The sequence below is a fragment of the Nyctereutes procyonoides genome, unplaced genomic scaffold (genome assembly GCF_905146905.1).
Source record: "Nyctereutes procyonoides isolate TBG_1078 unplaced genomic scaffold, NYPRO_anot_genome, whole genome shotgun sequence".
Classification (NCBI taxonomy): Eukaryota; Metazoa; Chordata; class Mammalia; order Carnivora; family Canidae; genus Nyctereutes; species Nyctereutes procyonoides.
In genome coordinates this window covers 36,115,765-36,259,943 of record NW_026575120.1, presented here as the reverse complement: position 1 = coordinate 36,259,943, position 144,179 = coordinate 36,115,765, and the positions used below count along the sequence as shown (strand labels likewise).

General features: G+C 41.0%; 4 protein-coding genes across 6 annotated transcripts; 1 reads left to right on the top strand and 3 right to left on the bottom strand.

The window, feature by feature from the left end:
• Window positions 1-11,089: 11,089 nt before the first annotated feature.
• On the bottom strand, window positions 11,090-12,043 carry LOC129516074 (olfactory receptor-like protein OLF3). The gene has a single exon (XM_055335425.1). It carries the CDS (start codon window positions 12,041-12,043, stop codon window positions 11,090-11,092), a length of 954 nt encoding a protein of 317 aa, XP_055191400.1.
• A 19,722-nt stretch (window positions 12,044-31,765) lies between these two features.
• On the bottom strand, window positions 31,766-32,719 carry LOC129516187 (olfactory receptor-like protein OLF3). Its single transcript, XM_055335522.1, has one exon. It carries the CDS (start codon window positions 32,717-32,719, stop codon window positions 31,766-31,768), a length of 954 nt encoding a protein of 317 aa, XP_055191497.1.
• Window positions 32,720-55,397: 22,678 nt separating this feature from the next.
• LOC129516188 (olfactory receptor-like protein OLF3) lies at window positions 55,398-56,351 on the bottom strand. Its single transcript, XM_055335523.1, has one exon. The coding sequence runs from the start codon at window positions 56,349-56,351 to the stop codon at window positions 55,398-55,400; it is 954 nt and encodes a 317-aa protein (XP_055191498.1).
• A 29,150-nt stretch (window positions 56,352-85,501) lies between these two features.
• TCAF1 (TRPM8 channel associated factor 1) lies at window positions 85,502-137,167 on the top strand. 3 transcript variants are annotated; one of them, XM_055335347.1, is made up of 9 exons: window positions 85,502-85,632; window positions 107,164-107,797; window positions 125,327-126,321; window positions 126,565-126,662; window positions 127,929-128,142; window positions 128,454-128,693; window positions 129,739-130,076; window positions 131,419-131,669; window positions 134,288-137,167. In XM_055335347.1, exons 2-9 carry the CDS (start codon window positions 107,178-107,180, stop codon window positions 134,295-134,297), a joined length of 2,766 nt encoding a protein of 921 aa, XP_055191322.1. In that variant the 5' UTR covers window positions 85,502-85,632; window positions 107,164-107,177; the 3' UTR covers window positions 134,298-137,167. The 3 variants fall into 3 exon arrangements, with proteins under 3 accessions (XP_055191322.1, XP_055191324.1, XP_055191323.1); XM_055335349.1 differs by having other exon boundaries at window positions 131,419-131,695; XM_055335348.1 differs by lacking the exon at window positions 85,502-85,632 and adding an exon at window positions 98,042-98,192.
• Window positions 137,168-144,179: the final 7,012 nt, after the last annotated feature.

The window sequence follows — 144,179 nt, the reverse complement described above, 5'->3', positions numbered from 1 at the left end:
GTGGGACATGGACTTTGCCTTACCTGGGCCAGATTATGGGAGTAATGCAGGGCACCATGCAAACCTGTAAGAATTGATTTATCAGATTGGTAAAGGCTGAATGTAAGAGTACTATGAGTATACACTCATAGAGTGAGGGAGCCAGGGAAAAAAAAAGAGGCATTCACACATATTCTCAAGATTTTCTCCCCATACTTATACCACTCTTCACAAGAATGTTTGAGGGAGATAGAAAGCCTGAGAAAGTCTCCTTCATAACGTGGGTCTTGGTAAAGGCAGCCACATCTGCCACAGTAAGATAAGGAACTCTCTAACTACCAAATAATCTCCATTATGGAACAAAAGCCTGAGGCCACTGGGGAAGGGCACTAAACCCTGTTATCCTCAGAGACAGATAAAGGTTTATTCCTGAGGGAAGGGAGAACAGGAAAAACAAACAAACAAATAACTCTAAGTCTGGGGTTTCCAATGGGCAGGAAACCAATCTGGATCAGTCCAAGAGCCATCTCCTAGCACTCTCCATATGCAGTCTAATAGAAGGAGCCTAAAACTCATGGTGGTTCAGCAACACTGGGAAAAGCCCTCTAACCACCAAATATCCCACAGTAAGTGTAAGTCATGACAGAGAAAATTGAATTTTTTGTGCACTGAAGATAATCATAGCGACATAAAACTCAAACTCATTGAGATCCTAGCTGCACTGATTCCATACCCTCCCACACACTACCTCATGGAGCAAACAGAAGAGATTTGTCCACTGCAAAGCATAATACTATTTATCTCATAGTCTGTTATTCTACACACACATGTCTGAGTTTAACCAAAATTAAAGATCAGAGGAAAATCAAGAAAAAAATATGCTGTTACTAGAGCAAGCAATTAACAGAACCAGAATTAAATATGACCTGCATATAGGAGCCATCACATAGAGCTTTAAAATAACTCTCATTAAAATATTAAAGGGTTTGTGGAAAAGATGGACAGTGTCATAAATGCATGAGAAGTTTCAGTAGATAGTTGAAAACTATATGGAAGAATCACATGGAAATACTAGACTGAAGAACACGATAACAAAGATGAAGATTGCTTATGGGTAAATTCAACAGAACTGAGAAAAAATCAGTGAGGATAAAATTGATAGAAATTAGCAAAACTGAAGTACAAGGAGAAGACTGATGATGATACAAAGAGAAGAGAGCATAGGATAATATCAAACAAGAGCTAACACACACAAAATTAAAATATCTCATCAAAGCACTGCTAGAACTGATAAGCAAATTCAGTAAAGTCACAGGATAGAAATCAATCTACAGAAATCTGTTGCATTTCTACATACCAATAATGAAGTAGCAGAAAAAGGAATTAAGAAAACAATCCCATTTACAATTACACCAAAAATAATAAGATACCTAGGAATTAACTAAAGTGAAAGACCTGTACTCTGAAAACCATAGGATATTGATGAAAGAAACTGAAAATGACACACAAAGAAATAGAAAGGCATTCCATGTTCATGGATTGGAAGAACAAATATCATTAAAATGTTTATACTGCCCAAAGTAATCTACACATTTAATGCAATCCCTAAAAATAATACCAACAGTATTTTTCACAGAGCTAGAGCAAACAATCCTAAAAGTTGTATGGAATCACAAAAGACCCCAAATAACAATTTAAAAAAGCAAAGTAAAGCTGGAGGCATCACAATTCCAGACTTCAAGTTATATGACAAACCTGCAGTCATCAAGACAGCATGGTACTGGCACAAAAACAGACACATAGATGAATGGAACAGAATAGAAAACCCAGAAATGGACCCACAACTGTATGGTCAATAATCTTTGATAAAGCAGGAAAGACTATACAATGGAAAAAATTTGTGTTGACAAATGGTGTTGGGAAAACTGGACAGCCACAGGTAGAAGAATGAACCTGGACCACTTTCTTACACCATACACAAAAAGAAACTCAAAATGGATGAAAGACCTAAATATGAGACAGAAACCATCAAAATCCTAGGGAAGAACACAGGCAGAAACCTCTTTGACATCAGCCCTAGTAACTTCTTACTAGATACATCTCTGGAGGCATGAAAAACAAAAGCAAAACTAAAATATTGGGACTTCATCAAGATAAAAAGCTTCTGCACAGAGAAGGAAGTAACAAAACTGAAAGACAATCAACAGAATGGGAATCACATATCTAATAAAGGGTTAGTATCCAAAATCTATAAAGAATCTATCAAACTGAACACCCAAGAAATAATTAATGAATAATCCAGTTAAGTAACAGGCAGAAGACATGAACAGACATTTTCCCAAAGAAGACATAGCAGATGGCTAACAGATACATGATAAGACGCTCAACATCACTCAGCATCAGGTAAATACAAATCAAAACCACAATGAGATACCACCTCACACCAGTGAGAATGGGGAACATTAACAAGACAGGAAACAATAAATGTTGGTGAGGATGAGGAGAAAGGGGAAACTTCTTGCACTGTTGCAAGCTGGTACAGCCAATCTGGAAAACATTATGGAAGTCCTCAAGAAGTTAAAAATAGAGCCACCCTACGACCCAGCAATTACACTACTAGATATTGTACCCCAGGATACAAATGTAGTGATCTGCAAGGGCAGCTGCACCCCAATGTTCAAAGCAGCAATGTCCACAATAGCCAAACTATGGAAAGAGCCCAGATGTGCATCGAGATGAGTGGATAAAGATGTGTAGTATATATACAATGGAATGTTACTCAGCCATCAGAAAGGATGAATACTTATCATTTGCACTGATGTGGATGGGACTGAAGGTTATTATGCTGAGCGAAATAAGTCAGTCAGAGAAAGACAACATATGGTTTCACTCATATGTGAAATACAGGAAACACAGAAGATCATGGGGAAGGGAAGGGAAACTGAATGGGAAGTCATCAGAGAGGGAGAAAAAGCATGAGAGAGTCTTAACTATATAGGAAAGAAACAGGGTTGCTGGAGCAGAGGTGGGGGGATGGGGTAACTGAGTGATGGACATTAAGGAGGGCATGTAACGTGATGAGCACTAGGTGCTATATGCAACTGATAAATTATTGAACACTACATCTGAGACTAATGATATACTATATGTTGGCTAATGGAATTTAAATTTTAAAAATAGTAAGAAAATAAACAACAAAGTGTGGCAAAAACACTGGAGCAAAAGAAGATATTCAACATAATTAGTTCTCAAAGAAATGCAAATTAAAGCCACAGTGAAATGTTACTACCCACCTTTCAAAATTACTAATCTAAAAAAATAATAGTAACTGACACTAGTCAGCACTGGCAAACATATGGAAAAACTGAACCTCTCACTATTGCTTGTGTAAATGCAAATGGTGCTACCATATTTTAAAAGTTTGGCAATTTCTTATGAGATAAAACTTGCTCTTATCATAACAGCCATAGAACTCCCACGTAGGATTTCTTTTCACCCAATTGAATTCATTTACGTTCACCCAAAAATCTGTACTTGAATGTTTACAATACTTTTTGTTCATAATTCCCCCAAGTTAGAAACAGTCCAGATGCACTTTAAAAAGTAAACCAACGTATGTGGTACACCCATACAATTAAACTATTACTCCACAAATAAAAAGAATGGACTACTGTAACAAAAAAACATGAATGCATCTCAAATGCTTTATGCTAAGGAAAAGAAGTCAGACTCAAAGGCTGTGTCCTACTGATTTCATTTACATGAAATATATTTTGTGGGATCTCTGGGTGGCGCAGCGGTTTGGCTCCTGCCTTTGGCCCAGGGCGCGATCCTGGAGACCCGGGATCGAACTCCACGTCGGGCTCCCGGTGCATGGAGCCTGCTTCTCCCTCTGCCTATGTCTCTGCCTCTCTCTCTCTCTCTGTATGACTATCATAAATAAATAAATAAATAAATAAATAAATAAATAAATAAATAAATAAATAAATAAATAAATAAATTTACATGAAATATAATTTGCAATAGACAAATAGAGAAATCTGATTGGTGGTTGACCATCAATGGTGTTCAGAAAATAGTTTGACGAAAAAGGGGCACAAGAATATGTTTGGTTGATGAAAATTTCTGTCTTGATTGTGGTGGCGCTTATATGATTGTATACATTTTTAAAACTCATAGAACTCTGCACAAAAAGAAAGAATGAATTTACTATATGTAAATTATGCTTCAGTAAAAACTAAAATAAGGAATTAGCTTTTATTATTTATTAATCTTAACATAGCACTTAGGCACAAAAAAAATCAAATAGTGAGGAATTTGGACTGTTGGTTCAACATCAGTTTATATAAGGATGTGAAACTTTCAATTATCACATTTCAATACTTTGTATCTATTTAAAACTTAAAAAGCCAAAGCAATCTTAAACACATTTGTAATAATTATGAGAAAGTCTAAATTCCTGGAAATAAATTGGATTATGAGCTGCTTGAAGGCAAAGATCATTCATTAGTTATAAGTAGCAGGGTACTAATTCGATGTATACAGGATATTTGTGAAATGATCATATTAAAATAATAATCTCATTGTACTATTCAAAATGGGTTAAATGCTGAAACAAACAGTTCCCAAAGAAGCATGGCTTAACACAATAAAATTTATTTCTTATTTATACAAATTCCCATGTGGGTGACACTGGTGGGGATGGCTCTTCTGGGTATCTCTCCTCCAGGCAGTGATTCAGAATCCAGGCTTCCTCTGCCCTCTGAGCTCCCAGAGTCCCATGCTGGATCCATATACAGGGGGCTTCAGAGCAAAACAATGAATAATGGAGGCCAGTGGCTGGGAGATTTCAGCAGGCCAGGCCCAGAAGTGGCATATTTTCTTTCTTGGCCTCTACATTTCAGAAGTTAGAACTTGGTTCCCTAGTTCACCTCACTGAGAAGTCAGAGGAAATGTTTTTATGAGCAACTAGGCCAGTTTCTTCCGACTTGATTAGGCTACATTTGAGATCATGTGTTTATTTCAGAACTCTATAATTTAAAAGGGATATTTAGAATGCTTAAGCCCCATAAAAGAAAACGCTTGATAGTAAGAAGTCTGAGATCATGCTAATGAGTATGCACTGAGGAGCGGGTAGCTTGATCATTCCCTCCCCTCAGTGTCTCTCAGAAAGGACCCAGTAGCAGCACGTGGTCTTCAGCCTCAACAGAACAGACCAAAGAATCTGACCCAGATTTGAGATCTAGCCTACTTTTAAAGCTGGTTTGCTCTTGATCCAGGAATTAAGTAGTATAAAGAATATTTTTAGGGGCACCTGGGTGGCTCAGTCAGTTAAGTGTCTGCCTTCGGCTCAGGTCACCATCCCAGAGTCCTAGGATTGAGCCAGACGTCAGAATCACTGCTCAGAGATCCTTGCTCAGGGAGGGGACTGGCTTCTCTCTCTCCAACCCCCTACCCCATGCTTTCTCTTGCTCTCTCTCTCTCTCAAGTAAAATATTTTTTAAAAAAAGAATTTTTTTTTTTTGAGAGAGAGAGAGAGAGCATGAGCAAGAGCGGTAGGGGGGGCAGAGGGAAAGAGAGAGGATGAGCAAGAGTGGAGGGTGGGAGCAGCGAGAAGGAGGAGGAGGGGGTATGCAGAGGGAAACACAGAAAGAGAATCCTAAGCAGGTCTCCATACCCAGGACAGAGCATTCAATCTCATGACCCTGAGATTATGACCTGAGCCAAAATCAAGAGTCAGATGCTTAACTTAATGAGCCATCCAGGCCCCCCCCCAAAGAATATTTTTAGAAGCAGGCAGAGAACGGGTTATACTTCATATGGAAACTCTTTGTAAGACAGTGACCCTTGTAACCCATACAGTGGAACATTAAGTCAATATCCACAACATTGTACATATAAGGAAATAACCTCTCTAATCAATAAACTATGTCATCAAGGCCTAATGTCTAGGTATCCAGCCTTGAAGCTTCTATCATGATAAACCAGTGCAATCTACTCTTTATCTGCACCTGTTGTTCTTCAAGACTCAGTGTTTCCATATTTGTCCATTTGGGGTTTACCCATTACAAGGCAAATCGGGTTAGGGTATCATGAATGTCAACTTCAAGAGTAACCCAAAAGAAACTCTCTAGATATTTCATCTACAGTATAAACAATCTCCTACTTGGTACTTATGACCTTTTGTTCTCACTGGTCTTTGAAATATCTATGGCAGATTGAAATGATGAATAGAGCCTATGGAAAGACTTGACTGGAGAATCAAAGTGCTGGTCCATGGGGTTTTGAGGTAAGAAAATGCCTCTTTATCAGGTTACCTGTTCTTTTGAGAAAAACTCTTACTTGCTATTGGGCCCTAGTAGACCATGGGAATGCCTGGCCATGGGAAACAGGTCACCATGAACCTGGAGTTGTCCATCAAAACCTGCTTTGAGGAACAAATCATAAAGTAGTATGTGTGAGACTAGGCCTGAGCATATCCTGAAGACTCAAACAAACTGTCACAAACAATTGGTTAATACGTCCACCATGTCTGTTCTTGTCATCCTGCCACTGAATCTTTAACTCATAATATGCCCTCCTATGTAATCCCTATGACTATTTCACTGAGAAGGTATGGTCCTGAAAGACCATGGAGAAAGTGTTCTTCCTAAAGAGGAGAATTTTATACAGTACATTTCACTATAACTTTACATGGAAGGAGAATAACTGGAAACCAGGATACACACTAATTTAAAGGCCATGCATAATCTTACTTTGATATAAAAGACAACATTTAGAGGATTGGGACACAAGGCTTTAAGGAAGAAATAGGAGTAAATTCATGCATGTTCCATAGGATTTCTGGTGAGAAAGGAAGTTCTCCGTTTCCATGTGGACAAGAATACTGGCATACTTCTGAAGCCAATCAGCCTCATTTCCCAAGCATACCAGTGTTCATGGTGACAAGGATGATGACTACCTATGGGTTCAACAGATTGGATTTTATTTAACCAATACCAGCTCAATTACTAACAGTACTGACTATACACCTTACCAAGAGCAGAACCAACCTTAAACCTCCAGTAGAATACAGTACTCAGACTGTGTTCTTTACATTCCATTTCCCATCAAAAGGAATCTGTGCTTCTTGGAAAAATAATTTCAATTATAAGGCAAGAAAGGTATAAGATGGGAGTGTCATGTTGTATCACACCAGGAAGTAAGGGAGCTAGTAAAGATTTTAGGGTCATGTGGGGGAAAAAAAACAAAACTAAGTGGCTAATCTGAATAGGCTCTTTGGTAGCCAGAGTACCGACCCCCTAAAGATGCCCATGTCCTATTCTCTAGAACCTGTGAATGTTATTTATATTCATATCCAGAACCTGCCTTTCATGTTAAAAGAAACCTACATATGCATTTATATTAAGGATCTTTAAGTGAGGAGACTGTCCTGGATAATATGTGTGATCCCAGACAAGGGTCAATATAGGAACAAGGAGAAAGGTTCAGAGTCAGGAGAAAGAGATGGAAGCCAAATCAGAGTCAGAGAGAGGTCCAAAGGTGCTGTGCTGACCTTCAGAGTTAAAGAAAGGGGCATAAGCCAAGGAGTGGAAGTCCCCTTATAAAGCTGAAACAAGGGTGTCTGGGTGGCTCAATCAGTTAAGCCTCGGCCTTCAGGTTAAGTCATGATCTCAGAGTCCCAGGATTAAGCCCAGTCTGCTTCTCCCTCTTCTGGCTCATCCTCTCTCTCTCTCTCAAATAAATAAATCTTAAAAGAGAGAGAGAGAGATTGAAAGGAGAGAAGAGAAGAGAAGAGAAGAGAAGAGAAGAGAAGAGAAGAGAAGAGGAGAAGGGAGGGAGGGGAGGGGAGGGGAGGGGAGGGGGGAGGGAAGGGAAGAGAAGAAGAGAAGGCTAGGACAAGCAAGAAGTCAGGGTCAATAGAATATGCAAAACTACACTCTGGGGATGTCATCAAAAAATTCAAGCTGCGCGGGAATCCAGCTGGGAAATACAACCCTGTTTTATTTAACAGATAATTCCAAGGGGAAAAAAGGAAATTGAAGGCAAACCTATAGATTAAGCAGGTTTTCAGAGACATAGTAGACATTGGCAATTACGGATTTTATTTGGATTCTTATGTGAACAAACTGTAATATACATTAGTTTTTTTACAAAATACCTCAATGATATTTTCATGGTTATTAAGTAATGAACAAGACTATAATTCTCAAATATGCTTCAGTGTCCAATTTTTTTAAAAGTTGTATTTAATGGCTTTATTGTTTCCAACATCATCTTATTTTGCCCTTGAATCAACAGTACTTTCCTTTCTTATACTGAGAATGTCATTCACAAACAGTTACTAATGAGGAATGTCTGTGGTCTCCAGATATCCACCTATATTACTTAGTGAGAATTTAAATTTCTGAGAAAAGGCAGTCCTGGGGGGAAAAAAATCTATAAAATGAAAAAGATTAAAGTAGAAATTTAACACATAAAATATAAAATTACACTCATCTGTTTCTACGCATCTGAGGCCCACTCTCAACATTTCTGCTTCCTGAGAAGTGAAGATCAGGAAAACTTTTCAGGTAAACCCAAAGAAGCTAAGTGGCTGAGTGAGAGCAAAGGGATCACAGGATGGGAGGTGGAGAAAAGTCATACTGAAACCACACACCAGTCCCAGAAATGAGGTATAGTACCATCATATATTCTCCTCCTTAAAGTGTCCTGTATATATTTGACTAATTTCCTTCTTATTTTATATCTTTCTCCTACACTGTATAGAGGATGTGTTCATTGTGGTCAATTTTTCAACTAACTCCATAATTTACAGAATATTAGACAGGATATTGATATTTTAGAAGACAAATGAGATCCACATGGGAATTTCAAACGGAGAGAAGACAAAGTATTCCCCTGAAATATCTTTTAAATCACAGGACTTGACTTTTTTCTATCCCTATTGCCACCATCTTAATTCAGATTCCTCTAATGTCTCAATAGTGATTGTGGAGCAGCCCCTAGTTAGTCTCCTCTCTCCAATCTCTTCTTCCTCTGACATGTTTGCCAAAAAGGATCTCAGGACTGTAAGTTTTATCAAGCTACTGCTGCTTTAGAAATATTTATTGGCTTGAATTTGGCATTCGGTGCCCTCCAACACCTGGCCCTTGTATACCACCTGCCTCATCTCCACTACTTCCTCATCCTCTCTGCCCTATATATGCCCAGTTTGGGATGTTTTTGGATTTTTGTGCTCTCTCCCAGCTCATCACAATTCACAAAATGTTCCTTTGCTTGGATTGCTTGTTATTTGGATCACTTGTTCTCACTTTCATGGCCCCCAACAAGACATTTTCTGACCCTTTCATGCAGGGAGACTTCTGCAATCACGCCCGAAGTCTTATCCTCTGTGAATCTTCTCACCCTGCATTTTATTTATTTTTTTAAAGATTTTATTTATTTATTCATTAGAGACAGAGAAAGGCACAGACACAGGCAGAGGGAGAAGCAGGCTCCATGCAGGGAACCCAACATGGGACTCGATCCTGGGTCTCCAGGATCACACCCTGGGCCGAAGGCAGCGCTAAACCACCGAGCCACCCAGGATGCCCTCACCCTGCATTTTAATTGCTTCACTGTCATCCTTGCTATGCCATTATACTGTCAGGACTGATTCATATTGACTACTGTGTCTCAATGATTCACTGTCACTGATACACAGTTGATATTCCACTGATATATCTGAATACCCAACAAGACAAATTTAGCCCAGTACTACTGGGACACATGCCAACTTTGAAAAATTTAGGATTGATTACTTTTAGGTAGATGTAAAATGTCAAATGAGCTTTGGATTATATGAAGCTTCAATCCTACTTGAACACTGAGAACGTGTGATAACATGTTATCAAATGGAAGAACTGTGAATCCCCTGACTTACACAAGACACAGGAAAAAAAAGTCATTGAGATTTCTTCAAGGGAGTGAGGAGATGAGCTGCTATCCATTCTTTATCCTCTTTCCCCTTCCTTGCCTATTGTACAATATTTCTCCCCCACTTTGTTTCTTACTTAGGTGTTTTCTCAGAGATGAGGTCTTGTCCCAGATAGTCTACCTCACTAGTTTACAAAGATCAGCTAGGGCCCTGTTGTGTGTGGGAGGAGGGATCGGAGAAAGTGTTCAGACAGAGACTAGAGGGGGGACATTGCACAGTTGACCCAACTATCCTGATTCCCAAAACACGTATTAAAACTGTCTTGTTTTTCAATGGCTTTGGCTCAGGAATTGGTCCTTTCTAAGACTGACTATATCTTTTATATTTTATATGTTAATTCCAATCTTATTTGTTTATTGCTTTTAAAGTCTCAGAAAGAGGTTAGGGATTTTTCAAAGATAGACAGTTTTAACATTTCAATTGTACCTCTTACATATTCAGTAAAATTCTTCTCAAATTGTAGGCTGTCAAGTAGTGCCCCAAACAGGCTTTTCCTTGGCCAGTAGTATACATTCTCATCACTAGAAAACAAGACCTTCAATTGATGCTTTTGTCTTGAGGTATCTTCATCACTGAGAGAAGATGCTATGTGCACAGGTAGCAGGTCCAGCACACAGACATCTTCACAGCCTTGATAGCATCTCTGTCCTCAGAAGAGTGACTCACACAGTTACTAGATGTGGATACATATGCTGTGCAGTATTCTGAGTCTAAAATATGAAAATGCTTTTGTTCCCAATGGAAGCACTATAACCCTGCGCAAATTTGAATGAATAAGAACCAGTGGTCCAAAGTAAGATCCACAAATAGGTCCAAGATTAGAAACAATGTGACAATCAAAACAATGCCTTTTTTCTTAGTACTCTTAGGCCATATGAATGGAGATAGAGAAAGTGTAGGAAGTTCTATTACAGCAGGGCTCATCTCCACTGAACATGCTGCTGTGACTTAAAAATATTCCCACATCCCACACCCCAATCCAACCTCCAGCCTCCTACCCAGCACCACCAGTACATGTGTCGTCATCTCCTTCCTGGTTGCCAGGGCAATCCAGGTGATGCCTGCCATATCGGATTTAAGTGGGAGAAAGTACAGGGAAAGTTCTTTTCTCTAAGTGATGTTCAAGATTCATCAAGTTGCTAGTTTTGAAGTTATTCCAGTTAATTGCCCTAATAGTTTCTGCCAGGCTCCCTTCACCTCCTTATTCCTTACACTATAAATCATGGGGTTCAGCATGGGTGTCAAAACAGCATAGAAGAGAGAGATCAACTTCTCCTGAAGGACAGAGGGGCTGGAGCGGGGCTGGATGTAAGTGAAAATCGCCATACCATAGCACAGGACAACCACTGTGAGGTGAGAGGCACAGGTGTGGAAGGCTTTCTTTCTTCCCTCTGTGGACTGGATCTTTAGGATAGTGGAGATGATCTGGATGTAGGACAGGAGAACCAGGCAGAAAGGTGCCATCAGCAGAACAATGCTAGAAACCATGATTGCAATCTCGTTGGAGGAAGTATCCACACAAGCCAGTCTGACCACAGCTAGGAGTTCGCAGGATATGTGATCAATGTACTTGTTTGTGCACATGGGCAGCTGAAATGTGATGACAGTCTGCATGAGAGAGTTCATAGAGCCACTGACCCAGGAGGTGATGGCCAACCTAGTACAGAGCCCTCCGTGCATGATGACCGAGTATCGCAGGGGGTCACACACAGCCACATAGCGGTCATAGGCCATCACCGCCAGTAGAACAAACTCAATCCCACCCAAGCCCAGGGAGAAGAATAACTGGGCGGCACAGCTCACAAATGGGATTGCTTTATGGGCTACAAGAAGATGTGCCAACATCTGAGGAACGATGCTTGTGGCATAAGAGACATCAACGAGGGAGAGGTTGATGAGAAAGAAATACATGGGAGTGTGGAGTCGGCCGTCCAGTCTGATGAGAAGAACGATGAGGAAGTTTCCCAGCACTGTCACCATGTATGTGATCAAGAGGAGGACAAAGAGGGAGACCTGTGTGTCCCAGTCACTGGACAGGCCAAGGAGAACAAACTCTCTCACCCAAGTCTGGTTACCTGTTCCCATTAAAAAATCTCAAGATTATTAATCTGCAGAGAGAATCAGAAACAACAAAAACCAATGAATCAAAGAATCATAAAAATAACTTCTTACAAACACATATTGTTTTACCAGATGTTTCAGACCATTTGCTGGCCAAGATGACAGAGTCTATCCCAACATGTATTATTTCTATTCTGCATCAGAGTCAGGGTAGCACCTTTATAAGTACATGAGGTGGTCTCAGGATGACCCAGGTAAAGCCTGGAGATAACGCAGTGCAATTCTAGGAGCTCGCATCTTACCAACTTACTTCAGACTGAGAGTGAAGGGAGCTTGGTAGGTGACAGTAATAGGTAAAATGACAAACAATGAAAAAACAATCTGGTTGGACTAGCCTCATCATGATAAAACGAATAACTATATTACAAGAGGCAAGCACTCACGCTTTGGGAAGAAGCAGGGCCTTGTGGAAAGTTCTAGAATCAGAGACGGTAGGTTTGAAACCTAACTTTCTTAGTAGCTTTGTTATTGTGGTTCAGTGACAAACTTTTACATATGAAACAGGACAGTATTATACAACTCACAAGTACTTTCAAGCAGTAAAGTAGGTAACTGTAGAGAAAGTACTTTCTAGACTGTACTGGTATTCATAGTACTATAGTAGTCTGAGTATTAGTAGTAACATGACCTCTGCCTTAGAGTACATAGAATAGCAAAGGAGTTTCCCATGTATAACCTCCACAAACTCAGATTTTAATGAAATTGGAGACATTCTACGAGAGAACTGAGGGCTTCAGGATGACTGTCAGGTTGAGGACCTGGGACCTTTTGTCTTTTTTAGAGCCTTGATCTCTTCAGCCTTTTGTGGGAGAGGAAGGGAAAAGGAAGTGTGATCATATCTTGTCCTTTTCTATTTTTCTTCTCAACTTGATGTTCTTAAGATTCTATCTTTTGCATATGGGCTCAGAATAAAGGAAATGACAGTGTGGATGTTTGACTTTCTATTTACATAAGAGGAAAGGAAACAAATGTTTAAGGAGCCTTCATCATTGATCAAGGTGGAGTATAATATATGTAAGAATATATGTAGATGTATGCTGGAAGGCAGCTTCTTTTGTGCTTTCCTTCATCCCAGAAAGGCTTTTAAAGTAGATCTATATGTTACAATATCAATTTTGAACATTTGATGTCCATTTAACAGAAACTGTTCAAACTTTAAAAATTTTTTTATACAATCGACTCATTTTCACTATTACACCATGCCTGTCCATCCCCCAACTTTCTTTTCCTTGGGGTGTACAAAACAAGAGAAAGATCCAACTTTCCTATACTAATGGATCGTATAGTGGATATAATGGATTCCCACTGAATCAGGGGAGATATCCATTATTTGGTGATGATAACTGATCTAATCTTTGATTTCATACTCTCTACCTCTTTTATTTCCTTTTCAACTATCTCTTTCAATAAGAATCTTATTCCTTCTTTTATCCTCTTTGCCATCCTGGGGTTTCTTTTGTTTCTCTTGCCTCTCATTGACCACTTTGCCCTCATTAAAGAAAAAAATATACAACCTCTCAGTACCGGGAGAGGAATCTTTGCTATCTATCATTCTAATTATTTCCTCTTTCACATCCAGAGTTCTCAAATGATTGGTGTCCACTATTTGGAATTATTTTATCACAGAGCTCATCCCTTGAGCCATAAAAGTGAGGTTTTCACCTAATGGTTTTCACTAAATGAGGTTTTCACTAAAACGTGGAAATTATACTCTTAAAGGTCACTGGTAATTTTCTGGTAGCAAATATACAGGCTTTCATTTGATTTCCACTATTTAACTTTTAACAGTGTCCAGTATTTGCTCCTTCAAACTCTTGACTCTATCCTGTGCTTCTGTCTTGAGTTGCCTCTGATCTCTTATTGCTTGTCTGCATTCCTGGGGAGATTTCTCCAAACACTCCCGCTGCATGCTATGAGAATCTGGTCAGTTTGGTGCTCACCAACTGTACATTTCTATGGCTTTTTCCATCTAAGGGCTTGTAATTTCTAATTACAATCATTAGAAGGCTGATGCAGCTCACCCTCAAGTCTATGTTTATCTCCTGCCCTTTCCCCTAAACGCCCAGATGCTTTCTCCAACACCAAAATGAGTGTCTGTCTCATAAATCTCTCACCAAGGCCTCCACTCACCCCCTCACACACAGGATCCCTCCTGACTCCTTCATTTATGTCAATCCAACAAAAATTCTCCCACTCTCCCAGTACATCATGCTTGACTTTTCCCTCCTCCTCCCCACTCCATGGAATAAATCCTCTTTATTCATTTCCTTTATTGCATATTCCTCATCCTCCCATCATGGCATTCACACTCACACTTGCTTTCATCGTCCCACCTCATGGAGCTCAGGGCATCCTTTTAAATTTCCCTGATGCCACCTCCACTCACTCCGTACTTCTACACACTTCCTCCAAGTTCATCAGGGGATATAAGTGTCTCCCCATCACTTCACCACACAAACACATCTATGATGTCTGCGCATACACAGAATTAAGGTTTACCTGCACAGAAGAATTTCCACACAATCCTCAATCTGGCCTCATTCTACTTCTAACTTTTATTATCTCTAGCATTTATTATCATACTGTGTGTTTTACAGCAAAGTATTTTATTAAAATAAGCTGTTACTACCAAAGTAACTTTCAGTGATAAGTTAGCTGATTACTTTTAACCCACCAAGGCTGCTATTCATTTCCAAAGACCACTGCCTTATTTCAAAAGCCTTAATACCCAAGTATACCTTTTGTCCATACTTGTACAGTCCTTTTTGGGACTCGGTACATAAAACAGATTTGCCTTTGGGAAGACAAGTGCAGGAGGAAACGTGTTCATCAGAGGCTTTTAGCATGCCCTGCAGTTAATATCATCACCTTAATACTTTGGGACTGGCTCCACTTAAATTATCTGGGTTTCTATCCTGGCCTAGGGTGGAAAATGGACCCGGTGCCAGGTGGAGACTTCAGATATCACAACTCCTATCAGAAAGCCAGAGCTTGGTCTTCTCAGATCTAACTGATTTGTAAGATCTGTAGCTCTCCCTGAACATGTATTTTTCACTGAGGTCAAAAAATGAAGGGGAAATGTGGGAATATGTGTTCCATTTGTCTGCATAAATAAGACAACAGAAATATTTTAGTACAGGGTTAGGCAGGCAACTGATGTTCAAAACCAGTGTTGAATAATGACCACAGTTAAAAGCCATGTCTATTTAGCTCTTCCTCCAGCATAGTGTATTTTATTCTGTCTTCTGAGAATTTGTTCTCACTCTGGCTACTTTACCTTTTTTGTCAGGTCCACAATATTCCTTTAATAAGCAACAAATGCTATTTTACATGTTTTCTCAAAAAATCTAAAACCACTCTCTATATGTTTTGAGCTATCATGGTCTACTCACAAACAAACAATCCATGCTGTCTGCTCAGAACATAGTATTGAGGAATGACATATACTATGGTTAATCTTCTTGGACATGAACACCTAGAAGGAAGGACTTTGTGTCTTTGTTTTATGAATTATGGCAAAGTAAGATAATTACTGTAGCCATAACAAATAGAGCACGCTGCGTGACTTGGTGTGAAAGATGCCATAGAAATAGTCTATGAAAAATTTCCTCTTTAAATACTGATACAAATGCCTGAAATCTGTTCTTTTTATGTGAAACATTCCTTTTAAGGACATAGTTAAGTATGAAAAACACTAAATGGAAGGCTTAAAATATACAGCAAATAATCTTTTTTGTGAACTAGTATGTGAATGACTCTTATGTTGCAGAAAACGTCAGGGGTGAAGTATAGACAGCAAGATCAAATTTTCCCAGTTAAAATATTACCTTTCTAGACCTTAGCTAAAACTAGTTCCCAGTGCCTCCTCCCATTATTCAGTAATTATTAGTTATACAAATATCGGGACTAGAATGTTCTCTCCATGACAAAGAAAGACATAAAGCAGGTGAACAAATTTCTCACACAACACCTTTTATATGACAACACCCAATTTAAAAGTTAAATTTTAGCCAACCATTAGGATCTTTTTAAAAAGTAAATCTATTCATTGATTCCATGGAAACGGTTATTTTTTTCTGTTATAAAGTTGATGCAAATTGTAACAAATATTATTTTTCAACCTATTCCACTTCCACCTCCTTAAACTCAACCACAATTATTTTTCTTATTGTTTCAGTCTCCTACTACCTGATGACACCTTTAGCTGAAAGAACATGTCACCTAAACAAGATGAACAGTAAACAACTTAGACAACAATGCGTGCTAATGTTTAAGCCAGGACCGGCCTTTATCTCCATGGGGTAGATAAAATTTGGCCTTAGCTTATTCCTCCCTCCCTTTATCTGATTCTCACTCCTAACCCTTCATTTACAAGCCAAATAGTTTCACACCATCTCTGTAACTCTTTATGCCAAGCTCTACCTTCCACTAAAATGATCCATGCTCTAATAAAATTGCCCATTAGAAATATGGTAAATTCTGAGGCAGTAATTTTTGATGAAATTTGTAAACATGTGGTATTTAGGAGTCATGTAAATGAGGCATCTCCAACTCATCTGTCATAATTTACTTAAATTCTGATCAGTAGACCTGCCAGATGGGAGCCCCATCCATGTTGAGCCCCCTACAGCTCTGCAGGATGCCTGAGAGGAAGGGTGTCGCCCCATGTAACTATATGGCTTTTCTTTTCTTTTTTTTTTTTTTTTTTTTACTATATGGCTTTTCGACAGAGTGCTCTTTTAGCTCTTTCCACAACCTCCCCAGATTCCTTCTCTAATAGAGCTGATAAGGCCTTGAAGAACTATGAGCAACTGCTCATCAATTAAGACAAGACACCTGACCCACAGACAAAATTCAACAAGCACTGAAAGAATTTACACCAAGCTGGTGCCACATAGACAGGATCATTACTTGTGGTTCTCTGGAGATGTCTTCAGTTGCTGCTGCTGTTCCTCATGTTTTTAAATCACTTTTAATTGCATCTACTTTCCATTGCTACTCTGTAGACAAACATTCCAAAATACTTGATTAAATTTTATAAGGATGGAACTATTCAGAGTTCCACAAATGGGTGAAAGGTTTCATATATCTTCTCTATTCTCAGCATTCATTGTCAAATTCACTAACTCATGTGTAAGCATTTAAAACTAACAACATTTTCCACTTCTTTTGTCTGGCTGCTTCAATAAGTTATCTTCTCCCTCCCCTCATGTATTAGGAAGAAACAAGTATTGATTGGAACAGACTCAGGAGCTTGCATACTATGGAAGGATTCCTCAGTGCCTCACTTTCCAGGATTATAATTCAGAACCATATTGCTTCTCACTATTCACGCCAACTTGAAGAGTGCATGGATGGACAAAATATTGGATCAGCCTCAAAAATCGAATCCAAAACACTGATGCTTATGGGCAAGCCCACTACCCATATTTTCCCCCTGTTCATGACATCAATAATGCCCTACAGCTAAGGGGGAAAAAGTTCTTCCTCTTCTGAAAGTCTATACACATCTTTTGCAATCCTCCATTGAGTCTTAATCATATTGGCTTCCTATTTGGAGTCCTCTACAACTTCACTCCCACAGACCAAAGTCCTGAATATAGAAACAAAGCTCATTAAGGTGAGCCTTATAACCTACAGACATGTTTTGTCTTATGCGGGTCAAAAATAAACCAGACCATACATTTACACACTTCAATTGCCAATAGAAATAGCACTTTAATTTAGAGAAAGATTCGTCGGATATACAGCTGAACACTTGAATGTTGTATACATTTAATGCATTCATCATGGGCAGAAATATTTGCAGCAACCTAATGTTTGGAACAAAGAACCCAAGGATCACTTGGGAGGGTGATCTCAAACAGGTTTTATATCTTCAGAGGTAATCAAGGTAACCAATTTGCTACTCTCCATCTAAATTTGGTGCCTGGAATTTCACATAATCAACAATTATTGAGGCTCGGTTTCTCCAACATATGCTGGCCTCAAATCATCTTGATGACATGTTTTATTATGATTTCATTCAGCAAATGCTCAGCTTCTTTATCTTGTCCCAAGTGGGGAGACTGTGGCAGTATAATTTCCTCAGTCTACTGTGTCCCCACAGTGCAATCCCTACAGCCCAATCTAGAGGAACTAACCCCAAAAATGAGAGTCAGGAGACCTCCATTCTAGTCCCAATTCACATTCTGAGTGTTGTAGGACTTTGAACAATCCACTTACTCATCTTATATTTCCATCTTCCAACACTGAAAGAAAAATCAAAATATTTGGTAGACAAATTCTTGGAGAAAATTGAGAAAAGAGACTTGATAATTATTAACAATTTATCTTTTTGGAAATTTGATAGATTCCTACTACATGTTCATGAATATAATACCTATCATCTTACAGATCTGGCTTGGCCTTAGGCCCTCCCCAAATATAATGCAGAAGTCCTCCTTACTATCTTCAGTTTCTTAATATTAATCATCCTCTTCAGTATCTCCCCCATTTCACCTCCCCTTTCTCTCTGTTAGTATATAAGTTCACCTTTGAGAACTCTTAGAACAGTACCTGAGCCCCCTATTTCAGGAAGACAGAATCACTTTGCAACATTTGCCACGCTATTTAGGGTCAGAAGATGGCAGCATTTGTGGATCACATTCCTGATCCAAAGTCCTTAACAAGTCAGATCAGTTCTTTTCATGCCCCTCTAGACACGGCTGTGTACACCCACTCTCTGTTGGTGCACCCATTCGCACTCTCAAACACTGATTAGTGCCTGACAAACAGGCGTGTCTACCTCAGTCTAAGTTTATGTTGGTTTCTAAAGAATGCTTCCCTCCAACAAAGTCATGGACCAGAGAGATGAAGAGTCCCAGGCTCCTCAGGTTCTTGCCTAAGAACTCATCTGGGACTAGTTTACATTGTGAGGAAAATCGCTGCTAGAAAGTTCACAGGTGCCCCGCAACTGGTTCCAACACAAACCTGGTGAGGTGCAGGAGTGTCTGAAGCAGCAACGTGAGGCTGACAGACTTCCTCAGGAGCTTTATGCATTACAGTATCCATCACTGTCACCACTCCCAGTCCTCAAGGGCAGAGTCTCCATGCTGCCCTGCTGCTCCCTCTGAAGTCTGTTCTCCACTCTCTTCAAAATCACAACAACCCCCTGAAGCCTAGGGTCATTCTAAAAAGCCAAGGATGCCAGCTTACTGAGGTTTGAGAATATTCTCCTATATCCAAAACCTGAAGTCCAAAAAGGGTTTATGCCCCCCCCTTTTTTTTTTTACTGATCAGTAACTAGGTCTGCAATCAAACCTGGTGAAAAAACAGTAATCCCCTTCAGATCCAGGATACCCTTGTCTGTGCTGAAGGCAGGATCATTGTGCCTCACTCCTCCAAGATGCGAAAGACCCTACTAGACCTACTGAGTGTTTTACAAGGATGAATGCACATCTGAGTACCTCTCTCATAGTACTATTCAAGGTCCAAAAATAATAACACTATGTAAAAGGATTTAAGACTCCAAATAGGATCTATAAAAATAGAGTCTGATGCTCTCCAGGGGAAAACAGGGGGAAAGTGATGGAGATCCAAAATCATTAATACAGTCAATTTTCTATACCTCTTCAAATTTGTAGTATTTATGAAAAGATTGAATGTAACTTTGACAGACTGCAGTCACATGACATCTCTGATATATTCTTCAGGCAACGTGCCCTATAAGTGAATCAGCTGTCCATTCATCTCCCATTCCAATACCCAGTCACTCTCAGCATCACCATTTACACATCCACACACTTACCCAATGTCTGTAAGCATCTCCATACTCACTCAGCCACCTGTGTATCTGCTCAGTCACCCATGTGTGGAACCCCCGGTCATCCACATGCCTCCTCATCTATTTGCCTAGTGCCCAGTAACTATCTCCCACACCTTCCATCCTCACCAATGTGAATATCATCCTGATGGTCCCACTTTCATTCTCCCATGTACTGTAATGTCTGAAACTACGGCACCCAGTGCCTTTGACAATGTTGTGATATGCCAAGCAAGAGAAAGGGAAAGTAGAGGTGCTTCTCATTCCTCACCTGAATTTCTGAACTCCCCTAGATTGACAGAGTTGGCTGGGTACTTTCTCGGAAGAAAATAGGAAAAATTCCATGGCTGAGAGAACTGTAGAAACAGTGTCCAGATGGTCACATCACTGTTGCTCTCCTCCTCTCATCCGCAGACAACAAAGGGAAACTCCCAAATTCCAGACTTTGGTAAAGACCCCACACACACCTCTCACAGTTGCTCCTGCTCCAGATCCTCAGGGCCTTGTCATTCACCCACCATCACTCAGCAGGTTATATCACTCTTAGTCGAAACATTTGCCCCATGGATAGTTCCTTTCCATTGTTAATGCTGTTGTTTTAGTATTTGCAGCAAAGTGCTAAGTAATTCAGTGCACTTCAAAGAATGATAGCTTCATTCTACCCAAACTCACTGAATCAGACCCTACACAGGAGGGTCAGCAAACTGTGACTTCACGAGCCTTTCAGGTGTTTCTGATAGAAGACATTTGAGAACTCCTGAGACAATTCATTCTGTAAACCATAGTCACATTAATCTATTATTGTAAAACTTTGTTCTACCATTATTCACTTCACAAATATTTGATCTACAGTCTCCAATGACTTGAATGCCACATCTCAACTAACTGAGACAGAAGAGGTTCAAAGACAACCACAACTGCAGTTTCCCCTGCTTCTCTTCCCTGCAAGGAAATGCTCTCTTCTGCCCAGGAAGGTCATCTCATCAGTGTCTGCCTAGGAATCAAAATCGTTTTCTCAAGAGGCATTTGTGACAAATGCAATTAGATATACTATTAATCTGTAGGCTTGGTTTGCAAGATAAACAAGAATATAATGAATCGTTTGCTCCAAACACTATGCATATTATTTGGATAAGCTGTTTTCACATAAGCAGTTTATTTGACTTAAATTTCTTGACTTAAATATCATTATTTGCCATTTTATATTTTACTTACCTGTGAATTATCAATCTCATCTCCCGTTTATATCTTGTCTTTTAAAACACACCTTAAGGGGTGCCTGAGTGGCTCAGTCAGTTAAGTATCTGTCTTCAGCTTACCTCATAAATCAGGGGCCGAGATCCAGTCCCACATCAGGCTCCCTGCTCAACAGAAAGTCAGCTTCTCCCTCTGCCTCCCCCGTACTCGTGCTTCCTCTCTCTCAAATAAAATCTTTTTAAAACAATGAATAAAATAAATCCTTAAGAGTAAGTGAAAATGTACCTGTCTGGTGCAGGATGTTTCTAGGGGCAAAATGTGGAGGGGCACAGGGTACTCTCTGTATTTTCTGCTCAGTTGTGCTATGAATCTAACACTGCTCTAAAAACACAGTTTCCTTTAAAGGAAAAAATATGGGACACCTGGGTGGTTCATCTGCCTTTGGCTCAGGGCATTATCCCAGGATCCGGGACCGAGTCCCACATCGGGCTCCCTGCGAGGAGCCTGCTTCTCCCTCTGCCTATGTTTCTGCGTGTCTCTCTCTTTGTGTCTCTCATGATTAAATAAATCTTTAAAAAAATAAAATAAAGGAAAAATATAAAGCACTTGAACTTGTTCTAGCTTCCACTTAGGCTGTAAAATGCTGGAAAGAACATTGGTTCCCTCCTAAAATAAGAAAGGTTAAACCACAGAATCATAACTGTTCCTGAAATCATCCCAAAGCTGAGATTGCAGGGCAACCCAAGAGCATGAAACCTCAGGAAAGATCAGCACATCCAGGCAGAGATAGGATGTGAGTCTTAACTCACCTGGGCCAGAGCCTGGGAGGAAAACAGGCCAGCAAATAAGCCCCTGAGAATTGCTTTAACAAGGCACTGAAGTTAGAGGGTGGGTTCCTAGAAGCATAGACTGGCTGAGAGCCACAGCAAAGAGCGCTGCCCACCAGTTCTCAAGATTTTGAGACACGCTTGGGACAGGCCTCGCCAGGATGTTCAGGGAAAAGGGGGAGCCAGAGGATGCCTCCCGCATGGTGCAGGTCTGGTGGAGGCACCACAGCTGTGTTGCAGAAGCCAAGCTCTGGGCCCAGGTCCTGCCTCCATCACATAACAAAAGCCTGAGCCACTGGGGGAAGGGCAGCAAACTGTTTCCCTCAGAGGCTGATGAAGACTCATTACTGAGGAAAGAGAACAGGAAACAAAACACATCATTCTTCCATGATGGTCCTTGGGGCAGGAAGCCACTCTGTTCAGACTGGGAGCCCTCTCCTCAGTCTGCAGAGGTGGAAAGTCCCCCAAGATGGCCCCAACCCTGAGACCTGGGGACAAAGGACATGGCTGAGACTGAGAAAGAGCCAAGACAGAGCGATAAAGCCTCAGCCTCCAACACCAGGCCAGCAGGATTGAGAAACAAGACACAGCTGTGAACCAGGGCCAGGGGCAGCCTGCAGACAGACACTCTCCACATGCAGCCTCACAGCAGAGCCGAACACTCAGGGTGGTTCGGCGACACTGGGAAAAGCCCTCCCAGCCCTGGACACTCCACACTAGGCACAAGTCTCAAGAGGGGAAAGTAATTTGTTGGTAGATGGGGATAATCACAGCAACACAAAACTCAAGCCCCACTCAAGCCAGGAGTCCGTTGATTCCCACACTCTCCTCACCAAGCAAGACCACGGGACAGACAGATGACACGTGCCCATTTCAAGGCATACTGCTCTTTTCCCTACATGCAAAATGTTCCATTTTCAGGCAAAACTAAAGGTCGGAGGAAAAGGCAAGAAAAATGTCAGTGTCCCTGAACCAAGAAATTAGCAGAACCAGGATCAGATGTACTTGGTCGCAGGAACTATCACACAGGGGTTTAAGATAACTCTCACAAGTCAGTTCAAGGATCTAGTAGAAGAGATGTACAGTGTCATTGTGGGACCCAAGGAACTTAACAAAAATCCCCTACCCCTGGACAAGCAGAGCAGGACTGATAACCCCCACATGACCTGCTTATTGCTTAAGGCACTCCCCCACCCTAGTCAAGGTGCTGACCACACCCTTACCAGAAACCGGCTCATATAGGAATGTGGAACCCCTAACTGCCAAAGAATGTAAACCCCGCCTTTTGCCTGCCAAACCTGCGTGCCAATCCTGACCAGAGTGATAGGCTAGTTCAAAGGGTCACTATAGGGTAAATTGTAATTCAGTTGGCCACCTGGGTGGGGACCGACATGACTATGCAACTTTCTGTGTGTATTACAATCTCATTGGCCACTGGCCCCTATAAAACTGCTAGGCCTCTTAACCTTGGGGTCCAAGCCCCTGCTCTGCTGGGTGCAGTATACTTGGACCCCAGCTCAAGCTTGTTAATAAACCCTCGTGCATTTGCTTTGGTGTTGGCTCCTTGGTGGTTTCTCGGATTCACCCTCTTGGGCACAACAGTCATAAGTGCATGAGAATTTCCATAAAGATTGGAAGCTACATGGAGGGATTAAGTAGAAGTGCTGGGCACGAAGCACAAACAGAAACAAAGGTTGCTTCTGAGTTGACTCAGTTGAGCTGAGAAATGATCAGTGAGCATGGGACAGAGGAGCAGGTTCAGAGGGATCACCTGCGCTGTTGACCTTGGAGAGGGGGGCAAAGGGGCAAAGGCAAAGTCATGGGGGCCTGGGGAAGGCAAAGGGATCCTGCGATGAATGGTGAAGGGGAGTCCGGAGCATGTCAACTGGTTGTAGAAATGAGCATACAGCATCTTCACGGACTTTCCTCCTTTGTGCGTCATGTGTTCATTTGTATTTTTGACCAATTTTCTGCTTTCAACCCCTTTCCTACTATTTTATATAGGACAATCCTTGGTGGTCAATTTTACAGTGAATTCCACAATTTAGGGCAGCCTGGGTGGCTCAGGGGTTTAGAGCCACCTTCAGCCCAGGGCAATCCTGGAGACGAGGGATCGAATCCCTCATCGGGCTCCCTGCATGGAGCCTGCTTCTCCCTCCGCCTGTGTCTCTCTATCTCTCTGTGTCTCTCATGAATAAATAAATAAAATATTTAAAATAATTCCACAATTTACACAACATTCAGATAGGATTGTGACTTTTTATAGATCATGAGTCTATATAGGAATTGCAATTTGAGATATGAAGTGTTCCTCTGAAATCTCTTACATTTTTTTAATTGAAGTATAACTGACATATTCAATCAGTTTCAGGTGTACATCATAGTGAATCAATATTTTTATATATTATGAAATGATCTCCACGATAAGTGCAGTCACCATCTGGCACCATACAAAAAGTTATTACAATATTACTGGCACTATTCCCTACTCTATATATTATAACTCCATGACTTATTTTATAGCTGGAAATCTGTGCCTTTTCATCTCCATCACCTATTTCACCTGCCCAACAACCCCTCCCCACTCTGGTAGCCAACAGTGTGTTCCCCGTAGGAGCCTGTTTCTGTTTTGTTATATTCGTTATGTTTTTAAGATTCCAAACATAAGTGAAATCCTGTGGTATTTGTCTTTCTTTGACTTACTTCACTTAGCTTAATGCTCCCTAGTTCTAGCCTTGTTGTCACAAATGGCAAGATTTCGTTCTTTTGTATGGCTGAGGAATGCACACATGTACCACAATCTGTCGATATATCGATATCTTGGCCATTGTTAACAGTGTTGCAATGAACATAGGGGTGCATATATCTCTTCAGATTGGTGTTTTTGTTTTCTTAGGATAAATACCCAGAAGTGGAGCTGCTGAGTCATATGATATTTCTATTTTTAATTTTTTGAAGAATCTCCATACTGTTTTTCGTAGTGGCTGCACCAACTTACATTCCCATCAACAGTGCACAAAGTTTTCCTTTTTTTTTAAAACCATATCCTCACCAAAATCTCTTGTTTCTTGTGTTTTTGCTATTAGCCATTCTGAACAGTGTGAGATGATATCACATTGTGGTTTTGATTTGCATTTTCCTGATGAGTGATGTGGAGTGCCTTGTCATGTGCCTGTTTTTCATCTTTTTGTCTTCTTTGAAAAAATGTCTATTCAGGTCATCTGCCAAATTTTTATATGGGTTGTTTGTGGGGATTTTTTAAGTAGTAATTTGTATAATTTCTTTATATATTTTGGACATTAAATCCATATCAGATATATGGTTGTAAATGTTTTCTCCTAGTAGGTAGGTTGCCTTTCTGTTTTGTTGATGGCTTCTTTCACCATACAGAAAATTTTTAGTTTGATTTAGTCTCATTTTTAAAAATTTTCCTTTTAGGGATCCCTGGGTGGCGCAGCGGTTTAACGCCTGCCCAGGGCGTGATCCTGGAGACCCGGGATCGAATCCCACGTCGGGTTCCCGGTGTATGGAGCCTGCATCTCCCTCTGCCTGTGTCTCTGCCTCTCTGTGTGTGTGTGTGACTATCATAAATAAATAAAAATTTCTAAAAAAAACTGTCTAAAAAATTTTTCCTTTTGTTGTGCTTGTCTGAGACTGGTCCACAAAAATATTGCCAAGACCAATATAAAAGAGCTTAATACTTTTTTTTCTTGTAGTTTCATGGTTTCAAGTATTACCTTCAAATCTTTAACCGTTTTGAATGTATTTGCATATGGTGTAAGATAATAATCCAGTTTCATTCTTTTGTATATGGCTGTCCAGTTTTCCCAACAGCAATTATTGAAGAGATTGTCTATTCTTCTTGTTATCTATTGAAGAGATTGTCTATTCTGTTATTCTTGCCTCATTTTTCATGAATTAATTGCCTACATATGTAGGGGTTTATGTCTGGGCTTTCTATTCCATTCCATTGATCTATGCATCTGTTTTCATGCCAGTGCCATATTTTTTTTGATTGCTATAGTTTGTAGTATACTTTGAAATTAGTTATTCCTTCAGCTTTGTTATTCTTTCTCAAGATTGTTTTGGTTATACAGGTTGTTGTTGTTGTTTTTTTTTTTTTTTTTTTTGTAGTTCCATACAAATTTTGGGAATCTTTGTTCAAGTTCTATGAATAATGCCATTAGTATTTTGGTGGGGGTTTCACTAAAACCTCATTGGAATTGCTTTGGATAGTAACGACATTTTAGCAATGTGAATTCTTCCGATCCAAAAGCATGGAATATCTTTCCACTTATTTGTGTCATCTTCAATTTCTTTCATCAATGTTTTATAGTTTTCAGAGTGCAAGTCTTTCATCTCCTTGGTAATTTTATTTCTCGCAATTTTATTCTTTTTGATACAATTGTAAATAGAATTATTTTCTTAATTCCTATTTCTAATAGCTCATTACTAGTATATAGAAATGCATCCGATTTCCACATGTTAATTTTATATCCTGTAGGACTTTACTAAATTCATTTATTAGTTCTCATGGTTTTTGGGTCGAGACTTTAGGGTTTTCTATACATAGTATCATGTCATATGCAAAGAGTGACAATGTTACTTCTACCTTTCCAATTTGGATGCCCTTTGTTCCCCCCTACCTAATTGCTGTGGCTAAGACTTTTAATACTATGTTGATTAAAAGTGGCAAAACTGGGCATCCTTGTCTGATTCCTGATCTTAGGAATCTTAACGAACCCTTAGTTAGCATCATACTCAATGATGAAAAGCTGAAAGAGAAGATGGGTTAGTTACCTATGGCCTATATTCTGCTGAGGTACATTTCTTCTGTACTCACTTTGTTGAGAGTTTTTATCATAAATGAATGTTGAATTCTATCAAATGCTCTATTGCAATAATCATATAATTTTAATTCTTTAAAAAATATTTTAATTTTAATTATATTTTAATTTTAATTCTTTTTAAAAATATTTTATTTATTTATTTATGAGAGACACAGAGAGAGAGAGGTAGAGATATAGACAGAGGGAGAAGCAGTCTCCTTGCAGGGAGCCCAATGTGGGACTCGATCCCAGGACTCTGGGATCATGCCCTGAGCCAAAGGCAGACATTCAACCACTGAGTCACCCGGGCATCTTTTTTTTTTATTATTATTCTTTATTTTGATAATGTGGTATATCACATTGATTGACTTGTAGGGGTTGAACCATCCTTGCATTCCTGGAATAAATCCCACTTGATTGTGGTATATTATCCTTTTAATGTATTGTTGAATTTAGGGCATGTGGGTGGCTCAGTCAGTTAAGTGTCTTGATTTCGGCTCAGGTCATGGTCTCAGGGTCATGAGATCAAGCCCTATATCAGGCATCCACTCCGCATGGAGCCTGCTTAAGATTCTTTCTCTTCTTCTTCCTGTGCCCCTCACCTACCATGCATGCTATCTCTCTCTCTTTCTACAATTAAAAAATGTATTGTTGAATTCAGTTTGCTAACATTTTGTTGAGCATTTTTGCATCACATTCACCAGGTCTATTGGCTTGTCATTGTGTGTGTGTGTGTTTGCTTTTTTGGCATTAGGGTTATGTTGGCCTCACAAAATGAGTTTGGAAGCATTCCTTTCACTTGATTTTTTTGGGGAATCATTTGAGTAGAATAAATATTAATTTTTCTTTAAATGTTTGGTAAAACTCACCTGTGACAATGTCTGGTTCTAGACTTTGGAGGTTTATCAAATAAAATTCATTTTAACTACTTGTAATTGGTATATTCAAATTGTTTCTTTCTGATGCATCCTTAGAAGGTTGTGTTCCTAGGAATTATTTATTTCTCCTGGGTTTTCCAATTTTTTGCCATATAATTATCCATAGCAGTCTTATATAATCCTCTGTATTTCTGTGGTGTCAGTTGTAACTTGTCTCTCATTTTGATTTGAGTCTTCTGTTTTCTTAAGTCTGACTAGAAGTTTGCTACTTTTGTATGTCTTTTCAAAGAATCATATTTTCATTTCATTGATATTTTCAATGGTCTTTTGTCTCTATTTTATTTTTTCTCTTCTGATCTACATTATTTCCCTCTTTCTACTAACTTTGGGCTTTTTGTGTTCATCTTATAGTTCATTTTGGTATAAATTTACATTGCTTTTTGTGGGGTTTTCTTGTTTCTTAAGGCAGGCTTGTATTGCTAAAAACTGTTTTTTTTCCATTAAGACTGCTTTTGCTAAAAAAAAAAAAAAAAAAAAAAGACTGCTTTTGCTGCATTCCATTATTTTTAGAAAGTTGTGTTCCCATTCTCATTTGTCTCAAATATTTTTCATTTTCCTCTCTGATTTCTTCACTGACTCCTTAGTTGTTTACTAACATGCTGTTTAGTGTTCATGTGTTTCTTCAGTTTTCTCATAACTTATTTCTAGTTTCACAATATTGTACTTAGAAAAGATGTTTGACATGATTTTAATCTTTTTTAATTTATTGAGACTTGTTTCATGATCTAATATGTGATCTATACTAGAGAATGTTCCATGTGTATTTGATTTTAGCATATGTGCTGCTGAAGTAAGCACTCCATGTGTACTTGAGAAGAATATAGATCGGCTGCTTTGGGGGAAAATGTTCTAGATGTATTGATATGTTGTTTAAGTCAAATGTATCCTTATTGAGTTTCTGTCTGGATGATCTATCCATTGATGTAAATGGGTATTAAAGTCCTCTACTATTATTGTAAAAATGTCAATTTCTCCCTTAATATCTATTAATATATGTTTGATATATTTAAGTGCTTTTATGTTGGGAGCATAAATATTTACAAATGTTACATTCTCCTCTGGATTGACACCTTTAGTATTATTTAATGCCCTTATATTTGTTACAGTCTTTGTTTTAAAATCTGTTACTACTTCAGCCTTTTCATTTCCATTTGCCTGGAATCTCTATTCCTTCACCTTCAGTCTGCATGTATCTTTATTTTTTTGTTGTTGTTATTTTATTTATTTATTTGACAGAGAGAGCACAAGCAAGGGGAGCAGCAGGCAGAGGGAGAGGGAGAAGCAGGCTTCCCACTGAGTGGGGAGCTCCATGAATCATACCCTGGAATCATGACCTGAGCTGAAAGCAGACACGTAACTGACTGAGTCAACTACACATGCATGCATGTATCTTTGGATCTAAAGTGAGTCTCTTGAGATGCCTGGGTGGCTCAGCAATTGAGCATCTGCCTTTTACTCAGGGTGTGATCCCAGAGTCCCGGGATCGAATCCCACATCGTGCTCCCTGGGAGAAGCCTGCTTCTCCCTCTGCCTATGTTTCTGCCTCTCTCTCTGTGTGTGTCTCTCATGAATAAATAAATAAAATCTTTTAAAAAACAAACAAGTATCTTGTTGTCAGGATATAGATGGGTCTTGATTTTTAATCCACTCAGCTTCCCTACGTCCTTTGATTGGAACATTCAGTCCATTTAGATGTAAATTAACTATTGACATATATGCATATGTCAACATTTTGTTAATTATTTTCTGGTTTATGTAGTTCTTTTCTGCTCCTTTTATATTCTTTCAGTCTCTTTCCTTGTGGTTTGATGGTTTTCTTCAGTGTCATTTTTGGGTTGCATTCCCTCTTTTTTTTTTTGTATACCTAATACAGGGTTTTGGTTTGTTGCTACCATGAGGAATATATACATATGTATGTATATGTGTGTATGTGTGTGTGTGTAAAATCATTCTATTTTTAGCTGAAAGTCAATTAAGTTTGAACACATTCTAAACCAACTTTGAAATCTGTTAAATCACATGATTTGACTTGATTTTTTTTTCTTTCCCCATTGCCACTACTTCAGTTCAGATTCCTCTAATATCTCAATAGTATCACTCAAGTAATCAGCCAGTTGGTCTCCTGGCCTCTAATTTCTTCTTCCTCTGAATCATTTTCAAGAGTGATAATTCAAAGACATAACTTTTTATTAAGCCAGACCCCTGCTTAAAAATCTTTACTACCTTCATAATGCTATTAAAATTAAAAGATAGTTTGGCATTTGGTGCCCTCAGTGATGTGACCCTTTTATACCTGCCTGCTTCATCCTCACTAATTCTTCAATCTTCTCCGCCCTGTAAACGAGCTTCAAGACATTTTTTGAATTCTTGTGCACTCCTCCAGCTCTGTAACTTTCACTAGTTGTTAATTTGCTTGAGTTGTTCTCATCTCAAAAACTCATTTTCACTTTCCTGATCTCCACAAGGACCTTTTCTGATTATTTCATACAGGACTATTTCTGCAATCACCTCAAAAGCTCACTACCTGAGAAACTTATTCACATTGCATTTTAGTTACTTCATCATCTATCATCCCCACTGTGTAGTTACATTATGGTCAGGAATGATTCATATTCACTATTATGTCTCAAGAATCATTCAATGTTACAAACACGTACTAGAATTTCCATTAAAATTTCTTGAATTAACACCAAGAGAAATTTAGCCCACTAGCATTGATATCTTTTGACAATCTACCTGTATCACACATTTTAGAACTGGATTATTTTAGATTAAATTAAAATATCAAATGGGCTCTGGATTAAATGAGACTTCACCTCTTGTCACTGAGATTGTGTGATACTGTGTTCAGAAAGGAGAGAACTACAAATCTGACTTACACAAGACACAGGATGAAAGGACTTTGAGATTTCTTCAAGGGAGTAAGATGAGCTACTATCCATTCTTTATCCTCTTTCTCCTTCTTTGCCTATTGTACGATATTTCTCCCCCGCTTTGTTCCTTACTTAGGTGTTTTCTCAGAGATGAGGTCTTGTCCCAGATAGTCTACCTCACTAGTTTACAAAGATCAGCTAGGGCCCTGTTGTGTGTGGGAGGAGGGATCGGAGAAAGTGTTCAGACAGAGACTAGAGCGGGGGACACTGCACAGTTGACCCAACTATCCTGATTCCCAAAATATGTATTAAAATATCTTGTTTTTCGATGGCTTTGGTCCTTTCTAAGACTGACTATATCTTTTATATTTTATATTTTATATTTTATATGTTAATTCCAATTTTATTTGCTCATTGCTTTTAAAGTCTCAGGAAGAAGTTAGGAATTTTTCAAAGATTAGACAGTTTTAACTTTTCAATTGTACCTCTTACATATGCAGTAAAATTCTCAAATTGTTTGTATGCTGTCAAGTAGTACCCCAAGGAAAATGTGGCTTTTCCTTGGCCAGTAGTAGCCTTGTACAAACACCTTTAGTTATATTCCTATCACTATAAAACAAGACCGTCTGTGATGCTCCTTTCTCAAGGTAGCACTCAGACAAAATGCTATGTGCACAGGTAGCAGGTCCAGCACACAGACATCTTCACAGCCTTGATAGCATCTCTGTCCTCAGTACAGTGACTCACACAGTTACTGAATGTGGATACATATGCTGCGCAGTTTACTGCATCTAAAAGATGAAAATGCTTTTGTTCCCAATGGAAGCACTATAACCTTGCACAAAATTTGGATGATTAAGCACCAGTGTTCCAAAGTAAGATTCATGAATAGGTCTCTGATTACAAACAATGTGACAATCAAAACAGCAAACTGTACTTTTTGTTCATCACTCTCAGGACGTATGAATGGAGATTGAGTAAGGGTGGGAAGTCCAGTTCAGCAGGGCTCATCTCCACTGAACGTGCTGCTGTGACATAAAAATATACCCATATCCCATACCCCAATCCAACCTCCAGCCTCCTACCCAGCACCACGAGTATATGTGTCGTCATCTCCTTCCTGGTTGCCAGGGCAATGCAGGTGATGCCTGCCATATCCGAGTTAACTGGGATAAAGCACAGGGAAAGTTCTTTTCTCTAAGTGTTGTTCAAGATCCATCAAGTTGCCAGTTTTGACGTTATTCCAGATAACTGCCCTAATAGTTTCTGCCAGGCTCCCTTCACCTCCTTATTCCTTACACTATAAATCATGGGGTTCAGCACAGGCATCAAAATGGCATAGAAGACAGAAATCAACTTCTCCTGAAGGACAGATGGGCTGGAGCGGGGCTGGATGTAAGTGAAGATGGTCATGCCATAGCACAGGACAACCACTGTGAGGTGAGAGGCACAGGTGTGGAAGGCTTTCTTTCTTCCCTCTGTGGACTGGATCTTTAGGATGGTGGAGATTATCTGGATGTAGGACAGGAGAACCAGGCAGAAAGGTGTCATCAGCAGAACAATGCTAGAAACCATGATTGCAATCTCGTTGGAGGAGATGTCTACACAGGCCAGCCTGATTACAGCTAGGATTTCACATGATATGTGATCAATGTACTTGTTTGTGCACATGGGCAGCTGAAATGTGATGACAGTCTGCATGAGAGAGTTCATAGAACCACTGACCCAGGAGGTGATGGCCAACCTAGTACAGAGCCCTCCGTGCATGATGACCGAGTATCGCAGGGGGTCACACACAGCCACATAGCGGTCATAGGCCATCACCGCCAGTAGAACAAACTCAATCCCACCCAAGCCCAGGGAGAAGAATAACTGGGCGGCACAGCTCACAAATGGGATTGCTTTATGGGCTACAAGAAGATGTGCCAACATCTGAGGAACGATGCTTGTGGCGTAAGAGACATCAACGAAGGAGAGGTTGGTGAGAAAGAAATACATGGGAGTGTGGAGTCGGCTGTCCAGTCTGATGAGAAGAATGATGAGGAAGTTTCCCAGCACTGTCACCATGTACATGATCAAGAAGAGGACAAAGAGGGAGACCTGTGTGTCCCAGTCACTGGACAAGCCAAGAAGAATAAACTCTCTCACCCAAGTCTGGTTTTCTGTGTCCATTAAAAAACATATGATTATTAATCTGCAGAAGAAGACAGAAATAGTAGAAACTATTGAAGTAAAGAACCATAAGAATAACTTCTTGAAAGAATGCATATTGAATATGACCTTCAGCCTTAGCCAGATGCTTCTGATCATGCATACAGTATAATGACAAGCTTGATCCTGATATACATTATATCTACTCTATGTAAGAGAGATAATCCATTCCTTCAAAATGACAAGACAGTCTTAAGGATTTCACGGAGGCCTAGAGATAACACAGTGTGATTTTAAGAGCTCTATTTTTTAACTTACCATAGTTCCCAGAGCAAGAGGTGATTATATGTGATAGTGGGGGATCAAGTTATAGGCAATGAAGATAAACATGATCAAATTCAAGAACAGGGGTGCCCGGTGGTTCAGTCGGTTAAGCGTCTGCCTTCAGCTCTGGTCATGATTTCAAGGTCCTGGGATCAAGCCCCACAACTCTTCAGCAGGGAGCCTGCTTCTCTCTATCCCTCTGCCTGCTGCTCTCTCTGCTTGTGCTCTCTCTCTCTCTCACTCTGTCAAATAAATAAATAATATATTTAAAAATATAAAAATAAAAAGTTCAACCTCTTAAAAAAGTCAAGAACCACATTACACATATCTACTACTGTACTATCTATCTACTACTATGATAAAAAAAAAAAGTAAACAACTTACCCAAAAAAAGTGGGAAAAAGAAGGCCTCTTGGTGGCTCAGTTGGTTAAGCATCTACCTTCAGCTCAGGTCATAATCTCAGGGTCCTGGTATCACACCCCACATAGGACTGCCTGTTGAGCAGGGAGCCTGCTTCTCCTTCTCCCTCTGCTGCTCCCCTTGCTTGAGCTCTCTCCCTCTCTCTTTCTCTCTCTCTCAAGTAAATAAATTTTGAAAGATCTTTAAAAAAAGGAGAAAAAGATTCAGATGTGGAAGATATATAGTACAAACATGGCTAGTGTCTCACAGACAGATCTGGAATTTGAGTGCCTGGATATGAATCCTCTCTTATGACATACCTGATACGTGATTAGGTTTTCCTATATAAAATGTGATAATGTTGCATAATTCAGGAGTAGATTTAAGGTAATATGTAGATAATTTATTAGGAAGTTGCTTATAAACTGTTACTGGTAACGGGACTTCAGCAGTATTCAGCAGCGCTAGGAATTGTTAACATGAGTTCTTCCCCAGAAAGACAAACAAATATACTTGTCCTCACATCCCCTCCATCTTATGCTTAGTACTAGAATAATCATCCTAAAATACAAATTTAATCAGACCACTTTTGCACACATACCAATTTGGGATATCTGTCTACAGAATTAAGAACATCATGGACAGGGGAGTATCCAAACACTCATTAAAGAGGACCTGCTCTAATTTTTATTAATTTTAGCATTTATTATCAGAACTGTTTTAGAGCAAAGTGTTTTACTAAAGTATCCTGCTAATACTTAAATACCTTGCATGGATATGTCAACCAATTATTTTTAACCCATCGAAAGTATATTTATTTCTAAAGTCAATTCCCTTGATTTTATTTTATTTTTTTAAAGATTTTGTTTATTTATTTGAGACGCACACAGAGAAAGGCAGAGACACAGGCAGAGGGAGAAGCAGGCTCCATGTAGGGAGCCCGACATGGGATTTGATCCTTCTCCAGGATCATACTGGGCTGAAGGCAGGCACTAAACCTGAGCCACCCAGGCTGCGCAATTCTCTTGATTCTAAAATAATTTAAGTTCAAAACAATTGATGTCCATAAATGCCTATCTTCTACAGTTATAGAGTCTCCTCTTGACCTCTCAGGAGATTAAGAAAATAGAAATAGCATCTATGTTTGAAAAGCCAAATGAAGGAGGAAATATGGGTCTGTCGGTTGATTTTAACACTTGAAGTACACACTATTTTAATATTTCTTTGGATCAACTTTCACCTAAATTGAGCTAGATTCCTAGTTTGTCTTCATATACACAATGAAATAATTGGTACACAGTGTGCTACTCATCCAAACAGTTTGTGTTGAAAAGATATAGCTTGGTCTTCTCAAACTTGTACTATTCATTGATGTCAATGGATAAGACAGACTTTTGAGATTATTTGTTCCATTTTTTCTCAGTAGAAACAAGATGCCCAAATCCTTCTCAGAGAGGACACAACTCTTGTTTAAAGCCAGATGTGAACAATGAACACCGTTAAGAACCAGTCTAGATAGCTCCTACTCTTGTACAAGACTATTTTGTGTTTTCTCCTCAGTATTTGTCCCAACTCTAGCTGCTTTTTCTGTAAGTACTTAGTATTCCTTTAATAAATAATAATAAACTAATCCTCTTTAACATCATTTGGGTCATATCTTCCTCATATACAACAATCCTCAAATGACACTTGTCTATGTATGTTTTGAGATTTGTTTACTCAAAACTGAACAATTTAGGCTGCCGGTTTAGACTATAGCATTTAAAAATGATGTAACTGGGTAGTTCACCTCCTTAGACATGAGCACCATGCAGAAAACCTTTTCAGATTCTTATGTTCTATGAATTGTGATGGATATAGGATAATTATGGTGACCACAATAAAGAGAACACAAAATGACATAATATGAAGTTGCCATTGAAATATTCTGTTTTAAATTTTCTCCTTCTTGACCTATCACCAATGCTTGAAACTCCAATAATAGTAATTTACCCCTTTTATGTTGAAATTGTTCTCTTTGTGAATTTTGTAGATGTAATTATTCTAAATAGAGTTTTTAAAATACCAGGAGAAAACTGAGACACTTACAGATGGAGAAGGGATCAGGAATATCAATGAAATTACAGGGAAAATCAGGTCTCAGGCATTGATGCAGACATCAACTCTTCATTGTTTAAATAGAAACATTGGCCACAGTTAAAGTACCTCCAAGTGCCTTCTCCCATTATCCAGTTATTAATACAAACAGCAAATAGAGCCAAAATGCTTTCTCTCTTGGAAAGAAGGGATATGCAAACAAAAACCAAGTGTTCAGATTCCTAATCCAACACATTTTATCTAATTAATACAACTAATCGAAAAGCTCAACTTCAGCAGTTATGGTTTTTTCTTTAAATAAAGAAAATCTGTCCATTTGCCTGAAATCTATGTGACCTTGTGCATTGGGGAGCTTGTCAGTCTTGGTTGGGACAAGTGAAAATCCCCAATACAGAAACAGAACACAAGAAGGTAGGTCCCACAACCTGCGCCTGCAGATAGGGCTCTCTCATGCTGCTCAAAGTGACTCAGAGCCATACCTTCAACAAGGTGAACTGGCCATAGAAATGGCACTTCCATGTAGAGAGAGATTTCTCTGACTCCCGACTGAAGAGTTAGTTGATGGCCACAGTGAGAGCATCCATCCTGAGCAGGAGTACTTGCATCATTCTAACGTATGAAAACAGATGAGTCACGGGGGGCTTGGGTGGCTGGTATCTCAAAGGTGGGTTTGACATCCTGAAAGAACAATTACTTTATTCTCTTTGTGGTCTGGTGAACTTCTTCTAGCCTGACTTGGTTACCTGACTTTTCACTTCCTCTGAGACCATTTCCCAGGTCCCAGTTTCTCAAACCTGTATGAACCTGACACTCACTTTTGGCAACATATTGTATCATGGTCTCCTGTAAAGCCTTGTCTTCTTTATACTTCTTGTTCCCTGTGGCTAAGACTAGGGTTTTCAAGGCAATACAATTCCCTCTGTCTAGCAAGTCTCCATGGTGCAATCCCCACAGCCAGTTCTAGGGAAACCAACTCTGGGATGACCAGAAGCTTGCCTCCAGTTCATTGTCTGAGTGTCAGGGGTCTATGAGTAGGCCCTTAATTGCCTTACATCTTCATTTATCTGTTACAAAAAAAGAAAACTATAATATTGTCATTATCAAACCCTTCAGAAATAATTGAGATACGAGGAATTAGAGCAAGTGATAATGTATCTTTCCTGAAAATGTAATATGATATAATACTTCCACATCCTGCTAACCAATATCAATACCTAATGAAAGATTTTCTATTTCTGGGCTTCTTCCCTAATGGTCTTTCTCTCTGTGTGTCCATACTAAGCTTTGGAATTGAGAATACATATTACCCAAGACTCATGCTCCTGCAAAGCAGTCATTTCACCACATTTGCTATAATGCTTAGGATGAGAAGATTTCACCAGTCCTGTTTCATGCCCCTGACCCAAGTCCCTAACAAGTCACATCATTTCTGTCTCTGTCTCTGTCCCTGCCGAGGCCACACTCCCACAGCCTGTGGATGCCTCTCAGATGTTAGTCAGTGCTGACAAAGGAGATGTGTCTGTTTTCCTCTAGATGTAAGCTGGTCTCAAGAGCTCTCCCTCCAGCACAAGGATGGACCACAGGAAGAGACATCCCAAATTCCTTGGGTCCCAGGGCTCCTCAGTCACCCGGGACTACTTGCCATTGCTAGGGACACTACTGGGAGGACACGGACAGGAGCTAGAAACAGCCCACACACAGACCTAATGAGCTTTGGCAGCAGCTGCATTTGCAGGGGAGGGCTGACACATCCCCCAGGAGCCTCCTGCATGGCAATGTTAATTGCTGCCACCACTCCCAATGCACAGGACAGGGCCTCCGCCCTGCCCTTCTCCCTATGGAAGGTTCTTCTCCATCCCTCTGCCTCTCACATCTTCATTGCAGCTTTAGGCCATTCTAAAGAGTCAGAGAAGCCAGCCTTCTGAGGTTGGAACATGTCCTCCTAGAGCCCAAACCAGACTTTAGCCTTCAAGACCCCAGTCCAGGGAGCAGTGACTGGCTGCATCTAAATCTGGTGGAAACACCCATTCTCCCCTTCTGGCTCCAGATGCCCTTACTTCTCCTTCTGGAGACAGGAGAGATGTGCTTCTCTTCCCTGATACATGTGTAGTGTCCAGTGGGCTTCTCTGGCTACTGCAAGTATGATGGATATCCTAGGACATTCCTCATGGTACTATAACAGCATCACGTAGATAGATTTAAAAATCTAAATGTACAAAAAGTTGATAAAGGAAGCATTAGCAACTACTGAAAAAATAAAATGGAAAAGAATTAAGATCATCTAAGATCATTGACACAAAAAGGTGATTTTTTATCCCTCTTCAAACTCTATTTTTAGTTTAACTTTGTTTTTATAGAGATTATAGCTTTATATGCTGTTGAATGAAATAATACAGAAGTAATTCTTGTGCTGTTTGCCCAGTTCCCCCCAAGGGTAACAACTTACAAACCTATAGTACAATAAGATAACATGATATATAATAGGCTAGAAGTCTACAAATTATTACATGCTATGATAATATGATATTGTGATATTATTTATATCACAAGATATTGGCATCAATATAGTCAAGATACAGAATATTCCATCACACAAGAATCCCTCATGTTCTTCTTTTATTGCCACACCTTCTTCTGTGCAGCCCCCACCCTCTCCTTGATTTCTGGTAATCACCATCTGTTCTCCATAATTTTGGCAATTGAAGACTTACATATTAATAGAATAATAGAGAATATCCCTGCTGGGGCTAGCTTTTTCACTCAGCATAATTCTCTAGAGATTCATGCAGGTTGTTGTGCGTATCAACCATTCGATCCTTTTCATTGTTGATGAGTATGCTATGGTGTGTATGAACCACCTCTTGTTTAACCATTCGCAGGTTGACAGACATCCAGATTATTTCTGGTTTGGAAATATTATCAACAAAACTGCTATAAATCCTGAGGTTCAGGTTTTTGGGTGACTATAGTGTTCATTTGAATGGGAAAAATCCCCAGGAGTACAATGGTGGGGTTGCCTGGTAGTTGTATATTTAGGTGTTCGGCTTTTTGCTCTGCTCTGTTTTTTAAGGAACTACCAATCCATTTTCCAAAGTGTCTGCATCATTTTATATTCTTGTCACCAATGTATGGATATCCAGTTTGTCCTCATTCTCATTAGCATTTGGCATTGTCACTATTTTTATTTCATTTGCGTTTTCCGAACAGTTCTAAGTGTTGAAAGTCTTTCTATGTACTTATTTGCCATTTGTCTATCTGCTTCAGTATAATGTATCTTCATGTCACTTTGGATATTATGTCCTGCTGCTGTTGAACTTTGAGAATTCCTTATGTATTCTAGATAGTAGTTATCAGTTGAATATGTGGTTTGCAAATATTTTCTCCAGCCTGTGCCTTAACTCTTCATTGTCTTAACACAGTCTTTCTTGGGGTAGAATTTTATAAACTTGGTGAAATCCAATTTATCACTTTTCATCTTATAACACATGCTTGTATCACATCTAAGAAAACGTTGCCCGCACTAGATTGCAATATTATTCTCCTATGTTTTTTTTTTCTAAAAATTTATAGTATTGTAAGTCTGTAATGCCTTGAGTGGTAACTTTTTCATAAGCTATGGGATGGAGTTATTCTTGACTTACAAATTCTATACATGGTTAGGATTGCACATAATTATTTTATTTCTGAGCTCTTTCTTGAACATGCTCATGGAGACATTGAGCCAGGATATAATGGCCAATCTAGTACAGGGCCTTCCATGCATGATGACTGAGTATTGCAGTGGTTCACATATAGCCACAGACCTGTTATAGGCCATCACTGCCAGTAGATCAAACTCAAACCCACCCAAACCCAGGGAGAAAAATAACTGGGCGGCACAGCTCACAAATGAGATTGCTTTATGGGCTGCAAGAAGATGCACCAGCATCTGAGGAATGATGCTTGTGGCATAAGAGACATCAACGACGAAGAGATTGGCTGGAAAGAAATACATGGGAGTGTGGAGTCGGCTGTCCAGTCTGTTGAGAAGAATGATGAGGAATTTTCCCAGCATTGTTACCATGTATGTAATCAAGGAGAGAACAAAGAGGGAGACCCCTGTGTCACTGGACATGCTGAGAAAATCAATTTTATCACACAGATCTGGTTTTCTATCCCACTAAAAATTGTGATGATTCTTAATCTGCAGAGAGAGTCAGATATGACAGAAGCTGTTGAATGAAAGAATTATGAAAGTAACTTCTCATGAATAACATGGTGTACACCTCCGGCCAGACTTAGTCTGATGTTTCAGATCATTCATGATCCAAAATGAGGCGTGGTCCCAACAGGTAGTATATCCACTCTGCATCAGAGTCAGGCCAGCACCTTCCTACGAACACGAGTTGGTCTCAGGGAGACACAGGGAAAGCCTGGAGATAATGCAGTGCAATTCTAGGAGCTCACATCCCAGAAACTTACCATAAGGGCAAGGAGAGAATGGTAGGTGACAATTGCAGGTAAAATGATAAATGATGAAGAAAACTTGGTTAGAAAGTGTTTTAAAAACTACCTTACATATATCAACTAGACCCATCATAATGAAATGGGTGAATTTATTACAAAAGGAAATATTGGGAAGAGTCAGGTCCTAATGGAAAGATCTGGAATTAGAGAACCTAGATTTAAAATTTAATTTTATTCAGCAACTCTGTTATTTTGATTCTGTGATGAAATGGTATGTATGAAACAGATAATATGACATAACTTACAAGTACATTTAAGCTGAAATGTAGGAAGCTTATGGAGAACATCCTCGTGAACTGTTAGTGATAGGACTGCGGTATTAATATGGGTATGAGCGTTAGTATGACCTCTGCCTTCAGGGAACTAGCAAACAGGAATTCCCCCATGCTCACCCTCTGAATATTCAGATGTAAATAATATTGGAGGCATCTTTTAATAGGTCTGAGGGCTTAGGGATGACTGGGAAGCTTCGAGGGCCCTTTGTCTTTTTGATAAACTTTGGTCTCTGCATTGGATAGGATGCGGTAGGGATTATAATTGTATCTTGTTCTCTTTTCCCCCCATTTTCAACTTGTTGCTGTTAAGAATCTACCCTTTGTATATGGCATCCAAAGAAGAGAAATAAGAGTATGGATGATTAGACTTTCTCTAGACAAAAGATGCGGGGAAAGCACATGTTTACGGACCCTTCTTCACTGGCAGAGAGGAGAGTAAGAATTCACTTAGCTGTATATTACAGTGGGGTCTTCTTCATTTCCTTTGCTCAAGAAGCACTTTTTCAGTAGAACTATACAGTATAATATCAATTTTGAAAATAGAAACGTTTCCTTCCTAAAAGATTTTTATAGGACAGACTCACTCTCATTAATACTCTGTGCCTAGCTGTTCACTAACCATCTTTTCCCCCAGTGTGCAAAAGTGGGGATAAAGGGAGCAGGAGGGCTTGAAAGTAGAAACAGACCTGCCTGCCCATCATTAAACCCACGGATGTCCTGCTAGGGTCTCTGAGCAGAAAGGTGAAGAACTGTCTACACTTGAATTCTCTAACTTGTTAAACAAAAACAAACACACACAGGTAGCCCCAAAATGCCTATCTCTTTCATGGTTCAGCCACATACATTTCCACAAACTCTGCTGATGTCCTCCTCTTAACCTGATCTCCTCTTTCAACTGTTCCTCCTCTTCAGCTCCATCACGATCCCTCCACCCCTCACTTGGCTTTTCTTCAATCGTGGTCAGATCAAAAAAAAATATAACTACTTGCCTCAAAAACAACATTCAAATTTAACTCTAAAACCTCAAGGAAAAAAATATGTTAAGTGTTGTTGAATTTTAACAAATCTGCAACAGAAAGCAGACATTTCTTTTTCCACTCATTTGGCAAACACTTGTGAAGTGTCATTGCTGCTAGAGGCTGAGATTTCAAAGTGAATATCATACCTCCCGACTCGTAAGCTCATGTGGATGAAAAAGACATAGAACAGATTGTCATCCCATCACTGTCCCTTCTTCCAAGTACGAGTCTCCTGGAGAACAAGCCAGCACATGACTCACTCTGCTCCTCTCACCTACCCCACACATCTCTCTACAACAGCCCTTGTCTTGTGACAGATGAGTGACAGTGTCACATCTTAGAGAAACCAGCAGATTCATAGTAAAAACAATTCCTGCTTTGAATCCTACATCTCTTCTGCTGCCTGAAGTGTAAAGCAAGCTACTCAGCCGCTTTATTTTTTCATCTCTAATATATGGTCAATACAGATGGTGTAAAGGGGTGTTGGTAAAATCAAGGAGTTGAAGGTCGAGTTGCTGCATAAGACCCTGAACCAGGGCAGGTGTCTTGTCATTTAGTGATAATATGCAGTAGACTTCATGTTCGTGATCACATTCTGGATCTTATTCCTTCATTCATTCCCCTCCCTACCATCTTCAGATTTCTCTTGTCCCTGCTTTTCTATGACCAAAAGCAAAACAAAAGAAAAAGACAAAAAGAGAGAGAGAGAGAGACACCAAAGGGAGAGAGAACTATATCCTATGTAATTGCCATTCTAGCTCTTACTCTATTTCACATCTCAAACTTTTGGTGTATGCTTTCTAGACTCATTTCCCTGTAACATGCATCCTAACATCACGGAAATTTCCACCCTCCTTAGACAACAGAATTTTCAAATTAAAAATACTAATAACCTGCTGATTCCACAGATTTTTATCTATTTCATTCTTCATTTTAACAGTGTCAAGTATTTTAACCCTTAACTCTATCCTGTGCTTCTCTACTGAGTTGCCTCTGATCTCTTACTGCTTATCTGCATTCCTGGGGAGAGTTCTCCAAACCTTCCTGCTCCACTGCTGGGAGAATCTGGTCAGTTCTGTGCCCACCAACTATATTCTTCTATGATTTTTTTTCCCTTGAAGGGCATGTCATTTCTAATGACAACCATTGTGATCAACTGTGTGCAGCTCACCCTCAAGTCTATGTTTATCTCCTGCCCTTTCCCCTGATTGCCCAGATGCTTTCCCCAACACCAAAATGAGTGTCTGTCTCATAAATCTCTCACCAAGGCCTCCACTCACCCCCTCACACACAGGATCCCTCCTGACTCCTTCATTTATGTCAATCCAACAAAAATTCTCCCACTCTCCCAGCACATCATGCTTGACTTTTCCCTCCTCCTCCCCACTCCATGGAATAAATCCTCTTTATTCATTTCCTTTATTGCATATTCCTCATCCTCCCATCATGGCATTCACACTCACACTTGCTTTCATCGTCCCACCTCATGGAGCTCAGGGCATCCTTTTAAATTTCCCTGATGCCACCTCCACTCACTCCGTACTTCTACACACTTCCTCCAAGTTCATCAGGGGATATAAGTGTCTCCCCATCACTTCACCACACAAACACATCTATGATGTCTGCGCATACACAGAATTAAGGTTTACCTGCACAGAAGAATTTCCACACAATCCTCAATCTGGCCTCATTCTACTTCTAACTTTTATTATCTCTAGCATTTATTATCATACTGTGTGTTTTACAGCAAAGTATTTTATTAAAATAAGCTGTTACTACCAAAGTAACTTTCAGTGATAAGTTAGCTGATTACTTTTAACCCACCAAGGCTGCTATTCATTTCCAAAGACCACTGCCTTATTTCAAAAGCCTTAATACCCAAGTATACCTTTTGTCCATACTTGTACAGTCCTTTTTGGGACTCGGTACATAAAGCAGATTGGCCTTTGGGAAGACAAGTGCAGGAGGAAACGTGTGTTCATCAGATGCTTTTAGCATGCCCTGCAGTTAATACCATCACCTTATTACTTTGGGATCATCTCCATTTAAATATAGCTGGGTTTCTAGCCTGGCCTAGGGTAGAAAACGGACTCGGTGCCAGATGAAGACTTCAGATCTCACCACTCCTATCAGAAAGCCAGAGCTTGGTCTTCTCAGATCTAACTAATTTGTAGGATCTGTATTTCTCCCTGAACATTTTCACTGAGGTCAAAAAACAAAGGGTAAATGTGGGAATATTTGTTCCATTTGTCTGCATAAATAAAGTAACAGAAACCTTGTAGTACAGGGTTAGGCTGGCAACTGGTGTTCAAAACCAGTGTTGAAGAATAACCATAGTTAAGAGCCACATCTATTTAGCTCTTCCTCCTGCACAGTGTGTTTTATGCTGTCTTCAGAGAATTTTTTTAAGGATTTTATTTATTTATTCGTGAGACACACACACACAGAGAGAGAGGCAGAAGGAGAAGCAGGCTCCATGCAGGGAGCCCGACGTGGGACTCGATCCCGGGTCTCCAGGATTATACCCTGGGCTGAAGGCAGGCGCTAAACCGCTGAGCCACCCGGGGATCCCCCATCCTCTGATAATTTGTTCTAACTCTGGCTACTTTACCTTTTTGCTAGGTCCACAATATTCCTTTAATCAACAACAAAATCCTATTTCACATCTATTGAGTCACATCATATTCATACTCAACAAATCTGAAACCACACCTCTACGTAGGTTTTAAGATACCATAGTCTACTCACAAACAATCCATGCTGTCTTCTCAGAACATAAAACTAAAGAATGACAGACTCCTTGGTTCATCTTCCTTATGGAAGCATTTTTTCATGCTTGCATTTTATGAATTATGGTGGATATAGGGTAATTAATGGCCATAACAATGGAGCACACTATGTGACCTAATAAGAAGGGTGCCATAGAGATATTCCATGAATGATTATCTCCTTTATTTTTTTAAAGATTTTATTTTATTCATGAAAGACACAGAGAGAGAGAGAGAGAGAGAGAGGCAGAGACACAGGCAGAGGGAGAAGCAGGCTCCATGCAGTGAGCCTGATGTGGGACTCAATTTGGGGTCTCCAGGATCAGGCCCTGGGCTGAAGGCGGCACCAAACCACCTGGGGCTGCCCTGATTATCTCCTTTAATTACTGTTACTAATGCCTGAAATCTGTTACTTTTATGTGGAATATTGTCCTTTCAGTGAAATGTTTAAATATAAACTGATATCAAGTGGGAGGTTTAAGTGATAAAGTACCAAACCTTATTGTGAACTAGTATATGAATGGCACTCACATGTAGGAAGAGTTAGGGGTAAGGTATGGGGAAGCAAGACCAAATTTTGTCAGTTGGACTATTATCATGTTAGACCTTAGATAAAACTTCCTCCATGTGCCTCCTCTCACTATCCAGTAATTACTAGTTACACACATATCAAGACTGAAATGTTCTGCTCTTCATAACAAAGAAATAAAGTGCAAAAATAGACATACAGATTTTTCCCTCAACTCCTATTACACGAGAAAATATACCTAAAGTTAAATTTTAGTCAACCTTTATATACTACTTTTAAAAAAAGGAAATGTATTCATGATTCCATGGATATATTTTCTGGATTATAAGGTTGATAGTTTTCAACATCTCTACCACCATAAATTCAACTGCAAGTGTTTTTCCTATTGTTTCAATCTCTTATCACCTGATAACATTTTTCAGGTGAAAGTATATGTCACCCGAACAAGATGAACAGTGAACAATTCAGACAATGCTGCTTGGTGTTATTAAATCCAGGACTGTCTTTTATGTCCGTGGGGTAGAAAAAAAATTAGCCTTAGCTTATTCCTAGCTCCCTTTATTTTGTGTCTGTCTTCTAACACTTCATCTATGAACAAATACTTTCATGCCAACTCTGTAACTTCCTATACTAAGGTCTGCCTTTGAGTAATATTTCATGCTCTAAAGTTGCCCTTAACAAATTTTAAATTAAATTAAATAGCCTATTCCTCTCTCCATCTGAAAAAGAATATCAGCAAAGTTGAAATCTTAAGTCAAGTTAAATATATTTCTAATAGGTAATTCTCAGGGAGTAATTTTTGGTAAAATTTATAAACACGTGGTATTTGGGAGTCCTGGAAATGAGGCATCTCCAACTCATCTGTCATAATTTACTTAAACCCCAACCAGTAGACCCGCCAGATGGGAGCCCCGTCTATGTTGAACCCCCTACACCTCTGCAGGATGCCTGAGAGGAAGGGTGTCCCCCATGTAACTATATGGCTTTTCAACACAGTGAAGTGTCCATTTAGCCTTTTCTACACTCTCCCCAGAACTGATAAGGCCCTGAAGGACTATGAGCAAATGCTCATCAATTAAGACAAGAAATCTGACCCACAGACACAATCTAACAAGCACTGACAGACTTTTCACCATCCTGGTGCCACATAGACAGGATCATTACTTGTGGTTCTCTGGAGATGTCTTCAGTTGCGGCTGTTCCCATTTTAAAATCACTTTTAGATTCATTTAGTTTCCATTGCTAATCTAGGGACACACACTCCAAAATATTGGATTAAACTCTGCAAACATAGAAGTATTTAGGGTTTAACGCACAGGTCTCTCTTCTACTTGCAATATTCATTGCCACATCACATTTCCCTGCCCCGATGAGTGCTTTATACACTTAAAACTATCCAACTTTCTCCACTTCTTTTGGCTGGCTACTTCAAGAAATTATTTTTACCTTTTTAAATCTACATTACAAGGGGAGAATTTTTATTTGAACAGATGAGATTGCACACTATAGAATATTTCCTCAGTGCCTCACTTTCCAGGATTATAAATCAGAGCCATATTTCTTCCCACTATTCATGCCAATTCGAAGAATGTGTGGATGGACAAAATATTATCAGCCTCAGAAATCCAGTCTGAAACACTGAGGCTTATGACTGAGCCCACTAACCATTTACCACCCCCCCCAGTAGTTACATCAATAATGCCCTACAACTACGGGGGGGGGGGAGCTTTCTCTCCTCTGAAAGTCTATGCACATCTTTTGCAATCCTCCATCAAGTCTTAATCATATTAGTTTCCTACTTAGAGTCCTCTACAATTTTACTGCACAAAGTCCTGAATATAGAAACAAAGCACATGAAGTTGAGTCTCACAACCTATAGACATGTTTTGTCTCATGCTGGTCAAAATACACAAGAACCATTACTTGACACACTTGACCGTCAATAGAAACAGCACTTTAATTTATAGGAAGATTCATCTGAGCCATGGCCAATACTTAGTTATTGTATATAGTTAATGTATCCATCACTGGCAGGAATACATGCACCAACCAAATGTTTTATGTTTTAATGGTTTTACATCCTCAGAAAGCAACCAGTTTGCTATTTCCCACCTGGACTTGGTGCCTTGCATTTCACATTATTGCCAAATATTGAGACTCAGTTTTTCCGATATATGCAATCCTCAAATCACTTTGATAACACATTTTATCATGATTTCATTCAATAAATACTCAGCTTCTTTGCATGACTTGTCCCTAGAAATGAGACTACATACAACAATATAGTTCCTTCAATCTATACTGTTCCCATAGGGAATCCCTGCACCCCAATCTAAAGGAACTAACCCCAAAAATGAGAGTCAGGAGATCTCCATTCTAGTTCCAGTTCACATTCTGAGTGTTGTAGGACTTTGAATAATCTACGGATCTTACATTTCATAACACTGAAAGGAAAATCAAAATATTTGGTATACAAACTCTTCGGGAAGATTGAGAAGGGATTTCATAGTTACTAACAATTTATCTTTTTTTTGGAAATTTAATACACTTCTATTACATGTTCATGAATATTAATACCTAAACTATCATTTTATAGATCTGGCCTTGTCCTCTAGGTGCCCCCCTAAATATGGCAAAGTCCCTCCTAGCATCCTCAGTTTCTTTTTTAAATTATTTTTAAAGATTTTATTTATTTATTCATGAGAGACACAGAGGGAGAGGCAGAAACATAGGCAGAGGGAGCCCAATATGGGACTCCATCCCAGGACCCCAGGATCATGACCTGAACTGAAGGCAGATGTTCAACCACTGAGCCACCCAGTGCTCCCAGCTTCTTTAAAAAATTTAAATTCAATTCAGTTAACATATATTGTATTATTCGCTTCAGAGGTAGAATTTAGTGATTTATCAGTTGCAATATAATACCCAGTGCTCATTACATGAAGTACCCTCCCTGATGCCTATCACCCAGTGACCCCATCCACCCACCCACCCCCCAGCAACCCTCAGTTTTTCTACAATTAAGCGTCTCTTATAGTTTGTATCCCTCTTTGATTTCATCTTATTTTATTTTTCCTTCCCTTCCCTATGTTCATCTGTTTGCTTCTTAAAGTCCACATGAGTGAACTCATATGGTATTTGTCTTTATCCGACTGACTTATTTCATTCTAGTTCCATCCACGTCATTGCAAATGGCAAGATTTCATTCTTTTTGATGGCTGAGTAATATTCCATAGAGTGTGTGCATACACCACATATTCTTCACCCATTTATCTGATGATGGATATCTTTCCATATTTTGGCTTTTGTGAACATTGCTGCTATAAACATTGGGGTGCATGTGCCCCTTCTAGTGACGGTGTGTATCCTTTGGGTAAACATCTAGCAGTGCAATCTCTGGTTTATAGAGTAGCCCTATTTTTAACTTTTTGAGGAACTTCCATACTGTTTGCCAGAGTGGCTTCACCAGTTTGCATTCCCACCAACAATGTAAGAGTGTTTCCCTTTCTCTGCACCCTCACCCATATCTGTTATTTCTGGAGTTGTTAATTTTAGCCATTCTGACTGGTGTAGAGTGGTATCTCATTGTGGTTTTGATTTGTATTTCATGTGATTTTTCAGCATTTTTTAATGTGTTAGCCATTTGTATATCTTCTTTGGAGAAATGTTTGTTCATGTCTTGTGCCCATTTCTTGACTGGATTATTTGTTCTTTGAGTGTTGAGTTTGACAAGTTCCTTATAGATTTTGGATACTAGCCTCTTATCTGATAAATCATTTACAAATTGTTGACTGTTCCCTTTGCTGTGCAAAAGCTTTTTATCTTGATGAAGTCCCAATAGTTCACTTTTTCTCTTGTTTACCTTGTCTTTGACGACATGTCTAGTGAGAAGTTCTACAGCAGTGGTTAAAGACAGTACTGCCTGTGTTCTCCCCTAGGATTTTGATGGATTCCTGTCTCACATATAGGTCTTTCATCCATTTTGAGTTTACTTTTATGTATGGCATTAAGAAAGTGGTCCAGTATCATTCTTCTGCATGTGGCTATCCAATTTTCAACACTATTTGTTGAAGAGACTATCTTTTTTCCATTGGATATGCTTTCCCACTTTGTCAAAGATTAGTTGACCATAGAGTTGAGAGTCCATTTCTGGGTTTTCTATTCTGTTCATTGATCTACATGTCTGTTTTTGAGTCAGTACCATACTGTCTTGATTACTGCAATTTCTAAATATTAATCATTTTCTGCATCCCACCCCCCATTGTACTCTCTTTCTCTGAGTGTGTAATTTGGATATGAGAACCATTAGACCAGAAATGTCCCTGAGCCTCTAGCTTCAAGAAGGCATATGACTTTACATTTGCCACACTGTTTAGGGTGAGAAGACTGCAGCATCCATAGGTCACATCCTTGATCCAAACTCCCTAACAGGTCAGATTAGTTCTGTTTCTGCCCCTCGAGACACCCCTGTGTATACCCACCATTTGTTAGTGCATCCATCAGAGCTCTCAAACATTGATTAGTGCCTGGCAAATAGATGTGTCCACTTCAGTCTCAGTTCATGTCAATTCAAAGAATTCTTCCTTCCAACAAAGTTATGGACCAGAGACATGAAGAGTTCCAGACTCCTCATAGCTCCTGGCTAACTACTCACCTGGGACTAGTATACTTGTGAGAAAAACAGCTGCTAGAAAGTTCACAGGTGCCCCACAACTGGCTCCAACACAAATGTGGTGAGGTACAGCAGTGTCTGAAGCAGCAATGTGAGGCTGACAGACTCCCTCAGGAGCTTTATGTATTACACACTCCCAATCCTCAAGGGCAGAGTCTCCATGCTGCCTTGCTTCTCTCTCTGAAGTCTGTTCTTCCCCATTCTCCTCAACCACAGGAACCTCCTGAAGCCAAAGGTCATTCTAAAAGAGGAGATGCCAGTTGTCTGAGACTCTAGGATATTCTATAGCCCAAATCTGACACTTAGCACTTATGCCCCTATTCTACTGAGCAGTGATTAGGTCTGCAACCAACCCTGGTGAAAAAACAGTCATCTATTTTGGCTCCAGGATACCTTCACTTCTCCTTCTGAACACAGGAGCACTGTACCTCACTCCCCTGATATCTGTTCAAAGAGCCGACTGGTCCTGCTGCAAGCTTTACAAGGATGGATCCACACCTGCGTACATCTCTGAAGGTACTCTTCAAGTTTTAAGAACAGTAACATCGCATACAAAGATTTAAGATTTCAAATAACATCCTAAAAGGGGATGCAGAAAATATTAAGATTTATGTTGAGACAAAAAAAGAAACAGGAAAATATCACGGAAATTCTCAACAAAGTACAGAAGTGTTAGTTTTCCATACCTTCCCAAATCTTTAATTTTTATGAATACATTAAATGTAAAAGTCACAGGACGCAGTCACATTACATCTCTGATATACTCTCCAGGCATGATGTACCCTGTAAGTAAATCATTTGTCCACTTATCTCCCATTCAAATACCCACTCTCAGAATCATCATTTATATATACACGCATTTACCCACTGTCTATAACCATCTCCATACTCACTCAGCCATCTGCTTATCTGCTCAGCCAACCACGTATGCAACCCCTTATCATCCACATGTCACCTCATTTATTTCCCTAATGTCCTATAGTTATCTCCCACATCTTTTATTTTCACCAATGTGACTATCATCCTGCTTGTCCCCTCTTTCATTTTGCCATGTTACTATAACATCTGATACGACAGCACCCAGTGACTTTGACAGTGCTTCTGTGATATTCTAGAAAGGGAAAGGGAAAAGAATAGAAAGGGAATACAAAGGGAAAGTAGAGATGCTTCTCATTCCTCACCTGAATTTCTGAACTCCCACAGTTGACAGAATTGGTTAGATACTTTCTCTGAGAAAAGTAGGAAAAATTCCATGGCTGAGAGAACTGTAGAAACAGTGTCCAGATGGTCACATCACTGTTGCTCTCCTCCTCTCATCCGCAGACAACAAAGGGAAACTCCCAAATTCCAGACTTTGGTAAAGACCCCACACACACTTCTCACAGTTGCTCCTGCTCCAGATCCTCAGGGCCTTGTCATTCACCCACCATCACTCAGCAGGTTATATCACTCTTAGTCGAAACATTTGCCCCATGGATAGTTCCTTTCCATTGTTAATGCTGTTGTTTTAGTATTTGCAGCAAAGTGCTAAGTAATTCAGTGCACTTCAAAGAATGATAGCTTCATTCTACCCAAACTCACTGAATCAGACCCTACACAGGAGGGTCAGCAAACTGTGACTACACGAGCCTTTCAGATGTTTCTGATAGAAGACATTTGAGAACTCCTGAGACAATTCATTCTGTAAACCATAGTCACATTAATCTATTATTATAACACTTTGTTCTACCATTATTCACTTCACAAATATTTGATCTACAGTCTCCAATGACTTGAATGCCACATCTCAACTAACTGAGACAGAAGAGGTTCAAAGTCAACCACAACTGCAGTTTCCCCTGCTTCTCTTCCCTGTGAGGAAATGCTCTCTTCTGCCCAGGAAGGTCATCTCATCAGTGTCTGCCTAGGAATCAAAATCGTTTTCTCAAGAGGCATTTGTGACAAATGCAATTAGATGTGCTATTAATCTATAGGCTTGGTTTGCAAGATAAACAAGAATATAATGAATCGTTTGCTCCAAACACTATGCATAGAATTTGGGTAAGTTGTTTTCACATAAGCAGTTTATTTGACTTAAATTCCTTGGCTTAAATATCATTATTTGCCATTTTATATTTTACTTACCTGTGAATTATCATGCACATATCCCACTTATACTTAGTCTTTTAAAATACACCTTTAAAAGTAAGTGATTATGGAGGTGCCTGGCTGGTTCAGTCGGTAGAACATGCAACTCTTGGTCTCAGGGTCATGAGTTTGACCTCCATGTTGGGTATGGAATCTACTTAAAATAAAATTTTTTTTAAAAAATGAATAAAGTTGAGTGAAAATGTACCTCTCTGGAGCAGGACATTTCTAGAGGCAAAACAGGGAGGGGCACAGTGAGTATATGTGTACTCTCTGTATTTCCTGCTCAATCGTGCTATGAATCTAAAACTGCTCTTAAAAACACAGTCTCCTTTAAAGAAAAAAACATATAAAGCACTTGAGCTTGTTCTAGCTTCCACTTAGGCTGTAAAATGCTGGAAAGAACATTGGTTCCCTCCTAAAATAAGAAAGGTTAAACCACAGAATCATAACTGTTCCTGAAATCATCCCAAAGCTGAGATTGCAGGGCGACCCAAGAGCATGAAACCTCAGGAAAGATCAGCACATCCAGGAAGAGATAGGATGTGAGTCTTAACTCACCTGGGCCAGAGCCTGGGAGGAAAACAGGCCAGCAAATAAGCCCCTGAGAATTGCTTTAACAAGGCACTGAAGTTAGAGGGTGGGTTCCTAGAAGCATAGACTGGCTGAGAGCCACAGCAAAGAGCGGTGCCCACCAGTTCTCAAGATTTTGAGACACGCTTGGGACAGGCCTCGCCACGTTGTTCAGGGAAAAGGGGGAGCCAGAGGATGCCTCCCGCATGGTGCAGGTCTGGTGGAGGCACCACAGCTGTGTTGCAGAAGCCAAGCTCTGGGCCCAGGTCCTGCCTCCATCACATAACAAAAGCCTGAGCCACTGGGGGAAGGGCAGCAAACCGTTTCCCTCAGAGGCTGATGAAGACTCATCACTGAGGAAAGAGAACAGGAAACAAAACACATCATTCTTCCATGATGGTCCTTGGGGCAGGAAGCCACTCTGTTCAGACTGGGAGCCCTCTCCTCAGTCTGCAGAGGTGGAAAGTCCCCCAAGATGGCCCCAACCCTGAGACCTGGGGACAAAGGACATGGCTGAGACTGAGAAAGAGCCAAGACAGAGCGATAAAGCCTCAGCCTCCAACACCAGGCCAGCAGGATTGAGAAACAAGACACAGCTGTGAACCAGGGCCAGGGGCAGCCTGCAGACAGACACTCTCCACATGCAGCCTCACAGCAGAGCCGAACACTCAGGGTGGTTCGGCGACACTGGGAAAAGCCCTCCCAGCCCTGGACACTCCACACTAGGCACAAGTCTCAAGAGGGGAAAGTAATTTGTTGGTAGATGGGGATAATCGCAGCAACACAAAACTCAAGCCCCACTCAAGCCAGGAGTCCGTTGATTCCCACACTCTCCTCACCAAGCAAGACCACGGGACAGACAGATGACACGTGCCCATTTCAAGGCATACTGCTCTTTTCCCTACATGCAAAATGTTCCATTTTCAGGCAAAACTAAAGGTCGGAGGAAAAGGCAAGAAAAATGTCAGTGTCCCTGAACCAAGAAATTAGCAGAACCAGGATCAGGTGTACTTGGTCGCAGGAACTATCACACAGGGGTTTAAGATAACTCTCACAAGTCAGTTCAAGGATCTAGTAGAAGAGATGGACAGTGTCATAAGTGCATGAGAATTTCCATAAAGATTGGAAGCTACATGGAGGGATTAAGTAGAAGTGCTGGGCACGAAGCACACAGAAACAGAAACAAAGGTTGCTCCTGAGTTGACTCAGTTGAGCTGAGAAATGATCAGTGAGCATGGGACAGAGGAGCAGGTTCAGAGGGATCACCTGCGCTGTTGACCTTGGAGAGGGGGGTGAAGGGGCAAAGGCAAAGTCATGGGGGCCTGGGGAAGGCAAAGGGATCCTGCGATGAATGGTGAAGGGGAGTCCGGAGCATGTCAACTGGTTGTAGAAATGAGCATACAGCATCTTCACGGACTTTCCTCCTTTGTGCGTCATGTGTTCATTTGTATTTTTGACCAATTTTCTGCTTCTTTCACCTCTATCTCTTACCATTTTATTGTTGTTCATGGTGGTAAATTTTGCATTTTCCTCCATGATTTACACAATATTCATACCAGGATAATGACGCCTTAGAGGAAGTGTGGGGTACACGTAGGAATTGCAATCAGGGGAAGTGCAGTGTCCTTCGAAACCACTTTTTGTTTTCAAAGATTTTATTTATTTATTCATGATGGACACAGAGAGAGAGAAAGAGAGAGGAGAGAGAGAGAGAGAGAGAGAGAGAGAGAGAGAGAGGCAGAGACACAGGCAGAGGGAGAAGCAGGCTCCATGCAGGGAGCATGACATGGGACTCTATCCCTGGACTCCGGGATCACACCCTGGGCTGAAGGCGGCGCTCAACCACTGAGCCACCCAGGAGTCCCCAAAATCTCTTTTAGATGATGTGACTTGGCTCGACTTTTTCTTTTTCATTCAGATTCTTCTAATGTCTCAATAGTGTCACTGGAGAAATCAGCCAACTGGTCTCCTGGCCTATAACCTCTTTTTCCTCCAAATCATTGCCAAGAGCGATCATTCTAAAATGTAAATTTTATCAAGTCATATCCTTGTTTAAAAATCCTTGCTACCTACACATTGGTTTTAAGTAAAATTAAAATATAATTTGGCATTCAATGCCCTTTGTGATCTGACCCTCTTTACCTGCCTCATCCATCCTCATTACTTCTTCTTCTCTGCCCTGCAATCATGGCTTCAGGGAATTTTGAACTCTTGTACTCTCATCCAGCTCTATTTTTTTTCAGTGGCTGTCTCCTCTTGGGTTGTTGTCATCTCGGTAACTTGTACTACTTTCCTGGTTGCCAGCTGAACTTTTTCTGGTCTTTTCATACAGGAAGACTTTTGCAATCATCCCAAAGGCTTACTCTCTAGACTATTCACCTCACTAGTTTACAAGGCGCAACTAGGGTCCCGTGAATATAGGACGAGGGATGATGTTTCAATACGAAGACTAGAAGGAGACAGTGCATAGATACCCACCTTCACCGAATGCATATAAAGCTGTCTTCTTTTTCATTGGTTTTGGATGAGCAGTCTATCCCTTCTAAAATTAACTAGAGCTTTTATATTTTATATATTATATCAAAATTTATGTGTTATTCTGTATTTAAAGTCTAGTAAAAGACTTAATATTTATTTCAGAAATGGGGTTGTTTAACATGTAAATGGTACTCCTTACATATGTAGTAAAATTCCTCTTAAACTGTTTGTATTTTTATGTCACATAGTGCCCCAAACAGGCTTTTCCTTGGCCAGTAGTAGCCTTGTACGAAAACCTTTGTTACATTCTCATCACTAGAAAACAAGACCTTCAATTGATGCTTTTGTCTTGAGGTATCTTCATCACTGAGAGAAGATGCTATGTGCATAGGTAGCAGGTCCAGCACACAGACATCTTCACGGCCTTGATAGCATCTCTGTCCTCAGAAGAGTGACTCACACAGTTACTAGATGTGGATACATATGCTGTGCAGTATTCTGAGTCTAAAATATGAAAATGCTTTTGTTCCCAATGGAAGCACTATAACCTTGCACAAAATTTGGATGATTATGCACCAGTGTTCCAAAGTAAGATCCGTGAATAGGTCTCTGATTACAAACAATGTGACAATCAAAACAGCAAACTGTACTTTTTGTTCATCACTTTCAGGCCACATGAATGGAGATTGAGTAAGGGTGGGAAGTCCAGTTCAGCAGTGCTCATCTCCACTGAACGTGCTGATGTGACATAAAAATATGCCCACATCCCACACCCCAACCCAACCTCCAGCCTCCTACCCAGCACCACCAGTACATGTGTCGTCATCTCCATCCTGGTTGCCAGGGCAATGCAGGTGATGCCTGCCATATCTGAGTTAAGTAGGAGAAAACACAGGGAAAGCTCTTTTCTCTAACTGATGTTCAAGATCCATCAAGTTGCCAGTTTTGATATTAACCCAGATAACTGCCCTAATACTTTCTGCCAGGCTCCCTTCACCTCCTTATTCCTTAGACTATAAATCATGGGGTTCAGCATGGGCATTAAAATGGCATAGAAGAGAGAGATTAACTTCTCCCGAAGGATAGAGGGGCCAGAATGGGGCTGGATGTAAGTGAAGATGGTCATGCCATAGCACAGGACAACCACTGTGAGGTGAGAGGCACAGGTGTGGAAGGCTTTCTTTCTTCCCTCTGTGGACTGGATCTTTAGGATAGTGGAGATGATCTGGATGTAGGACAGGAGAACCAGGCAGAAAGGTGTCATCAGCAGAACAATGCTAGAAACCATGATTGCAATCTCGTTGGAGGAAGTATCCACACAAGCCAGTCTGACCACAGCTAGGAGTTCGCAGGATATGTGATCAATGTACTTGTTTGTGCACATGGGCAGCTGAAATGTGATGACAGTCTGCATGAGAGAGTTCATAGAGCCACTGACCCAGGAGGTGATGGCCAACCTAGTACAGAGCCCTCCGTGCATGATGACCGAGTATCGCAGGGGGTCACACACAGCCACATAGCGGTCATAGGCCATCACCGCCAGTAGAACAAACTCAATCCCACCCAAGCCCAGGGAGAAGAATAACTGGGCGGCACAGCTCACAAATGGGATTGCTTTATGGGCTGCAAGAAGATGTGCCAACATCTGAGGAACGATGCTTGTGGCATAAGAGACATCAACGAGGGAGAGGTTGGTGAGAAAGAAATACATGGGAGTGTGGAGTCGGCTGTCCAGTCTGATCAGAAGAATGATGAGGAAGTTTCCCAGCACTGTCACCATGTATGTGATCAAGAACAGGACAAAGAGGGAGACCTGTGTGTCCCAGTCACTGGACAGGCCAAGGAGAATAAACTCTCTCGCCCATGTCTGGTTATCTATTTCCATTAAAAACTATGAAGATTATTAGTCTGCAGAGAGTCAGAGAGTACAAGCAGCTGTTGAATTAAAGAACCATAAGAATAAAAAAAAAGAACCATAAGAATAACTTCTTCAAAGAATGCACATCATAATAATCTGTCAGAACTAGATATTTTTTATCATATGTACCAATATCATAGGCTTAATCATAATACTCATTGTATCTACTTTACATAAGAGAGGAGACGAGCACCTTCATAAAGACAGGGTGTGATCTCAGGGAGTCAGTTAAAGCCAGGAGATCACACAGTGCAATTTTTGGAAGTTTAATATCTCTCCTGTTTACCTGAGTTTCCAGGGCAGGAGGGAAATGTAGATGACAATGGGTGGTAAAGGAAGCAATGACGGTAAACGTGGGTCAAAGTTCAAGGACAACCCTACATGTATCTAGTGCACAAAAGATGATGAAATGTATAAATAAACTACAAAAGAAAAAAAGTTGGAGGAGTGAGATATATACTGCAAATAAGGCTGGTGTCTCATGGAAAAATCTGGAATTGCAGAAGGACAAACATTATATGGTCTCATTCATTTGAGGAATATAAATAATAGTGAAAGGGAATAGAAGGGAAGGGAGAAGAAATGGGTAGGAAATATCAGAAAGGGAGACAGAGCATGAAGACTCCTAACTCTGGGAAACGAACTAGGGGTGGTGGAAGGGGAGGAGGGCGGGGGGTGGGGGTGACTGGGTGACGGGCACTGAGGGGGGCACTTGACGGGATGAGCACTGGGTGTTATTCGGTATGTTGGCAAATTGAACACCAATAAAAAAATAAATTTATTATTTAAAAAAATCTGGAATTAAAGAACCTGAATATGAATCTTGTTTTAATGACTTAAAAGAGATGAGATTGAGTTAGACATTTAAACTTTTACATACAAAATGGGCAACGTTGCATAACTCACAAGTGTTTAAGTTCAAATGGAGATAACCAAGGGGAAAGTACTTCATAAACTCATCCTGGCAGTAGCAACTCTGTTTATGGGTGAGCTATAGCAGGAGCCCGACCTGGCAGAGACAGAGTAACAAGTGCTGTGCTTCCCTCTCATATCCTGTCCATAATTTCAGACATTAAAAAAAAAAGGAAGCAAAACCTTTAGAAGATTTGAAATCTATTGGGCAGGAAAATAAAGGTCTTTTGAGAATTTGGTGTCGTTGATCTTTGGAAGGAGAGAGAGAAGAGTGCTCATTTCGTCCTCATTTTTTCACTTATTCTGACTTGTTTTTTATTTTTCTACAACTCTAGCCCTTGTGTATAGTCTCAGTAAAAAGGACAGTATGGAAATGGCTTTCTTTGGCTTTCTATAAAAGGAGGAAGAGTAAATAAATCTGTTTAGTTTTGTTGACTATTTAGCAGATCTGCATAGGAAGTAGACATTTGTTTTTGATTAATTTGGAAAATATCTTTAAGTCCCATCTTTGCTGGATGTTGGGATTTCAAGGGCGGTATTATGCTTCCCTTTACTCCTAATGCTCAAGTGGAAGAAAAAGACACAGAACAGATTGTCTTCCCATCACTGTCCCCCTGTTGCATGTGCAAGCTATTTGGACAAGCCAGCCCATGACTCACTCTGCTCCTCTCACCCACCCCACACATCTCTCTACTACAGCCTTAGTCTCATGACAAATGAGTGACAGTGTCACATCCCAGAGAAAGCAGGACCTTTAAAGCCTGGAAGTTCTTGCTTTAAATACGCTCTCTCCTGCTTGCTGAAGGCTAGAGCAAGCTACTTGAGCAAGCTTCTCTTAACTTTATATTTTTTTTAATTCATAACATGTGGGAAATATTGGCCAAATGAAAGGGTCATTGGTGAACTCAAATGTTTGAAAGATGTACAGTTGGTCCATCAGTGACACTTTGTGAGGATAGCTGATTGACCTTTCATTTCACTTTGATCACCTTTGGGATCTTATTCCTTCATTCATTCCCCTTTCTACTATCCTGGGTTTCTCTTGTTCCTGGTTGATTCCTTTTCCTTCATTATAAAAACCCAACTGTTGCTACATGATTACCATTCTGAGTCTCTCTTCCTTTCACACCCAGAGTTCCCAGATGATTGGTGTCCACTTGCAGGGTATAGTTCCTCACAACATTCATCCTTCAAGCCGTGGAAATCTAGTTCCCATCTTCATGAATCCATGGATACTGCATTCTTGAAGGGCATTCATGGCTTTCTAATCATCAGATTCAGAGATCTTATTCTACTTTATTTCTTTATTGTTTAAACAATTGAACTGTTTGTTCCTTCAAACTCTCCACTGTATGATACTCTTCTGTCCTGATTTTCTTCCAAACTAATGTTTTTGTCTATAGTCTTTGATAATTATTTTAAACTCTCCTGCTGTGTTACTGTGAGGATTTTCTAAGGTTCTATGCACAGAACTTGTGTTCTTCCTATAGCTACTGCTTGAAGGACTTGTCTCTAACACTGGATCTTCCATCTCAAGCCCACAGTGACCTCCTGGACGTCTCTACAAAGTCCAGATGCTTCTTCACAGCTTAAGGAATGATTCCTAAATAGCTCACCATTGATTCAACTCATATCTCCACAAGCCGTATGTGCACCAGGCTCTGTTACCTCTATCAATAGGCTAATAAAATTCTTCCTCTCTCCCAAGACATCATGTTTAATTTTTCCTTCTTCCTTACACTCCACAAAACAAATTCTCTTCTTTCATTGTTCAATCACAAATCTCTCACCTCCCCCTTCAACTTCATTCACACTGCTAATATACCACCACTGCCCTGTCTCTTTCTATCTACTTGCTTTTGAATCTCACTGAGCCTGCCTATGTCCACTGCTGCTAATACTTAATTACCTTTCATGGATACATTAGCTAATTACTTTTAACCCATGGAATAGTATATATACTTCTAAAGTCCTTTCCCTTGGTTAGATTTTTTTGTTTTAGTTAATTGATATCAAAATATTTCTGTTTTCTACAGTGATAGAGTCCATTTCTGAACATCTGGTAGATTAATAAATTAGAAAAAACATCTATGTTTATTCTTTTTATGTGGAAATGATTCTATTTGTGAATTTTTTAGATGTAAATATTCCAAATGGGATTTGAAAGATATAAATTATCTGACCTTATTGTGCTTTGAAAATAGGTCACATATTAGAAAACTGTTAGATTCTAATTCCTAACTATTAGGTTCTAATTCCTAACTATTAATTCCTAATTCTAATTCCTAATTCCTAAATTCTAATTCCAGAATTTCTAATTCTGTTAGGTTCTCATCTCCTAACAGATGGAGGAGACACCAGTAGTAACACTGAAATTACAGGAAAAATCAGGTCTCAGGCATTGATACAGACATCAACACTTCATTGTTTAAATAGAAACATTGGCCACAGTTAAAGTACCTCCATGTGCCTTCTCCCATTATCCAATTATTAATACAAACAGCAAATAGAACCAAAATGCTTTCTCTCTAGGACAGAAGGGATATGCAAACAAAAACCAAGTGTTCAGATTCCTAATCCAACACATTTTATCTAACTTAATACAACTAATCCAAAAGTTCAACTTTAGTCAGTTCTTTAAACAAAGAAAATCTGTCCATTTGCCTGAAATCTATGTGACCTTGTGCATTGGGGAGCTAACTAGTCCTGACTGGGACAAATGAAAGTCGCAAATACAGAACCACAACACCTATAGGAAGGCCCCACAACCAGCAGATAAGGCTCTCTCATGCTGCTCAGAGTGACTCAGAGCCATACCTTCAACAAGGTGAACTGGCCATAGAAATGGCACTTCCATGTAGAGAGAGATTTCTCTGACTCCCGACTGAAGAGTTAGTTGATGGCCACAGTGAGAGCATCCATCCTGAGCAGGAGTACTTGCATGATTCTAACGTATGAAAACAGATGAGTCACGGGGGGCTTGGGTGGCTGGTATCTCAAAGGTGGGTTTGACATCCTGAAAGAACAATTACTTTATTCTCTTTGTGGTCTGGTGAACTTCTTCTAGCCTGACTTGGTTACCTGACTTTTCACTTCCTCTGAGACCATTTCCCAAGTCCCAGTTTCTCAAACCTGTATGAACCTGACACTCACTTTTGGCAACATATTGTATCATGGTCTCCTGTAAAGCCTTGTCTTCTTTATACTTCTTGTTCCCTGTGGCTAAGACTAGGGTTTTCAAGGCAATACAATTCCCTCTGTCTAGCAAGTCTCCATGGTGCAATCCCCACAGCCAGTTCTAGGGAAACCAACTCTGGGATGACCAGAAGCTTGCCTCCAGTTAATGAACTGAGTCTGAGTGTCAGGGGTCTATGAGTAGGCCCTTAATTGCCCTACATCTTCATTTATCTGTTACAAAAAAAGAAAACCATAATATATAGTCATTATCAAACACTTCAGAAATAATTGAGATACAAGGAATTAGAGCAAGTGATAATGTATCTTTCTTGGAAATGTAATATAATACTCCCACATCCTGCTAACCAATATCAATACCTAATGAAAGATTTTCTATTTCTGGGCTTCTTCCCTAATGGTCTTTCTCTCTGTGTGTCCGTACTAAGCTTTGGAATTGAGAATACATATTACCCAAGCTTCACACTCCTGCAAAGCATTGAAATGCAAAGCATTTCACCACATTTGCTATAATGCTTAGGATGAGAAGATTTCGCCAGTCCTGTTTCATGCCCCTGACCCAAGTCCCTAACAAGTCACATCATTTCTGTCTCTGTCCCTGCCAGGGCCACACTCCCACAGCCTGTGGATGCCTCTCAGATGTTAATCAGTGCTGACAAAGGAGATGTGTCTGTTTTCCTCTAGATGTAAGCTGGTCTCAAGAGCTCTCCCTCCAGCACAAGGATGGACCACAGGAAGAGACATCCCAAATTCCTTGGGTCCCAGGGCTCCTCAGTCACCCGGGACTACTTGCCATTGCTAGGGACACTACTGGGAGGACACGGACAGGAGCTAGAAACAGCCCACACACAGACCTAATGAGCTTTGGCAGCAGCTGCATTTGCAGGGGAGGGCTGACACATCCCCCCAGGAGCCTCCTGCATGGCAATGTTAATTGCTGCCACCACTCCCAATGCACAGGACAGGGCCTCCACCCTGCCCTTCTCCCTATGGAAGGTTCTTCTCCATCCCTCTGCCTCTCACATCTTCATTGCAGCTTTAGGCCATTCTAAAGAGTCAGAGAAGCCAGCCTTCTGAGGTTGGAACATGTCCTCCTAGAGCCCAAACCAGACTTTAGCCTTCAAGACCCCAGTCCAGGGAGCAGTGACTGGCTGCATCTAAATCTGGTGGAAACACCCATTCTCCCCTTCTGGCTCCAGATGCCCTTACTTCTTCTGGAGACAGGAGAGATGTGCTTCCCTTCCCTGATACATGCATAGTGTCCAGTGGGCTTCTTTGGCTACTGCAAGTATGATGGATATCCTAGGACATTCCTCATGGTACTATAACAGCATCACGTAGATAGACTTAAAGATCTAAATGTACAAAAAGTTGATAAAGGAAGTATCAGCAACTGCTGAAAAAAACAAAAGAATTAAGATCATCCACGATCCTTAACACAGAAGGGTGAAACTTCTTTCCCTCTTCCAACTTTTTCAGGCTTATAAACATATAATTGACAAATAAAATTGCAAAATATTTAAAGCACACAACATGATGATTTCATGTGTATACATTTTGGAGGGATTCAAATTTTATTTTTAATTAAACATTGTAGTTTAAGATCTCATGGATATACATACTATTATAGGAAATAAATACAGAGGTATCCTTGTACCTTTGCCCTGTTTCTCCCATTGTAAGTAACATCCTGCAAAGCTATAGTGCCATTTCATAAGATAACATGATATATAATAGGATATAAGTATATTCATATTATAATCATATGATATATAATAATGTGATATTAATATATCACAAGATATTGACATTGATGTAGCCAAGAATGTTCCATCACTACAAGAATCTCTCATGTGGTCCTTTTATAGCCACACCACTTCCGTGCAGATCTTATCTTTTCCTTAACCTCTGGTGATCACTATCTGTACTCCATAACTAGAATTTTGGCAGTTGAAGAATTATATATAAATGGAATCATATTCTATATCTCTTCTGGGATTGGTTTTTACTCAGTATAGTTCTTTGGAGATTCACCAGGTTATGTCTATCAATTTTCATTTCTTTTTATTGTTGATAAAGTATTCTATGGTGTGTATGTACTACCTTTTACTTAATTCCAAAAAGATTTTATTTATTTATTCATGAGACACACACACACACACACACACACACACACACACACACAGTGAAAGGCAGAGAGACACAGACAGAGGGAGAAGCAGGCTCCATGCAGGGAGCTCGATGTGGGACTCAATCCTGGGTCTCCAGGATCAGGCCCAGGGCTGAAGGTGGCGCTAAACCACTGAGCCACCTGGGCTGCCCTGGATAGTGTTATTATAAATAAAGCTGCTGTAAACACTAATACATAAGTTTTTGCATGAGGGGATGCCTGGTGGCTCAGCTGTTGAGTGACTGCCTTTGGCTCAGGGCATGATCCTGGGGTCCAGGATTGAGTCTTACATTGGGCTCCTAGCAGGAAGCCTGATTCTCTCACAGCCTTTGTCTCTGCCTCTCTCTTTCTCTGTGTCTCTCATGAATAAATAAATACAATTCTTAAAAAAAATAAGATTTTGTGAGAGAATAAGTGTTCATTTCTTTAAGATAAATGGACAACAGTGCAGTGGCTGCTCATAGGAGGGTACAAATCAAAGTAATATATTCACAGATGGAATCCCAGAAGGAGAACAGAAAGAAAAGAACAAAGAATAGTATCTAAAAAGATGACAGGAGGTTTTCCATAAATCATGCAATACATCAAACTACAGACATGAGAGGTTCAGAGAACACTAAGGGGATAATTACAAAAACAAGCAAACAAATAAAAATGACTAGAGATATATTTCAACTGATTTAAAGAAAAAGGTGAAAATGTTACAAGTATCAAGAAAAGCATATATGTTATATGCAGAAGAACAAAGAAATGAATTAAAAGACTTCTCTTTAAAAATATACAGTCTGGGAGCACCTGGCTACTCAGTAGGTGGAATGTGCGACTCTTGACCTTGGGTTGTAGGTTCAAGCCCTATGCTGGGTGTAGAGATTATTCAAAGTCTTTAAAAATACAAACAAAAAATAAACCTACGCAAGCTGGAAGGAAATGGAGTGACAATAATAAAATGCTGGATAAAAAAAGAATAGTTGTCAACTCAAATTTCTATACCCAGAGAAAATATCTTACAAAGATGAAGAAGAAATAGGAGTTCATCAGACACACACAAAAAAAGGATTTATTTTATTTATTTATTTTTTAAACAGATTTATTGCTGGAAAATCCACACTACAAAAAAAAATGTTCATGGAAATTTCTCAAAGGGAACAACACAATTCTAAACAGAATCTGGATACACACAGAGATGTGAAATTATTTTTTAAAGATTTAACAGACAAGATAATAGACAGTCTAGAGTAGAGGCCACTTAGTGTCATCTCATAAGAAAGACCAGGAGCAGCACATGGTCTTCAACTTCAACAGATCAGACCACAGAATGTGATCCAAACTGGAGACTCAGTTTGCTTCTGACTTGGTTTTCTTTAAATTTTGTTTGCTCTTGGTCCAGCAAATACATATTACAAAGAGTATTTTCAAAGATCGGGATGTAAAGGGCACCTGAGTGGCTCAGTCATTTAAACGTCCAGTTCTTGGTTTTGGCTCAGGTCACAATCTCATGGGTTGTGAGATCAAGCTCTATATCAGGCTCCATGCTCAATGGAGAATCTGCTTGAATTCTCTCCTTCACCCTCTCCTTTTTCCTCTGCATCTACCCCCTCTGTGCTCACACACACACTCTCTCTTTCTAAATAAAAAAATAAATATTATTTTTTTAAAAATCAGGGTGTAAATGGGAGAAAAGTAGTTATAAGAACATTTGGTGAATAATTGATATGAAGGAAATTTCTTAAAAAAATTTTAGATGGAATAATAGTATTTTTGTTATAAATTAACCAAAAATATTATTTTTTTATTTTTTAAAGACTTTATTTATTCATGAGACACACACACACACACACACACAGAGAGAGAGAGAGAGAGAGAGGCAGAGACACAGGCAGAGGGAGAAACAGGCTCCAAGCAGGGAGCCTGACGTGGGACTCAATCCTGAGTCTCCAGGATAGGCCCTGGGCTGAAGGCAGCACTAAACCGCTGAGCCACCTGGGCTGCCCAGTTTATATATTTTAGAAGTTCACAGTAAAATATTGTTTCAGAATGATTGAGGGAAGAGGAAATGGTGAGGCTGTATATAAAACAAGATTGGCCATAATTTGATCATTTTGAATTTGAGCGTTGTATTCATGTATACATGGAGATTTGTTACTATACATCTTCTTCTGTAGGTTTTTGAATTTTTATAATAGAAACATTTTGGAATTCTACCAAGAGCTGATTGTGTTCATGTAAAAAATAATGAGATAGCTCTCTCTATATTAATGACACAAAATGGTTGTGTAGTAAAAAGAGCAAGATCTAAGGTAGTTTTTGTGGCTTGCTACTAATTATGTTTAAGGGGACTATACATACACACATACAAACTATGTTTGCCTTGAAAGAAGACTGCAGTACATGTGTGAAGAGATTTTTGGTTATAATGCACCTTTTTGTACTGTTGGAAAAGTTTTGCCAGGCACAAGTAATTCAAAAGAAAGTAATATGTTTTAAAAATCAATTTGCAAAATCTTGGCTTTATCCCAGCAGTGTGGCCTTAAAGGATGTTTCTTATCCTCTCTGGGGCTCCAGTGCAGCTTCTATGAAATGGGTCTAATAAAAATGCTTTCCCCCAAGGCTAACACTGAGAACCAAATTAGTTAACACATGGAAAGCACTTCTTGCCTCCCTTATGAGAACTCAAATATCATAATTTTACTTGTATTGTTAAGAAAAAAAAAGAGATAAGGAAATGGTCTAATGCTTGAGGATTCACAAGTCTCACCATGTTAACACATTACTCAAGTAGAATAATCTGTTGAAGAGTCGGGATGTCTTCCACTGGGAAACACTATCTGGTGGATTGCTTTGTTGTATATGCTCTTACCCAGTGTCTCTCCACTGGAGGGTCATTTTATCCACCACGGGACATTTAGTTGTCTAGTGGGTAGAGGCCAGAGGTGCTACCAAAGACCCCACGATGGACAGGACAGTCCCCTACAACAAAGTATTATATGGCCCCAAACATCGACAGCGACAAGGTTGAGAAACTGATCTAATTTATGGCCAGCATGCGATGCTGTTTCTTCCAGAGCCAGAAGAACAGTCAGATCCAGGTTCCAAAGGGCAAATTGGAGAGTAGCATTTTTCATGGTTAGACTTGTCATGTCAAAAATCACTTAAATGCATCCATTTTAAGATTAAGAATCTACCAAAATCCTTTATTTTCCTTTATATACATAAGTAAAATAAGTTAATTAAGATTTTTTTTTACTAAAAGACGTGTGTTCATAGATGTTCTAAGATGACACACATGCATTGAAGTATCACTATCCATTGTGACTAATTACCCTAAAGCCCAGTGGAGATTAAATGTTACAGTCCACCAGAGAAACAAGACAACCTTTCATACCCAGATGTCCCCAAAGGGCTTGTTTTACAGAAGAACTTTATGGATATGCCATTATGGTTATGAAACACTGAATCAGATTTTTTTTTCTCAAATATTTCTCAGCACCCAACTTTAAGTTTCCTATTAACGGCCTTAGTGTAGCATTTCCTCTTATGCTGCCCTGCATTGACAGCTCTTTCCTTTTTCCTGAGCATTCAGAATGTCCTTCATAAACATCCACTAATTGGGAATTCCTGTAATCTCCAGTGGGCCCACTAGAAATTAATGTATTAGCACTGGCTGAGAAAATGTCGCCCTGAAAAGTATACAGTCTATGCAATGAAAATGAGGAAAACAGAAATTTAACCAGTAGACTCTGAGGTACATGATATGTTTCCACATACCTAATGCCCACTCAACATTTCTGCTTTCTCAGAAGGAAGACTGGATGACCCTTTGGGTGAAGAACACCAACAAGTTGTGCAGCTGGGTGAGGGTGAAGGTGAGGGATCATGGGACGGGAGGTGGACAAAAGTCACATGGTGACCCTACACCAGTCACACAAATAGGGTACAGCATCTTCGCATATTCTCCTCCTGGCTGTTGCTAATTTTCTTCTTTTATCACCTTTCCCCTATCACTTTAAACAAGGTATATTTGCGGTATGTGTTTCACATCAGTAGACAGGTAGCAGACTATCCATGCAGGACTTTGACATTCCAGAGGAAGAATGGAGTAAACATGGAAAGAAGGTGATATGTTGATTTGGGTGAAATGTAAGCCATCACCTGTCATGATTTTTTTTCAACCAGCATCTGAACCTTCCTTCTGTGTTTGGGGTATCCACCCCTCAAAAGAGGCTAAAATGTTCTCAGCATCCCTTACAGCAAGAGCACAGGGTGTGACCCAGGCTCTGTCAGTTTGGTGCTTTCATGCCAGATTTGGGACAAGGACTAGCAATGCAAGAAGGGAGGAACTACCTAGAACACAATGTTATGAGCCCGGAACTCGAGGCAGAGCAAATGTGGTTTCTAGAATCAGCAGTGGTAACAGTGCAGGAGTGGTGAGTATCTGCAGAACACACTACAGTCTCCAGGCTCAAGAAATACTGGTGGCATCTGCCATGGACCAGTTCTGCAGAATGTTTTTTGATCATTTTTCATAATGTTATTCAACTCCACGCCTAATTTCAGAGATTTTTGTGAGCTGTTTAGTACCCTTTAATAACTGTGTTTTCTGCTTACATTAGCCAAACTTTTCCTCTAGTGCTTGTGACTATGATCACTGAATGATGACATATGGAAATTTGGTAAATAATAGGAATAGCACAATGGGTGGATATTTTTCTTCTTTCCACTTTTCTGTTTCACTATCATAACAGAAGAAGGGGGGAAATGGATTTCATTTTGTGTTTGCTTATCTGATTTTTCTTTTAAATCTTGGCTCAGGTTATAACCACAGGGAGGAGACCCTCAGAGAATGGTCGCAAAGATTAACACTTGAAGCTTCAAGGCACGAACCTCAACTCACTCTCCTGCCATGACCTGTTTTGCACCAAGATGATAGCTTTGCCCTATAAAAGAATGACTCACCACAGAGAATCAGGCAAAGCACTTCAAGCTGTCTGTCAGCAGTTGCCTCTCTGGCCAGCTTTCAAAGCCAGCCTTCTGTCCCTGCCAGGGTCAATTTTCCGAGCTTAAGTATTTAGAGCTAATTGAAAAGATGTATTTGGTTTGCTTTCCTGGCTACCTTTATTCTCTGGGAAAATCTTTAGTATTTCCCTCTCTCAATCCTCTCCATCTTTTTGTCCTACCCACTCGAAACCCCGAGGGAAGCTTGTTAGGTTTGTAGAGGCATGCCATTCCAAAAATCATGAAAGCACCCTGACTAGTTCTTTCCAGTTGTAAAGCCCTTTGGGTTTTCTCTTTCCTTTTTGGAGAAATGAAATGCAACTCTCTTCCCTTTGTCCTATGGATTTTCCTGACTATCCCTGGTTTAAAGTTCGTTGGCATTTAAGAATACTTCACAAAAAGTACTTTGGAATTAGTGACCAACAACTTCTGCAAGTTTTTTTACACTTACTTCTTCCATGAGACATCTGTCTAAAAGTCTGGATCCCTCCAAAAACAAAACATTTTAGTTTAATATTCAAATACTTCTTTTAAATTAGCAGATTCAGTTTTAGGTCGCCAAATTTTCCAAGAATAGAAACTCATGAAAGTACATCTATAAACCTTGAGTTAATGATCTACCACAATTACCATCAGCAAAATAACCATAGTTTGCAAAGTGCATATCCAAGTGATGGGCAGCAGGGAAGTTTTTCCTGAAAAAAAAAATGGACCTGTAAGCTGAAGTATAAAGTATAAACAGGAGTTAATATGATGTGTGTGGGGAGGGTGTCCTGGGGAGTTGAGAAGTAAACAGGAACTTGATTTCTGAGGAAGAGAAGAGTCTCTGCATAGCTCCGCTGTGGGAGGTATCACAGATCTGTGTGCTACCAGAGGAGCCTGGACAGGTGAATAAAGTCAAAACTCATAAGCCATGATAAGTTTTAGTCTCTCACTACCAAAAAGGACATGAGTATACTATTGCCTGGCTGTGATGTGAAGAAAGGATTGTTGAATACAGGAATAGATGTGGGGCCAACCAGGTCGGAGGTGTGGCCTCTGACCTGGGGAGACCTGACACTGGTTACACTAGGGCAAGGTGGTAGCCCTAGATAAAAGGAAATGAATTTGAAATCTAGGAGATGAAATTGATGTTGCTTAATTATGCATTGACTTTACTCTCATCAGAAAATTCTTTATTGAGTTCTTGATTATTATCCTGGATGGTTCTGTATACACTCGGCCACCCTCCTGACTTGAACTCATCTCCCTTATTCTCTTAGTCCCTGCTATTCTCTGATCATGCTTGGCACTTTCTACCTTAGATCTTTGCCTAGGGTGCTCTCTTGACAGGGATGCTCTTCTCCAAATACCTATATGGCTCATTCCACATGTCCTTCAAAGATCTGCCCAAATACTGTATTCTTATTCTCACTGAGACAACCAAGACCTCCCTTCCCTTCACACAATTGATCTTCTTTCTTTCCCTTTTTTCTGTAGACCAATCATCTTCAAACCCTCCTAAAGATTAACATTTCCTTTTCTTATTATTGTCTTTATTGAGTCTCTTCCCAGTAGAATGTAAGCACTGTGAGGAGAAAGAGTTTAGTCTATTTCACTCACCCATCTATCACCAGCTCCTAGGAAATGCACAGAATATGTAAATTCACAATAAGTAGTCACTGAAGGAATGAATAAATGAAGACGGAATATATATTCATCACCATTGTCCTGACGATGAGACCCAGCAAATACCAAAGTAATCTTTCTTTAGAAATGCCTGGGTGGTTCAGTGGTTGAGCTTCTGTCTTTGGCTCAGGGTGTGATCCTGGGGTCCGGGATCAAGTCCCACATCTGGCTCACTGCAAGGGGCCCACTTCTCCCTCTGCCTTGTCTCTGCCCCTCTCTCTCTCTCTCTCTCTCTCTGGGTGTGTGTGTGTCTCATGAATAAATAAATAAAATCTTTAAAAAATCTTATTTTTTATTGGTGTTCAATTTGCCAACATATAGAATAACACCCAGTGCTCATCCCATCAAGTGCCCCCCTCACCCAGTCATTCCCACCCCCGCCCACCTCCCCTTCCACCACCCCTAGTTCGTTTCCCAGAGTTAGGAGTCTTCATGTTCTGTCTCCCTTTCTGATATTTCCCACTCATTTTTTCTCCTTTCCCCTTTATTCCCTTTCACTATTTTTTTATATTCCACAAATGAATGAGACCATAGAATGTTTGTCCTTCTCCAACTGACTTATTTCACTCAGCATCATACCCTCCAGGTCCATCCATGTCGAAGCAAATGGTGGGTATTTGTCGTTTCTAATGGCTGAGGAATATTCCATTGTATACATAAACCACATCTTCTTTATCCATCATCTTTCGATAGACACCGAGGCTCCTTCCACAGTTTGGCTATTGTGGACATTGCTGCTATAAATATCGGGGTGCAGGTGTCCCGGCGTTTCACTGCATCTGTATCTTTGGGGTAAATCCCCAGCAGTGCAATTGCTGGGTCGTAGGGCAGGTCTATATTTAACTCTTTGAGGAACCTCCACACAGTTTTCCAGAGTGGCTGCACCAGTTCCCATTCCCACCAACAGTGTAAGAGGGTTCCCTTTTCTCCGCATCCTCTCCAACATTTGTTGTTTCCTGCCTTGTTAATTTTCCCCATTCTCACTGGTGTGAGGTGGGATCTCATTGTGGTTTTGATTTGTATTTCCCTGATGGCAAGTGATGCAGAGCATTTTCTCATGTGCATGTTGGCCATGTCTATGTCTTCCTCTGTGAGATTTCTCTTCATGTCTTTTTCCCATTTCACGATTGGATTGTCTGTTTCTTTGCTGTTGAGTTTAATAAGTTCTTTATAGATCTTGGATACTTGCCCTTTATCTGATAGGTCATTTGCAAATATCTTCTTCCATTCTGTGGGTTGTCTTTTAGTTTTGTTGGCTGATTCTTTTGCTGTGCAAAAGCTTCTTATCTTGATGAAGTCCCAATAGTTCATTTTTGCTTTTGTTTCTCTTGCCTCCATGGGTGTATCTTGCAAGAAGTTGCTGTGGCCAATGAACTTCGTGTGTTTATTTCCATGTTGCTGATTTTTGTACATGTCAAAGCCAGCTGTCTATGCTTTCTGCACAGAAATGACATAAACTCAAATTCTGCAGCATTTTCAACTCTGCTAAGTCCTTTAATCCACAGGTTGAGGAACATGGTAATAAAAAACATCCTATAAGGAGAATTAAGGTCAAAATGCAAGTCCATTCATGAGTGAAGTCATCCAAACTATCATTTTAAGTGAACATATGCTTGGGTACTATATTGCAAAAACTGTATCATCTTGCTTTTCATCGTCAAAGTCAAGACACACTTGAGTTTAGATAAGTTGTAGCCTCTGGAATTTAGAGTATAAATATTGACCAAAAGACTAATCATTTGCCTTAACTGATTACCTTGAACATAATAACCTGATATGCTCAGCAGCTTGAGGATTAATACTAGCTAAATATTTTCTATCACTTTTAAAGTATATTACTTTTTAAAATGAGATATAACTTTTATGCAATAAAATATGTAGATTTGAATGTTCAGTGCTGTGAATTTTGGCATATATATATATATATATATATATATATCCATATAATCTGCGGTCAAAGAAGATATGAAACATTTCCAGAAACTTCCTTTGTGCCTTGTGCCCCTTTGTAACCAATATACTCCCAGAGGCAACCACTTTCTGATGTTTTCACAATAGATGTTAGTCTTCCTGTTCTTGCAATTCATTAAAATGGAATCTTCAGAGGCGCCTCAGTGGTTCAGTCAGTTAAGCATCTGCCTTCGGCTCAGGTCATGATCCCAGGGTCCTGGGATGGAGGCTGAGGTCAGGCTCCCCGCTCAGCAGGGAGTCTGCTTCTCCCCCTTTCTTCCCCCTCCTCCTCCCTCAGCTCATGCTTGCGCGCTCTCTCTCTCTCTCTCTCTTTCAAATAAATAGAATCTTTTAAAAAATGGAATCTTCAGTATCTCTTCTCTTGGGTCTCACTTTTTTCACTCATTACCTAATATATATGTTTATTTTTAAAAAATGTTTATTTTCTGTCTCTTCTCAATATGGCAGGTACTTGTGTTTGTTCAATGATGTATTCCTGGTGCCCAGAACAGAGACTGCCACATTGAAAGTGTACAAAATTATAATGATATGTTGTTGGGATGTAAGTGGCTAAAATGGGTAGCATGAGGGAAGCGTTGTGGTGGTAGAGCAGTTCTGCATCTTGATCACAATCAAGATACACAAATCTACACGTGTGATACAATGGCCTAGAACTGTATACACACACACACACACACACACACACACACACACCAACCCAGAGAGGAGTGCATATAAAACTGGTGAAATCTGAGCAAGCTCTGTGACTTGAGCCAATGTCTCTTTCCTGGCTGTAATATTGGACTATAATTACGCAACGTGTCACCATTCGGGGAAACTAGGTGAAGGGTACACAAGAATTCCCTGCACTTTTTTTTTGTTTTTACAACTTTCTATGAATCCATAATTATCTCAAAGTGAAAAGTTTTTTAAGTTGTTGAATGAGTCGAATTGAATAAGCAAATACGCAGCTATGTTTTTAAAAAATAGGGACTTAAAAAGAAGAAAATATTTAATAATGTTAAGAGTAGCTTTCTTTGGATCTTGTAACAGTGGCAGATTTATTTCTATCTCTCTATCTAGATGTTTAAATTCCTAATGGAAAAAAATTTAACTTTAGGCTTTCATTTTTGTTTTGTTTTTTGTTTTGTTTTCCTTTAGATATTCTTTGAGTCTCCTACCATAGAAGAGGCTTCCAAATAATCCTTAAAATGCAAAGACATAAACCCTGCCTCACTCCCAGCCCCCTAAGCTGAGCCCCCAGTGTACCCCAAGGTGAGAGCATGTCCCTGGTACATAGTGAACCACATGGTTAGCTAGCAAAGCTGCTTTTGGATACCAATGGTCTCTCTAGCCAGCCTTTTTAACCCGCTTGCTGCTTTCTGCCACTGGAGTTGTCAATTTGTCTTGCTTGGCATTGGAAGCTTAATGAAAGAACAGATTTGGTTTGTGGTTTTTAGGTAGTTTGCCTAAGGGAAATATTTTCTCTGTACCCCTCCCACCCGAAACAGAAAGAGAAGTTTTGTGGGCATGTAAGGGCACAGTGCTCCTAATGCCATTGGAAAGCCATGCCCATGACTCATTCTTTCCATTCCTAGAAGGCAGCTCAGCTTTGAAAATTGCACTTATTTATTTTAATGCAAAACAACCTCCTTCCTTCTCCTTTATGCTTCTCTACCGGATAGCCCCTGGGGTAATAATGTTCAGAAGTCTTTGGAACTAGCAACCTCCAATTGTGAAAAATGTCTCTGATAGCTCTTCACTGAAAAGGCTATGTGAGGAACAACAGCTAAGAAAGATTTTGATCCTTTAAAAGGAAAAGAAAAAGCACATTTGAACAAGACTAAAAGATTTTTAAGTGGTTTTGTAATTTCTTTTCATCCAGCTCTGTGAATTGCCAGAGCCAAGATGCTCCACAAGCCACATCTATAAATGTTACTGAGTCAGGAGCATCTCCACTACAAAGCTCCAGTCCCTCAGGCTTCTAGTGAAGCCCAGATGGAAGAAAAGGAGCTTCTGCAAACAGTAATTCTCCTTTTCACTCACTTCTCCTACTTTAAAAACTCTAGGCTGTTTATCTGTCTCCTTATCACTTCCCTGAGGGTGAACCTCCTCCTAAGCATGTTCTGAGCTGAAATAGTAAGTAACATAGATGAGGGAGGTTTTTTTGTTTTTTTTTACCTTTAAGAGCTCCTGGAATATGCAAGATTAGTTTTCTAGGCATTGAGGATGAGAGGGCAGGAGGACCCTTCCTTGGGCAGGGCAGGGGTGAGGGGAGCAGTCATAACCGGTACATGTGGTTGCAGTGGGTTGATCTTTGTGTATGTATGAGGCACAGGAAAGTGTGTATCTATGAGTTAAAGACTCTGTGAGCCCAAAGGGGCCAAAGTTTCCTTGAGGATTATCTGTTTCTGTGTTACTTCACTTGTGTTACTATTATACCTTATTTCTCATCTCAGAATCTCCTGACATATTCCTTTTTTCTTCTGCTGTGTTGAAAGGGAATTGTCTCTCTTCATTTCCATGACATGAAAATTGAGGTCCAGGGAAAAATGAGGATTGCCCAGCATTACACAATGAATTAATGACAGAACACAGGCCCAAGTCCCCAGGTTCTCTACCTTCCATCTGTTCTTTCCATTACACAACCCCTGGAGCTGAGCACCCTGGCCTGCTGGTTCCACATGTTGGGGGGACAGGTAAGGGCAATCCACCAGCCAGCACACACTTGGCACCCAGGCTTGGGTGCAAGCTTGATTCATGACAGCAGATGCAGATACATCCACTCTTGCCATTCCACCTTCTCCTTACCCTTCTGTCAATAAAAGCTAAGAGAAATGTTCTAAATAATCAAGTTAAAAAGGTTAATGTGATACAGGAACTATGGCAATACAAATAAAGCCAGGCCAGCGACCTTGGGTATGCCATCGCTACCACATTTGGAAAAAGTGAGTTTATGGAGTTGTACTAAATTAAAATAGGATTAGAGGACAGCATTACAGGGGGGCTAATTGAGAGATTTTTGTGAAAGAAACTGCTTGGCCAATATCACCTTAATCAAGTAATAAGCATGAACATCATTCGTAATGGGATAAGTTGAAATCACGTGATAGAGTGAAGAACTCCACATCACTTCTGTGATTCTCTGGACAAAACGTGTAACCTGAAACTCAGGATGGGGAAATAGCAGAGAAATTCAAAATGTGGATAGAGAAAGTACCTGGCTACAGTTGCCAAAGTGTCAAGGTCATAACATGAAAGAAAGACTGAAGAAGACTAAAACAGTGAAAAAAATTAACATGTGTGATTCTTTGGAACAGGCACTGCCAAGTCTTTCGGGGGGATCATGGGTTCTCCAAAGGTCAGGGAGGCTCTGGGATCGATAATGAGTTGGGCAAGACTCTGACTTAAATGTCCGACATCTTTCTATGGAGATCATCCAACTGGCTATTAAGACATTTTGTTTAACTTCAACCAGGAAGTGAAGTGTCTCCAAGGGAATAATGTTTGTGATCTCCTGCCCATTGAGTTTTCATCAGTAACAAAAGTTGAGGTGTCCTTTCCACCTTATCCTGCCCTGGCCAACGTGGGGTTTGCTGCCTCTCAGAGCTCTTTGTTCTCAGAATAAAAGATCCGCCATCAATTCAAATTGTCAGCTTGAAAAAAAAAAAAATGTCAGCTTGTTCATCATCCTCCAAGAGGTGAGCTACGGTCCAAGATGCAGTCTCAGCTGTTCCATCCTGAGTCTTGTAATTCTCCCTGGCTCTGCCTTCTTCTTCTACCATTTCAATTACACATCAGCAAAAAGAACTCCAGGCAGCTCTCAGGCTATGCAAGCAGAGTCATGAGTCAAGCTTGACTCTTGTGCTTGGCTGAACCAGGCCATATTTTCAGCGTCTTACTATTGCCTTAAAGAAGACTTTTTGTAATCTCATTAGAAAATTCGAATTTTTGCTTGTCCCCTGATAGATACTCAGAAATCTGGCATGCATTTTCTCAACCCTCTCTGCTCTCCCCAAGACTCTAAGACCAGCATCCAGCGATGCACTGAGCTATTGCTTTCACAGCTTTCAACTCCGGCATCACGTTCAGATTTTACCTGCCGTAAGAGTCCTTTGTTTCTTAGGCCCCTAATGTATTTGTTTGTTCCATAGTTTAAACTCCTCCTGACTTCTACCCTGCCTTTCTGCACCTTTACACGCACTTGATTTTCTGAACTTGGTAGAAAGACATGGATGTGATTGTCCTGTTGCCCACCATGGCCCCAAAACCCAGGATTCTGGAACTAAAACCAACAAATCCCGTTCTGTTTGGATTTGTCATTTTATCCATTGATAATGTCTTCCTCCAAAATATGTTAATCCATACGGACTTGTCCTCACCAGCACACATCCCCACCCTGCTATGAGCCACCATTCCCTGGCATCTTTTACAGCACAGAATAATCCTGACTTTGCTATTGAATCACCATTTTTAAATTATAGACTTAATCTTTAGAAATGAGAGCACAGCATCCTCTTTTCCCCTCAGAACACTTTTTAAGTACCATTATTACTTTCTCAGGGTCTACTTTAGCTTTTTGAAACTATGTTTCTAACAGTTGAGCAACCATGGTTAAGCAATGCCCTTGGCTCAGTTCTATGACCTGATGGTATTCAAACATTATAGGGCAATCAATGCACAACAACAGAGCAACCTTCGAGTTACCCAATTCAACAGATGTTCTAATCCCAGAGAAGGACTAATCATTTCTTATTACAAGTGTGTATGATAGAGTCTAATCCATGCAGAGATTTTGGAGCAACTTTTTTTTTCTGTTCAACCGGTTGCTAAACTCCCATCCATGGGCACAGGGCTTTAGTCCTATTGTCCTCAAGGTTTATCCTAAACATGGCACCTGCAATCAGCAGCAAACTTTCCTCCTGAGTCTTCTCTCTCTTCTTTCCGGGCCCTTTGGTCCTGTTCCCCTCAACTGCTCACCACAAGTCCTCTGTGCCCAGTCTCCAGCTCGAGTTTCCAGTCATTTTTCTTGCTCTATTCAGCTTCTTTACTTATTCCAAAGCTGAGATGGGAAGGGATAATGAGATGGGAAAGTAGAAGGAGCAGGATTCTTACCAGACCAGCCTCCGCAAGGATTGTCTAGGAGATACACGGACTTATAAACTGCAGATACTAATTTTAAGCTGGCGAATCTTCCTAAATTCCCCATACCCTGGCTTTTATTTTGAAAATATGCCTCTCTCTCATTGAAGGCTCCAAATGCAGCTGGGCTCCAGGAAGGAAAGAAAAGAGAGAAAAACTTGTTCTGCCACATATGTTTCAATCTGTACCAAAAAGGATTTCAGTGCACCTGGGTGGCTCAGTCAGTTAAGTGTCTCTGCCTTTGGCTCAGGTCATGATCCCAGGGTCCTGGAATCGAGTCCCACATTGGGCTCTCTGCTCAGCGGGGAAGACTATTTCTCCCTCTACCCCTTACCCTGCTCATGCTCTCTCTCACACTCACTGCCTCTCTCAAATAAATTTTTTAAAAGAGTTTTTTTTTTTTTTAAAAAAAGGTTTTAGTCAACATGGCGAAAGCCTACATAATATTTGGAAAAGAAGATATTGCCAGATGTATACACACATACCACGGGATTGGGAGTATAAAAATATAAAACATTTCTAGAGGATAATTTGTTGCTATGTATCAAAAACCCTCTAAATGCTAATCTCTTGTCTTGTTTCCATTCCCCTTTAAGGAATCCATCCTATATCAGAAATGCAAATCAAGAGGTAAGTAAAACAGATACTTTTAACACAATTATTGTGACTAGCAAAGTTCTGGAATAATCTAACTTCCAAAATGGAAACTGACCAAATATAATTTCAGTAAATGAGTTGAACTGCTACACAGCTGTTAAAAAACCATGTTTGAATGTTTAATAGCATGATAAAATATTCAATATATAAATCATGGAGAAAAGAATACAACATGGAACTGTATACAATATACAAGATGATCCCAATTTTCTAAATATATGAATATATGTAAATATATAAATAGACACTATCTAGCTATGGATGTATAATCATTGATCAGAATCTTAACTAGGGTTATCTCTAATATTGGGATTTCATATAGGTCATTTTAAATATTTTCTATAATGTTTGGTATTTCCCCATTTTCTATAATGGACATATAGTAGTTTCATAATAATAAAAAGTGTGTTATTTTAATATAAATAAGCAAAAGTATTGACAAAGTTGTGTTCATGTCTAGATCCTATAAAGCTAATATTGCTATGGTGCTAAATCTGGCAAAGTCAGTATAACAAAAGAAATCCACAGACCAATGTGTCCCAAAGTTGATATTCCACAGAAGTCTGACCTATATACTTTAATAAATATCACAGGGAAATGTTTCATTTTTGAGTAAATATAAAGTGTTGCATTAAATAAACGTAAGGAGTATTATTTATTGCAGGACTACTCAGAGCCTTCAATACGCTGATATGACTTTGAATCTGCAAAAATGGGTATAGAACATGGAATTTCTCAAAGTTATTTGAGCAGCTCACTTATTAATATGTTCCTGACCCCTGTTCCACAGAAAAATAATCTAGGACTGCTGTATAGATGAAGCTCATTTGAAAAAAAGAAAAAAGAAATAGATCAAAACTCCTAAAAAAAACATTAGTAATTTTAAACCTTAATTAGAACATAATTTACCATAATCAAGTGCATATATTCCACCAATGTAAGAAGTTAAAATCTACTGGATCTAGTATGATGTTTAGTGAGATGTTTTGTTCATTCCAGATTTTATATATTTTGGTATGCCAGAAATAAAAATATATTTCCTTAATATGATAAATATTATCTCACCAGGGACACCTGGGTGGCTCATCTACCTTTGGCTCAGGTCATGATCCTGGGGTCCTGGGATCGAGTCCCACAACAGGCTCCCTGCAGGGAGCCTTCTTCTCCCTTTGCCTATATCTCTGCCATTCTCTGTGTCTCTCTTGAATAAATAAATAAACTCTTTTAAAAAATTATCTCTCCCTTTTATAACAATAGCAAACATCACACCTCTTTAAAAAAGATCAGTAGCATTCCTTCAGACCAGTATGACTGGTTGGAAAATGTAATGAAAAAAACATGATATTTTAGATGAACAAAATAAACAATCTATAAATAGGATTTATATCTGTTCTAATGTCAAAACCTCACATAATCACAGTGGTTACATACCCGGGTTTGTGTTTGACTTCTTCAGCCCTGCTGTACCTGCCAATGAAATACATCAGTCCATTTCTTGAGGATATTTTTCAGTAATCCACAGCTATCCAACTTAGTGGGGATGTTCATTTTTCTGTCTACAAGCAAATAAAACACAGGGGCTGTGATTTTTTTGTTTAGTCTTTGGCAGTAGCAGAGGTTGAGGACAGGCCCCAGTACCTTTTAGATAGAGTTCACTATGAGCATTGCCCGGCCATCACTAGACCTCCCCAACGCTTCCAGGTCAGACAGAGGCCATAAAATGAGTTACGGACAGAATTGGCAGTTAGCTCAGGAGGTGGGGAAAGGAGGTTTTCCTCACACTTGAGGATCTGTCGCAATTTCTTGCCTTTCAGAATGCATGCACCTAGGTCAGCTTCCAGCTTCTCTAGGGCTTTCAGCCTTGCATCCAGGCCCTGGGGCAAAAGGGATGAGGACAGAACGTTTGGCTAGCTCAGGAGGGGTAGGTGGGTTGGGAGGCTGCTGCTGCTCCTAATGTCTTCAGGATATAGGAGTTTCCTCCAGAAATGACCAGCCTAACTGTGACTTGCCCAAGGGTTATAACCTGAAATCCAGGCTCTAGATCGGAGGGAATGGGGGCCTAGCAGGAGACTAGCTGAAGAAAATGGGTGGCTTTGAAGGCTCCCTTGCTCCCAGGCTCTGTCAGTGTCATTATCAAGGAACACCATGTAAGCCAAGAGGTGTCCATGAGTGCCCCCTAAGACTGTCTAAGTCTGTGTCAGATCTGTCAAGACTTGTTTCTGAATCCTTTAAAATTATTTTTCTTCTGTTAGGAGGATGTTAGTCGATTTTGTTTTTCTTTCTCCAAACCACCCTATTTGAATTTCCTAATTAGAATATAAAGAGAGACAGAGAGAGCCCAGATTTAGGGTGTGGAGGCTATATATTTCAGTGATCGGGAGAAAAAAAAATGCCTGTGAGGCTTTTTTAGGTTAATGTAAAAACTGAACTATTTGAGAATTCTATAAAGGAAAATAGGTGAAATCCTTCCAGGAACATGTTGTTAGCATAAATGCTTACTACTGTTAGAAGGCAGAAACAGGAATTTCCATGTAAAGATGGCAAAAAGAGGCCAGATCACAAAATTCCCTCCCATCAATATATAATGAAATTAATTTAAAGAAAGTTGTAAGAGCATAAAAAAACATATGTAAAAAGTGTAAAGCAAAGAAGGAATGGGGCACGCCATCATTCCATAAAGCCTAAATGTGAATATAATTTTAAAAATGCATGGCGTTGACTGAGCCCTTCTATGTACTAGGCCCTCTTCGAACCGTGTCTTATTAAGAATGGTATTTGAAGCCAGGATGCTTGGCTTCAAATCCTCTACAAAAAATAAGATCCTTCATCTTGGAATGATGTTAAACACCATCCACCACTGGTTCTGCCAAGGGCTCCTTCATAGCCTGAGTAATTAAACTAAAGGAAGAAGATGAGTTGATGAAATGTTAAGAATTCTTGGCTGTTATTAACCAATTCTGAGAGTGGACTGATTAGGTGGGTGGCCCTGGAAAAAGAGAGTGAAATCCTTCGAGGCAGAAACATCCCTCCTACCTCCAACATAATCCGCACAGAGATCAAAAAAATCTGCAGCAATTTCCCAGGGTTCAAGAGTACTGCACGCCAAGAAGAGGGTACATCCACCCAAATGCAGAAAACTCTGGCTCAGAACACTTTGTAATATTTCACGTATTCTTGCTGTGGAGAAACCTTTACCTGAGCAATTTTTTGGCTTCTCAGTCGAATTTAAATTTACTTAAAGGTGACACTGTTGGATGTCTGGATGGCTCAGTCTGGGAAGCAGTTGCCTTCAGCTCAGGTCATGATCCCTGGGTCCTGGGATCCAGCCCAGAGTAGGGCTCATTGCTCAGCAAGGAGTCTGCCTCTCCCTCTGCTTCTTCCCTGCTCCGGGGCACGCGCACACACACACACACACACACACACACACACACACAGACTCTTAAAAAAATAAAATCTTAAAAAAAAAAAAAAGAAAGAAAAGAAGTGACACTGTTGTGGCCTGAATGTTTGTGTCCCTCCAGAATTCCTATGCTGAAACCCTAACCTAGCCTAATGTTGATAATATTAGCAGGGACAGCCTTGGGTGGTCATGGGTCATAGGGTGGACTCTTCGTGAAGGGGACTGGTGCCCTTGGAAAGGGATGAAGAAATCCAAGGGCTTTCTATTTACCACTGAGGACACAACGGCAATAAGACACCATCTACGAAGGAAAGGGGGCCTTGACAGGCACCAAATCTGTTAGTAACTTGATCTTGCACTTCCTAGCCTCCACAAAATTGGGAGAAAAGAAATATTTGTTCTTCAAATACTCATTTTTGTTGTAATTTTTGTGACAGCAGCCCAAAGTGACTGGGACAAGTTAAATACCTTTTAAATTAAAAATAGCACATGCAGGCATGCCGGGCTGGCTCAGTTGGCAGAGCACTTGACTCTTGATCTTGGGGTCCTGAGTTCAGGCCCCATGTTGGGTGTAGAGATCACTTACAAAAGTAAAATTTAAAATAAATAAATAAATAAATTTTAAATAAATAAATAAACAAACAAACAAATAAATAAATAAATAAAAACAGGATGTGCGGTGTCATTCTTCCTTTTTTCATGTATTTCCATCTATTAATGCTCTGCATTGCTTTCATAAAAATAAGGAAGTCATTGTCCTAAAAACAGAAGATAGCGCTTAACCATTCTTTAAAAAAAATTCTCTAGCTTTACCAGTCGTCCCTCATTTTTCCCCATCCTCCCACTGTTCCTATTTTGATTATATTTATTTCTCAATGAAGTTCCCACACTTGATTTCTAAACACAAAATGTTCCGAGCCTACGCTTTAAAAATGTTCCTCTTTGTACTTGCGTCTGTAATAATTCCATTTAAAAAAATTGATTTTAGTTCCTATTAAAGCCCACAGAGAGGGCCATATGAGGACGTGAGGGAGAAAATGGGGAGGGACAGAAGCGACCCTGAAGGCACTCCAGGAGCTGATTTATTTTCCTGGAGGCTTTTGTCACAGACAATAGTGAAGAGCAACAGTAGGTGTAGGTAAATGTCTGCCCTCTCGCCCTACAAGTCCCTTTGTTAGGAAACATAGAGCTCTTAGGGTTGAGGAGACGAAAACACAAAGCTTCGGGAAACACACAGGGAGCCAGGCCTGCCTGGTGATCACCCTCCACCTCTGTAAATAAAGAAAAGCCCCAGCGAGGGGCTTGGGTTCAGGAGTTCTCCGTGTGGCCAGCCACAAAGCCATGTGGGGACCCGAAGCAGCTGAGAGCCCAGCAGGTTCCAGATGCATGACCCAGGGTGGAGGGGGGCCTGCATTGGCCGGGGTTCTCCAGAGGAACAGAACCAATGGGATATAGACGGGTATTATCTGTCTAGGAAGGTAGAGAGGACGTTGGTTCCTTACAAGGAGTTGGCTCAGGCGACTGTGGAGGCCAGCGGGTCTCAAGCTCTGCCATTAGCCAGGAGACAGGAGAGCTGATGGCGGGATTCCAGTCCGGAGGCCAACAGGCCCCAGATCTGGGAAAAAGGACAGGAGGATCAGTTCAAAGGCAGGAAGAATTCTCTTGCTCCGGAGAGGGTCGGCCTTTCTGTTCGCTGGTGCAACCACTGCCCCCTTTTCCCCGGAAATCTGCAAGCCAGCAGCCTGCCCTCTCCTCCCTCAGAACTGCAGGCCTGGCCACAGAGTGGAGGGCAGGCAGGGGGGTCAGTTGTCAGAGCTTTCTAGAAATGAACAACCGGCTTCCCCGACACAGAGGGGTAGTTTCTGACTAGAAAGTCCTCTGAGGGGGGCACCTGGGTGGCTCAGCGGTTGAGCATCTGCCTTCAGCTCAGGGCGTGATCCCGGGGTCCTGGGATCCAGTCCCACATAAGGCTCCCCAGGGGGAGCCTGCTTCTCCCTCTGCCTATATTTCTGCTTCTCTCTCTGTGTCACTCATGAATAGATAAATACAATTAAAAAAAAAAAAAAAAGAAAGAAAGTCCTCTAAGGGTGAAAGACAAAGCCAACATCTGGGCATGTTTGCAGTGAGTGGGGTGTCCAGGGGCTTCTGTGGCGGCGGACTGAGTGTTCCTAAAAGACCTGGGGTGCCCTGGCCGTGAGCTTTCTCTTTCCCACTGTCTCTGCCAAGGCAGCTGCATTTCTCTCCTGCCACATTCCTCCTCCTCTCAGAAACCCGGAGTCAACAGCACACACGCCTGCCCGCCCCCACTCCCTCCCCTGACACTCACAAAACCCACCATTTTTAGTTGGTGTTGTTTTTGCTGTGCAATCGGTCACAGAGTTTGAGAGCTAAAGCATCTCATCCAATCTCCTCCTTTTTCAAAAAAAAAAAAAAAAAGGAATACTGAATGCAGACAGCAGAAAGGGTTAGCGCAGGTGGAGATGGAGCGTGACCTTGACATTTCTATGCCGACCTAGGCCGGTGCGCTCAGGACAAAATCCGGGAGGCCCAAATCACTGGCCCAGTCCTCTAGGCTTTGCTCCTAGTGTGTGTGTGTGTGTGTGTGTGTGTGTGTGTGTGTGTGTGTGTGTGCAGGGCCTGGGTGGAGACCGAGCCTCCGCAGCCTGCAAACCTCCTCCGCCCAAGCACTGGGAGACCGCGCCAGCAAATTCCCTGCCAACGGGGGGCCGGCTGTTTTGCTCAGCTTCTCTCTTCCCACAGCTGCCTGCCTGCACCCCAGCCCCCTCGTCCCTCCTCCTCTGACGTCACCGACATGCTCTTTGAGGACTGGCTCTGGGCCTGGGAAGGAAAGTCAGGCCCTACTGAGGGTCTGGAGAGGAACAGCAGGGAACTAGTCCTGACAGCCCCCGGAGGTAAGAGGGCCCTGTCTCACAGGCATCACACGTGTTTCCACCACCCAGAAAAGCAGCAGGGTTTTAAGTGGCAGTAAGAGGGCACAACCAAGTGTTCTTTTTATCAGATGCTCTACCCACCACACTTTTTTCTACCTGCAAAGAAGGAAATTATCTGGAGGACGAAGACAAACCAACGAAATGCAGAAGAGAAGATGAACAGAAAGAGAAATGAGCATAAATAGGCAAGTGGGATTCAGAACCGAGGGTGACTCGTTGGATCCAGGGTGGAAAGGGAACTTTCCACAGGTCAAAGTCACTCAGAAATAAGTGCAAGAGAAGTAAGAGAAATGTGAGGACAGACACATAGGTCCAGGTGATGAGATGGGCTTTGAGGATGGAGCCCAAAAGCCGAAGCACCTGAGCAGCCCCCAGGAGCTGAAAAGTCAAAGAAACGGATTCTCCCCTGGGGCCTCCAGAAGGAAAACAGTCCTGTCTACACACACCTCTCCGTCAGCCAGTGGGCTTCTGACTCTCAGAAGTGTATGATCATAAGTGTGTTGTTTCAAGTCACTGCATTTGTGGTCATTTGTTATGGGGCCTGGGGAAAGCTGTGCCAGTGGCTTCAGAGTCTAGGTTTTTAACGGCCACATCTTTCTTTCTCTCTTTCACACCCAGGATCTGTTACCCATTTGCTGGGTAGTAAAAATTATTAACCCCCTTCCTGCTTCATTCAACTTCTAAAATAATACATGTGCTACTTTAACAGAAGTCAGTGGTTATGAAGGGAAGTGTCAACAGCCAAGTCCTGCGCTCTTAGCCCTGCCCCTCACCTAAGCAATTCTTTTAACAAGAATCTGATCCGATGCTCCATTCTAATGTGACTTGCTGCTTTGAATTAAAAATACATCCATGCATCTTTCCATGGACACCGAGGCTCCTTCCAGTTTGGCTATTGTGGACATGGCTGCTAGAAACATCGGGGTGCAGGTGTCCTGGCGTTTCATTGCATCTGTATCTTTGGGATAAAGACGTGGTCTATGTGTACAATGGAATATTCCTCAGCCATTAGAAATGACAAATACCCACCATTTGCTTCGACATGGATGGAACTGGAGGGTATTATGCTGAGTGAAGTAAGTCAATTGGAGAAGGACAAACATTAGATGGTCTCATTCATTTGAGGAATATAAATAATAGTGGAAGGGAATAGAGGGGAAGGGAGAAGAAATGGGTAGGAAATATCAGAAAGGGAGGCAGAACATGAAAGACTCCTAACTCTGGGAAAGGGGTGGTGGAAGGGGAGGTGGGCAGGGGGTGGGGGTGGGGGTGACTGGGTGGTGGGCACGGAGGGGGGCACTTGACGGGATGAGCACTGGGTGTTATTCTGCATGTTGACAAATTGAACACCCAAAAAAATAATAAATTCATTTAAAAAATAAATAAAAATAAAAAATAAATCATAAATACGTGGCCCAAATTTTAAATATCAGTATACCGCTCTAAGATGTGCCTTCTTTACTCTGTAAGTCTTTGTTAAATAAATGCCTAATTTCATTTCTGTGAAAAAAAAAAAAAGGTGTGCCTTCTTAAGTGATGTTCTTTTTTTTTATTATTAAATTGTGTTCTATGGAACATATGACCCTCTCAGAAACAGAGAACATTTCACTGTTGGTTGTCATGGAAAGGAAATACAAGTTGGGGCTTTATGACTTACTTTTGTTGTGGTTGTGCTTTAAAAAAAGAAAGAAAGGAAGGAAGAAAGGAAGAAAGAAAACCAACTTCAGAACTTACTGTAAAAAAAAATAATAATAAACATAAAAATAAAAATATATGTCGGACCCATCGATTTTAGGTCGCCCTTAGAAATCAGGGCGTACTGTCTTACATAAAATAATCATTATCAGGTATGAACTGCTCCCTCGGTCCTGAATCGAGTCGCATTTCTTTCTCCACAGCCCGCCCTGCCCGCGCTCCCCGGCCGGGGCTGGGGTCCCCCTCCCGGTTCAGGGGCTGCATCCTCCTGCAGGAGCCGACACAAAGCGAGGCCGCCCGGGCCCCGGGCTGCAGCCGAGGCCCCGCCCCCGCGCCGCCGCCAATCAGCGCCCGGGCCGCCCCCCGCGGTCCGCCCGCGACCTTCCACGTCCCCAGCCCGGCCGCAGCCCCCGCCCCCCTCACCTGAGGCTCCTAACCTTAGGGTCCCGCCGCCGCCCGCTCCCAGCCGCTCCTCCGCGCCCCGAACCCGCGCCGCAGGGCACCGCGGGGCAGCCGGTGAGTAGGGGGGTCGGGGGCGCATCCTGGACCGGAGGCCCGGGGCGACCCAGGTCACCGGCCGCAGCGCGGTGGCCCGGGGACGGGGGGGGGGGGCAGGCGGGCGCTGTGCGTGGGGGGGGGGATGGGGACCTGCGTGGGGGGAGGGTGGCCGACGGGTGACACACAGAATTTCTTGCTTTTTTTTTTTTTTTTTTTTACCTTTTCGGATTCTTCTCTGCTGCTGCAGCTCGGTCTCTGTTTCCTTCTTGCCGCAGTGTGTGTCACCCTCTGGAGGCGATGACCTTTCCCCCCCCCCATTTTCTTGAGCTTTTTTTTTTTTTTATTGTTTTGTTTTTGTGGGGGTTTTTTTGTTTTGTTTTGTTTTTTGTTTTTGTGCAAGGGCTTTGCCTGGAGCCACTGAGGTTTGAGCTAAAAGGGAACCCCGGAGGTGGCTGTCCGCTCATCTGCTGGGGGCTTGATCTTGAATTATGTGCGGGTCGTTGGCCTGTGCAGGACCACTGCCACCCACCCACCCCACCTCCCCCCACCTCCAACTCCACAGCTCCAAAGGCCAAAGGCCTCTCCTACTGCAGGGCTCTAGGCGCCCAGAGGCTCTGCGCCGGAGGAGGGGGGGGTGCGCTGGGGCAGGGGGTTGCAGGGGTGGTGGTGAGAGCAGGTGAGGTGAAGCGGGCACAACGCGTAGCCTGGAATGCGTTTGGCCTGAAGCTGTAAGCGCTGGATTATTATACAGTTCCCACGTAAACACCCGGAGCTGGCCAATGACTTGGGTCAATGAATGAAGAAGGCCTTAAGTTTGGAAGGAAAAGATTCATAAATCCGATAATCATGAAACTTCTTGTTAGAAGCGCAAGTCCAATTAGACATAAAGGACCAAATGATCTGTCTAGCAAACCATCCATCCATCCATTCATCCATCGTTTCACATTCCAAATTATTTGCCTATTGACTTCAATATCTGGCTTTCTTTTCGGCCTCAGTGCGAATTTTTTTTTAATGTATCAGAACGAGGCATATAAAACATCTAAGAATGGTCTAAAGAATAATGACCAGAATGCCCGACCATCTCCTAGATTGGAAAAATAAGACATTGCAGTACCACAGAAGGCCCCCGCATGCCCCAGCTCCAGCCCATCCTTTTCCCTTCCACCAGACGTGACAGTTGATTTTTGTATTCGTCATTTTCTTGCTTTTCTTTATAGCTTGGTGATTTGTGTGTGTGTGTGTGTTCTGAAAACATATATACAGACATGTTTGTTTCCCTTATTGTTTAATTTTCATATTAGTGACATTGTACTGTACATACTCAAGTTTTTGAGACTCACCCTTGATGATTCCTTCATTTTCACTGTGTATGCTATGAGTATACCGTAGCTTCTCCATCTACATTTAGGTTGTTGCTGGTTTGGGAAATGTATTATTATCTATTGCTGTGTAACAAACTACCCCGACACTTAGCAGCTTAAACAAAAACCTATTATCTCACAGTTTCTGTGGGTCAGGAATCCAGGAGGAGCTTAGCTGGGAGTGTCTGACGCAGTATCTCACACGGGCTGTAAGCAAGGTATCAGACTGAGACTAGAGTCTTCTCAAGGCTGGGGGGAGAGGGAACCCCCTCAAAGCTCCCTCAAGTGACTCTTGGCAAACCTCTCAGCCTCACTGTCTTTGGTTGGACACGTCAGTTCTTCGCCAAATGGGCCTCTGTTTACAAGCTAGTCAAAACATTGGCAACTTGCTTCCCCCAGGATAAAGGTTCCCTCAGAGAAAGGAGAGAAAAGGATGAAGGGCAGGTTCTTTTTTGTAACCTAATCTCAAAAGTGACATATGATCTTCTGTTTATTAGAGATGAGTCCCCAGCTGTAACCCACACTCAAGGGAAGGGGCTTACACGAGACCATGAACATCCTGAGGCAGGGATTTATGGGGGGGCATTTTAAAGGCAGCTTCCTACAGGGGATAGCAACAAATACTGTTGTTCTCTAACATTCTTGTACATGCCTTCCAGTTCACATGCACAGGCTCACTCGGGTTTCCCTGGATTGCACACCCAGGTATAGAATTACCCGGTTAAAAGATTTGTGTGTGTTCAACTTTATTAGGTTATTTCCAACCTGTTTCCTAAGTATGGAGCTGGTTTTTACAACCTCTAGTAACAGATGAGAGTTTCTGTTGCTCCACATACTTGTTATAACGTGGTATTATCAAATTTCATTTTTAGCCAATCTGGTGGACAAGAAATAGTGTTCCACTATGATTTTAATTAGCATTTCTCTAATACCTAATGAAGCAACCATCTTTTCATACATTGGTGAACTATTGTGCTTTCTCTCTGAAATCCTGGTTCCTAACTTTTACTCATTTTCTTATTGGATTGTTTGCCTTTTTCTTATAGACTCATTGACTGCATATAATGTGGATGATAATCCAGTCTTCATCAGGGGTGTATGCTACAAATAGCAGCTTTCAACTTGCTTTTCTTTCTCTGTATGTCCGTCTCTCAATGAACTAAGTTTTGGATTTTAAATTCAAGTTACCAACTTTATTTTTTTATAAAAAAATCATTGTTTTCTCAAGACAATAAATTAATTTTACTATATTTATCTCTTTAAAAGCATTTATAGTTTTGCTATTGTCCCAGCACCAGTGATCTTCAAGAATTTGATTTTTCATAAATGCGTGATTTTAAGTTCCTTAATCTTGTAATTATTTATTTCTGTAATGACTCTAGTTTTATAATACGTCTTGAAATACGGTAGTAAGGATCTTTCCCTTTAAAAAATTTTTCTTCTTCAAGGCTTTTTAGCAATTCTTAGATCTTTGACCTTCCCTATAACTTTTTCTTTTTTAGATTTTATTTATTTTTTTTAACACGGAGAGGGAGAGAGAGAGAGCAAGAGCATAAGCAGGGAGGGTAGCAGACAGAGGGAAGGGGGAGAAGCAGACTCCCCACTGAGCAGGGAGCTTGACCATGACCTGAACCAAAGGCAGAAACTTAACTGACTGAGCCATCCAGGTGCCCCCATATAAATTTTTTAAAAGATTTTTTTATTTTAGAGAGAGCATGCAAGTGTGGGGGGGTGGCAGTGGCAAAGGGAGAGCAAGGATCTCAAGCAGACACTGAGCATGGAACCTGATGTGGGGCTCAATCCCGTGACCCTGTGATCATGACCCAACCCAAAACCAAGAGTTGGACACTCAACCAACTGAGCCAACCGGTGCCTCCAAATAAATATTTAAATAAACTTAACAAGTTCTCTAAAACAATAAACAAACAAGCAAACAAACCTGCTGGAATTTTGATTGATATTGCATTATTTTTATATATCAATTTGGGGAGAAAAGTCCTCCTTAAGATGTTGCATTTTCCCATCTATCAACTTGTTATATAATGCTATTTTGTTTAGCTAAACTTTAATCTTTAATGTTTGTATTTTTCATTGTTTTCCTTCTGCTTATGTATGTTTATTAAATTTATTTCTAAATACATTGTATTTTTACTGCTATTATAAATATTTTGTTTCATAAAATTTTATTTTGTAGCTTATTGTTTCTGGTGTATAGAAATTCAGTTGCCTTTTATATACTACTATATATACTACATATCAAACTTGACAAACTCCATTAATAATTCTAAATTTACCAATAGAATCTTTCAGATTTGCTACACAGGCAGTCATATCACCTAAAAACAGTATTATTTCTTCCTTTCCAGTCCTTATACATTTCTTTTTCCTGTCTTACTGCATTGCCTAGGATCTTCAGTATAAAGTTGAGTAAAGGTGAGAAGGGCATCTTGTTTTATCCTTAAAATAATATAGAGAAAGACTTCATTATGTCAACTTTATTGAATTTGCAATGGTTAGTTTGTAAATGCCTTGTCCCATGATAAGAAAGTTTGATTATTCTCCTGGGTAGCACTTTTATTATGAATAGATGTTTTATTGAATGCTTCTTCTGTAGTTATTTTCTCATATATTTTTTCCATTTAAAAATGTTACTATGATAATGTAGTATTCGATCTTTAATATTTAATCAATGTTGCAGTCCTGGAATACACTGACTATGGTAAATATGCAATAACTTTTTTATCAAGATAAGTATCACATATTTGCATTTATATATGTGATTTGAGATTGGCATGTAATTATCTTTTTTGGTTTTAACTTTATTATTTGTTGATGTCATCTCATAGGTAAGATGGGTAGTATTCTCACTACTGCTAGTCTATAGAAGAATTTGGGCTAGGTTGGAATTATCTGGTCCTTGAATATTTCTTCAAATCACCAGCAAAACCCCAGGGTGTGGAGTTTACTTTATAAAAACTTGTTGGTTCAATTACCTTAAGGTCATAGGACTATTTAGGTTTTCTTATGAGTCAATATTCATAAATTTAATTTCTAAGATATTTAACTGTTATATATATATAAAATTCAAACTTAATAGAATAAAATGGTTCATAATATTCTCTCATTATCTGTTTCATCATCTACTATTATGACCTGTTTTTATTATTAAAGTGTATAGATATACTCTTTCATTTTGTTTTGATTAATTTTGCCAGAATTTGGACTACTTTATTAGCTCTTTTATATATTTACACACACACACACACACACACACACAAACACAAAACTTAGGTCATCTCATAAAATAAGATGGGTAGTATTCTCACCATTCCTATTCAATGGAAGAATTCATTAATTGACATTTATTTATATTTTGTTGTTACTTATTTTATTAGTTCTTCTTTGAATTTTTGTTATTTAGTTTCTAAGCTAAAATTTTCAAAAGCTACAAATTTGTGTCACTGCTTCTTAGCTATATCTCACAAGTTTTGATATGAATATTTTGCTATCATGTAGCTGTATCTAAAATTTAATTATACTTTCTTATTTAAGCCATGAATTTTTTTAGAACAGTGTATTTTAATTTCCAGTTGCTCATATGAAGATCCTTTATCACCTTGTAGTAAATGTTGCCTTTAATGTAGTCAGAGAATGTATGATATCAATTCCTTTGGATTTATTGAAGCTAGCTCTAAGACTTAGCACATGGTATCATTTTTGTACTTGAAGATAACGTGCAGTGTCTAATTACATAATGTCCTACATATATACACCCTTAAAACAACTGTGTTAATTATACAATCCAAATCTGCCATTACCAAATCTGCCTTACCAATTTTTTATCTGAATTATCAATTACAAAAAAATTATGTTAAAATCTCTCACTATGATGGTAGATTTTGAAATTTCATATTGTAGATCTGTATTTTTTACTTTTTGAAGCTATGTTATTAGTGAAGTGGAGTAAATTGAAAATTTTCATAATGCAAGGATTCAATATGATGGCTACCTATTAATGCTTTTTTGTCTTAAATTCTTAATTTGCTCAGCTATCAAATCAAGGTTTCTTTGATCAGTGTTTACCTTCAAGAAAGATTTATCTTTCATCCTTTGACTTTAAATCTTTATAAATCTGTGTTTAAAGTCAGAAACCTGTCTGTATTTTTTAAATGCTGGTTTTAAAATTGTTTGAGTGGTGCCTGAGTAGTTTAGTAGGTTGGGCATCTGACTCTTGATTTGGGCCCAGGTCATGATCTCAGGGTCATGAGATTGAGGCTGGCGTCAGGCTCTACACTCATTGGAGATTCTGTTTGAGATTCTCTCCCTCGCCCTCTGCCCCTTTACCCTCTCCCTCTCTCTCAAGTAAATAAATCCTTTAAAATAAGTCAATAAAAAAATAAAATTGTTTGATAACTTATAGCTTACCATTGAATAATTTATTCCAGTTATATTTATTGTGATTAGTACTGCATAGATTTATTTCTTTTCTTTCTTTTTTTTTTTTTGCTTATTATTTTTTTGTGCTTTATCTAACTCTTTCATTCCTCTCCCTTCTTTCAGTCCTTTGTTTCATTTTACTGCTCCTCTTATTTGGAAGTTACATGTTGTTTAATTCATAACATTTATTGAGGTATAATTGAGAAAATTTGCATAAATATAAGATCTACAATGTGATGTTTAAATCTTTTTTTAAGATTTATTTATTATTTATTCATAGAGATAGAGAGACAGAGAGAGGCAGAGGGAGAAGCAGGCATCATACAGAGAGCCTGACGTGGGACTCGATCCAGGGTCTCCAGGATCACGCCCTGGGCCGCAGGCGGCACTAAACCACTGTGCCACGGGGGCTGCCCTACAATGTGATGTTTAGATATATGTTTATACTGTGAAATGATTACCACATCAAGCTAATTAATATATTGATCACCTCACAGAGTTTATGTGTATGTGAGAGAATGATTGAGATCTATTCTCTTAGCATATTTCAAGTATATAATACGATATTATTAACTATAGTCCCTGTGCTATACATTAGATCTCCAGAACTTATTTATGCTACATACCTGAAACTTTGCAAACTTTGCTGTCTCCCCATTTCTCCCACCTCCCAGTTCCTAGTAAACACCATGCTACTATCTGCTTCTGAGTTCGAATGTTTTAGATTCTACATATAAATGAGATTGCACAGTATTTGTCTTTGAATTATTTTGAAATTTAGCATAAAGCCCTCAAAGTTCATCCATGTCAGCACAGATGGCCAAGTTTTATTCTTTTATATGGCTAAGTAAATTCTATTGTATATACATACAACAATTTATTTATCCATTCATTCATTGGATAGCCACTTAAGTTGTTTCCATATCTTGGCTCCTGTAAATAATGCTGTAATGAACATGGGAGTACAAATATCACTTCCAGATATTGATTTCTTTTTCCATTTTCTTTGTATATATACCCAGAAGTTGGGTTTCTGGATAATATGGTAGTTCTATTCTCAATTTTGGGAGGAATGTCTATGCTGTTTTCTATAATGACTTTACCAATGTACATTCACATCAACAGTGCACAAGTGTTTCCTTTACTCCATAGCCTCACCAACACTTATCTTTTTGTAGCCCTTCTAACAGATGTGAGGTAATAAGTCATGGTTTAAATTTGTATTTCCCCAGTGATTAGTGGACTTGAGTACTTTTTCATATACTTATAGGCCATTTCTATATCTTCTTTTGAGAAATATCCATTTAGGTCCTTTGCTCATTTTTTAATTGGATTATCTATTTTCTTGCTATTGAGTTGTTTGAATTCCTTATATATTTTTTATATTAACCCCTTTTTGGGGATATATAGTTTACAAATATTTTCTCCCATTGCATAATTTGTTCCTTTATTCTGTTGATTTTTTTTCTTTTGCTGTGCAGATGCTTTTTAGTTTGAAATACTCCCACTTTTTATTTATTTATTTTTATTTTTTTTTATTAAAGACAGATTTTTTATTTTATTTTATTTATGATAGGCACACAGTGAGAGAGAGAGAGAGACAGAGACAGAGACACAGGCAGAGGGTGAAGCAGGCTCCATGCACCGGGAGCCCGACGTGGGATTCGATCCCTGGTCTCCAGGATCGCGCCCCGGGCCAAAGGCAGGCGCCAAACCGCTGCACCACCCAGGGATCCCTACTCCCACTTTTTAAATGTTTGCTCTTGTTGCCTGTGTTTTGGGGTCATATCTAAAAATTTATTGTCAAGACCAATGTCAAGAAATTTTTTCCCTATGTTTTCTTCTAGGAGCTTTACAATTTCAGGTCTTAACATTTAAGTCTTTAATACATTTTGAGTTGATTTTCATATATGGTGTAAGAGTCCAATTTCATTTTTCTGCATGTGGATAGCCAGTAGTTATTCCAATACTATTTATTGCAGGGTCTATCCTTTCCCTGGTGGGTATTCTTTGTTGACGATGAGTTGGATGTAAATGTGGGTTTGTTTCTGGGGTCTCTGTTTTTTCTCATTGGCCGATATGTTTGTTTTTATGCAAGTACCATAGTATTTTGATTACTGTAGCTTTGTAGTATAATTTGATTATTTTGATTACTCTAGTTTTGTAGTGTAGTTTGAAATCAGGCATTTGTTTTTCTGGGGGCTTTTTTGGTTTTGGTTTTGTAATTTAATTTAAATTCAATTAGTTAGCATACAATGTGTTATTGGTTTCAGAAGTAGAGGTCAGTGATTCATCAGTCTTATATAATACCCCATGCTCATTACATCATGTCCCCTCCTTCATGTTCATCACCCAGTTACCCCAACCCCTCACCCATCTACCCTCCAGCATCCTCAGTTTGTTTCGTATGATTTAGAGTCTCTTATGATTTGTTTCTATTTTTGTCTTGTTTTATTTTTACCTCTCTTCCCCTATGATCCTGTTTTGTTTCTTAAATTCCACATATGAATGAGGTCATATGATAATTGTCTTTTCTCTGATTGACTTATTTTGCTTAGCATAATACCCTCTAAGTGCAAATTGCAAGATTTCATATTTTGATGGCTGAGTAGTATTCCATTGTGTGTGTGTGTAATCATATCTTCTTTATCCATTTTTCTGTTGATGGACATCTGGGCTCTTTCCATAGTTTGGCTATTGTAGACATTGCTGCTATAAACTTTGGGGTCTGGTGTCCCTTTGGCTCACTACTTTTGTATCTTTGGGGTAAACACCCAGTATCGTTGGGTCATAGGGTAGCTAGCTCTGTTTTCAACTTTTTGAGGAACCTCCATACTGTTTTCCAGTGGCTGTACTGGCTTGCATTCCCACAAACAATGTAACAGGGTTCCCCTTTTTCTGTATCCTCGCCAACATCTGTTGTTTCCTGCCCTGTTACTTTTAGCCATTCTGACTGTTGTGCGGTGGTATCTTATAGTGGTTTTCATTTGTAATGCCTCAAATTTTATTCTTCTAACTGAAGACTTCCTTGGCAATTTGAATTCTTTTGTGGTTCATATGAATTTTAGGATTTTTTCCCCTATTTTTGTAAGAAATACTATTGGAATTTTGGTAGGGATTGTATTAAATCTGTAGATGTTTTTGGTTAGTATGGACATTTTAACATTATTAATCTTCCAATCTATGAACATGGAATATCTTTTCATTTATTTGTGTCTTCAATTTCTTTCTTCAATGTTTTATAGATGTCAGTGTATAGATCCTTTCCCTCCTTGGTTAAGTTGGTTCCTAAGTATTTTGTCTTGAGTGCTATCGTAAATGGGATTGCTTTCTTAATTTCCTTTTCAGATACTTCATAGTTTATAAAAACAATTAATTTTTGTATGTTGATTAGATATCCTGCAACCATACTGAATATAATGAATTTGTTTAATAGTTCTAACAGTTTTTTGATAGGGTCTTTAGGGTTTTGTATATGTGAGTTTTATGAGTTTTAATTCTATACTAAATTTCTCCAGCCTTGCTTCTGTGATTTTGCACATATTGACTCAGTTATTTTAAAGTAAGTCCCAAAGAATGCAAATGTCCAAACCACCTGTGAGTCTGTTTCTATCATTTGCTGTTTCTTCTGAGTTCTTGGCAATGTAATCTGATTTTTAGCCTCCTCCTAAATTTTGGATTGGGTGCAAGACATAGGAATGAAAAGTTATAAAGTTATTGTTGATGTTATTGTTTTTCAAATAGGATTTTTTTGGGGGGGTGAGAAATGGGTAAAATACCAGATGAATATTTTCATACTATCAAGAGTTAAAACTTTCTTAAAACTAGCGCATTTCAAATTTTTCCCTTACCCCAGACCAAATCCTTATGGTCATGGATTTTCTCACGGTCATGGATTTTCTCATGTCTCAACTGAAAGCAGTGTGTTGATAAGTGTGTTGTTTTTGTGGGACTTAACCTCCACTACTTTATTCTAGAACAGTACAGCTACTGAAATGTCTGTCAGTTGTTTAGCATTTTAGCCAGTATTTTCAACTAGTTTTGATGGATTTTTTTGGAGGTGGGGGTCCCTCCTTGTGTGTGCTAGCTTAAGAGTCAGCCAATGACAAACTAAGGGGAATTTGCGCATAGATTTTTATATTCACTCTCTTTTGTCTGAAATTCTGCACTTTGAGTTCAGTTGGTTTGAGAATCTTGAACCAGTAAGCCTGACACTTTCTGAGTGGCCTCGCTTTTCCTGCATTATGAGCTGGGAAATGCCCTAAACAGAAAAGCCCTAGCAAATGTGGAGCTCATGTCCTTTGTTTTCCTTCCCTTGGGATTATAGCTTCTCAAGTTCTCCTTGTGTTATTTGCTCTTCAGAGTCTTCCATTGTTTCCTATACTTTGTCCAACTTTTATTGCTGTGAATTTTCAGTGGTAGGGTTGTCCCAAGTAAGGTATTTTCTCAGTGCCGGCTTTAGAAGTCTCTTAACATTTTGTCTTACATTTCAGATAATTTATATAAGATTATTTTATTTCTTCTTGAGATATATCCTTTAGAATTTCCTTAAAGATCTTTTGAAAATAAATTCTCAAATTTTTCTGAAAAATAATATTTTTTAGACATTTGTAATAGAAGATAGTGCCTGGACAGCACTAGTGGTAAGAAAGCAGGGAGGTTAGTATTTAGGTAGCTTCCAGTTTTAGATTATTATGGATGGTGCTGCTTTGAACATTCTAGTATATGTATTTTGGTGATACCACCTAAGAGTGGTATTTCTAAATAGTCTTTTTCCCCAAAAATTATGTTTGTAACATTTTAAAAATACAGAGGGTCTGAAGAAAAAAATTACTGGTCAAACCTCTCCACATCCTGAGGTAGCCAAATGTGTCCTTATTTTTCTTGCTTACATAAACATAAACACTCAAAAGGAGCATTACAAACTTTTTTGCTGAAAATATATATTAAGAGCATTCCTCAAGGTATGACTTGAGCTTATCCTTTTTAAGAATTGCATAATATTTTATAGTTTGGATTTTTAATAAATTATTCATTCATTCCAATTTAGCTGAGTGTTTACAGAATGTAATATTTCAAAAGTTATTTCAGCACTTTCAGGATTTAATGGCAGTCAAGGTAGAAACTGGAAAGCAAATGAGAAACTCTAGAAGGATATAGGATTTAAAACTGAGCTAGTGGCGTGAAGTCTGAAACAGAGAGGCTAGCTGAAATTTTAGCAGATACAGGAAGAAAACAAAAGGCTTATGGGAGAATATAAAAAGAAAATAACATGAAGAAGAGAAAACTTACAACATAGGAAAGTTGGAATTTGATTGGTTTTCAATGTGAAGTTGCTCTGGATCCTGTTGAAGAGTGTGCTAGATGCCTTCCTCACCCCACATCATGCATCTTGTCCATCCATCCATCAAGCAGCCATTACCAAGTACCTGTTTGTGGCCACGTGAAGCAGAGAATCTACAGAAGAATAAAACACAGTTCTTGACTTATGTGTACTCTAGTTTGGGGAGTTGTAATGAAACCCTAAGTAATACAGGGTGTAGTAATCTGTCCCCTTTACCAGTGAATCCACATTCCGGTGGAAGTTCCAGCCTGGACACTGTTTTGTGGTAGGGGAGAAAGCTTTTTAATGGTTGCTCCCTGAGAACAGTTGGGTCAGTGATATCTTCTCCTTAGGCACCCAGAAAATAGGGGCCAGTGCAGTGATGGGTGAAGGGTGAGGAAACAGAGGAATGTACAGAGGCCACACAAATCTTTCCCTTTGGGATGAGCCATAAGAAGGACAAGTGGTTTTTACTCCTGGCTTCTAAAGTTGAGCTACCAAGCTGGATGAGCAGACATAGATTCAAGACAGGACCCTATAAATCAGGTTATGGCTCAAAATCAAGTGTTCTATCCTGCTCTTTCTCGACTAAAACAAGACTAGGACTAGGGACAAAGTTCAAGAATCCCCCACACAGGGAGAAATCATATTTATAGATGTGTCACTACCAGCTATCTGAGCAAAGACACTTTATCTTAGTTGATTACATTTATCATTTTTATCGCAAAATAATACATATTCCTTTCTATTGAAACCGAACGAAGTCTAGGAAGAAAAAATACTTAAAAGTAATCTACTCTTAACTATCTGAAGTCACTGCTTCTAATAGTTTGATGTGTGTTTTCCATATAATTTCTGTTTAGATAAGCATATATGAACATTTATAAAGTCTTTCTTACAAAAATGCAAGCTCCCTCTTTTTACTACCGTGTGAAATGTTCATTAAAAACATGAAGAGAGAGGGAGCCTAACTCCTGGCACACGTACGTCGATTTCCCTCCTCCTGGTAAATAGTTCTGCGTCGTTTCATGTACAGATCTGTACTTAGCAACCCCTCCCGGGTTGGTAAAGAGCCTTACGGATTTACGATTTTATTTTAACAAATCGCCCTGCCGCCCTCCCGGAGCTGTGCGGGGGACCCCATGCAGGATTGGGGGCTGCAGCATCCTCTCCCCGAAACCGACACAAAGCGGGGCCTCTGAGGTCTGGGGGCGGCCGGCCAGGCTCCGCCCCCCCGCCGCGGCGGCCAATCAGCTGCCGGGATGCCCCCGCCCCGCCCCCAGCCCCGCTCCGCACTGCAGCCCAGCTCCCTCCTCGCACGCCCGCCGCCACCGCCACCTCCACCGACTCCCGAGTCCGCAGGGTGGCCGCCCGGCCTCCCTACCACGTCTCTGCAGAGGGGCCCCTTCCCCCCCCCTCCGAAGTAGCCCGGTGCGAAAATCGCTGGCTACCGGGTGAGTATGGTCCAGAGATGGTTCTGGAACCGGAGCAGGCCCCGGCGCCCCGACCGAGCCCGGGAGCAGGAGCGACCCGGCCGGGGTCCGGGGGCGCGCGGGGGAGGGGAGTCCGGGTGTGGGCCTGAGACCGCTTGGGCCTAAGGAGGCAGACGTCTTCCAAAGAGGATTCCCTGTGGGCTCTCCCTGTCTGTGTCTGCTGCTGCTTTTTTATTTTTTATTTATTTATTTTTTCTACCCCTCTGGCTCTTATTCCTTCCGTGCTTCATTCTTCTCCAGGAATTTCTGCCCTTTTTAAACACTTCTCCCGATGAAAGGTTTCGAAGCTAAAGATACGTACAGAAAATAACAGAATTATCAGATGCGGGTATTTAATTACCTTTGCTTCAGCGCACTTGCTCTCCACCCCCCCATGGGTGGGTGTGGGTGTGTGTGTGTGTGTGTGTGTGCGCGCGCGTCTCCTCCTTTCTAAGAAACAAAACGTGACAGTTAAAACATCTTCTCCCCATCAAATCTCAGGTCTATCTTCAGATGGGAATTAGGTTCTATCCTCCCCACGTGTGTTTTTGTCCTTTTTTGATTATTCGTTTTTAGGTGGAGCAATATGTGCGTTTTTGTTTTGCATTTTAAAATTTTTCATGCAATTCAATACTGGGGCGGTGGGGGGTTGCCTTGCGGTGCTATTAGTCTTGTCATTTCAGACCGGAAAGGGACTTAGCAAGTCTCCAGCCGGCCTTGTTGACTAGCTCAGAACCCTGAGCCCTGTTGGGAGATAAAGGACGTGCTCACTGACACTCAGGTGGTCCTTCACTGGGTAGGGTCCTGAACTGATCTCTGGATTTCCATGTTTTATGCCAGTGAGTTCACCTGTCTCCATTGCCTATTGACTGTTGTTTATACGATTCAATTTGGGGAAAATTTTAAAGAAGAAAGGAAAGAGGAAGGAGGTTGAAGGGGGGCTGAGGAAAGGAAATATGACTTGGATTTGGACCAAAACTCTAGTCAGTATTAAAGGGTATGCATTTTCCTGGAACACGAAATATTGAATCTTAGGACAGCCTGAATGTTTTATTTTTAAGAGGCCCTGGTACAGTCTTACCGTCTGCCAGTCATTGGCCTGAGAACTTTATAACTACTCACTCACCAAATTTAAGCCTTACAATAAATCTGTAATATAGGTTCTGATTTTATCATCCCCATTGTACAGATAAAATGAGGCGCAAATTAAGTTACCTGCCGCAAGCCACTCAGCCAGTAGATTGTAGCGCTGAGATCTGAATCCAGGACCTCTGGGGACAGTCTGAGTTTTTAACTGCTGTACAGTCCTGCATTTCTCTCCCTGGAACCAGCACCTGAGGGCCGTGAAGTCACTGGACACAGCAGAACTCACAGGTGACCGCGGGGAGGAGCGACTGTCCACTGGTTATCAGAAAAGACTTCAGGAAAGACATAGGATAGGCTCTCGCTCTCTGTTGCCTGGAATGGAATATATTCTTATTTTTATAACTTGGCAGGAGTGGCATATGGGACCACGCAGACGATGCAGAGCCCTGCGTAAGTCGCCGCCACTCATCCTCAGGTCAAACCGGATCATTAACAGGTGGCGAGGGAGGCTCGCCTTCCCCGGCGTGATGCAAATCCGCGGAGGGCCGTTTTGGGTTATGGACCCGAAGGCGTAGCCAAGGGTGCCCTGCGCTGTCCACCCACCGCGCACCCCCCGCCCCGGCAGCACGTCGGGATCCCCCGCGCCAACCGCACGGAGATGCGCGCCCTCCCGAGAACTGGGTGCGTCGCGCCCGCGGCCTTCCCCGTAGGGACGGGCGGCCCGGGACCTCTGGGGCGGGGAGCGGGGCCGGCGACACAAAGGAGCGCTGCGCCCCCCGGCCAAGCGGGAGTGGGGGGAGGGGACTTTCCCGGGGGGGGGCCCCCCACCCCGACCCTGACCCCGCCCCGCGGGAGCCCCGCAGGAGCCCCGCAGGCCCGAGGAGCGGAGGGCGGTGCAGGAGGCCGCGGGGGGACCCCGGGGCGTGCCCCTCGCTGCGGGTCGCCTGCTCCGGGCTCCGCGAGGCCGCGGCCGCCCGCCTGCCCTCGGGGCGCCGAACCCCGCCGGCTGTGTTGGCTGCGCTTTGTGTGATGGGGGCGCGCACGGCCCGCGTCTCCTCCGCAGCTTGGTGCGGGAGGCAGGGCTTGCTCCGGGTCGCGCAGGTGGCTGCTGACCGAGCATCACTGCTGTCCTGCTGCCCTTTGGTCGCTGCAGACGCCGGCTCTGGGACTGAGCCCCCTGCCCACTCTCAGCCCACCCCCACCCCCACCCCAGATGCGCGTGTGCGTGTGTGTGTGTGTGTGTGTGTGTGTAAAAGTGCAAGAGGGCGGGGTCTGTGTACCGCCACCCCACCCAAACCGGGGCCTGGAGCATTCTGCGGGTCTGGAGCATTCTCTGCCAGGCTGAGCTGCTAGGCTCCCCTCCCCTCCCCCCCCCCGCCCCCCTTCCCCAGCCCCTCCTCTGACGTCACCGACAGGCTCTGTGCAGACTGGCTCTGGGCCTGTGTAGGAAAGTCTGGCTGGGGGCAGGGCCTGCAGACAAACAGAGAGGATCCCACCCCAGAATTCCACAGGGACAGCCCCTCGGATTTAAGACCCACCTGTGTCCCTTTCATAGAACGCTCTGCCCTGGGGGGCAGGCAGGTCAGCGCTCCTGGCCCTGCGCTCCCGGTGATGCTGTTCTCCTGGGACCTCGCTGGGAGAGAAGTGAGCAAATGTGAGTGAGGGCAAGAGAGTCCCTGGGGAACTATGGAATTAGGAAGGGATCATGGTGGGATAGGAATAGGGGAATAGAAAAGCAGCATTTTAAATCGTGCTTATTTTTGGGGGGGAGTGTGGGAAGGGATTGGAGAGGACCACGAGAAAGCCTTCAGAAATACTGGCAACGGTCTGTTTTTTAAGCTGGGTAGTAGGTATATAGGAATCTTTGATTTTTAAAATTGTTTTCTTATTTTGCCATCTATGTCTTTCCACGTGTATTACATATTCTCTTTTTTAATATATTGATTGAACCATTTTTTAATGAAAAATAGATAAGATTGGTCTGCATATATGTGGCACAGAATGCAAAAAAAAGGGCGAACCCACACCAGTTCTAGCTTAGTAGAAGTTAATGGACATTGGAAAGGGTATTGGATGTACGTATAAGGAAAAAAGAAACAAGGAGTTCATGGAAGAAAATGGTATGAAGAGGAGAAGACCTATAGGACTGGATGTCTGCCCTATTAATGTGATATTAATCATTTCGCAAGGCCAGGGTAGCTATTCGCTGAAGAAGCGATCCTAGGTCTGCCCTTGACACCTACGTCCATCACTCAGTTATCCATCCACGGAGCACCTGCTGATTCTCCTGGGGAATCCAAAGAATCACACATATCGCCTGATCTCAGACACTTACTCTACTTGAATTTGAAATCAAACTACGGTCCAGGATGTGGTGCAGCATCCAAGACAGGCCTGCTACCCTCCTTCCCTTCCGAATACATCTCTTTCTTAAAGGGAAGCCCCATTTAGGTAGCATGGGGCCTCTTTGTGGTAGGGGTAGGGGATTCGTAAAGCTCTCTCTCACAGTTACAGGATGTGCCTGAGATACCTTCTGCTTTAGAGGTGCCTTGGGTTCCAGAAAACTGAAGGAGAGAGGCCAGAGTTGGCCCAGAGGAGAGAAAGCAGAAGCCATGGAAGGAGAACCATGGGTGAAGAAATAAAAGGGAGAGAAATAAAAGGGACCCCCTGGACTGTGCTCCTTTACACTCCCCAAGCTAGGAGAGCCAACAGGGATTCGGGCATAAACAGGAAGCATGTGGTTTAAAAGTCCAGGGTTGGAGTCATGGATATAGCTGGTTAGAGCGGGAACAGAACCAGCTGCAAAGTTCAAAGGACCCTATAGAGGGGGAAATCACATTTTTTAGTGAGTACATACTCAACAGATTGGGAGATGAAAAAGAAACATTTTAGGGTGAGTGAGATATGATCAGTTGAACAATCCAGTGACGTATATGGTCAGTCATTTAATGTGTGTTTCCTTGCTTGTTTGCAGTTATATTACCTGTGTTATTTTTCTTTAACATTTTATGTATTTATTTAAGAGTGATGGGGGGGTCGTGCATACGCACAGACAGCGGGGAGGGGCAGAGGGAGAGGGAGAAGCAGACTCCTCACTGAGCAGGGAGTGGGATGAGATGAGGAATGACACGGGGCTCCATCTCTGGACCCTGAGATCATCACCCAAGCAGAAGGTAGAAGCTTAACCAACTGAGCCACCCAGGTGCCCCTACCTGTGTTATTTTTAACGGTAACAGTAATACATACAACAATTCAAAGGATGTAGGTTTATATAAAGTCTGCTATTCATCTCTTCTCTTCCTAATGCAGTTAATTAAAGTCAGCAGGTTGAAATGTGGCCTCCATAGACTTTCTGTTTTACGGAAAATCCTGGTACTTAAGAATGTGGAGTCAGTACAAGATTCCCTGGGTTTGAATCCTGGCTCCACCACTCCCACCTGTGTGACTTGAGCAAGTAACACGTTGTCTGGCCATCACGTTTTTTGTTTTGTTCTTGTCCACTTCTAAAATGAGTAGTGATAGTACGTACCTCACAGGTTTGCTGTCAGGATTAACTGATTTACTGAGGAACTTAAAATAATGCCTGGAACCTGGGAAGCAGTGTGTGGTCATCACTCGTGCTAAATTTACTAGTCCTACTATTATTATCTTCATCCATACAAAAATGGGTTTGTGCCCTATATATTACAGTGATTTGAGGTTTTCACTTAAAGTATATCTAGGGTGTTCTGTGTAGATGCAAAACAGACTTAACTCATTCTTTGTCAGAGCAACGTGATATCCTGTCATATAGATCATCATACTCTATTCAAACATTCTTCCTCTCCGACGTCGGCTTGCCGTACATGCAGCATTGCTGTAAGGCTGAAGCTACGTTGCAGTCCCACTAGTCGTGGTGCAGACTTGGGAAACTGGCCCAGAGGAGGGGAGCTTGAGTGTTCCCTACCAAAGCCTGGCAGGTAGAAGGAAGTAACTTCACAGGAACAGCCTTCTTCCTTCTGGTCCCCTGCTTTTCAAATCTCCAGGCTACATGCCCATCCCTTTGTCACTTCTGCACAGATAGTTCTCCCATGAACTAGCTCGAAATACAGAAATGTGAGTTCCCTGCTCTGAGTGTTTCTGGAGCACCAGTGGCAGCAACAGGGGCCCGTAGAGGTGGGGTCTGATGCACAGCTCTTTGTGGGGTGTGTATGCATGGCTGGCAAGGGTAGGGGGGCGTGGCGGAGGGCTGCGCCCCAGGGTCTTATGTTGTAACGACAGACTGAGGGGAGTGAGTACACAGAAGGATAGGTGTGGCTTTGGGTTAAAGAGCTGCACCCACACAAGTCATGGATGGTTCTAGAAAACATTCCTTGTCACTCATCTATCTCCATTTCTAGGTTTGCATTTATCTGTCTCCGTTGGTAGTTTCCTACAGCAGTGAGCATCCTTGTATCCCAGTACTGCTGCTCTTATTTCTGTAAGAAAGGTCATCCGAAGAGGGATTGCTGGACCGAGGACAGGCTCACCTCTGAAATGGAGCTGCCACTGTCAGATTGCTCTCAGCTTCTTGGCCCTTCCAGCAGATTGTGGTAGTGTCCTCCTAGCCTTTTGGGCATTGGGCATTATTATTATTACTATGGTTTTTAGATCGGGCATTATTATTTGCCTTCATCTTCTTCACCTTCTTTTTACTCCTTCCCTTTCTCCTTCGCCTTCTTCCTTTTTGATAATCTTGTGGACAACATCATGCATTCTGTTTTGAATTGCCTGACCAGTGAGCTTGAGCATATTTTCATAGACTAACTGGCCATTTAAATTTCCTCTTCTGTGAACATCTTCTCTTGGAAGGATAGGATTTCAACAGATAGAAAGATGTGGGAGAGGTAACATGAAGGAAAGGGGATGGAAAGAGACTCTGAAATGAAAGCAGGGCATGTCTGGGAATGCCAAGTGTCCTGCAAGCTGCAGAGAGGTTAGGCGGCCGGAGACACGGCTAGAAAACGTAAGGAGCAGCCAGCCCTGGAGACCTTAAACCCCAGGATGAAAGTGTCTGATTAAACCCTTCGGGAAAAGGCAAAGCTCTGGGAGGGGGATCTCTTCTGGGAAATAAAGCTATCAGTGGCTTTAGAAGAAGAGAGGCAAGAACAGACCCTGGTGACTTAGAAACTGGATCAGTTTAGTCGAGGAATGAATTAGTGAGCATCTGAACTGGGTTACTGGCAGTGTAGTTGGAAACCATGGACAATGACATTGACAGGCCTGTGACCAGCTGGAGATGGGACAGGAGGGAGAAGGGACACAGCTGTGACACTGTGCGGTTTGCGGTCCTGGCTATTTGTGGACACCAGGAAGAGCGAGGAAGGGACCAGCTCTTGTTAACCAGCTGCCTGCTGATTCTATGTCTCCAAGGTTCTCTGAGGTAGCTGTCACCCTCCCTCACATCTAGGGACACTGAGCTCAGGTGATGTACCGAAAAGGAGCTAGTGTGGAAGGAAAAGACTACCTTTAAGACTTCTTTAGTTTTAGAGACCACTGCAAATGGTAGAGTGTGCTCTTCCAGGAGGGATCTTGGGTGTATTTGTCACCTCAGAACCAGGGCCTTCTCATCTGTGCTTGGGAAGGCACAGTGTCTGGGCCCAGGACTTTCTCAAAGACCAGCGGAAACGCTTGAGAACTAAATGTTATAATAATTAATATTAGTGTTAGCTTTGGCTCCATGATGTGAAAACTATAAAATCAGAATCATTAAATGCTTAGCCCAAGGCACGTGGATGGCTCAGTGGTTGAGCGTCTGCCTTTGGCTCAGGTTGTGATCCCAGGTCCTGGGATTGAGTCCTGCATTGGGCTCCCCGCAGGGAGCCTGCTTCTCTCTCTGCCTATGTGTCTGCCTCTCTCTCTGTGTCTCTCATGAGTAAATAAATAAAATCTTTTTAAAAAAATGCTTAGTCCAGTATTTATAAAATCTGACACGAGGTTTGGTTTTTGTTCACTTTATAAGAATTCTCTCTGGGGTGTCCAGGTGGCTGGGTTGGTTGAGCCTTCAACTCTTGGTTTCAGCTCGGTTCATGATCTAGTGGGTCATGGGATTGAGCCCCACACTGGGCTTCCCACTCAGCGGGGAATCCACTTGAGGATTTTCTCCCTCTGCCTCTCCCCCTATTTGCTGTCTCACTCTCTCAAAAACAAATAAATAAATTAAAAAAAACCAGAATTCTATATTAGGCCCATTTCTAAGTTAAATACCTTACTCTTAACCACATACTTATAAGTAAATATACATAAACAAATTCATGTTACATACACACACACATACACATCCTCATATATATAGTAAATAATTGAAAGACACTTAAACTGTTATTTCCTTTGATCCTTGGGACAACATTATGTGCTATTAGATACTCTTATCCTTACTGAATAAGGAAATGAAGTCTCAGATGTTTCCCCATCTCACGGTTAGTAAGCAAACAGAGCCAAGATTCAGGCCCAGGTAGCCTAATTCCTGAAGCCTGAGCTTATAACTGCTCTGCCGTATTACCTTGAGAGTGAGCATATTCTCTGACAAGGGAAATAGAAAGGGAGAGGTTAAGGACCAAAGGTAAAAACATAAGGGATATCTGCATTTTCAGAAGAGGTAAGGGAAGGATGGAAAGTGGATGGGTCAGCAGGTTGAAGGTGATGAGGTTGGCTCTGGCCATAACGTAACTGGCAGTGAGAGCCTCAGATACCGGGAGAGCAGCATTGTCTGGTGCCGTCGAGTGGTCAGTGAGAAGGCCAAGCCCTCGATGTCCGATGAAAACACATCTATCTGCTTTTGGGGGAGTTGCTTCAGTAGAGAATATATAGTGGAGGTCAGACATCAAGCATCATGAGCAGGGAGCTCATGGTGAAGAAGCAGAGGATTGACGTGAGTACACATCCACAGACATACACACCTTGCTCCACTGCGTCCAGGTACAAGTAAGAATCTGCCATAATTCCTGGTTGTCTGGGACCTGGATTCAAGCCACAGAGGACTTATGGTTTCCTCTTCCCCAGCCTGGGACTGTGACCAAAGAAACTTCTCTGAGGACCCAGACTTTCCAGGCTGAAATGTTGGGATCTTCAAGCTGGGATTAGTAAGATGGACATGGGAGCAGAGGGGGGCGGGTCAGCATGCTGCACCACTGTATTAATTTCCAGCGGCTGCTGTAACACATCGCCACACACAGGGTGACTTAAAACAGCAGAAATATGTTCTGTCACAGTCCGGGGGTCATAGAAGTTTGAAGTCCAGGTATTGGTAGGGCAGTTCTTTCTGGAAGTTCTGAAGGAAAATCTGTCCCATGCCTCTTCCAGAGCTTCAGGTGCTCACCAGCAACCTCTGGCCTCCCTTGGCATATAGATGTGTCGCTCCTGTTTCTCTTACTGTTCTCCCCTATGCGTCTGTGTCTGCATCCAGCTGTTTCTTAAAAGACATCAGTCATTAAATCAGGGCTCAATCAGACCCACTATGACCTCATCTTAACTTGATGGTACCTACAAAGACCGTATTTCCAAATAGGGTCCCATTCACACATACTGGGAATTCGGACTCTAAGGTATCTCTTTGGGGGCACAATTCTGCCCACACTCTCCACTTCTGTTTGTTTCCTTCTGCAATGGCAAAGTGCCAAGCTCTTTTAGGTTAGCCATAAGAGTTCAGGAGGACTGAGCAGGGTGCGATGGGGTCTCCTGGGCTGGATGCCTCAACACCCCTGGTGAATCTCTGAGTTAGTTCAGAGTCGGTCTCAGCTACATTGTCAGAAGAATTGCCACCACCAGGGAAAGAGTGAACTGTTTGGCTCCATTATTTATTTGTTTATCTATTCCTTGCCAAACTGAGCCTTTTCTCTCCTCTCTACAGAAATCCATCCAGCCATGGCAACTCCCTCTGCTGCCTTTGAGGCCCTGATGAATGGAGTGACCAGCTGGGATGTTCCCGAAGATGCCATCCCATGTGAACTGCTTCTAATTGGAGAGGCCTCCTTCCCAGTGATGGTGAATGACATGGGCCAGGTCCTCATTGCTGCCTCCTCCTACGGCCGAGGCCGCCTGGTGGTGGTGTCCCATGAGGACTACTTGGTAGAAGCCCAGCTCACTCCCTTTCTCCTCAATGCAGTAGGTTGGCTTTGTTCTTCCCCTGGGGCTCCCATTGGTGTACACCCATCCCTGGCACCCCTGGCCAAAATCCTTGAGGGTTCTGGGGTGGAGGCGAAGATCGAGCCAGAAGTGAAAGACTCCCTGGGGGTTTACTGCATTGACGCCTACAACGAAACCATGACAGAAAAGTTGGTCAAGTTTATGAAACGTGGAGGGGGCTTGCTCATTGGAGGCCAGGCCTGGGACTGGGCCAACCAGGGTGATGATGAAAGGGTGCTTTTCACCTTCCCTGGCAACCTCGTGACCAGTGTGGCCGGCGTGTACTTCACTGACAACAAAGGTGACACGAGTTTCTTTAAAGTCTCCAAGAAGATGCCCAAGATCCCAGTCTTAGTTAGGTAAGTGCACTACCCCAGGGGGGATTTGGTCTCACGTTAAAATCAAGCAACGTTCTTGTCTTTAGGTTTCTCCCAGGCTAGGAGGAGAGAACTTGACACTTAGGTGTGGATTCACCCTAAATCAACCAGATTTACCCTTCAACAACCAGATCACCCTCAATCAATCAAGGTTCCCCTGGCTGCTGCCATCCCAGACCAGACCACTCAGCTATTTGAGCAGAGAAACTTTTGGCGTCTAGCTTAAAATACATTACTGAATCCCAGAGCTGGCCTTGCTAATCCAGGAAGGCTCATGGCAGAAGGTTGCTTTCAAATGAAATGTGAAGAAAAGGAAAACAGACATGAGGAACCCCGTAAGACAAAGTGGAAAGAGCTGGGGGGAAGGCTGTGAAATGTCCAGCCAGATGGGATTGGGATGGAAGTAAGAACTAGAGGATTCAAAAGTTGAGATGGAAGAAAAGATAGCATGAGTTGTTTGCGCTAAATTTAGGAGTTAGGGGAGGATTTTATGCCTCGAGGAAAAAGACCTGATGTTGGAGAATGAAGGAGGGAGGTGATGAGTACAAAGACAGGCTACGTGGAAGGTTCTTTAAGAGCACTGCCAGTCTGTTCTGTTCACACTGTGCTCTAGCAGTTACTATAGCGCCTAACGTAGGGCAGGTGATCAGTAAACGTTTGTTGGCTGGGGATTGGATGGATGAATGAGGGGGCTTAGAGGCTGGAGTAGTCCTAGGAGTATAAGAAGTGTACCAGGCCACACCGTGTTGTGTTACAACTCACAGCATCCTTGGAGCAAAGAATACTGGTATTTCTGCCTGGGGAGCAGAGCAAAGTAGGATTGGGTGAGGAAGGCGTAGCAGGTTAGTATAGATGCATAGGGAATGGGCGGCGGCCTCTTCTTGGCATGGAACATTTGAAGCAAAACCCCACAGGTGCAATGAAGAAAGACAGTTATTTTGAGGCATCGTGATTGGCCAAATTGATCAGATTTCAGCTTATCAATGCTCTTCATCCTAAAGAATAGAGAGGTGAGGGCAGCCCGGGTGGCTCAGCGGTGTCCCATGAGGACTACTTGGTAGAAGCCAAGTAGCGCTTGGCTACTTGGTTTAGCGCTGCCTTCAGCCCAGGGCCTGATCCTGGAGGCCCCGGGATCGAGTCCCACATCAGGCTCCCCGCATGGAGCCTGCTTCTCCCTCTGCCTGTGTCTGTGCCTGTCATGAATAAATAAATAAAATATTAAAAAAAAAAGAATAGAGAGGTGAGACTTGACCATAATTCTATTTCTAAACAACCTAATCCCCCTTACTTGCTTTCAAAGATGTTTTTTTCTACCAAAACCATACGTCTTTTTTTCTTTGGCTGTGCCAAAATCATCTCTCATCATCGATGATTCTCAATTTGAGGGGATGGGGAAGTTAGGCTGTACGTGTATGTGTACTCACATATATGTGTGCACACAAGTAGAATCAGCTTGAAGACTAATGCTTAAAAAATCAGTTAATGAGGGAAGTGTGCATACCTAAATCGAGTGAATTTCTATGTGAATTAGATCTTAGTAAACCTTTAAAAATACGTCTCTTAAAAAAAATAAAAAAATAAAATAAAATAAAATAAAATAAAAATACATCTCTTAGGGATCCCTGGGTGGCTCAACGGTTTGGCGCCTGCTTTTGGCCCAGGGCGCGATCCTGGAGTCCCGGGATCAAGTCCCGCATCAGGCTCTTGGCATGGAGCCTACTTCTCCCTCCTCCTGTGTCTCTGCCTCTCTCTCTCTCCCTCTGTGTCTATCATAATAAATAAATAAATAAATAAATAAATAAATAAATAAATAAATAAATAAATAAATCTTTTTAAAAAATAAATAAAAATACGTCTTTTAATAGGACTTTTAAAAAGAATCGGATACAATCAGATTCATTTACAAAGATATGCCATTCAGCATTATTTGTAATAGAAATGAATAGTATGGCTAAATAAATTGTACATTTATTAACCAGCCATTAAAACTGTGTTTCCAAGAATAATTAAGGGCATGGGGAAAATCTTTTAGGAGGTACTGTTAAATGAAATAGAATAGGATACTAACCTGTTGTTCAATATGTTCCTACTTTTCTTCAAAAAATATAGCTATGTGTAGAAAATATTATAGAAGGAAAAGGTCAAAATAGTCGTAGTAGGTAGATCTCTGGGTCATGGAATAATGGTAGATGATTTTTACTATTAAACTTTTATTTTCCAAACTTTCTACCAAATTTTACTAATAAGGTATATATTTCATTACCTCACTTCACACACAAAAACATTAAAGTGCAAGAAAAATCATTCACAAATCACATTAAAGACCTTCCACATCTGTCCATGCATAAATACTTATATGACACAAATTTAATAAAATAAAAGCCAAATTTGGGCAGCCTGGATGGCTCAGCAGTTTAGCGCTGCCTTCAGCTCAGGGCGTGATCCTGGAGACCAGGGATCAAGTCCCACATCAGGCTCCCTGCATGGAGCCTGCTTCTCCCTCTGCCTGTGTCTCTGCCTCTCTCTCTCTCTCTCTTTCTGTGTCTCTATGAATAAGTAAATAAAATGTTTAAAAAAAAAAGCCAAATTTAACTCTGCAAATGATTCACTTTTTTTCACTTAGCTTTTTAACACCTCTGATATACATATAAATATGTCTCTGTGTGTGTGTTGCCAATTGCCAAAACTTTTGAATCATGGTTCTTCTTCATGGGATACTCTTTTATACCACTTTTTTCAATATCTCTTATTTTTAAAAGTTTTTATTTTAAGAATAGGTCTTAAACCCACATCTCTTTTCATCTTTGAATATTATACTCCCCATTCATCCATAATTTTTCATTGTTATCATTTTAGTATACACACTATTTTGAATTCCACTCATAAATATTTTCATTCTATATAATCTTTAAAGTTCTATTTGATTCGCTTCATGAGAATGCCTTATTTATTTAATCATTTGCCTGCTGTTGAACATTGGATCTTTCTCCACTCTTGCTGCAATAGGCAGTATTATACAGAACTTTAAAACGTTTTAGAAACCTTAGACAATACGAGATACCAGGATGCTTCTGTTAGAATTCAAGAGGGAGGATTATTTCCATCCCATGCTGAGAGAGGTTCAGACGGAAAACTCCTATGGATTTAGTTACTCGGTCAAAGGATCTTACTTATTTTTAAAACTTCAATTTAGACATGAGAGTGTGAATTCAGGTAACTTTAATCTTACTACTTGTATATGTCTTACTAAATTAAATTCTAAACAAGATCTTGGGATCCTCTCATGCTTCTAATAGTAACCTGTTGTAGGTCTTATCCAGATGAATCAGATTTTTTATCAGAGGAAGCCTACCTTATGATCAGAAGAGCAAAACCCTAAGTATTAAAACCAGAGGATCTACTTTTAGCTTGGTACGAATACCCACAGGTGTCAGGACATGAGCCTCCTAGTCACTGCCCTCACTTCCTGCCTGGAGAGCATTGTCATCTGCATTTAGAACACTAGCCTTCATGCCGTCAGTGAGACCAAACCACCTGTAGTCTCTTCCCCGAGTGATTTCTACTCTTCTATCAGCTTCATCCTCAATGTCTCTACTGTGCCTCCAGCTCTGAGGCCAGTGGTGTTATACTTCATGTGCAAAAGGAACCTCACTTTCTATTAAGCATTTCTTTTGAAAAAACACTGGGTCCATTGTTGTAAACCACTCATAGTCTCATTGCAGGACTCAGGATTCATATAACCTGGAAAAAAAAGCACAGATTCTAGAGAAAGCAGACCTCACTAAGTTTCCAAGCTCAGTGTGGTATGTGCTCTATAACCTGGTGCCATAGCCACCCTCTCTCTAAGCCTCATCTCTGAAGTGAGATTAATAATGACTACCTTTCTAGGATGGTTATGAGGATTCAATGAATTAAGAAACGTGCTCAAATACCTAAAACACTTTCATTATTTTCACATCCAGCTTCCACACTATGGTATATAAGAGCATGATGTCATGAGTATCATTGAAACCTCCCTAGCATCCGTCATTATGATGCCTTACCCTAGATTCAGTATGTTGTCCCAGCTGTGTAAAATATTGGCATTTTATTTTTTTTTAAAGATTTTATTTATTCATGAGAGACACAGAGAGAGAGGCAGAGACATAGGAAGAGGGAGAAGCAGGCTCTTCACAGGGAGCCCGATGCGGGACTTGATGCCCAGACCCTGGATCAGGCTTTGCACCGAAGGCAGACTCTCAACCGCTGAGCCACCCAGGCATCCCAGTATTGGCATTTTAGCTCATGTATTTACCTTCTTCTTCCACAAGACTGAGGCAGCATCACAATCAACTGCCACACTTTACCCTCTATATACATTTAATAAAACAGGTACTAGAGACTGAATTGGCTCCACCGATAAGAGATGTGATGCAGATAAAATGCATCATTGGATGATGAATCTAAGGGAGGTTTTAGGAGAATCAACCTAGCCCCTCTGTTGTTCATTTATCCATTTATATAGCTAGCATTTACTGAGGATGTTCTATATCCCAGGCATCATTTCTTATGTCAAGAAAATGGTTTCCAAAGATCTGAGAATTAAAAGCACAGAAACATCATCAGTAAACAGACTGGAAGGAATTGCAGAAACCAAACAACCGTAGTAGGAAGAGAGCTGTGATACTGAGTTTCACTGGCACCCGAAAACCCAAGATCCTACTGCCAGTAAATGCGGTGTGACCTTGGCATATCCTGCTACCCCTTTTCCCCTCTAAATGAAGGGAGTAGAACATCCTTTCCTCCTTTTAGCATTACCCCATTGAGACTGTGGTTTTTCTCAGTCTACAGTGATTCTCATATATACTCAAAGTTATCAGAGATGCCTAGAGAAGAATGTTGTACAAAGGGTCCTGCCCTGAAATGTCTACATGCTCCAAATTCCTCAGCTTGAAAACACCCCTGTGAAACCTGGATTGGCAAATATTGCACATTGATAACTATATATATTCCCTTCATTAAACTATATATATTCCCTTCATTATCTAAATTCCAGATTATTAAGATTTCAGAATTTTGAAAATTGAAACGAAGCAAGAACACTATCAGTTTATGGAAGATAATCACGAATAGGACTTCCCAGGTAGTTTGGAAAACAAAAATATTGAGCAGATAGTAATTAATATGCTTGTTTATAACAAGGATCCACGAATCGTTAGAGGTCACTGCTTATTACATGTTAGCAATTTTCAGGATGCTAAGTATTGAATTTTAAGTCAGGAACATGGCCAGGCGTGGTGGGGGTAAATAGACCGACCTAACTCCTACTCCACCCTTCTCACTGCATGCTTAGTTATGTAGACTAAAATTGCATTAGCTGGTTCTCAAAAAATAAACAGGGAGTTTTAGAGAGTGAATCCAAGTAGGAAGACAGGGCACTTTAGAAGAGTAATTGCTAAATCACAATTCACATCTCTTTCCCTTTTTATGAACATTTTCCTTTCTTCAGTTTCAAAATACATGCTATAGAAAAATAACTGAAATAATTCAGAATTATGCAAAGTAGAAAGTAAAAGATTCTTTGCCTCCACCTCTCCCTTTGCCCCTGCTAATTCATTCTTTTCCCCAGTTTGGACTGTCTGTTCTGACTTTTCTTCTGTGTGTGTGTGTGTGTGTGTGTGTGTGTGTGTGTGTACAGAGGGTGGGAGGAGGTAGTGGAAGAGCTGAGGGAACAGAAAGAGAGATCTGCAACGTTTTCACTTAAAGATATATTTATCTTGAACATTTTTCTGTGTGCTCCTGATAAAAGTGCATCATCCTTCAGAAAGGCTACGTAGCATTTCACAGTTGGATGTTCCATAAGTTACATAACCCTTCACATACTCGCACCTGATAAAGTTATTTTCTAGTTTTTCTTCTATGAATAAAGATCTAATGAATAACCTTTCACTAGAGCCCGCACAGGCTAGATATACACCTATTCATTTTAAATATTTGGCAGTTTCCTTTTAGAGACTTATTTTGGAAATCCTCCAACATATACAGAAATAGAAATTAGAAGAGTGAACAAACATGCACCCGTCGCCCAGGTGCCACAATTATCAACTCTGGCTAATGGGCCTCCCAACTCATCACCTACCCATTCCTCCCTCTTCTTGTTTGCTTTGAGCAAGTCCCTGACATTCCATCATTCCGTCCAAAAAATAGTGTATCTCTGAAAGATAAGGACTGATATTTAAATATAACCACAATACTGTTATCACATACTTTAAATAACATTATTTTTTCTGACCTAGCAAAATATCAGTAACACTATTGCTTTTTGAGAGCATACCATAAATTCTCTAAATATATCCCTTAGATCAACTGGATTATTCATGTTTTCCATAAATTACTTAATTTTAACATACTTGATCTAAAAGATTTCTAAAATCATAGTTTCATATCACCAATGTGATTTTAGAATTGAATTTGGCTTTTACTTTCATATTTCAAAGCTATATTCTGGTATCCTATAAATTCATGAATTTTTTTCATGGTGGGTACATTTTGTTAGTCTAACATATCCATCTTTCTTGCAACTAGTATTTTTCACCTTGAATTCTTTTTTGCCTAGAATGGTAATTACTATTCCTGTTTTTTGCTGTTGTTTGTTTTACTTCTTTCTTGATCCTTTTACGCTTTCTGTATCTTTTCTAAAAGATTTGTCTCTTAGTATAAATCTGATTTTTAACCTAATCAGAGAGCTCTGCCATTTACAATCAAGAAAACTGACACTCTAGTTGCTATCATCTTGCCCAATATTTTCTGTTATACTTTCTTGTTGCTTCTTTTAAAATTATCCCTTACTGACTTTTGCTCCATCGGTTGAGTTTCTTTTTCTCTGCTCACTGTTTGGAAATTACACATGATTTTCTATTCTTCCTGTAGTTCTTTTTAATTTTTTTCCCAGATCTTTATTTAAAAATTTTCACACTTATGGGAACATTGCAAGAATAATGTAATGACAAGCATACCCTTCACCTAGATATATCAGTGGTTAGATTTTGTCACATATACTATATAAACACACAGGAACAATTATTTTGCCTAACCATTTGACAGTAAGCTATAAGAAAAGTAACACTTCACATCTAAATATTTCAGCATGTATCTCCTAAAGACAAAGGCGTTTTCCAGTATAACCATAATGCAGTGATCTCAAAAAGCGTGCCATTGATACAATACTATTATTTAATGTCCATGTTCATATGTCTGCAGTTGTCCCGACAATGTCTTTTTTAGATTTTTTTTAAATAGAGGATCCAACCAAAACATTTGCTACCTTTTCTTCTCTTTCATGATATGAGTGTTTTTGAAGCATCTAGCCCAGTTGTTTTGTGGAATGTCCCTCAGTTTGGATTTGTCTAATTGTTTTTCATGGTTATACACAGTCCAAACATTTTTGGCAAGAATACTACATAGGTGAAATTGTGTTCATTACAATGTATCAAATTGGGAGGCAAGTGACATCGGTTTGACGATTACTGGTGATGATAGAGTTGACCATTTAGTTAAATTGAAGTTAGCCAGATTTCCCTATTTGTAATTGTGCCTTTCGCTCTCTTTAACTAGTTTAATCTATGGTGTGACAATTTGAGAGTATTAATGTCCTGTTTACCAACAACCTTCCACCCAGTGGTTTTAGGATTTGTTGATGATCTGTGCCTGAGTCAATATTTACAAAAGTGGTTACTTGTACTACACTTAGGTAGCTCCTGCTCCTTTCTTATAAAGATTCATGTGAACTGTCACCTCCTCCAGAAAATTACCCCCACCCCCTCTCATTCTGATATGGATGCCTCTCTTCTTGCGCACCTGTACCAACATAACCTTCTTCGCTGAGTGTAGTTCTGCTTTTAGGTTTCTCCCAAAAGTGGTTGAGATCCTTCTGTCAAGAAGAGCTTTCCTTCTTCATTTCCATAGCATTTGTTGTTGATTTTGTGATGGTTTAAAAATTTTGTTTTAGTATCACTCATGTCATGGACCCTTTGAAAAAAAATCATATGTGCTATATAATTCATTTATAGTCAGTGTTTTTTGAAGGTCATGTTGTCTCAAATTTGGCAAGTTCTATAACCAACATACTATTATCAAGATCATAAATAATAAGTTTTAAAGATTTCTTTGTATTTATTTTTGTCCTCAGAATATACTGCACTGAGCATAGAAGGTCTGAGTACTATGTTCCAAAGGCATTTGGATTGTTTTTTCATTTGGCTCTACTTTAATATAGGTTTTAGCCCATATTTGTTTAATTAATTTTATTTTTTGAATATGTAAACTTTGAATATGAACTTGGTTAAAACAGCAGAGTATATATTCTTTTTTAAGTGTAAACACTGAAGATAGACCATATGTTGAACCATAAAACGATTCAAAAAGATTAAAAGGATTGAAATCATACATAGTGTGTTCTGATCACAGTGGTATTACAGTAGAAATCAATAGCATAGACATATCTGGAATATCTAAATATTTGCAAGTTAAAAAAATACATAAATGCCCTACAAGTAAAGAAAGAAATTACAAAGGAAATTAGAAAATATTTTGGACTGAATAAAAAAACACAACCTGTCAAAATTTGTGTAATGCAGTTAAAGTAGTGCTTAGAGAGAAAGGTATGCCTTTAAGTGCTTTTATTAGAAAAGATTAAAGTTTAAATTCAATGACCTAGGTCTTCCACATCAAGAAGCTAAACAAAAAAATGAGAACCTTACCCAAAATATATGGAAGGAATAAAGAAGATAATAAAGGTGAGAGCTGAATTCAATGAAATATGAAATAGGCAAACAATAGGGAACATCAGTAAAGTCAAAAGCTTGTTAGTTGAAAAAAATCAATAAAAGTGATAAATGTCTAGATATATTGATAACAAAAACAAGAGAGAGAATTCAAATGATAAATTCTAGGAATGGAATATGGATGATTAATATAGATCCTTCAGATATTAAAAGGATAATAAGGGAATATTATAACTGTATACCAATGAATTTGACAACTTAAATGAACAGATTTCTGGAGAGAAACTACTAAAATAGGTGCAAGAAGAAACAGAAAATATATGTTAAGTGAGTTGGAATTGTAATTTAAAACATCCCAGTACTAAATATAATGTGGTTTCCCAGATTGGATCCTAGAAAATATTGGTGGGAAAACTGATGAAATTTGTATAAAGTCTAAAGTTAATAGCATTTTACCAGTTTTAACTTCTTAGTTTTGGCAAATGTACCATGATTGTGTAACATGTTAACATTAGGAAAACTGGGGGAAGAGCATATAAATAAGAACTTGGTACTATATTTGCAAGTTTTATAGTTTTTTATTTTAAATTAAAATTTTTATTTAAAATGAACAACGTAAAAAAAATCCCAATAAGAAAAATTAGACCCAGATAGCTTCACTGATGAATTTTATCAAACATTCAAAGAACAAATAATACTAACTCTACATAAACCCTTCAAGAAAATAGAAGAGGAGGAAAATTTTTGCAACTTGATTTATTAAACCAGTATTTCTCTGATGCCAAAGCCAGAGAACGACATTGCAAGAAAACTATAGAATAGTATCCCTCATGAACAAAGATGCAAAAATTCTTAATAAAATATTGTAGAAAGAATAAAAGTAATACATAAAAAGGATACTGCATCATGATCAAGTATGGCTTATCCTAGGAATGCATGGCTGGCTTAACATTCTAATGTGGAAGTAATTCACCAAATTAACAGAATAGGGAGAGAAAAAAAGCATACAATTCAATATATGTACACACACACACACACACACACAGAGAGAGACACACAAGCATTTGACAGAATTCAGTACCAAATCCTAATAATATTTTACCTAGAAATAAAAAGGAACTTCTACTCTCTGATGAGTCAGTCATCTTTGAAAAAGTTATAGCTAAGAATGTGCTTAGTGGTGAAATACCGTAAGATTGGAAACAAAACAAGGAATAATACTGCTCTCACTGCTGTTATTCAACATTGTGCTAAAGGTCCCAGCCATTACAGTAAGGCAAGTAAAAAAAGGCACAGAGATGAAAAAGTAAGAAGTAAACCTATGTTTATTTGCAGAAAACATGCTCATCTACATAAAAAAATTATTTAAAACTACAAAAAATACTAAAATAATTGAATTTAGCAAGGCTGCAGGATATAAGGTCAATATACAAAAATCAATTACATTTTTATATACTAGCAGCCAAAAATTGGTAACTGAAATTTAAAATATGGTATCAGTTAAAACAGGACGCAAAATTGTGAAATACTAATGAATAATGTTAATAAAATATATATAAGACCTATATCATGAAAACTATAAAATGTCACTGATAGGGATTAAGACCTAAAAAAATGGAGAAATATACCACATTAGTGAATCAGAGCACACAATATTTTTAAGATGTCAGTTTTGCCCTAAATGATGTATAGAATCATTGTAGTCCTAACCAAAGTGCAAATGGACTCTAAAATTAATGCAAAGGAAAGGAACTAACATAACCTAATTTCGTATTCATTAGAAACGCTGAAGCAATCAAAATACCGTGGCATTGGCATAAGGATACGCATACAGATAATGAAACGGACTGCATGGTTCAGAAATAGACCCACAGATCCATGCTCAATTATTTTTTGGCAAAGGTGCCAAGGTAATTCAAAGAGGAAAAGAGAATTGTTTCAACATATGGTTCTGGAATAAATGGACACCCTCATGGTGAAAAGGGGAATCCTGATGCTTATTCCACTCCATACAAAACTAAATGCAGAAGCTAGAATTCAAAAACTTCTATTTTTTTTGTTTGTTTGTTTGTTAAAGATTTCTAAATGAATGCACAGGAGAGATTATCTGTGACTTTAGGGTAGGCAGAGATGACCTAGATAGGACACAAAAAGTCCATAAGCCAAAAAGAGGAAAAGATGGATAAATTGAGCTTCATCAAAAAAATTTTAATAACTTCTACAGTTCCATAGACAGTATTAAGAAAACAAAAGGCAAGCTACAGATTAGAAAAGTTATTTGCAGGGATCCCTGGGTGGCGCAGTGGTTTGGCGCCTGCCTTTGGCCCAGGGCGCGATCCTGGAGACCCAGGATCGAATCCCACATCGGGCTCCCGGTGCATGGAGCCTCTTCTCCCTCTGCCTATGTCTCTGCGCCTCTCTCTCTCTCTCCCTCTGTGACTATCATAAATAAATAAAAATTAAAAAAAAAGTTATTTGCAGTACCTATATCTGACAATGGACTTGCATTGAGAATACATAGAAAACTCTTACATCTCAATAAGAAGATAAACAATCCAGTAAAAAATAAATAAAAGGATAAAATATTTTAAATAGTTCACAGAAGATAAACTGTGAAAAGCCAATAAGCCCATGAAAAGATTCTCAACATTGTTAGTCATCAGAGAAATGCAAATTAAAATCACAATTAGATACCATACACCCCTCCACTAGAATTGTTCCTAAAAAAAAAAAAATCACAAATGAAGTGTTGGCAAGAATGTAGAGCAACTGGAACTCTCATGCCTTACCCGTTGGGAATGTACGACGATACAACCACTTTAGAAAACAATTTCTTATAAATTTAAACCTACGCTTACCATACTACTCAGCCATCTCATTCCTATGTGTTTATCCAGAAGAAAGGCAAAAACACATCTACACAAAAATTTTGTACATGAATGTTCATGGCCGCAAGCCGCAAGCTGGAAGCTACCCAAATGTTCATCAACAGACGAATGGATAAACAAAATGTGGTATATCCATCCAGTGGCATACTACTCCTCAGTAAAAAGGAATGGATTACTGAGAGACTAATAATAACATGGATGGCTCTCAAAAATGTATTCTAAGTGAAAAAAGCCAAACACGAGAGTATATACTTTATGACTCCATATATATGAAACTTTAGAAAAAAGGCAGAAAGCAAGCACGTCAGTTGTTGCCTGGGGACTGGATTGATTGAAATGGGGCAAAAGGTAGCTTTCCGTGGTGATGGAAATGTCCTGTAATTTTATTGTGATTATACAAGCATATCCATGTAATAAAATCTCATCAAGATGTACACTTTAAATGAATTTTACCACATGTCAGTGAAGTTGGTTTTTCAAAATTGGCATGTTCAACACAACATTAAATGAGAACAAAGTTGGAGGACTGACATTATCTGACTTCAAGACTCACTATAGCTACAGTAAACAAGAGTGTGGTATTTGTGGAAAAACAGACCAGTTGAACAGAATAGAGAGCCCAGAAATAGACCCAAAGAAATATGGTCATCTGATCTTTGACACAGAAGCAAAGACCATGCAATAGAGCAAAGAAAGCCCTCAGAAACGGTCAGAAATGGTGCTGGAAATGGACATCCAGAGGAAAAAAAATGAATCTAGATCCAGTCCTTATAGCTTTCATAAAATAACTCAAAACAGATCCCAGACCTAAAACAGAACTATAGGGGCAGCCTGGGTGGCTCAGCAGTTTAGCGCTGCCTTCAGCTCAGGGCATGATCCTGGAGACCCAGGATCAAGTCCCACGTCAGGCTCCCTGCGTGGAGGCTGCTTCTCCCTCTGCCTGTGTCTCTGCTTCTCTCTCTCTCTCATGAATAAATAAATAAAATCTTTTAAAAAACTATAAAACTCCTAGTAGATAACAGAAAATAATCCTAGATGACCTTGAATATGGCTATGACATTTTAGACATAATACCAAAGATCCATGAAAGAGATCATCGATAGGCTGGGCTTCATTAAAATTAAAAGCTTCTGTTCTGCAAAAGACAGTATCAAGAGATAAAGCAAGCCACAGACTGGGAGGAAATATTTGCAGAAGACACATCTGATAAAGGGTTATAATCCAAACTATACAAATAACTCTTAAAATAACAGTAAAACAACCCAATTTTAAAAAAAATGGTCCAGAAACCTTAACAGACACTTTACCCAGATGTACAGATGTCAGATAATCATATGAGAAAAACACTTCACATCCCGTGTCATCAGGGAAATGCAAAGTAAAACAATAAGGTATCACTCTGCCGAAAATCCAAAACACTGACACCACCAAATGCTGATGAGGATGTGGAGTATCTGGAACTCTCTGTTCATTGCTGATGGGAATGCAAAACGGTACGGTCACTTTGGAAGACGGTTTAGCAGTTTCTTACAAAACTAAACTGCTTCTTACTGTAGGATCCAGCAATCACACTCCTTGCTATTTACGCAAAGGAGTTATGGCCACACAAAAACCTGCCCACGGATGTTTGTAGCAGCTCTGTTCATAACTGCAAAAACGTGGGAGTAACCAAGATGTCCTTCAGGAGGGGAATGGATAAATAAATTGTGGCATGTTCAGACAATGGAATATTATTCGATGCTAAAAAGAAATGAGCTGATAAGCCGTTAATTAACAGACGTTCCAATCATACATTCTGATTCCAACTATTTTCAATTAATGTATCTTTGTAACTATTCCTTGACAATATTTAGAACCCTCTCATCTTTTTTTCCATGATGGCATTCTGTTCCAGTCTGTGAACATACCACAGTGTAGTCAACCAGTATTGAATCAATGGGCGTTCACGTTGCTTTCCATTTTACTGGAGTTGTGCCTTTTGGCTGATTTTCTAGAGATAGAATTGCTAGGTCAAAGAATAAATGTTTGTATATTTTTGTTAGAAATTGCCAGATTCATCTCCAGATTGGGTTGCATCACTTGGCCTTCTCATCAGCAATGAAAAAAAAAATGCCTATTTTACCCACACAAGTCCAACAGAACAGTTATCTGACTTCTGAATTTTTGTTAGTCTGATAGCTGGGAAATGGTATCACAATACCATTGTGTAGTTGTAATTTACACTCTTTTTCTCCAAGTCAGTCAGTGCCTGAGTCATTTGTGGTTTTCTTGTGGTTGCCAACTGTCTTTTCACATGTTCTGCCCGTTTTCTGGTGTGTTTTTGGTGTTCTCCTCAGTTTAAGAGTTCCTTACAGATTAGGAATATTCATCTTTTGTCTGTGGTTTATAGGGTGCTTGCCTTGTGAGCGAACTTCGTATTTTTGCCAATCAAAAATGTTTACGTAGCTAACGTTATCAGTCTTTTCTATCATCACATCTGATTTGGGGTCATGCCCAGATTGTGAGATTTCACTCTTGGTTTCCTATAGTACTTGTGTGGTTTCCTTTCGAAAAATTTACTTTTCTGGTGCATTTGGAATCTTGTCTGGTGTGTTGTGTAATGTAGGGTATCCTATTTATCTTTTTCAAAATGCCTGTCCAGCCCTCCCAACAACATTTATGAAAGTATCTGTCTTTTCCCAGTAATATAAGATGCCACCTTTATTATACCCTAACTAGTAGCCATATTTGCTGCTGCCTTTATTTTTTAAATAAGCTTATATTTTTAGATCTGAGTTGAGAATTAGCTAGATTTTATAGTCTACATCTCCATTCAAATCAAGAACTTCCTTTGTCTCTTTAATGCACTTTCCATGCTCACCCCCTACCTCCCGTGTTTTGTTGAAATCATCTGGTATTTTGGTTCCAATTGGATTTTGCCTTGGTTTCATTCTTCCTGTGTTATCATCCTGGCTCTACTAACTTGGAATTATTTCTTAGCAACAGCAGGTGTCATTGGACCTTTATCAGCAGTTTCTTGGCATTGGTTATAAATTATACTGATATCCTTGCCCACCACTGTTTTGTGAAGCCAATTTGTTCCTCTGTTGTATTTCTTTTTCTTTTACAGACCTACAGGGTAACCTCAAGTAACTTTTTGGGAAAACTTTCATGAGTGGTACATTTCTAAGCCCTTGATACGGTTTCAGGATTTCCATGTGCCAACAAAGAGTCTTAGGAGGCTAATTATCAGAGTATTTGCACTGCCCTCAAATACGTTGTTTTTAGGGCACTGGTTTCACTTGTTTCTTTGTCCGTAATTTCTTCTCTTTTGCTTTGTTTTCTTTCTGGTGGCCTTCAAAGCTTTTTCTTTGTTTGAAGTTCATTAGCTTATCGGTAACCAGCTAGATCCTGCTCTTCATTTCATTTACCCTGCTTTGCATTCAGGGAGTCCTGTCATTCTAAGGAATAAGATCTATTTTTCAGTAAAAGGCAATTGCATGTAATTGTAGGTTTGTTGTTACTTTCTTCTCTTCCTTCTTTGCTTTTTTAACTCTTGCTTGCAAGATCTGCTCCTTGGTCCATCCTTCTCAACTTTTTCTGCTAATGGTTTTCTTTCTGCCTTTTAACACTGCTCTCTGCAATTACCACTTGACTCAGTTTTTCCATTGACCTATTCATAGCGTTTCTATCCATCAAGATTTACTTTCTGTCCATATATTAAAATTGAGATGCCTGTTTGGCAATTGTATTTTTATTCTAATGAGTAACTTTTAATAGCAGTAACTTCTTTTTTCTTTTGAAAAGAGAGATAATACCTCATCTCAGAACTCTCCAATGATATACAGCATTTGTTTAGGACGTTCTTCTCCACTTATCACTCTTATTTCCTAGGGTGTTGGCTTTCTTTGGTTAGGTCGGTGCTTCTCTTTTATGCTGTTACTTTTCATCAAATATTTGGTGATTCTTGTTCCTTTAAATGTTAAATGGCATTGAAATGCTAGATTGATCATTATTGGTTACTGAAGTGTATTTTCTCAAGACAAATGATAATCCCTCTTTTTGTTTTCGTGATCATTTTCTTTCACATATATGCAGTTACAGATTCTTCTGTGCTCATGGATTTCTGATCTGTCTGATTCCATTTGATTTATATTTTCGGTAAATTCTTACGAGCATAGTTTACTGATTGTGCCCTTTTCAAAACAGAGTATAATCATGAATTTATTCTGATTTTAAAATTTTTGTTTCATTTCAGATGAGAATGAGAAAGAAAAGTAAAAATCCAGTTCGTATTTTTTTCAGTTTATGAAACAAAAATTTATCCCCCTCTGCACATAAGTCATGGCTGTTAGAAATAACAGATAGATGTCTCTGAGGGTGTCCCCTCTCCCCCGACCCAGGGTAAGCATGAACAGGACCTCACCTAGGATCATTGTCTAGATGAGATCCTAGTGATTGAGTGTTTGGGCCTCAAGTTTGCACATTCGATATCGGCCACCTCATCATAATAGGCTAGTGTATAAATCTTGATGCCAGTATTAATCTAAAACACAGTAGCCTACCTACCTCTTCACTGACTTCATCTGTAAAATAATTGCATGAAATTTATAAAAACTCATTATGAGAATTAAAACGTTTTTCACTTAATTTTGTATACATGTAAAGTAATAGAAACCTTAAAAATTATTTTTTTTTAATTTTAGAATCACAGAATTAAAGATAGCCTGTCCAAGATATTGCTTGAGAAATGAATAGGTCACAGAACTGCAACATTCTGCTTGGCCTGACCCATGATTTCTTTGTTTAGGCAGTCGATCATCAGAAGTAAGATTATAAATTATAGTGGTTTAGTAAACTTGGAATCAGAGCAGGAAGAGCTAGTTGAATGATTTCAGTGGTTGGTGCTTCAAGGAGCTGGGGAGGCAGTAGTAAGGTGATACTTTTGTGTTCAGGAAAGGATCGTACCTACTAAGAGTACCATAGTTTCCCATCACTTAACTGGAGTTCTTACAACCAAGAGAGTGCGACACAGATACGCCGTTAGGCTGTCTACTTGACTTGTTTTTCAGTATTTGCATGCAGCTGCCTTCTCATCCTGTAGTTGCCACACCTTTACCTAACAAAACTGGCATAACCAGCTCTGGGATCTTCCAGCTTTTAGAGGTCACTGTGCCTCTTCCCCCCTATTGATCCCCTAAGTACCCAGGGCTGCATCGCCCATTTGGGGGACATGGCTGTCCTGAAGTCGTACAGGAGTTTGTTACTCACAGACGGGTACAGATGGTCCTGAGAAACCCCTTATAGCATGGATATGGGACTCCTGAGAGCCGGCAATGAGTGGATGGAGTGCTGGGAGTAGATGGTCAATCCTTTTGGGTTCAAGTAACCAGAGGGTCTCTACTAGAGTTGAAGCCAGCCCACTCCTCTGCCCCACCTTTTGAGATAATAGTGATTCTTCAATGGTGCCACCAACTCAGCCCTCCGTTGACTTAATTTGCAGAAAATTGGCTGCATGGAATTTACAAATGAGACTCTTTATAAGAACGAAAACATGATTTCCCATTCAGTTGTTTACATCATGCCCAAAAGGCTGAAATAAACACTTCAACCTAGAATATTTATGCTATGATATTGGGTAAGCATGGCACGGCTTGCCCTGGGATTTCCTTTGGAGACTTTGCATTGCAAGAGGGGGCAGACCAGAATTGATGTCCCTGTGTCTTCCCTCAGACCATCCTCCACACCCAGTCAGGTCAGAGACACCCACTTAATCCTCCCAGCAGTCCTGCGAGGGCTAGAAGCGATCACAGGAGCAATAAAAATATCGCAGAGCTTCGTGTGGCCACTCCTTTAATAGACAACGCCTGTGTCTTTTGCAGCTGTGAAGACGATCTGTCCGAGGACAGAGAGGAGCTCCTGCACGGGATTTCAGAGCTGGACATCAGCAACTCGGATTGCTTCCCGTCCCAGCTGCTGGTGCACGGGGCTCTCGCCTTTCCCCTGGGGTTAGATTCCTACCACGGCTGTGTCATAGCGGCTGCCCGCTACGGCCGGGGCCGCGTGGTCGTGACTGGCCACAAGGTGTTATTCACGGTGGGCAAACTGGGCCCCTTTCTGCTCAATGCCGTGCGCTGGCTGGACGGGGGCCGCAGAGGCAAGATCGTGGTGCAGACGGAACTGAGGACACTGAGCGGCCTGCTCGCGGTGGGGGGCATAGACACCAGCATCGAGCCCCACCTGACCAGCGATGCGAGTGTCTATTGCTTTGAACCCGTGAGTGATGTGGGGGTCAAGGAGCTGCAGGAGTTTGTAGCTGAGGGCGGGGGGCTGTTCGTCGGAGCCCAAGCGTGGTGGTGGGCCTTCAAGAACCCCGGAGTGTCCCCTCTGGCCCGCTTCCCAGGAAACCTCCTCCTCAACCCCTTTGGCATCAGCATCACCAGCCAAAGCCTCAACCCAGGGCCCTTCCGCACTCCTAAGGCAGGGATAAGGACCTACCACTTCCGTTCCACCCTGGCCGAGTTCCAGATCATAATGGGCAGGAAAAGAGGGAATGTGGAGAAAGGCTGGCTGGCCAAGCTGGGGCCGGATGGGGCAGCTTTCCTCCAGATCCCCGCCGAAGAGATCCCTGCCTACATGTCTGTGCACCGGCTCCTGAGGAAGCTGCTGAGTCGGTATCGGCTCCCGGTGGCAACCCGAGAGAACCCCGTCATCAACGACTGCTGCAGGGGTGCTATGCTTTCCCTGGCCACTGGCCTGGCCCACTCTGGAAGTGACCTCTCGCTGTTAGTGCCGGAAATCGAAGACATGTACAGCAGCCCCTATCTGCGTCCCTCCGAGTCTCCCATCACCGTTGAGGTCAACTGCAACAATCCTGGTATGGAATTGGGGGGGGGGTGAGCGCTCAGAGTGGGGGGTGTGGAAGTGGGGCCATCTCCACCCGTGGCCGGGCGCTGTCAAGGAGATGGGGGTGGGAGTGTCAGGTGACATTTGCAAGAGTTGAGTCGGGGCGGACATGAAGGGAGAGAGCCGTGCGGAGCTCCCGAAGGGGCGGTGTACACTCTGGGGGGAGATGGTGTCACGGGGGAGGGATCAAGGGACCATTCCTGTGCTTTGGCAGGCACCAGATACTGCTGGATGAGCACTGGGCTCTACATTCCTGGAAGGCAGATCATAGAGGTCTCGCTGCCTGAAGCTGCTGCCTCTGCTGATCTGAAGGTAAGGCCGTGCCCTGTGGCCACATCACGCAGAACCCAGATATCCTGGCTTTCACGGTGGCCGCCTTGGGTGATCTCACAAAAACCCTGTTGGCAACGTGGCATGTACTCTTACCCCATTTTAAGGATGAGGCAAATGAGCTGCACGTTGTGTGTCAACGATACTCCAATCAATCCACCAATAGATCTGACACATTTCAGAGCCCAGGACTCCATCCTAACCGACGTCTGGCTCTTAAGTTTTGTGCTTTTCACTTACGTCCTAGAGTGGGGAACAAGGACAGCACCAAACAGGGACACATGGCTGGCTCAGTCAATAGAGCATGTGACTCTTACTCTCAGGGTTGGGAGTTCAAGCCCCATCATGGGCATGGAAACTCCTTTAAAAAAATAGCAATAAAACTTTTTTTTAAAGAAGATAATTCCATAAAAAATTTAAAAAGCTGAAAAAAACAAAAAGCAGCAGATGGAGGGCACCCTGGCACGCAGGAGTGTTCAGACAACCTCAGTCCCCTTTCGGTGCCCTGGGGAAGGCGATCTCCTAGTGGATGGAGCACAAGGTTTTCCTGCATCTTCCCTGGGACACTGAAGACTGTTCCCTGCTTCCCCGGTCCACCTTCAGTCTGTCGCTTACACACACACACACACACACACACACACACACACACACTGATAGAAAATTAAAGAGCCATCCTGCTTTGTCCCCCGTGAGAGTCTTTTGACTGATAGGATCTGTGCTGTGCCTGCACCTGTCCTGGAACATGTTTTGCATAAACCTGGGAGGAGAATCCCAGGACTCCACCCAGTGAGGGAGCTGCCGCATGGCCCGGGAGGGGGTCGTTAGAGAAGGGGAGGAGCTGAGTCCACCCTCCAGTTTATCAGCCAATCACACTGCCTCCCACTGGGAGTCAGCGAGGTCCCCTCTGCCCCATTCCCAAGGCCAGAGTCACCACAATGAAACAGGCAACCCAGGATTCGGTGGGTTATAGAGACACCCAGGGTGGGGGGCCGCCCTCCTCAGCATTAGCCTGGGGGCTATACCAGGTGTACCTCGCTCCAGCATCTCAACATGACCCTATGTGGAGCTGACTCCCCTGGGAGGTCATTTATACAATTCAGTCCTCACAGCCCTGAGGAATGATGGAGTTGCGTAGGCTTGCATGGGGTTGTGACCCAGAGACCCTTCCTGCCCTCACCTCCTGGGAGCCTCCTGCTTTCCACTTGCACACAACCCAGGGTGACTCTGAGGGGGGTCTCTCCGCTCCAGATACAGATTGGCTGCCACACTGATGACCTGACCAGAGCCAGCAAGCTGTTCCGAGGCCCGCTTGTGATTAACCGGTGCTGCCTGGACAAGCCCACCAAGTCCATCACCTGCCTCTGGGGCGGCCTGCTGTATATCATTGTGCCTCAGAGCAGCAAACTCGGCTCTGTGCCCATCACTGTCAAGGGGGCCGTGCACGCCCCGTACTACAAGCTGGGTGAGTGGAGCTGCGGGGTGAACCCCAGGGGAGTGGGAGAGCCAGGGCAGGAGATCATCTGGGGCTGTTTGGTGTAGGAAGAGAGAAAGTCCAGGTTGGTAGAGGGGAGGGAGCTAGGTTTCCTTAGATCCAGCTTTGGGGCCGAGCGGATTAAGACCAAACCACATTCATGGGGCCTTCGTAGAAAGAGGACAAAAACGGGGATATGGTCACTCGTGACCTTGGTGCTCTCCTCCTGGAGTTCAAATTGTACGTTTTAACATAAGGGATTTAGGAAAGTGAGTTTCGAGCCCCATGACCTCTCTTCCCAGGGGAGACCTCCCAGGAAGAGTGGAAGAGGCGTATCCAGGAGAATCCAGGTCCCTGGGGAGAGCTGGCTACGGACAACATCATCCTGACAGTGCCAACCGCCAATCTCCGTACCCTGGAGAACCCTGAGCCGCTGCTTCGCCTCTGGGATGAGGTGATGCAGGCTGTGGCACGGCTGGGGGCCGAGCCCTTCCCTTTGCGTCTGCCTCAGAGGATCGTTGCTGACGTCCAGATCTCAGTTGGTGGGTACTCTGGGGGAGCCAGCCCTCTGTGCATGCTGCGCCTGGCGGCCTTCCTGTTTCTCATGCAGCGGGCAGCCAGCGTGGTAAACGTGCTCTAGCAAGATATAGAAGATGCAAACCTTGCTATCTAAATGGAAGCGGGGGGATGCATAAAAAAAAAAAACAAACCCTCAACTGTATTCCCCAACAGAAAATTGGAAACTCCCTAAATCTTAAATGTCCAGCAGGACAGAGTGGGGAGGTAATATGACGTGCATACCTTCCGACAGACACTGAGGGACACATTTAAAGTGATATTTTGATGGCATGAGGAACGTTTGATGGGATTATGTGACACAAGAAAAGCAGGCCGTGGAGATGGGCGTGAGCAGTATGTTAAAATATGAACAGTTTAGGTCAGGATGTCAAGAGAGATCTTCCAGCGGTGGAAATAGTGCAAGAACGAAGTGTAGGCTTTCGCCGCAGCCCCATCGGGGACTTCGAGGAGAAGATAAAAGTGGTTGGGGGGGCCTCCACCGGGGTTACAGCTGTTGGGAGAAGGAATCTAATGACTTTGAGAAGAGGCCTTATGAAGAGATCTCTGCCAGTGGGGTCGAGAAGCATAACACATCAGGGGTGTGTGGAAACGAGAAAACAATGGAAATTCCTTTCCACCCCGGTTTTGTTGCCTTATGGAGATGCTCCCTAGAAAGAGCATCAATGCAGGAAACTCCGTAGCTAAATAACGAGAAGGGGAAGCCACCATCAAGGAGTTCTCAGTTTTGAGAAAAGAGTATCATGAGACAGGTTCACACGCCAGGACACTCACGAAAATGGAAAAGCTGAGGAGTACGTGGAGGGCTGTGGGTGACGCACATCCGTCCTGAAGCCGCGTGCTCTCGGGTCGGAGTGAGGGTGGAGGCACGATAACAGAAAGAGAGGCTGGGGGAGAGCCCTGGGGGGTCTTTGCGTGGATTGCCCTTCTGAGCATTAGGGGCTTCTGGAAGTCCTGGTAAGGACGGGTGGGGAGCGTTCTCACCCCTCTTCCTCCCTCCTGCGTTCCCAGGCTGGATGCACGCAGGGTACCCCATCATGTGCCATCTGGAATCCGTGCAGGAGCTCATCAATGAGAAGCTCATCAGAACCAAGGGGCTGTGGGGCCCTGTCCATGAGCTCGGCCGGAACCAGCAGCGGCAGGAGTGGGAGTTCCCGCCACACACCACCGAGGCCACCTGCAATCTGTGGTGTGTCTACGTGCATGAGACGGTCCTGGGCATCCCTCGAGGCCGTGCCAATATTGCTCTGTGGCCTCCAGTTCGGGAGAAGAGAGTCCGAATCTACCTGGGCAAGGGTCCCAATGTGAAAAACTGGAATGCGTGGACTGCCCTGGAAACGTATCTACAGGTACTGGGCCAGAATGGAGGGGGGTGGGAAACCCCACTGCGGGGACCACCTGGCATGGCCTCATTAGGGGACATTCTAGTGACCCCAGGGTGGACTTAAGTGCCTCAGCTGCACCCTCACACCATGATTTTGAGGAGATTCATGAGAGGAGATAGAAAGCACTAAGAGGTGAAGACGGTACTATAAATACGGTTACCATGGCTAGCTTTGACCCCACACATACCTGAGACTGGAGCCAAACCATGTCCTGATTGGAAAGCGATCTAACACCAAACACCCTGCCCGATCCTACCCCCAGGACCTCCCCCTCCCGGGCACGCACAGGATTCGGGACGGAAGCTATGAGGCAGGTCTTCTCACTGCCTCAGTTAATCCAAGGTCGTTCACTGGCCTGCACATGAGGTTGCCCCTGCCTTTGAACGATTGTCCACCAGCCCCGTTCCCGGCCCCCAGGCCCTGGAGCAGCTCCCAGGTCACGGTGCAGAGTCCCACCACCTGGGTTTCTGGAACTCAGTCTCCAGCCAGGTTGTTCCACCTGCCCCAGTCCCTCTCTGTTTGTACCCTCTGTCCCGAGAACGATAGTGAAACTGCCCGGAGACTCGAACTTTGTCACTGGGGCCATTTTACCCCAGGGACAGAAGTCGCTCACCTGTGAAATGCAGCTGAGGTTGTTTCAGAGAACTGCTGACGTCTGTCCTAACGGTCCTAACGGTGAGGCGCCATAACCCAGCCTCACACGGGCTATTTCCAGTGGCCTCGGGGACAGCTGCCTTTTCCTGAAATGATGCCTTACTTACCTTAATTCTAGCCGCCTGGACTATAGAGAGTCTCCTGTTTATACTGGACTCACTTTTTTTCTGAAAGGCTATGTTAGCAGCCTTGCAGATTGGTGCAGGCCTGCGACTGATGCAGGTCATATCAGGGTAAGGGGAGGGGGGCTCCCCGGTTATTGGGGTTTCACTTTGCAGCTGTGAAAGATGCAAGGATTTTTTTTTTTCACGTCGGCCGGTTTTAAATCCTTGTGAGATACCCTGTCGACACTTTCACAATCCAGTGAGCTACAGGAACAATGACCTAGGTCGTAAATACTGCTACTAATCCTTGCAGTTACTAGCACAGCCATCCTTGATTGAGGATCTGCTCTGTGTGAGCGCTGCACTGCCCAGAGGCCCTTCTTAAGAGAGTAACCCGTCAGGCCAGCACCTAGAACAGGAGAGGGGGCCAGTGACAGCAATGAAACTGGTATTTTAGGGGCTAAATACATTACATTAATTTGTTATAGTGTTTGTTGGGTCTTCTTTCGGTGAATTAAACGTCTCCTGCTGCTGCTTTCTGTCCCCAGCTACAGGAGGCTTTTGGTTGGGAGCCGTTCATCCGTCTCTTCACGGAGTACAGGAACCAGACCAACTTGCCCACAGACAATGTTGACAAAATGAATCTGTGGGTGAAGATGTTCTCCCACCAAGTGCAGAAGAACCTGGCTCCGTTCTTTGAGGCCTGGGCCTGGCCTATCCAGAAGGAAGTGGCTACCAGCCTGGCCTATCTGCCTGAATGGAAGGAAAATATTATGAAATTATACCTCCTCACACAGATGTAAGGAGTGCCCAGCGAGGTGGCAGGTAGAGAGGTTTGGGGAGGTAGGCAGAGATGGGGATTCACTCCTCGACCTCTGTCTCTTAGGGTTCTAGCCTTGCCCTCTTGGCTCATTGCCCACATATCTTCCTACCTAGTTCCATCTCTAGAAAGTGGGTTAAGAACACAGCAAAAAGGGGAATCAGAAATCCTTAGGAACAATGCCTTCTGTTTATGAGCCTCGTTCCTCTGCTCCCGGATTCCCTCCTGGCCCTCTGTTGGCCTGGTTCTGAGAACTTTGGCACCTGCTTCTGTGCCAGCCCTTAGTTTACCATGATGGGCCGTGGCCCTTGGGGGTGGTTCCCATCCTGATATCCTGAGAACTCTCTGGGCTTTTATTTTTGATCAGCTATTCCAGAAACCTGCCCATAGAATCCACTGAAACACAAATTTACCAGGATAACGAGATAGTTCCTTGATATTCTGTGGCTTGGGTAGTTTTCAAAGATCTTAAAAAGCAATCTGATATAGTAGAAAGAGCCTGTAGGTAGTGTTAGCTCTCGGGAAGGTCATTGTATCACTACTCAACATTTCTTTGTTTGTGAGATGAGGACAAAAATCCCTACCTCACAGGGTTGTCAGGAAGACCCAGACCGATAGTCCTGAAGAGGTCTGTGAATGCAGTGCTTATGTATCAAGGGATTCCTCTATGTTCTGCTGGTCCACAGAGTAGTAAGCTTAGTACTCCCCTTTTCTCACCATGGCCTCGTGGTTAAGACCATCATCTCTCACAGTAGACTCCTTGTATCCAAAGCCTGGTTCTTTCACCTATTAGTCAAATGACTCTGGGATAACTCCTTATCAAATGGGACCTATTTCATTGAATTATTGTGAAGATTAAATTTCAGTCCTTCTAAAAGGAATTAAACAGCATCTGGCGGTTGGTAGGTATTGGGAAAATGCCAGCTGCCATTAATACTGTCTAATTAACAATAATTAATCATTTTAGAGCTAGACTACCCTTTTAGATGGCATCTATTGCTGCGGTGTGATCCATCCAATCCCATCCTAAATTTTATACGCCAGCCTCTCAAAACACCTTGGGGTGTTGCTTTATGAGCTACAGGATCTACAGGACCCATAGGCTCTAAATTTACAGGGTGGTCTTCATAGCTTCTTGGGGTTTTATCTCTTTATTCAATTCCATCTTAAAGGTGAAATTCCTTCTTTGATTAAATCAAGAATGGGAGTCACTTGAAAAATCAGAACAAATGCATAAAGGCATTTGTTTTTAGCAAACAATGGACATCCGACTTAGTGATGATGTGTATGTTTCTGCAGTGACACAGATTCCTATCACTGTCCAGGGTTCTTTACTGGTTGGCAGATAAAATCCACACACATAGAGAAATCTTGACTTTCGAGCCAGATAACTGGATACAACTGGCCCAAATTTTATTTAATAACAATGCAAAGATTTTCTTAAGTTTTCTTCTAATCTTAATCAAAACCTCCCATTTCTATGTACTTTTAACTAGAGTTGAGGCTCTGGGATTAATGTATACATCCAGCCAGTTTTCCTTCAGATCACTTCTATTTATTTAGTTGTTTTAATACACTATATTATTTGCTTTATTAAGAATTGGGTGGATACATAGACAATAAAATTTGACCTAGAGAGTGTTTTTCTCTGGACTTCTTTATTATGTCATTTCTTAACCCTAGAATTATTTTCCCTTATTTCGTGAATATCTATCGTCTAGGCGCTTTAAACATAGATGTCGAACATTCATTTAACATTTGAAAAAATTCTATCAGCTAGCGGGTTTTTGACTATGTGCCAAATATTGTACTTGTTTTTTTATATAGATCATTAAAATTAAATTAAACAATTTAATCTTCACAGTAATCTTATGAGATGGAAATTTATCATTTCCGTTTTAGGACTAAGTGAACTGAATTTTATGGAGATCAAGTAAATTGCCTAAGTCTACACCTCTAATTAGTGGTAGACCTGGGATTCAAACCCGGGCACTCTGAATACAGAATGGGTGCTAGTAACTCTAGCGCTTTGAATAAGCAAGTAAATGAGTAAATGAAGAAACCAGCCAGCAAACAGAAGGACCTCTGTGTCCCTACCTGCCAGTTCTTTGGCTGCTTATACTCACCCTCATCCAATTTTATCAGAACAGAAAGTCCCTTTGTGTATCCCAAATGTCAGTTCAAAGGAGGAACTTGAGAGCTCCTGAGGTACTTCCCAAAGACACTGACCCCTTTAGCGTCATCCAGGTCTTTTAGATTTCAGTTTATTCAAGTTTCATGCATTATCTCTAGGGCAACATGAAAGCATCCTAGTATTTTACTGGGTTTTGAATGATGGGTTATTTTGGTAAGGTGCCTGACTCCCAAGAGTCCCAGACATTGCATGTTCTCTGCAAGGAAATCAGATTTTTAGTCCTCTAGAATAATATTCATATCCCTTCTGGCCCTCTTTAGTTCATTTTTAGCATTATGGCCCCTGGGAACCTTTTAAAAATATGAAGCTATTCATGTCACTCCCCTGTCTGAAAGCTTCCAGTGGGACTTTGAATTTAAGATGATGAACTGAGCATATAAGTTTACCTCCCCTCCCTCCCCAGGCCCCACTGAACTGAAGTCAAGAAATGCAAAAGAGAACTGGCACATCTCAGCAAAGAAAACTGAACAGATTTAATTACAACTGAAGAAGATCTCAACACATTTCTGGAAGAGAGAAAATGGATGAAGCATGATAATGAATGAAAGAGTGAAGGTATCTTTCAGACAGAGTAGAAGCTGATCTGAACAACATAATCCCAAAGAAACATGAGCACCTGAAAAGTCTATAAAGAGTTAGAGCAGTTGTAAAATTGAACCCCATCCTTTTCTGCCCCAACCACTGTGCATAGAACACAGGCAGTGTATAATTGGTATCCATTAAAAATCTGTTGTTCTTGTTGGTTGTTTGTATAGAAATTGAATAAACTGCCTGAGGAGAGGTAGGAGTTGGTGCCCCAGAATAAAACTTCTCTTTTGTGGAAATAAGTGACCTCTAGCCTATCAGCTAATTCTCTGACTGTTGAAACCCCTCCTCAAGTACCTAAGTGCTTCTAGTCCCAGAAGAGGCTTATTGGAGAAACAGATCCAACCATACACTGGCAGAGGCCACCCATGCCAACTCCTATAAAAGTTAACAGTTATATTGATTCTTAAATGCAAACAGCTAGGAATCCTCAGTCTTTGGGCATGGGGTGGGGAGCGGTGGAGGGGGAAGACCAGGGGAGGAGCATGTAGGAAAAACAACCAGTTAGGGGACACCTGGGCTGCTCAGTTAAGCATCTGCCTTCAGCTCAGGTCATAGTCCCAGGGTCCTGGGATTGAGCCCCATCTCAGTCTCCTTGCTCAGCAGGGAGTCTGCTTCTCCCTTTCCCTCTGCCACTCCTCCTGCTTGTGCTCTCTGTCTCTCTTAAATAAGTAAATAAAATCTTAAAAAAAAAATAACCAGTTAGAATTAGAAGACTCAAAAAATACAACAAACTCTAGAGGAAACAAAGTGAACATGGAAAGAATAACTTTAAAAATCTATATCTTCAGGGCAGCCCCGGTGGCTCAGCGGATTAGCACCGCCTTCAGCCCTGGGCGTGAGCCTGGAGACCCGGAATCAAGTCCCATATCGGGCTCTCTGCATGGAGCCTGCTTCTCCCTCTGCCTGTACCTCTGCCTTTCTCTCTCTGTGTCTCTCATGAATAAATAAATAAAATCTAAAAAAACAAAAACAATCTTAAAAAAAATCTGTATCTTCAGAGAGATTTGAGGTGTATTTGTAAAATGAATACAGAATGCTACAAAGAAAGGAAAAACTGAGAATAAAAAGAGCCCTTGAAAGTGAAATAAAACTGCCCCAAATATTCAGTAAACAGGCTGGAAAATAGAAACTCCTAAGATATAGAACAAAAAGAAATAGCAAATAAATAAATAAATAAATAAAACAAGGAAAGACCTAGACAATCAATATCTAAGCATTAGGACTTTCTGGAAAAAAAGAACATACAAAGCATAGGTGAAGAAATAAATTAAATAAATAAATAAACTGAAAGAACCAAGTCTCCAGTTTGAAGGGCCCCCATACAACCTACAGCTAGACACAATCTTGTGAAATTTTGGAATATTAAGGATAGAAGGAAGATATTAAAATTTCCCAAAAAGAGAATAAAGTTAAACTATCATAAATAGCTCAACTGAAAAGGGGATAAGAAATAGACTGGCAGCAGATTTTTCATTAACAACACGTAAGTGCTAGAAGCCAGTGGAACACTTTTTTCACTTATGGAAAATTTCTGTACCCAGAACAACATAGCAAGCCAAACTGTCAAAGTAGACATTCGCTGACATGCAAGTTTCCAGAAAGTCTACCTACTTTGTACTCTTTCTGAGAAAGTACCTGGGGGAGGTTCTCCAGCACAATGAGGAAGAAAACCAGGAAAGAGGAAAGAATAAAATCCAGAAAACAATGGATCCCACCCAGGATGTCTCACTCTAGCAGACCCATTTCAGACAAGAGTACAAAGTCTCAGGCTCTTTGTGAAGAATATACATTCTGTTAATATCATTGAGAAACTGGAATGTTTGAAAATATGGAGGACATACATTCTTTAGTCAGAAAAAAGAAAACAGGAATATGCCAAGACACTCAGGTCCATTTATGAAACAACAAAAATTCAGGGAACATAAGAAGAAACTCAATTTGATATTGGCGGTAGGTACTTCTCCTTATAAGTGCCACAGGCATCATGAACACTGGATATGTATGGAAGAAAAAGTCTTAGCTTCTATTCAGCTCTCAGTAAGCAGTTTTTTAGCCAAACTAATGCAGATGCTGTGTGTTGGTATTCAGTGTTCCGATCAGCCTAGACACAAAACATGAAAGGCTTAATTTTTTATTCAGAACTGAAATTGAATATAATTGATCCTGACAAGTTAATAAACCAGAGAGCAGAAAGAGGTTGAGAATTGGTTGGGGAAGAGAGGTGGAAGGAAGAGTGGGGCTACTTATATATTCACAGTGGGAATGAGAAGATAAAGTCTGCAGTTAATGGAACCAGAGCTTGAGGATACTATACAGTCCAAAATTATAAATTCCATCAATAGAAGTCTTAAAAATGACATATCTATCAAAAATCTGGCAAGGGATAGGCAAAGGAAAGGTGGGGATAGAGTAAGTTAAATCCTTATCTTTTGTAATGGGGAATTATTAAAGATTGTCTAAAGTTAATAAGTCAAGAATTATTGTTCAGACGTATTATTTAATGTTAGCAAGTTAGTTAACAGAAGATCTAAAAATAGAAATTGTTAAATGCATTGCCTCTAGGGAAGGGGTCTAGGGTTAAAAGGGATGGGGTGGGAAACTGTGTTTTTCATTTCAAGTCCTTCTGTACTATTTAATTTTTTACCTTGTGCATGTATTACTTTGAAAAATTTTTAATAAACTCAAATAAAAATTCTTCAGCGACTTCATATTGACTTAAGTTATGCTCCAACCAAAATCCTTAAAATGGTTGATGAGGCCCTTCGATATTTGGATCCACCTGATGCATCCAAGTTCACAGTATCTCCCCATGACTCTCTGGTTCTGGCCACACTAAATATCTTCCAGCTTTCACACTTCACCTTCTCTTGTTTCCGTAGGCGTGCCACAAAAAGCAAAGCCTGCCCCTGATCTCACCATGTATCTGAGATTAAGCTTACTCTCTAGCAGATTTTCTATATTTGTTGAGTGAAGGAACACTCAACAAGTGTTGTGTAAAGATGGCCAACCAGTGTTGTTTCCCAAGAAGGAGTATGACATTTGTCCCTATTCCAGGAAGCATTTCAAGATCATAACGGGGCTGTAAGTTTGTCTGCATTCTTACTCATTTGATCATTTTAGAAAGTTTTAGTCTTATATGAGATCAGATAGTGTCAGGATTTCTGTCCATTTATCAGTCTCCTTGTTTTGTTCTTTGTCACTCTACCTGAATGTCATAACCTGTTTTTCTGCTATTTCTCCCTCTTCCTCCCTGACCATATTTTGGAGAAGCAGTCAGCTATCTAGCAGATCTTCAGGCTCCCAAATTTCTCGAGTCTTGCTATTCCTAGTCTCTTGGTGGCTCTTCCTTCTCCGTTAGTTTGCTTTCTTCTATTGTCTAATTCCCAAGGCCAGATGGAGCTTCCTAAGGAATATTGGCCTTACATACTGGCCTTACAGGTCAGTCTGATACATTTAGTCCCTAAGTTAGTGTCCCCACCTTATAACCTCACCTATTGTATATGCCTAGTAAGCCAATAGGAAACCAGATATGGCCTTAGGTGTTGACTATTTTGCTGACAAAAGTAACACATGCTATCCCTTCTTTCAAGACTACATCACATCACATCTATGTTCTTTATTTCTTCAAAGCTTTTAGACCCCTGATCAGCTTCCATTTTGAAAAGGATTTCTTTCTTTGGTTCTCATATTTGAAGTCAATTTTCTAAGTGTGGTAGAGAAGGAATGGTGGGTGATCCTCTACTTTTCAGACATCTTCTAATTACGCGCACAGACACACACACACACACACACACTCCACACCTAATTCAAGAGAGCTGTAGAAATGCTACTTATGCATTTAGATTCTTGTACATTTGAATGCTATAAAGAAGGACCATTTCTTTGTGAGGAAACGTTGTGTAGATTAAGTTATTGTCAATGTTCTATCCTCATGTTGGATGGTAAGTTTTATAGGTATTCTCCATTTTAGGAAAAAATAAGATAAACAAATGAGTAAATTAAAAATAAACCATGTATTGACCAGTGATGACAGTACCAGGAGCCAAGGATATATTAATACAAATGAATATACATGAGGGCCATTAAAATGTTCCTTCTGTTCATTTGAACTGTACGGGAACTCAAATATACATAATTAAGAAATATGTAATGTAGGTACTAAAAATTTCTTTGCCTAAATTTTGACATAAAATTCACTTTCACGGGTTGCCAAAATTATTTAGTATAATTTGGGGTCTGAGATAGTACAAGTGGGAGGATGGGAGGGGAGACAGGGTGGGAGCCAGGAGGGCAAAATGATCAAATGTACAACATAAAAGCAATGAAATCATGCAGTCCAGAAGAGGCCTTGCAGACACAGGAGACATCCCCCCACTTTGTCAACACAACTTGTAATCCAAGGCCCAAGTATATATATCTAACAGGCTATATCTATGCCTCGTCTTGTTATCTATGAAATAAGAGCCAAGTACCTGAAAGAGGTCATAAAGTCTTCCCTCAGCCTCTATCTAGGTAAAGAGTGAAAATGCAACTCCAACTTTTTATTTTTTAACATAGAGTTTCTCCTGTCAGAGCAGCCTTGAGGCCAAGCTGTTACCAAAGAAACAATAATAAGCCTCAGTTGAGGCTCTTGACATTTATTCACAAGACATGTAGCACTCACTGGGAGCTTGTCCATCGGTAACAAATAGTCAAAACCTAGAGCAGACTTAAATCTCAATCCTCCTAGGAAACATATTAAACCATAGAAAGGCAAACAGCTGACTCGTGTCAGTACTGTTGGAGTGACCTTTATGCCTAATAGATCTCTGGTGCTGGATAAAGAAGAGTATCTAATGAGATGGGGAGGAGAGAATATCCTTGGGTATAACAGATGATGGTACTAGGACTCTCTAGCCAATAGACCACCAGGAACACACCTATAGTTGGACAAGTTGGATTACCCATTGCAGCTAGGGTAAAACAAACACTGCAAGAAACTCAATCTCAGTAAAGAGGTGTTAAACTACTAGAGAATTTGGGCTTTGGGTGGAAAATTTTGGGGATAGTCTAAGAAAGTAAGGCTTTGTTCTGGATTGGATGCTGTCAAGAAGCAGGGGCAATCCTATGATTTTTGCCGTAAATCTCATCTATTGGTAGGGATGACTAAAGTGGCCATAAAGCTATAATTGTTTTCTGGAAAAGTAGCAGGTCCTCATTTTAGACAAGAAAGAAAGATACTGAGTATTTTGTGTTTGCTCAGAGATCTTGTTCTTATCTTGCTTTGACATGATCTTAGAGTGATCTTGTTTGATATGGATGTTCTATGAAATTGCTTATGTATAAAGGGGAAAAACGGTGCCTAGCTGTGAGTGTCAGACAAGCTCTTGGATGTCAAGGGCTGCTTTTTTTTTTTTTCTTTCTCAATCCAAGAGAATGGATGAAGAGCCTCTGTTCCTCCTACACAAGATTAAAATATGCATTTCTCTTGATTAAATATAGGGATAAATTCAGGAAAAAAATTAATATTACAAGGTACGCAAGAGTGTCCTCTAGAAAGGGTGACTCCCTAATGCTTCCATAGACAGGATGGAAGTCTGGGCTGTAATTCAAAATGAAGTTGGGACCACAAGCCAATACTAACAGGTCACCTACTTATTGTCTCAAACATCCCTACTTCTGATGCATAGATTCCCTGAGCCGGTCCCAGGAAGGACAGAAATTAGGCATTAGGGCAGCAGTTTGCTTTTTTACCTAGCAGGAATAACACAACAAAAATATATCTTTACAACCTGTGTAAATGCACTTGCTAATTGAGCCATGCAGAAAAAGTTGGAATTTAAGACAGAAACTAAAGATGCCCTTACATTAGATACATGATACTTTGATAAAAAGGAGTAGCAGAAATCATTTTCTCATGTGCTCACAAACTCTCCCTATTGAACTTATGGTCTCTGTGAGACAGAGTAAGGTAGTAAAGATCTGTGGCTTCACTGAATTTTAAATATTTTTTGGCACAAAACTAGATGACGTCACTAGAAAATATTTTCTCAAGTTAAAATCCTTCATGTTTTTTTTTTCTGCCTTCTTTTAAGAAATACTCGTGGAAATGTTTCCTAAACATTCATAAAACCATTACAAAATTTTTATAAAATCTGTAAGATACATGACCCACATTTGGTCAACCTCCCCCAACTGGGTCATTGGGTCACCTATAAATTCATTCAAAAACATTTATTGGACACCTACTACAATGCTGTTTACAGTTATTATAGGGTTTGGAAATATACAATAAATATAATAATAAAGCACCTGCCCTCATAGCACTTATGTTCCATTTTGAACATTAAAATGAACAAATAGGGGCACTTGGGTGGCCCAGTTGATTAAACCTTTGGCTTGGGTCATGATCTCAGGGGTGTCGGGCTCTGCACTGGACATAGAGGCTGCTTAAGATTCTCTCCCTCTGGGATCCCTGGGTGGCGCAGCGGTTTGGCGCCTGCCTTTGGCCCAGGGCGCGATCCAGGAGACCCTGGATCGAATCCCACATCGGGCTCCCGGTGCATGGAGCCTGCTTCTCGCTCTGCCTGTGTCTCTGCCTCTCTCTCTCTCTCTCTCTGTGTGACTATCATAAATAAATGTAAAAAAAAAAAAAAAGATTCTCTCCCTCTGCCCTTCCCCTCCTGCTCCCCTTCCCACATGCACACATGACTTGCTCTCTCTCTCTCTCCCTCTCTCTCCTTCAAAAAATTTTTTTAATTTAAAAAATAAGACACCATTTATTATAAAAACAAAATAAAATGAACAAATAAGCATAACAAGTATGATAAGTGTTATGAAGGAATATTAAACAAAGTAAAGTTAGAGAAGTGAGTGTTCTGAGTGGTGGGGGAACTGGACAAAGGGCATGTTTGCCCTTTTATGTAGTGAGGTCCAGGAAAGCCTCTCTGATAAGGGGACATTTGGCAAATCCTTGAAGGAAATGATAGAGGAAAGCAAGCAGACAATTTAAGGTAAAAAGAGGTAAAGCTATAGTTGGCATATTGAGAGCAGCAAGACAGACCAGAGTTCCATCCCTTAAGAGTCAGTAAGCTACTGTCTTGGATAAAAGTGTTGACTTCTGACCTGAACCTTATGATAGGATCCCCTGACCTGATGGAAACTCACCACTTTTGACTATCTCTCCTCAAACTTCAAAGTCAAGGCACACTTCATAGTAGCTTCTCCCTCTGAAATTTAGGAGTAAGAGGCACTCGTCTCAGTGGTTGCTGTAACCTCTACCAAAGGTAGTGAAGGAAGACATGCCTCTAAGTTCTGAGCCCCTGTTGATGGCCTGATGGATCCAGTAACCAGTGGAATTTGGAACCACATTCTTATGGAGAAAATGGATTTGACCTCTGTGGGGATCTTGTTGTAGAGATATTGGTCTTTATCCACTCTCAATTCCCATACACTAGCCCCCTGACATCCAGACAACATTTGTGGGTTTGTGTGTGAAGACATATAAACCACACTGGTGTGGGTGCAATTATAGAAACCGGATCTGTTGCGTGCCTACCCAATGGGTCTGATATTTCAGAGCCAGAGGAAAAACATCCACACTCAGTCTTGGCCTAAGTCAGCTCCCCTGGCTCCAAACTCTTCAGTACAAAACCAAACTTTATATCTGACCTGGAGATGGGACAAGTTTGGGAACATAAGAAGACTCCTCTCTTGTTCTTACTGCAATATTAACCACTCCTACCATATGTGTCCCACACACTTATGATCCAAAAAGAAAGTGTAGCTGCAAGTTAATTTTACAAATACACCACAGGAGAATATGAAAGCTTTCCTAACTCTGATTAACACCTGTCAAGAGTAGCACCAAACTTCAGCATCATTGCTTCAAATAAATAGGCAGGCAGGAACTTGCTCTAGAGATAGACCATGCTATAATTTGAATAAAGGTTATCCTAAATGTACTAAAGAATAAAAAAATGTAGTGGGTGAGGCTTTCCTAAATGCTCTCAAGTTAATGATTTTGCTCCTTACTCCCATTATAACACATTTATAATAAAAGCACTTGAGTATTTTAATTTTAGGAGATATAACCATAACAGTATACGCGTTAGCCTGGATCCTCCAAGAAGCAGAAGCCAAGATGAGATCGGTGTGCAAGAGATTTATTAAGAGAAACATCTGTGAGAGACAACAGAGAGGGACCAGCGGAGACCGGGAGACCATCAGACTGCGAAGTAGGTTTAATCCTCATGAAGGAAAGATCAAAGGGAGGAAAAGCTTATCCTGTAAGGCAGGTCTTGGAAAATCTTGTCGAGGCCAATGGGAGTCCTTGAGTCAAAGTCACTCATCAGAAGAGTCCCTGTCTCCCAGGAATGGACCTGCCTTTGTACCCCTAATCACAAACCAGGAGAAGGCGAGAGAATCACAGTATGGCCCTGGCACCACGGATTCCAGAGGCACCAGCTGGGGCTGTCTGTCAATTATATGCCCACTCCCTCCAGTTGGAGATCTGAGCCGAGCATTTTCATGGTCACCATAGTACTTATTCTTAAAACAGCTGTAGGCACCTGTTCTGGATCGTCTTAAATAGTGACTTAGTAAACCTCCCCAGTGACTCATACCAGTAAAGGCACATAGGTGGATACAACCATCCCTGTTCCTAAATTAGACTGTGGCTAATCCTTTCCAGATTCTTGAGGCCCTTCAGGGAAAGAATATGTGGGACCACGTTAAGTTTAACTCATAACTATAAATAATTGAAGAAGGAAGTCAGCGACTATTAATGCGAGCCCATAATTAGAAAGCTTATGTATGAAGCAACCCCTACCTTTGGCTCAGTGAGAAAATGCGATTACTCCACGGATGCTCCTCTGTTTGACAAAAATGGGCTGACATACCACTGGTAACAGTAACAGTTCTGATTTGTGTACGCCTCTTGCATACGCCCGACAATTAAGTGTCATATCGTTTGTGAATATTTATTGTGTATAATAATAACAGAAAGAGCCCACATTGCAGTACGAAGGACAGGGATTAGCATGCTTGGCTTCATAGCTACCTTTGGAATTGGAAGTGACTTCATTTTCCCCTGAATCTTGTAAGGGAAAGGTAGATTATCTGGACAGAATTGGGACCTGCCTAGAAAGAGCAGGGACTAGATGCTGAGGAGGGAAGTTCAGTGTTCACTACCTGGCATTTCTTTAAAAATCTTCCTCCAGACTACAGACTCCAATCCAAAGCCCTTGGGTGCCATCCAAATTCACTCCTGCAAGTGCAGGTTAATAAATTTCAGTCACAATGAAAATTTTGTCTTTTTCAAGTCAAGCATTCACACCGACATCTCCATGCTGTGGACCATGCTGTGAACCACGATGTGGCCTCATGGTATAACACCCTCCACTCTTCTCTGCCCACAAACCACATTTATGTTTTTTCAAAGCTAAGCTTCAGTGTCTCCTTCCCTGTAAGTTCATCTCTGATGACTAGAAATAATTGCTTCTGCCTTTATCTTCCCTATCACTTAATTTGGCAGCTGATTTTGACACCTCCATAAATCCTAATGGTATTATGGTTATTTCACATCTATTGTCTTCTTAGATTTATTGACTGCAGTATCATTTCCGTCTCCCAGAGCACCTCACAGAATAGGTGCTCAATGGGGGTATGTTGACTTTCATGGAGGAGTCTGCTTTCTCCCAGGTTGCAGGAGGGTCTGGGGGTCTGCA

Coding starts and splice junctions, on each gene's coding strand:
- LOC129516188 (XM_055335523.1), bottom strand. CDS start 56,351: ATGGAAATAGATAACCAGACATGGGCGAGAGAGTTTATTCTCCTTGGC.
- LOC129516074 (XM_055335425.1), bottom strand. CDS start 12,043: ATGGGAACAGGTAACCAGACTTGGGTGAGAGAGTTTGTTCTCCTTGGC.
- TCAF1 (XM_055335347.1), top strand. CDS start 107,178: ATGGCAACTCCCTCTGCTGCCTTTGAGGCCCTGATGAATGGAGTGACC. Junction 128,143..128,453: donor CGCCCCGTACTACAAGCTGG/GTGAGTGGAGCT, acceptor CTCTCTTCCCAG/GGGAGACCTCCCAGGAAGAG. Junction 130,077..131,418: donor CCCTGGAAACGTATCTACAG/GTACTGGGCCAG, acceptor TTCTGTCCCCAG/CTACAGGAGGCTTTTGGTTG.
- LOC129516187 (XM_055335522.1), bottom strand. CDS start 32,719: ATGGACACAGAAAACCAGACTTGGGTGAGAGAGTTTATTCTTCTTGGC.